General features: G+C 42.4%; 2 protein-coding genes across 3 annotated transcripts; both read right to left on the reverse strand.

Annotated features, from left to right (window-relative positions):
- Nucleotides 1-5538: 5538 nt before the first annotated feature.
- EFNB2 (ephrin B2) lies at nucleotides 5539-52422 on the reverse strand. Its single transcript, XM_068526803.1, has 5 exons — nucleotides 52152-52422; nucleotides 28702-28985; nucleotides 11764-11856; nucleotides 10924-11037; nucleotides 5539-9196 (listed from the first exon to the last, which is right to left on the reverse strand). Exons 1-5 carry the CDS (start codon nucleotides 52271-52273, stop codon nucleotides 8808-8810), a joined length of 1002 nt encoding a protein of 333 aa, XP_068382904.1. The 5' UTR covers nucleotides 52274-52422; the 3' UTR covers nucleotides 5539-8807.
- A 7181-nt stretch (nucleotides 52423-59603) lies between these two features.
- Nucleotides 59604-85640, reverse strand: ARGLU1 (arginine and glutamate rich 1). Of its 2 annotated transcripts, none has more exons than XM_068526714.1 (4): nucleotides 85047-85637; nucleotides 76444-76669; nucleotides 74073-74156; nucleotides 59604-60444 (listed from the first exon to the last, which is right to left on the reverse strand). In XM_068526714.1, the coding sequence occupies exons 1-4, from the start codon at nucleotides 85391-85393 to the stop codon at nucleotides 60280-60282; spliced, it is 822 nt and encodes a 273-aa protein (XP_068382815.1). In that variant the 5' UTR covers nucleotides 85394-85637; the 3' UTR covers nucleotides 59604-60279. The 2 variants fall into 2 exon arrangements, 1 of the variants encoding a protein (XP_068382815.1); XR_011071018.1 differs by having other exon boundaries at nucleotides 60291-60444; nucleotides 74073-74640; nucleotides 85047-85640.
- Between the last annotated feature and the right edge of the window lie 58539 nt (nucleotides 85641-144179).

Raw genomic sequence — 144179 nt, forward strand, 5'->3', positions numbered from 1 at the left:
GGCAGAATCCGTGTGTGTCAATTACAGTGAGATTAACACAGTCATTATTTATATCTAAGGTAGTTAAGGGAGTTGGTAGGCACCCCTTATCTTTTCCTCTCTCCTTTACAAGGAGAGAAGTTAAACGGCAGAGACCCAGGTCTCAGCAGGAAGGGCCCTGTGTCTGCTTGGCTGGAATTCTTCTACAGCACGCAACTTGGAGGTCAGTCTGGCAAACATCCCAGATGCTCAGACTTCATTTTTTTTCCTGCTGTTTTTGAGCTCAGCGCTCACTACTGTTAGCAGACATAAAGCTCGCTGCAATTCTTTCCTCAGACCTAGCTACAAGAAAACTACCAATTATAGCCAAGAAACAGTCTTTCAGATACACATACACATTGTAATGTGGGCTGGAAACCAATTGGAAACGTTTTGACTTGCCCTTTAAGGCCAGAGGCAGGCACTTAAACAAACTCCAAAGATGTTTTGAAGAACCGTTATACTAAATTTAGCATCGGAACCAGCCATTTGGCATATATGTAATGAAAGATTTAAAAGGAAAGAAATGCAAACCACAGTAACAAAGACATAGGTTACTAATGGACAAATACTTTTTAAAAAAGATGGCCCAGGAATAACACATAGAGTGGTTATTATCGTTATTACTTCTCTTCTTTACACATGTTTGAGATGCTTCATTTTTATTCATGAAAGTTTTGAATTGCCGAATGGACCGTGAGGTCCCCAATAGGAGGAATCCTGTCTTTCGTGTAGCCCTCTCCAAGGCTTAGGACGCTGCCTGGCATATATTAAGTGCTAAATAGATGCATGATGGGTAAGGGAACAAATTAAGTGTGTGTGGGTGTTCACCGGACAGAAGATTCTAGACTTGTGTAGGGTCTGCCTGGGTGGGCCTCTTGTTAGTGTCTTGGACCAGTCTGATGAAAAGGCTCTCGCTGAGAATGGCTGAAGCCAGTGGTGCTTCTGCCTTTGTGTCTTAAGTGTTCACTGCGGATGAGCTACAGAGCTAATACTTTTTGATTTCTTGTGTTTTATAAGCTACACTTCAAAATTAGATGCATGTAACTGAGTTTAACCTTAGGAAGTCTCCATGAGTGTCCCAAAGAATCCAAGTTCAGATGATTGGCCTCAGGGGAGGAGCAGCTATGCCGTTTGCCTGGGGGTCATACAAGGAGCCAGAAGTTCCAGACAGGAGTCCCCAGTTCCGTGGGGTGTATGCTTTCTCTCAGGCAAATGACACTTCATCACAAGGATGCAAAGGAATCCAAATACAGTAAATTGCACATGTAAAACAAAGACATTTGGGGTTATGTTTATAGAAACCTCTTACACCTTTCTCAGCATCCTGAGTTAATATGCAGATTTCCCAGGTGATAAAGAACTAAAGGACCAAATAACTTACAGACTCGAGTGAAGGATGTAGCAAGTTGGGAGCTTTTCCTGTAGCGTTGCTGTTTTTCCCACTTGAGAGATCCTGGAGCTAGACATTCATCTCCACTACTTTTTTTGTTTTCCTTTCATGTTGCATTAATGAAACTATTATACAAAAATGATATACCTCAGAGGTATCTTGTGTTTGGCTTAAGGTTTCAGTCGATTTTAAGCAGTTTTCTTTGATGACGTGTATCTCCTCTACTGCTCTTGAACTTTTTAAGATAGAACCACGATGGCTTTAAAAACAAAACACACACAAAAACTCTAATCTCTTTATTAAGCATGAATGGCACTTAGGAAATAATAGTTCCATTATCAACCAAAGGATGTTTTTTAGTCATGCATTTCTTTGCCACAGACTACAGAATCAGAGGTGTAAATAATAAAGGAGGTATAAATAATAAGGATGTGTTCCAGATACCAGTGTGGAAAGAATGACTACTAAACAAATGAATCTCAAGTGCAGGGAAGACAAAGTGAACTTGGGCTCAGTTAACTGGTGGAAGAGAACATTGCCAACAGCTAACACATTGCCTGGCCCCTGGTGGACCCTCGAGAAATGTTTAAATAGAAGCTGGGGGCCTGCTCGCAGTGACCTGACGATGTTTTTAAATAAAGACAAAAGAGTTACAGGCATGCCTCGTTTTACTGAGCTTGGCTTGATTGCCTTTTTTACAAACTGAAGGTTTGGGGCAACCCTGAGTCAAGCAAGTCTATCGGAGCCATTTTTCTAACAGCATTGCTCACTTCACGTCTCTATGTTACATTTTGGTAATTCTTACGATATTTCAAACTTTTTCATTATTGTTATATTTGTTATGGTGATTGTGGTCAGTGATCTCTGATGTTACCATTATAATTGTGTTGGCCTTTTTTTTTAGCAATAAAGCAATTTTTAAATTAAGGTCTATACATTTTTTAAGACATAATGCTATTGCACACTTACTAGACTAAAGTATAGTGTAAATATAACGTTTATATGCACTGGAAAATCAAACAATTCATGTGACTCGCTTTATTGCGGTATTTGCTTTGTTTTGGTTTGGACCCAAACCTGAAATATCTCTGAGGTGTGCCTGTACTTAAAAATTATGGATAAAAGGCTGAAAACACAAGAGCAGGGCTCCCAGTTCAATCAGTATGTGTAGACTGTTAGTTATTGGATCTTTCTGAGCTTTAATGCAAGGAAGGGGTGGAGAACAGCAGAGTTCAGAGTCCGGATGCGGGCTCTTGATGGGGAGGGGTGAACGGTCAAGTGCAGCCCAAAGCGGGGTGGGGTTTGGCTGTGAGCAGTCTTCAGAGCTTTGCCCGTGGGATGCCAGGACAAATAGAAGCTTGCATCGAGATGCTTTTGAACAGCTGAAAAGACTGATGGCTTTGCTTCAATTCCTATAAAAAGTTGAAAGTAACCTTCAGTGTGTTAGAGGCCCACCCTCTCACTTTATAGGTGAGGATCTGGGGCGCAGAACACAAAGCAATTTGCTAAAAGGCCATGGAGACAACAGTAGCAGGAAGAGAGCAGGAAGCCAGGTCTCACTTTCATTCATTGGACACATTTATCAACAATTTATGATTGTCCATAAACCGTGTGGGTATCATTATTTCTCACGCTGTGTACTTATGTCTCTGGAGATTTTTTATGAGGAGGTTGGTTGTTTCTTAAAATATAATTAAGGGGAAGCTGGGACGAAGTGAGAGAGTAGCATTGACATATATACACTACCAAAGCAGCTCGATGCTTTGTGACCACCTAGAGGGGTGGGATAGGGAGGGTGGGAGGGAGGCTCAAGAGGGAGGGGATAGGGGGATATATGTATACATATAGCTGATTCACTTTGCTGTACAGTAGGAACTAACACAACATCGTAGGGCAATTATATTCCAATAAAGATATTAAAAAATATATATATAATTAACTTCATATGAAGAATTGTTTCTAAGAGGTTCCATTAGTCAGCCCATTTACCACAGTATAAAAATCTTGAGATGAATATATCTTCAGCTTTGGGGGCACAGTTTAATCACTAAAAAATTGATTCGTCTCCCTGGTATGCTATACTTTACTACAAAAATACAATATTTTAATATCCCTCCAATCTTTGATAAATCATTCTCTACTTGGAAAAATGAGGGGTAGGAAATACTCTCTTCTATTACAACACAGAAAATTTGCCTTCGAGGACGTCTATGGTGTAAATATCACAAACATAATCCCAAATTCATTGAAAACAAAAACAAAAGAAAATCCAGGTCCTCTGTACTACAGAAGCAATTATGTCTCCTTTTGGGGCACCTGAAGACCTGTTTGCTACCCAACCAAAAAGTGGGGTAATTATCCTTTGCCGCATATACTAGGAAGTCAGTTTTAGTCCTCTGGGTTTTATTTTTTTTCTTCTTTCGCTGATTCTTCTCTGGGTTGGGTCCAGAGACTGACAGCAAGCTGCAGAGTCCTGAGACTGGTATTTTATTGATTTTTTTTCTCATTTCCATTGTGAACCTTTATCACAGTGTTTGAATGGGCAACTGTTTTTACCAAAAAGGAAATGGACAACAGTGAGAGATGTTCCGAAGAGTCACCAGCTGGCCGGTCAACACTTAGCAACGCAGGGCAGGGATGTTCCAACAGCAGGGTCACTTTTCAAACAGAACAAGGAGCAGCTGCTTTTACAACCTCTGCGAGAAGTTCTGTACGTGAGATTCCTTCTCGCTGGTTGAAAAGAATAACACCGGGCACGTTTTATTTTTCTCAGTTGAGGTTGGCTTATTCAGTTTGGAAAGTGTGGTTTCAAAAACAAGGTGGAAAAGATGACACTGTGTATTTGATCACTTAAATCGTTACAGGGGTCTCGTCATTGTTTTCTTTTACTCAGAGTAATCATTTGTGATCCTGGTAGGTGGGGGTCCAGAACCCGGCTTAGTGACGTGGCTGTAAACTATACCCCGAAACTTGGATTTGCAGTGGACGGGCAGTTAGGGGCAGTGAAATAACGTGACGGAGAAAATGAAACTACTATTCAAGCATCACCTGAAACTGCGGGCCTCTGGAGAATTTTGTTTTTGTTTTTTGGAAGGAGAGCATTTATTCAACGAACATTCCTTTAGTACAAGCCTGCTGGGCCAGTGCTGCAGAGATGCAGCCTTTCATGAGAATCTCCTGAGGGGCTTTTGAAACACACAGATTCTTCATTTACTGGGGCTGTGATCTTGGGCAACTCAGTCTGGGCTGGAACAATCTCTGGCTCCTTACTTCAGGGGCCCTTTCTCACCCTCCCAACCTAAAATACTTCACGCCTTAAGGTAAGGATTAACCAGAGTTAATGCAGCTGGAGATCTGAGCACTTCATGGTGACTAGTAGCTGCTTCTGCCTTGACCACAGCTCTGCCCTCAGATCTCAAAGGAAGATGAGGGTGGGTGTCTGATGATCAATCTTAAGACCTCGAAGACCACGAGAGCGGGGAAAACACTCAGGGCACCTGGTCACCATCCCCAGGAAGGCAACAATGGAAAGGGTGGTTAAATTCACCACTGGCCCCTTGCTTGCCTCAATCCAGCATCACAACACACGCTTTCACCCATGTTACACTTTTACAAAGAACGTTTGACTTTTTCCTTCCTCCTGGGATTATTTTGTGAAGAAAAGTAAAGCAGTTGATAGCAAACTGCTTTGCTTGAATGGAAACTAGATCATCTTGGAACTAAGCGTTGGGATAAAAGTCCCTCTTCTTCTCCTGGCTACTTTCACTCAGTGCAGGTCAAAATGCTCAGGATGAAGAGGATTTTATAAAACTTTACGCTAAAATGTGAGTTCAAAAGATTTATGGGGAAACCAGTGGGCTCATGCTGCAACGTTGCAAGATTAACCTTCACGTGTGTGCACGGCCTGATTTGAAAAATGGGCACACACATGCCCGTGGGCAGAAGGGTCTCGATAACTGTAATCACAGAGAAACAGAGAAGGCAAATTAAAATAACAAACAAAAAAGAAAGAAAAAGGAAAAGAAAACAAGAAGGAAAGGAAAATACTTTGAAGGCGCTTTTTCCATAGGAAAAAAGTATTTTATTTTTTTAAGAACAAATTCAGTTTGAAACAGATTTGGAATGTGACTTCACGGATTTCATTTTCGGGGGGGCCAACTGCAATGTGGAACTAAAGCAGATCAAAAACCTATGACAGGCTATCAAAATAAAACAAAGAAAAGAAAAAATATTTATAACTCAAGCATAATACTGTGTTACTTACAAATTGGACAACGAAATTTTAAATAAATATTCATGGTACATAATTACGGCACAAATATGCAGCAATTTGGCAACCTTTTATACCATTTTTTTTTCCTCATTACAGTGCAAAGGGGAATGACACTGCCGTTTAACAAGCTGTAGCTAAATACATTGCAAAATTCAGATTTTATACAAAACATCTTGCTTAGACTTTATAAAAAACCAACATTGCTCTATGTACACAATCTGGGTAAGAAAAGCCATTTCTGTCTTGTTTTCATGTGTATTTTTATTAAAAAGGTGAATAAGGCTACTGTAACACCCCAAATCCATATACAGTAAAATCTGAACCTATTTACAGCATCTTCACTTAAACATTATGGTGCAAATTCCAAAGTCAGATGACTAGGGATGAGAATACAAGGAAGGCATTTACAGTAACTTTCCAAAGCTGAACCAACTTCAAATAAAGGGACAGTTGGTAGATTGTCATATTCTGCACCACACACAAAACAGACGCACAGAACACTGGTCAATTGCTTGCAGGTAACTCTTCAACAATTCATCTGATTTTTCACAGTTTAGCATATACCCAAAATGTAGCCAACCGATGATACACACCTTTGATTTCATTAAAAATCAGGCTATTTCCCATATTTCCCCTTCTTGCCCCTCTCCCCCATCCTAAAGGTAATTTTTGATGGCTTACAAGAAAATCTTGTATGAATGCACGTACAGGAGAGGTTAGGGTGATGGAAAGAATTACATATGTACTGTGGCTGATCACCATGGCAACCTTCCACAGAAATATGATATAGATATATATAATATATATTGTAGATATATATTATACATATATATACACATGTATACCACACACCCACTCACGCATACACACACGCACTTTGGACCAACATCATTTTCAGGTTCAGGAAATAGAGAAGAATTTCTGTGACAACTCATTTTTGCAGGTATTCACTGGAGGTTTGAGAACCTTAAAATGCTGTTGCTACATTTTTCTTTTCTCCCAATTCAGAAAGCAAAGTGTTACCATAGTAACAGGACTATGTTAAAGATGTCTATTTTGCATAGCACATAAAAAGTAGGTTTCCTGTTTACTCACTTCTTTTCCCAGAAGGGAGGGGGAGAGGGGAGGGGGAGAGAGGAAGGAAGGGGGTCAGGCTGAACTTTCAGCTGAAACCCCCTCGATGTGACCCGGTGGATTCTAGCGAACACTTCAGCCCATAGGGCAAGGGAAAACACAGCACAGAAAATAAATGCCGGCACATCTTGTCATTGTTGAAAACGATGCAGTAACACCGATTTCCTGGTATTTGGGGCTTGCATTTCCTAATCTATGGTGACGCAAGATGCCTTCAGAGGACTGGGTTATTTTTGTGTTTGCTCCCATTATTGTTATTTTTGGAGTGATGTTGTTTTTCCCAGAAGTAGCTGTCCAATTTTTTTTTTTTTTTTTTTTAAAAGCACGGAGCATTGGGACCACTTAATCGCCACACATGAATTTACCATCTTCTGGTGTGGATTGTGTGCAATCTTAAAATATATATTAGTAAAAATCTTTCACTTTATATCCCTTGTGTTCTATATACCTATTATAAATACCTCCTACCTTCCTTCTCCCCCTCGACATGATAATTTATTTCGGTCCTCAGGACTCTTAAGAGGTTTGCCATGTGTGCCTCACCTTGATACAGGGCCCCGAGCTGTGGCCTCGCTCAGTACCTACCCCTCGGCCCTCGCGGCCGGGACAGCACCGCCATAAACCAAAGTGTCGTAAGGCGCAATGGGGAGGGGAGCGGCGGGGAAGGGGCGCTGGGGGGACCGGGGAGTCTGACCTACCTTTTATATATGAGAATGCCTTAATAACGTCAATGATGATGGAATTACAGCCTGTGTGACCTTTGGCTTTTAAACTTCTAGGTCAGATTTGGCTCTCTGTTAATCTCCTAAATGCTCTCCCTGTGTTGAATAAAATGTGATAAGTATAGCAGCTGAGTCTGCCTTAAACATCACCCAAAGCAGACCGACGACTTTCCTACAGCTTCACCGCTGTACATCCTATTGCCAGTACCACGACAGTCCTGCCGGTGTCCATCCATCCCTCCAAGCCTGGCCCTCTACCAACAATGCCCCTTTGTTCCACCCAGCATAGAGGGACTATTTCTTTTTCTTTTTTTCCTGTACATTGCTCTTTGATAAGAGTGAATTCCTCCAAATGCACCCTAATCTACTGTGTGTGTCGTTGTGTCTCCTACTTGCCTCTTAAAATCTTAGCAAAACCAAAGTGCTGTGCTATCTAATTGGAGTTTTCCCTCCCAACTCTGTTTCAGGGGTGGCAGCGCTGAACTGCCTTTGCAGACGGACTTTCCCCCGGGCCCTCCCTTCCGTGAACTCCTCATCTTCCCGGGCTGACAGCCTAGTATCTGGCTGGAAGGCTCCTTATTAGCAAACGCAATTTCTATCCTTGTATCGCCCATTCGGCGGTAGCTGTTGCAAACAGATGAAGCAGGAGACGCCAAACGTTAATGTCTCATTAGCGATACGGAGTGTGGCGTGAGAAGAAATCTCATGTGAAGGCCTGCAGAGCCCTGGATGACAGGAGTGTGTGCAACAGTGAGGACTAAAAGCTAGCGCTCTCCGACAGCCTCACGCAGCCAGAGTCTGTGCGACAAGACAAGTCCGGGGTGCAGCTCGGGGTGGGGGGGGGGGGGGGAAGGGCCACGCCCGAGGCAGAGGACGGCCTTTCCAGGCCCAGAGGCCTGGGGCACCTGGGACACCTGCCCGGGATGCTCCCAGCTCTCGCTCCCGCCCACCGACCGCTCTGTCTCCCCTCGGCTCCTGCGGAGGCCCGAACGCCCGTGGTACCCGAAAGAGGAGAGGGGCGGGGCGCGCGCGGTCCCCACGCGCATCTTCTGCGCGAGTCTTCCAGCTGCCGGGGCGCATCCTGCGTCACCGCGGCCGAAACGCTACAGACTAGTCAGCTGTCCGACTCCACAGGGCTCTCCCGAGAAGGAGTGTCCCCTCTCCCCGCTGTGCGTCAGTCCGTCGCAGACACAGGGGGCCTCGGACCCTCCGCGGGCGGCAGCGGGACAGTAAGTTTCCTCCGGGAAAGCGAAGGCACCGCCGAGGCTCAGACCTTGTAGTAAATGTTCGCCGGGCTCTGCGGCGGCATCTCCTGGACTATGTACACGGGGTGCCCGTAGTCCCCGCTGACCTTCTCGTAGTGGGGGCAGAAGACACTGTCCGCAGTCCTCAGCGGGATGATGATGTCGCTGGGCTCCGAGCCGTTGTTGTTGCCGCCGCGCTTGGGCGTGGCCAGCGTGCTGAGCGACAGCGTGGCCGCGTGCTGCGGCGAGTGCTTGCGGTGCCGCCTGCGGTACTTGAGGAGCAGGACCACCAGCGTGATGATGATGACGATGAAGATGATGCATCCCGACGCAATCCCTGCGAATAAGGCCACTTCGGAACCGAGGATGTTGTTCCCAGAATGTCCGGCGCTGTTGCCGTCTGTGCTGGAACCTGCAGCGGGTGGGAGAGAGCAGCCGGAAGAGTCACCGCTCTCCCCAGGGCTGGCCGGCCGCTGGCAGGCCACAGACTTCCCTGGACTGGCAAACCAAGCACCTCGTTTAATAGCTAAATGCAGGGATAAATTTAGGAGGTTGGGAATTCACAGATAGATACACACTACTATCTATAAAAGAGATAACCAACAAGGACCTACCGTAGAGCACTGGGAACTCTACTCAATATTTTGTAATAACTTATAAGGGAAAAGAATCGGAAAAAGAATATATGTGTATATATATAACTGAATATCTAATATATACATACATAACTGAATATATATATATATATATATATATATAACTGAATCACTGTGCCGTACACCTGAAACTAACATGGCATTGTAAATCAGTTATACTTCAATTTTAAAAAATAGCTAAATGCAAACGGCAGAAGCCAGCCATCGGGGAGGTGGGACTCCAGGTGGGACTCTGAAGCTACTCCCAGGCCTCATGGCTTCCCTTCCATACATCATCACGCATCAGCTGCGGGGACAGGCTGTCACAGCCAGCCCCTGATCTTGCCCCACGTCTTAACCCAGGTCAGCCAGCCTGCAGCCACCTCCAGGAGGAAGAAGGCAAGTGGCCGATTCTCCAGGTCAGCACTTGCTGCCCAGGCCACGCTGTTCTCGTGCCCTCTCTGGCTACGGTGGCTTCATGGGAAGCTCCAAACCGCCTGCCTTTAAAGACAGGCCCTGCCGACGGCTGGCTGGAGAGCTTGCAAAGAGGGATGGGGCCTGGGAAAACGTTCAACCCGTAACTCGTTTGTATTATTTGATTTACACTGAAAATATATTTGGAAGGCAGCAGAAACTCTCACACGGAACAGACTGCCAACCCAAATGTTAAGCACTAAAAAACTGCCTGGCATCATTATATTATCCATTTATCAGTTTGTCATAAGAATTTGACACATCTTGTCATTGAAAGTTAGAAATAACAACTTCCCTCCTTGGAGCTTGGAAAGAGATGGAATATCGCTACAGATGCTAAATTCGCACGACTACCAACCAGGCATGCGGATCCCTAATACGGAACTGCTGACGTCTGCTCAGCGACCACCATATAAAAAATTCATTCCCGTGGTAACAAACACATAGCTGTTTGTTCAAAGACTGCTAAAAAAACGAAGTTAAACGGCAGTCAATTTTATCCAGTATTCTAAACTTCTGCCAGGACTCCGTTTAATATTTTATTTTACACTGAAAATGTGAAAAAAAAATTTTGACGAAACCACCTGAAAAATGTGGCATTATGCAATATTTTAAGATGTTACCATCTTAAATGTAGAAGAGGATCCGTCAGGCTCTCTGTGGATTAGATATAACTAGATGAAGCACTGGTACAATTATATATACATTAACACTGGCTTGAAGCTAGGTTTGCAAACAGCACGATAAAGTGTCAGCCGATGAGAACAGCTTTGATCTGAAAGAGCAGTGCTAATAATTGGCACTTACATCTGATGAATTCTACTCTTCTGAATGTAAGACTTTTGTGGGAGTTAATTATTTTATTCTGGTTGAGTAATTGATAACAACTAACCGAGAGCAAAGATTACTGACTGCGGGAACTACAAGTTCATCCTCCTGATGCAGAAGTACTTGGACTCTGTCCTACCCCCTGTGATACGAGCAGTGTGGGACACACACACCTAGACACACATGGGTCACGCTGCTATACCTGGATTTGGTTTGACAAAAGGACTTGTTGTTGAACTTCTTCCATTTATACCAGCTTCAAGTTCTGGCCGTCTTGTTGGATCATTATGCCTGGTTGACCCAGCGGAACTCGCATCTATATGAAAAACAAGCGATTACTTACGGCACAGACATCTGATGGGCTCTAGCTTTAGGAGCTGGATCTATATCTCAAGAGGCACAAATAGAAATGAACATAAGATTCTTTATGCAAAGTACTGTGAGATGCAAGAATATAATTTTCCTTTGAAAACAAAACGGTTTTACTAGTTATTTCAGAGGTTTAGATGGTGAGGCCATCTGTGGAAACTATAGGGATTCTTGCATTTGGCAGGCAGAGCATTGCAGATGACATTTTAATTTAACTGAGTGAGTTGACTGACTACTATCCCAATTTCTAATTAGAAGAATATTTCTTTCTGCACAAGAGGTCATCTCTGTGTGAAAAGGCTCAGTGAACACAAGTCTTCTGTAGTCAAGATGCAGAAATGGGCAAAATGGCAGAAACTTAGTTTGCATTCTGGATATTTTAATGGTGAATCAAAGAGGTGTTTTGCTTTTAAGAAGGAAAAATGTATCTGTGGATACAGACATGGCAATAGACATTGTACCTGGCTGACCTCAACTTTTAGAAGTATCTCCAGTAAAAGAAGTGGGTTGCAACAACTTGAAGAAATCTGTCAGTGGCTCAAGGTGCAGAGAAAAGTTTACTTTGGAAACTAAACTGCAGAGTGAGTGAAGGCGCGTGTGGGCAACGCTGGCGCCATACTAGCTGGGGGCTCAACCAGATCAGTGGCTCCGTGAAGCAGCAGACGGTCTTTACCTTGTCCAACTTTCATGAGGATCTTCATGGCTCTTGTCTGGCACACCCCTCCCTCCTGGTTATCCAGGCCCTCCAAAGACCCATTTGATGTAGCTGATTAAAAATAAAATGGACAAAACAAAAAAATAAAGAAAAAATCAGGAAATCAATAAGCCAAGTTTACATGAACATGAAATGTCTGAAAACAATTTGGAAAATAAGAATTCACTCTTAGTCACAAGTTTTCTGAAAGTATGGGATGCTGAAAGGCAAAACGAAAAAAATAAAGAAATAAAGAAAGATGGATATCGTCCACACTGCCGCACGTATGACCTCTGGTTTCCAATGTACTTAAGTGCCTTCTCCTCCCTTTATAATTAACGGATTTTGTCTGATTCTACAGATAAAAGGGACAGCATCTTCCAAAAACCTGACTATTGTGGAGTCAACCTCCTAAAAGCAGAATAGTAAATACGGTAATTTCAAAACGTGGTAATCATCACACAGCACCTGCTTCCTCTACTATAGATTTCCTGCCTCAAGAACAATTACCTTGATGCTCCCTGTTTGTCAAGCATCCAAGTTCTATAAACACGTAGAGAGGAGACTCCCACGCCCCTTTTCTTTCCTCAGCTTTGCTTGAGCTTAAGAGGTTGTCCTAGAATGCAAGTCTTCAAATTCTGGAGTCTTCCTCCATCATTTTGTACTCGACCCGAAAGAACGGATGTGTTATTACCACCAACATCGACCTTGGTCAAACTCTTCAACCAAGCTCCCTGGTGCAGAAGAACTCTGGATGCACAGAGGGTCTCACAGGTGCCCACTGCTCTATGAGGGGCCTGGGACGGCTCAGGACCTAAGGTGAGGACTTGGCTTAGGTCCACCAGCTTGATGCCCTTTCCACCGCGAGAAGGAGGAGGAGGAAAGACAGAACATTTGACCATTTTCAGTGTCTGTTTTTATCCAACAGCCTATGCCCTACTCTGTTTCAACCCATTGTTCTATCTCTTTAGGACGGTGAGTTCTCTGAAGAGCGCTGTAACTAAAGCTGTAAAAAGACAGGCTGCCAGGTACCTTGCTGAGGGACAGGATTTAAATTACAGGTCAAGTTCCAGAAGAGAAAAGGAGGTGGGGAGTTAGACGTTTTCATACCTCCATAGTTCAAGGGGCAGGGAATGGAAATGTTTCATAAACAATTCTGCCAGGTAAATCCTTCTCTACTTTAATTATCAAAGTTTTGTCAACTAACTCTATACTTTTAAAAGCACTGAAAAAGGGACAGATTTTCTGAAAAATGTACATCCAAAGACATTCTTCTAATGGGCTGTTTCTTTTCCAAATGGTGGGGCAGCAGACAAGTTGGACAGGCATGCATGGAAATATGTATGCTGTGGGTAATTATCTTGGCTGGAAAACAAGGCCAGGATTGACTTGTCTTTGTGTTCTCGAGTTAGCGACTTTTACTTTCTCTGTTTTCCTTAATAATAATCGCTGCCTCTAGTGTGCAAAAATATCTCTTTGCTTATCTGAGTGTTTCCTTAAAGTCCAGCCTCACAATCATATCTCACTCTTCTTCTATTGCTGACACTGAGTTTCTCCTGGGAAACTGGGCAAAAATTGTCATCATAGTTTTTTTTTTTTAGGGTGAAAAGTAGATAGTATCCTCTTGTAGATTGTTAAGAAAATGTTTGGCAGATAAATTAGAACAAATACCTAAAAACTCTGCATGCTTCTGCGACTCTTAAAAAAAAAAATCATCTTTTTTTCCCCCCCATTTTCTCCATCTTCTTTCCCTTTTGTTTCTTCCAGACATGTACCTAAGTTTCAAAGTATCGTTTCCTCCTAAAGGCTTAGAACAGTATAGATATCTACAAGCAGGCACTCTTTCTGGGCAATTTCAGAGCAGTGCTATAATCTTCACTTATTCAGTTTTCTCATCTGATCTTTCTCAAAATGTAGGATATGCTTTTATATAGAAAAAAACAGTGGAAAGCTGATGTCTTTATCTGGCTGACAGTTTCAAAGGTTTAGTTTACTTAATTCAAGTGGCATCTCCAGGTTTTCTAATTCATGTACACATAAATGCACCCCAGTGCAAAGTTCAATGACTAAGTTTTTCTTGCTAAAAGTTTAACACTAAGTTAACAAATGATAAAAATAAGATCTGAAGGGTGGTGCCCAGAAAGAAAAAAGGTGTGTGTGGCGGGGAGGAATATAGATTTACTGAATATTTATTTTAACCTTGAGGTAAAAAGATAAAAGGTTCAGGTCTAAAAGAAAAAAAATAAAGGAATACGAGAAAGGACAGACAAAGCATGGCAGAGAACAGTCCCTGGTAAATATAATTCAGAACTGCATATGCAGAGGCAGAAACTACAGATGACTTCTACTTTGTCAGTCTGGAAGCGCAAGAGGTGCACATAATTTGAGTGACTTTTTCTTTTGATTTTAATTCGTAGGTCAGTGCCTTTTCTGAATACCAATGCCCTCGTGGAGAGCTCCCTTTGGTTTACTCAAAGTGATGTCTGAAGAACCCCCAAATGTAAAGAACTCCAAAAGTATTCAAATTAAACTGCAATCTATAATTTAACATCCACAAACTATACATGGTAGGAAGAAAACTGTGTAGTGTGAGATGAAACTGCTTTGCATCTTTAACAGTGGAAACTTTTTTTATGCCTTGGGGAGGAAAAAAACCCCTCAAGCCCTGGAGGTGCACAGAAGGAAATCTGAAAATGCCGCCTTTGCTGAGTTCTTGGAGGCCGAGGCCACTGCCGGGATGGGGGAGGATGAGGGGTGAAGGGGGAGGGCAGGCCAAGAGGCAGAACTTTGTGAGTGAGGAGGGTTCTTCTGCTACATTCTGGACTCTGCACCTTTCCCCTTTAAGTCAACTTGGAAGTTGCAAAGGCTACTGGAAGATATTGAAAAATTCATTCCTAACATCAAACCAGCATTCCCAATACTCGGCTGTTTAAAAGGGGGCTAAACTTTAAAATTGAGAGGAAATTCCCTGGCGGTCCAGTGGTTAGGACTCGGCGCTCTCACTGCTGGGGCCTGGGGTTCGATCCCTGGTTGGGGAACTAGGATCCCCACAAGCCAAGTGGTGCAGCCCCCCCCCCCAAAAAAATACGGTTAGATGCTCTGCCATGAAAGATTTTTGCCCCAAGTTAGGTATGATGTAATAAGCAGTCAGGGAAAACCCTGGTTTTTGTTTTTGCTTTTTTTAAACATCTTTCTTGGAGTATAATTGCTTTACAATGGTGTGTTAGTTTCTGCTGTATAACAAAGTGAATCAGCTATACATATACATACATCCCCATATCTCCTCCCTCTTGTGTCTCTCTCCCACCCTCCCTATCCCACCCCTCTAGGTGGTCACAAAGCACCGAGCTGATCTCCCTGTGCTATGCGGCTGCTTCCCACTAGCTATCTATTTTACATTTGGTAGTGTATATAAGTCCATGCCACTCTCTCACTTCGTCCCAGCTTCCCCTTCCCCCTCCCTGTGTCCTCAAGTCCATTCTCTACGTCTGCGTCTTTATTCCTGTCCTGCCCCTAGGTTCTTCAGAACCATTTTTTTCTTTTTTTAGATTCCATATGTATGTGCTAGCATACGGTATTTGTTTTTCTCTTTCTGACTTATTTTACCCTGTATGACAGACTCTAGGTCCATCCACCTCACTACAAATAAGTCAATTTCGGAAAACCCTGTTTTAAGATGTGAGCACCAAAGGAAACTTCAGAAGGTCAACTTCATAGCAAGTTCAATTATAAAATAACTCAGAGTAACTTCAACTTACTTTATGTTTGATCTCCTAGTAAAAATTAATGTCTCTTCCCCACGATCTGCTTAACATGGAGAGTAGAGAGCGTGGGCCTAATTCTAGAGCTGCCTCCCCACCTCACCACCTTGAGAAATGGCACAGCTGAAAGCCTTCTGTCCTCACGGCGCCTCTTTACTGGCAGCGAATTCTGCAATAAAGCCTCAAGGTTAATATTCTGATTTCTGCTGCAATAGCCAGTCACCAAGAAGCTTTAAAAGCCTTAGTGGCTGACTTTGAAATACAACAAGAAATTGCTAATGCTTGGGAATAAAATCTACTTCCATTTTGGGAGAGGGTTTTGAAATGATTCTTATCGTTGATTTGAATGTATTGGGAATTTTTAACTTGGAGAAAGTAAAAACAAACGGTTAACCCTCATTCTACTTAGTTTTTCTTTGCATCTCTCTAGCAGCGTCATCTAATGCCACCACAATCACAGTATTACTGTACTAAATGGATGAAACTGCATTTAATCATTTAGAGATAGAAAAAATAACATGGTTATATCTAAGCTTTTAGTGCCCGGCCTTTTTTTTTTCCTTGGCCCAGGGAAAAAATAGGCTTTATAAAATTAAAAATTACTAGAAAAGTATATCTAGTTAGAAAAGAGGTTTAATAAAGATACATGGGCATTTTATAGCCTGCTTTTAAAAGCTTTTGCTTCAGGGATCTAACTGCATGTAGTGAGTGTACTGAAATCACTAGATTGTTCCCCCAGGGCCTGATTTTAAGTGGGTGGAGATCATTGCTCAGCAAAAAGGTACCCTGAGTTCACAATGCCTAAAAGTTCTCTTCACATCCGAAAACTACTCCACCAACATCCGTGCGTTCCCATCTATTTGTACACGAACTTATCCGCAGTGTGCTGGTTATCTGAGTAGAAAAAAGGAGAACCAGTGGGCAAAGCAGACCGAAAGGGCAGGAATATTTCTGGCTGTGTTTTTTAGGCTGTGCCCACGGAGAGGAAGTCCTATCGCATTTTAATGCGTCTTCATTTGGTTGTTACTGCTCTGCACCCCAGGAAGGGTAAGCTGCTGCCCTGGATCTTGGCTGTTTTTATTTCAGTCTATCACTTCAGATGGAGAATTAACTGCTGGATGTGTGCCGAAGTGTGGGCCCCATGCACAAAGAGGTTAGGAATGAGGGCAGCAGAAAAAAATTCTACAGAGTAAATGCATCCCTAGGAAGGAATATTCTTAGGTTATCATGGAAAGAATGAAACATCAAAATATACTATGGAGGACATTTTATACTATTTTATTTATTTATTTGTTTATTTATTTATCTGGCCGTGCGACACGGCATGTGGGATCTTAGTTCCCCGACCAGGGATCAAACCCGCACCCCCTGCGTTGGAAGTGCGGAGTCTTAACCACTGGACCGCCAGGGAAGTCCCTATACTACATGTGGCTTACTGGGATGGGGCCGGGATGGGGTGGGGGGTTGATGGACACTCCAAAGCAAATAGTTTTTATCAACTTCATCAAAGAGGTCCACCAAAGAGACACAGATAATAAGCATACAGGGTCAGGAAAATGAGAGAGTTCAATTTTCTAGTAAGAATGAAAACTTTGTGTTCATATAAACTGCACATGACAAAATCTGCTCTTATTTGATTACGAAACAAAGAGCAGTTTATGAAATCCTCTATCATCTTCTTGGCACTATTCTTGTCCATCATGTCGTCATATGCTGGCCCTGCTAATTCTGATTTCTTAGGGCAGCCTTTCAACACATCAGTCTCCTGAAACTCAACCCAAGAACCAGAAGAACTAGAAGCCTATTACCTGGCAAACTTAGGAAATAAAAGAAGCAAAACCAAGTGGGAAATGTGAAAAGTGAAGCCATGACATTAAAATAAATATGACACATAAACTAGGTTACTGTTTTCTTCTAGCAGGGCTAACAAATTTTTGAGTATCTAAAAACAAAAAATTAACTGAGCTATGTAAGTTGAAAACCAGAAGGCTGATAAAAATATAACTACTTAATGTGAATATACATCTCAGGAAGCTAAGATCTACCCTACTTCACACCCTGACATGAATTCAAATTCAAAATATATGATGCACATTCAAAATATGTACTAAAGAGACAGGAATTCCATTTCTAGAACTCAGTGTAGTTCAATGCCTTGGGTATCACGGTTATCCTTTAAGATACCAACTTAGAAGAAACATTCTAACCATGGAAATGACAACAACCCCTGAATGCCAAAAATAAATGCCCTTTTCTTTGATTAATAAAAACTTCTGAAGCAAAAACATCTGTATAATGTGCCGAAAGGACGATGAAAAAAATCACTTCTTCTAACTTCTTCCTTTTTATATGCTTTTCTCTGTGGATTTATAAGTCAAAGAAATGAGAATATATCACCATGATTTTCCAAGGGCCTCACTATTTTGCTTGGTGTAATATCATAAAAAGTTCAGCAGTATTTCAACACATATGGCATTTTATCCCAGAATGCCTGATCTTAGAGTAAAAGTTTTATAGATTCTTCTTAAAATGGCCTCGATTTGACGAAAGAAAAATACAAAGGAAGTTACAGGACGTGGGTGTTTTTCACCCAAGGAAACAGTGTTCCAGAACAATGGGATGAATCACCTGAACTAAACCCGCATCATTCTGGTTGCGTTTTGAAATCTGAAAGCAGTAAATCAGGCATTAAGAGGTAACAACTAGCTTAGCCCCAGTGACTTCTTTACAGCACAATTAATTAGTTTCTCCACTAGACAGAACGATTTGGAAAAATGAATTCAAAACCAGAGTCACAATTTAGCCCCTCCTCCCATATTAAAATATGCGTAAAGATACCAAGTATCCAGTGTAAATGGATGTTCTTGAATAAAATGGTATAATTTTATTTCCTCAATGTTAAATGTTCACCATGAACAATGATAGGATAGTCTACTGACAGCTTAGAAATGAGAGTTTTGAGAAATGTAACAACCTTGAAACAGTTGTGTAAACTGCTTTTGTTTGTGTATTCACTAAAAGATTGGATGATATTACTTTGCCACTTTCACTCTTTTGGGAAGAGGGAAGATACAAAGATACTACGAAGACCTGAGTCTAAAGGTGCCAATATATGTTAGTATATCTCCTATCTCCCGTGTTATGCGAGACTTGGACATTGAGGGAGGTCAGCCTATGGAGAGAACGGTAATAAACACCATCCCTAGAACATAAGAAATTCCATCACAGCTTACTCATTAAACCTCTTCACTGTTAAGAATTGTATACAAAAATTAAGGTAGTGACAATCACTGAAGATGCTAAGAGCCATAGTCATCTTTGACGAGATAGCCCTGAAAAGCCACTGACTATATACAACCGGAGTGGAAAAGAACAGGCGGTAAATGTGTGTGTGCAAGTGTGTGCACACATAGCAGGGATATGTCAGTGACAGAAATACCTTCCAGGCTCAGTGGGTGCTCTGACACTTCCCTGAGAAAGATCAAACAGGCCTGGTAATAAATCACCTGTCCCCTCTTTTTACAAGAGGCATGCTTAAACACACGAGATCATTTATGAGTGGCTTACTTTCTTTCTCCTCAAAATATTGCTTGCAACACCTTGATGTCTTGATTTTTCATAAATTCTGTTGTGGGAAAACATCCCTTTCTGAGTCTAAAATTTTATTGCTACAAGTTATGATGATTTATGCAGGTAGAATCTCTCATTAGGCAAAAAAAATTTTCAACAAGACTTCATAAAAGAGCTTTACATCTAGCGTGCTTTCAGGGAGTTAATCTTACTGTCACAATGATTCAGAATGAATTGTGAGAATGTGATAGTCAATGGTTAAAGCATAATTTACCTTTATACACGTGAGTCAACCTTAATATGGGCTGAAACCTACTAAGAAAGAAGAATCATGTTTTAAAAATAGGGGGCCAGATGACCACTTCAATATAATGACCAAACTCACATTAAAAAAAGAAAAAAAGAATGATGTCAGAGTTCTAAAGATAAAACATAATTCCCTATTGTCTATATTAGCTTTACTTAAGCATTCTGATTTTTTTAAAAAAATGAGACTTCCTGGTCAAGAGATAGTGATAACATCTAATAAAAACATTCTGAGCCATGAAAAAACATGTGTTTGCATGAATTATTTCTAGCACACAATTTCTAGCCCACTCCCGAGTTTTTGACGGTCTTCATCATTGAAATATCTTTGTGGAGAGATGGAAATGTCTAGAGAGCGAAGGGTCAGAGTGGAAAGTTCACAGGGGGGAGGGCACACATCCCAGAAGCCTCGTGCTCAGTCTGCTGTCACTAATCGCCTGCAATGATATTAACGACCCAGTAATTGGGAGACCGCGGCACTGAAGTGGAAAACCTCCATCTGAGGCAGAGTTCACCTCTGGGTGGTAGGGCTTCACCAGTGACTGAATTAATGTTTGCTGACAGTTTAGAACATAACACTGTAGATGAGAAAATGCACCACTCTGATGGCATAATAGCTTAGATGGACATGATGTTATTTGCTTTGACCATCTAGAGACCAGTGGTAACCCCGGTAAAGTGCCCTGTCTGAATTTGCCCTACACATGAACCTAATTCTGTTCAGGGGACGTGTTCTATGCTCCAAGAAGCCAGAGCAATTTTCCACATGTTTGCTTCAATAAAAGAATACCTTCATCTCCTGGTTTAACATCAGGAACAAGGAAACTGGGTTACTCCACTAATGCAAAAAGCCATTGGCGAAGCAGGACTGTCTTTTAGCAACACACAGCCTAGCTCCTCTGTGAAGTGATCAATTATGCTCCTGACAGAAGTTCTGCCTGCCCATCCATCCATCCATCCATCCATCTACCCATCCATCCATCCATCCATCCATCTGCCCATCCATCCATCTATACATTTATCCACCCATCCACCCATCCATCCATCCATCCATCCATCCATCTGCCCATCCATCCATCTGCCCATCCATCCATCTATACATTTATCCACTCATCCACCCATCCACCCATCCATCCATCTACCCATCCATCCATCTATACATTTATCCACTCATCCACCCATCCACCCACCCACCCATCCATCCATCCATCCATCCATCCATCCATCCATCCATCCATCCATCCATCCATCTGCCCATCCATCCCTCCCTCCCTCCCTCCATCCATCCATCCACACAAACTGTAGCACTTGTACTTGGCTAAGGAAATTTGAAGTTTCTTACTACCTCTTTTGTACATTTGAGAGATTTTTATTATTTTTAATTTTACTATTTAGCCACTTCCCATTGAGGGGCTCAAAGTACATTTGACCCTTGAACAACATGGGGGTTAGGGGCACCAACACCTACCTAGTTGAAAATCCGAGTACAATTTATAGTCAGCCCTCCGTACCCGCAGTTATTCCATATCCACGGATTCATCCAACAGCAGATAGTGCAGTGCTGGAGTATTCACTACTGAAAAGAATCTGTGTGTAAGTGGACCCAAGCAGCTCAAACCTGTGTTGTTCAAGGGTCAGCTGTACTCGATAAAACACAAAGCATAGTCTTATTGAAGAAATGGAATTGATTGATAGTGGCTCTAAAAAGAAAAAAGAAAATTCAGGAGACCTGACAAATTGCTATTACAACCACCGTTAACCAATGGCCCTTTCTCCTTTCCTACTGCTCTGTAGAATTTCTTAGGTCAACTTTGGGGCACATGATTGAAGTTAGTTATACGTTACAACAAAGGACAGGGCCTCTGGCCCAACACGTCTGATACAAACACAGAGTTCTCTGATATCCAGTTCGAGTAGCATCCTTGCATCGCTATGTATGCACTATGTATGTACATATGCTCTCTTTACTGTCACTATGTATGTGACGTGTATGTACTCGTACTCTCTTTACCATACTCTGTAAGTAGTGTGCTTTGGACTAGACTATCTTTCCTCTTGCTTTGCATACATGTATATGCTTGGTGACCCAGGAGGCACTGTCATAAACTAATGACGTTGGTCTAAGGGCCTGACAACCCGGTTTGAGTTTTGCCCCTGACATTTCATGGCTGTGTGAACTGTACTAAACTACTCACACTTTCCAAGTTCTGTTTTCTCACAGTGATAAAAATTCCTCTGTCACCTGTCCCTTGAGACTGTAAAGTGACAGTCTCAAAGAGTGTGTGAGGCCATAACACTTCCCTCTAAGTGATCAAACACCCAGCCTGAGATTTCAGACTGTTAGGAACAAACGTGGGACTCTTAAAAACTATATAAATAAGTTTTCGCCAAGTAATCTTTTCATGTCTGTCTAATGACTCTTGGCTATTTCTTAAAGTACTTTATTTTGCTTTAAATTTTGATTTTCATGATAAATATTTAAAGGCTATTAAGAAAGAAACTCATTCTCATGCTTGTACAAAGAAGTCTCCAGGACTGTTCAGTTATTTACAAGTCTAAGTAAACTTTGAAAAAGCTGTAAATACAGGTGCTAGAGATATTAAGATGTATTTTATGAAACAGTAAAGGCAGTTTTATTCTGAGCAACTCCTAAATAATCCTTTTTTTTCCAAGGAATCGCCTTCATTTCTCATCTGCTCTTATTTTACATAGGAGGTTTTCAGTCTCTCCCCATTGCTTTAAGAACCAGTCATCTTGTCCGTTCATGAGTTATTTTGGGAATAAGGAATAGCGCTCACACGGCAATCTCTGTCTAGCTTTAAATGAGATAAGCTGTCACTACTGCCTAGGTGACGCCGTTGAATATGAACAGAGTCTCAATCTACAACAGCCTAATCCTCCTAAACCCTGACAGATACGGGATAAATATCCCAGTGGCCACGACTCCATCAGACCCGCGAGCCAGAAGCTTCTCAGCACAAGCTCCAATTGAGCAGAAGTTGAGATTTTATTCCTTAAAGTATAAAGAATTTAAGCTGTATTCATATTAAATTGAACAAGGAGCCTTACTGATATACTCTAGGAAAGAGCCTTCAATACAGTCAGAAAAGGATTTTATGTTAAGTTAAAAAATAATAGAAATTCGGGGGACTTCCCTGGTGGTCCAGTGGTTAAGACTCCGTGCTTCCACTGCAGGGGGTGTGGGTTCAGTCCTGGTCAGGGAACTAAAATCCCACAAGCTGCGCGGCACGGCCAAAAAAAAAGAAAAAGAAAAAATGATGCTTCTCATTACCAGACTAGTGAAATGATGTAGTGTCCCAGCTTGTCTCAGTGACAAGGCAACCCTGACATGTACTTTTTTCTCTAAAAGAATATTTATACTACATTGGAATGCTGCTGAAATGATCAATAAAAATAAACCTTTCCTTTGTGTAACAGGGAACAGAGAAAAGGCCCTGGCAAGGTTGGTGAGATGGTAAGTGGGGAAATGATTACATGTGTAGAAGTCTCCTCCCAGTCTGTCTCTTTTGGGTCTTAGGGAGGATCTGCTAACAAGCTTGGGCAATTCCACCAACAAAAAAATCGATAAATGCGTGTTTCTTGGTAAGGAAAGCCCAAGGACAAAAGAACTTTTATAACACTCCAAGAAGACAAAAAAGAGGGAAGATCTTATAATTAAGTTACGCAGCATTACTGAAACTTGGACAATCTCCGGAATTTCATTTTGTGGATGGCATTTCAAATAAGTGACACTTTTTGAGCCCATCTTCCCCGCCCGCCAGCTCTCAGGAGAGCACAGGCTGTCTCACACCAGCCCCCCACCTCACCTCCCCACAAAGAGACCCTCAGTTGTCCTTATTTGGTGCCAGCCGTGGAAGCAAGCACTTTACATACATCACCCCATTTAAATGCACATCATCCCCAGCTGACAGATGAAGAGACTGAGGCAGACTGGGTAAGTTACTTGCTGAAGGGCATTCAAGAACCGAGGTCTGCCTGACTTGGGACTCTCAGCTAACTACCATGTTCATCTGTCGCTCTAAGTGCTGTGTGTGTGTATCCTCCAAACACCCAAGATTCTGATGACCATTCTATTACAAAGCCAACCGTCATAGGTTAAAAATAAAAATGTGTTTAAATGCTTGAATTCACCAATGATATGCAAGGTATCGAACATAAATCCCCACCTCAAAGTCAGATAAGTGACAGGCTGATGTTGTAACATCCTTGAACTTGATGATGTTTAGTGATGGAAATGTAGATTTTGCTACCTTTATCATATAAATAATTCATTAATCAAAGCACATAATCACATTACAGAGGCCACACATATATTCTAAAATAAATCTAGGACTTCCCTGGTGGCTCAGTGGTTAAGAATCCGCCTGCCAATGCAGGGGACACGGGTTCGAGCCCTGGTCCGGGAAGACCCCACATGCCGCGGAGCAACTGAGCCCATGCGCCACAACTACTGAGCCTCTGCTCTAGAGCCCGCGAGCCACAACTACTGAGCCCGCATGCCTAGAGCCCGTGCTCCGCAACAGGAGAAGCCACTGCAATGAGAAGCCCGCGCACCGCAACAAAGAGTAGCCCCCGCTCACCGCAACTAGAGAAAGCCCGCATGCAGCAACGAAGACCCAATGCAGCCAAAAATAAATAAATTAAAAAAAAATAATTAAAAAAATAAAAGATATCTATATGTAAAAGTACATTTGAAACCTCCCGTAACCATTTTGCTAGGGAAAGGGCTTACAGTACATTCAGTATATTTTAGTGCCACTTGCTACACTTACTCGCAGAAATAAGTAAATCAAAAACAGAAAAGAAAAACACAAACAAACAAAAAAAGGAAAACAAACACTCAACAAAAATACAGGAATGGAATCTGCTGTTCTTCTGTTTTGATTCTTTAAGAATAGTGTTTCCTTATATTTGTGTGCAAGCATTTTTGCTCAGAAGTGGAGTTTATGTCTAAAAAACAGCAAAGCTGACTGAGGAGTTTTCTAATTTTATATGCTCTGATAAAATATTTTAGAAAAATTGCTTTGGAGAATGAAACCAGTGAAGGGCCTATGAAATGGTGACTCATTCAAATTCATTCAGTGTTTCTCAAGGAAGACTTTCCCAGGCAAGGAAAGCAAGGAGTGGCTTTTGGAAGGACCACTGTGAACACAGCAGGGTGTAGTTTCAGAGCAACGTTTAATCAAACAATCATTAGAAATGATGACTTTTAGACTATTCCACAAATCCATGTCTTGGCTACAGATTTGAGGTAAAATAATGTAAAAAGCCACACAAAGCTAAATTGGGAGGTGCCTCGGGCAATAAGGTGTTCTTTCTAACAGCTGGGCTGTGCCCATGGTTCACTTAAAAAGTATCCACACAGTGGCATTCATTTTCATCCATCTCTGACTCACATGATTTTGGTAGTGTGATGAAAACCTCTTTGTAGGTATTTTGCAAGGTTTTATGCTGAGGCTGGATGACCAACCCATGGAACCTTCGTACGGGTAGATACTGCGAAGGGCCCCCACACCAAAACTGCTGACTCATTCAGCTCCGGGTTATCACTTCTAAAAACAAACTGGAAACCAAGCACAGAAAGCGTCTACAAGAAAAGTTTTTGACACAATTATGTATGAAGGCGGAGAACACAGTTAGGAATGCTTGCCTTGTATTAACTGGTGTGTTTTTCTAAGACAGAGCTTCCCTTGACAATGGGCCACTTCAGAACAGATAGTTATTTTATAAACTTAAAAAAATGTTTAAAGACATGATCAAAATAACTGTAGGTTATATAAAATGTTTACTTTCTTTTTAAGGCAATGAAGAATCTGAATGTAATGAAAAACAGACCAAATGGTCGTACCATCCCCACCTTTGGATCATTTAATATTAGGAGATTTCATTATGCAAATTAAACCCAAGTCTAATGACTGAAACGGGTCACTTGAAAAAGTCAATTCTCAACATTAAGAAATCCCATATATACCATTTTGCCACATGTCAAAGCAAATAATCATCTAGGAGAAAAACGAATGAGGATGCATGTCATTTGGTCGTGTCATTTCCTAGGGGAATTTAGTGGATACTCGGTAGGTTCAAAAATACACTCCCAATTTAAAATTAATAATGACTTCTAAAACTTAAAAGTGTGATGCCTGTATTTTAAATCTGGTAACACTACAAATCAAATTCACTGTCTTTAAAGAGTTTACAGCAGATCCTGTCCATTCAATTGGAGAAGAGCCACCCTGACAAGAGATCCCATACTGGATGTGTATGTCTAACCATAAAATGGTTTGGAACTAGAGACTTCCATCATTAGCCAGAATAACAACAACAACAACAACAGTAAAAGCAGTTTCTAGAGAAGAAATCAAAATTCAAAGAAATGAAGTGACTTCCTCGTTAAGCTCACACAGCAGGATTAGAACCCAGGTCTCTGGGCTCCTGGAATCAGTTCATCTAGGGAATGACCGAACAACACCAATTCCAATTCAGTCCATTGGCAACTTGGACTGTTCCTCTCTGGGGTTATGAAGCACTGCTCCAAACTATCACCTCTCTTCTTCCCTCCTATGGAAAGAAACCAGGACACAATAACGATGCCGTTCATACTAATACTCTTGGTTATGAAGGTGCTCACTAGCTAGACAGGAAGATTTGGAGTTAAACACGTGTAATATACTTTGTAGCAACTCAAAAATACCAACATTGCTAACTCAAAGTTGAAGTGGTGATTTGCAGTGTCAAGGGCAGTGTTCCATCTTGCCACCTAGTGTAGTACTGTTTTAAGTGGCGTGTCACCCTGTGTGTATGTGTGAGTGATCACTGGCTGTGGAAAGCAGTGACTCTGAAAAATCTCTTAATTGTCTGGGTGCCTTGTGATTCTCGAAGAAGCAATGGAAAGTCAACATTAACTTTTTCAACTCTCTTGAGAATTGTACTTCTCATCCTTCATTTCCTTTCCAGGGAAAGCTGTCCATCCACTGGCTTTGCTGGAGGATGGGTGGGAAATAGGGCCTGCATTTCCCAAAGTATCTGAGGTGTCTTCCTATGTCTGTGACGTGGCGCAAGTCTTTCAACTCTGTGCTCTGAGTCTCCCTGGGCTCCCGGCCACCCTCTGAGCCCTGGGCCCTTCCCCATCCAGCCTGTAACAACCACCCAACCAGCAGCATTCAAACTTGAAACCCTCATCTCTATTTTAAGAACAATTCTTTTATCCCGGGCTACCACGTGCTTTTCCGTGGTAAATCACACCTCCAGGGAAGGTTCTGGAGGTCGGCGTAGCTCAGCTACCTGCTGGTAAACCTGTTACTGAGCCTAACGATGAGTTTTCAAAGAAAGAAAACTGAGATGTGCCGTTATTGTGTGGATTAATATTATAATTATAAATTAAATTGTGCTTCTAAATACAAACCCGTCAGGTGTGGATAATAAGTCGTTATCACGTGCTCACTCCATCAGACACAAAGATGCTGATAAGCCAGGTATTTATTTGCATTTCTTGCATATCATTTCAGACTAAACCCACAATGTTTGCTGAAATCCCACTTGCATTCAGGGGGAACTTAGGGTCCACAAAGCCATCTGCATGAAGTCACAAGCTAAAGGAAGAGGAGGGACCTGGGTCTGGTGGCTTACCTCCCTGAAGAGCCAGTCGGCAGCTAGGGCTGCAGGCACAGTTTTAGAGACGTATTTAACTCTGAGGAACATCTATCTTCAGGCACCCCCTCGTCCTTTTTCCCACCCTATTCAGGGGTCTTAACCTGCTTAATGAATTCAGTAGGGTGGGTTTCAGCTCCCTATAAATGCTATGCTAAAAACATTAGCATCCTGGTAAACAGTCCTACTTACAAAGCCTTTTTTTTTTTTTTTTTAAAGACACTGTTGGACTTCCAAAAGCTTAAGGTTTCCATTTATTTTGCCTAATGACTATTTTATATTTTCAAAGATTTCCCTCTTACTTCATACACTTTACCACCCCATCTGCTTGTCCCATCCCTCAAAAGACTTTTATTTTCATTTTATGATCATTGTGCTTTTAAATCTATAATTCACCACTTTCTCTTTTTGTTACTTATTCTCACTAAGCCACTCTCTGTACATCACGTTGGTTTAAAACTACGTTTTCAGCCTCTGTGGCATTTCAGGTTCACAGCAAAGAACAAGGATTAGATGGCTATGACCATCTTTGTTTTAATTACTAATGAGTGTAATAAAAAATAGAAGATAAGTATATTGTTGAGTATTTAATAAGTAGTCAATGAATTATTGATTTTACACTCTCAAGAGCAGCTAGGAGGTAGAGAAAGCCAGAGTTTCAACCTGATCACCCAGAGATGGGAGAGCACACCCAGTAGACAGCAGCTCAGTACCTCTGATGACCTGGAGCTCATCATGACGAGTGAGTGCAGACTCCCACCAAAGAAACCAAGAAAAACCATTTCATTGCTTGCCTGATGTGAACAGCTATCCTAGTCACCCAGACTGCACTCTGACAGACCCTGGGCCTGGAACAATCCTAACTCTGTGCCAGCTCCTGACCTGCACCTAGTAGGCACGTGTTTCATCGGATTTCACAGCCTCAGGAGTGAACAGTAGCTCATATAGGACCCAAAGGATACACAGTATCTGTCCCTTAAACAATGTGTCAAATTATTGTATAGGTAAATTAGAAAGTAATTCATTGAACAAACCCAAGTTTTTTCTTATTCTTCCAAACTGGTTTTCATGCACCCATGTACTAGTGTGGGTTGTCTGTAACTCCCATTCTTGGAACCTACAAGATCCATGAGGAATGGGTACCATTTTACCATCTTGTTCACTGTTGAACCCCTAGCACTTATGCAGTTTCTGGCACAGAGTAAATACTAAATGAATGAGTGAATGGATGGACGCGTGGATGGATGGATGGATGAATAGATGAATGGATGGATGAAGAGAAAAGTCATTGCACAAGATTCACCTATCAAAATCTCACCAATGGTTCTTAAAAATGGTTTTGTCAGTAGAGATGCTGAATATATTCATATATATCCACTTATTTCAATACTACAAAAACTCTAGGAGGCTTTTTCTCTTTGGGTATTTATGTTAATGAGTAGTACTAGTACAGGGGGTCCCTCATTCAATTAAGGCTTCTTTAAAAAACTTTTCAGCAACTATTCCCACCAACTTATTTGCCACAGTAATAATTTTAAGGAAACAAAATTTGATACAAACCTATTTAGCTTATCCTAATTTCTATAAAATAAATGAATAGAATTATACTTACATATAATGTAATAATCTCTGTTCTTCTGAAATTCTAGACCCCAGAGGTTAGGGCTGAATTCTTGGAACTTGATAGTGAATTTTACATCTTGATCTGGTCTGGCACAGTTGAGGAGAGGGGTATTTTCCTTCTTAATAGTGCATCTGTCTGCTTGGTCTTTATCCACCATATAAACTTTATAATATTCATACTGGCCAACAGTTTTAGAGTCCACTTTGGGGCAAATAATATCCAATTTGTCTCCTATCTGTGGGTACAGTACCAGTCCTTGTCCGGGTAGAAATCTAAAAGCATAAAAAAAAGCGCCATTGAGTTGATAAAAAATTAACAGCATTAATGATAATGACAATATAGCCAGACAACATCAAGAATTCCAAACTACAATTTTATAGAGCCACACTTTTATTGACCAAACATATCTGAGTTCAGATCAGCATGGGATGAGTGTATTTAGGAATTAAGCTTTAAAGAAAAAAAAAAAAGAAAAAGAAAGAAACCACACTCCTGACTTTACCCAGTAGGATCAAGTCAACCTACTGACATTCCTTTACCACCCCCTCGCTTGTAATATTTCAGTGCTCCTTTGTGTAACTTCACAATGACTTTTCCTTGGTGGTGAGTCAGACCTTCCCATCTGTTCGTTATTTTTGAACCACTGGCAGCCTCAGTTTATTGGGCATGCCACAGAAAGACGGCAGCAATTCCAGGAAACAGTGGATGCACTAAGACTTTGTTGTTCTGTTAGTTTCCATTTGCTGTTGATGTTAATTAACAGACAAGTTTCATCAAGAATGTTTCAAATTACTTATCATAATTAGTCAGTCACTGATCAAATAATGGGTTTTTTTATTACCCCGAACAAAAGAAACGTTTTACAAACCCATAAAAGACAACCAGAAATAATTAGTTGGAGTATTGAGTCAGCTGCAAGATGAAAAGTCCCCGACTCGCGAAGACAGCAACTACTGTCCCTGTCCTTGCCCCACAAACTTTTCTTCCCCCCTCGAGATGTATTTGCTCCAATTAATTCTTAGAAGCAAATCTTTTTTTTTTTTAATTAATTAATTAATTTATTTTTGGCTGTGTTGGGTCTTCGTTTCTGTGCGAGGGCTTTCTCTAGTTGTGGCAAGCGGGGGCCACTCTTCATCGTGGTGCGCAGACCTCTCACTATTGTGGCCTCTCTTGTTGCGGAGCACAGGCTCCAGACGCGCAGACTCAGTAGTTGTGGCTCACGGGCCTAGTTGCTCCGCGGCACGTGGGATCTTCCCAGACCAGAGCTCGAACCCGTGTCCCCTGCATTGGCAGGCAGATTCTCAACCACTGCGCCGCCAGGGAAGTCCCGAAGCAAATCTTGAACCCAAACTACTGACACACTATCCCCTTAATGCTTACAGTTCTCAGCCCCCTCCTCCCCCTTCTCTTTTTTCCCAGCCATGCTGCTGAAAGATCTTTCCTAATGGGGAGTTCCTCTGAGAAACTGAAACAAGAGCTTCCTAATGAACATCCTTCTACAAGTGCTAACACTAAAAACACACTTAGAAATCCCATCTTGTTCCTTCCGAAGGAGCCAAGCCTGCAGGCTCATTAAAATATTAAAGCCAGAGAACAAAGCATCACGTCTGAATCCTTCCAATCCAACCTCTTACTGAACCAGGGAAGCCCACCACCCATGACGATGAATGGGTCATAATTCACAGAGAGAGAGAGGAGAGAGAGGGAGAGAGAGAGAGGGAGGGAGGGGGAGAGAGAGAGAGAGAGAGAGAGAGAGAGAGGGAGGGAGGGAGGGAGGGAGAGGGAGGGAGGGAGGGAGGGGGAGAGAGAGAGAGAAGGAGGGAGGGAGGGAGGGAGAGAGAGAGAGAGGGAGGGAGGGATGGAGAGAGAGAGAGAGGGAGGGAGGGATGGAGAGAGAGAGGGAGAGAGAGAGGGAGAGAGGGAGAGGGAGAAAACCAGGATGATGGGCATCGCCAATTTCAAATTGATACTGAGGGAACAGATGATGATGAATGCTAATGAACAGTATTAATTTTTCTGAAAAGTGCATGAGGTTGATTATGAAGCATCATAGAACATAACAGAAATTACACTACAGATTTATACTAAAAACCAATACTCTTTATGGCAGGGAAAAAAAATACATGAACACAGTGGCTTGTCACTCTTCCTTGGGAATGTGTTCTTTTACAATCCCAAAGGGAGGGCGGCCCCCTTTCTTTCTTATTTTTTTTTAAACTGAGCTTGCTAAAGCAAGGATATATGACATTTATTAAAAAAAAAAAAAAAGTTAAAAAAGAAAAGTGAATGAGAATCACCTAACAAAATCTTTCTGTGAAGTAGAACTCAAAATGACTATTTTTTATAACAATGAGAAATTTCAGACAATCATGTGTGCACCCTTACAGAATTCTCTAGAACTGTAAACAAATGTAGATCACCGCTTAGTAAGAGCCTCTCTGTGACCTTCTTGGCCATTTCTGCAGTTTTCTGGGGAGGCGCATGGGAAATTCAACTCCAGAGGACTGAAGGCCTCCAGGGTCTTCTCCCTGCCCCCCGAAGGCCAGTGGTCTCCATCATCTTTGTGGTTGAAGCACAGCTCTGGTTTCTGATGAACAGACTGAAGGACTGAATCTGAATGTCTGAGGCTTTTTGGTCTTTGCCCCACGCCCCCGTGCCCCAGGGATTCTGCTGGGCTTGGGAAGCAGGGGCAAAGTGCCTGGCAGTCGATATAAATTAGATACGGTGCGTGTTACACGGCTCACCGTCCTGACACATCCTTCTCCTCATGTCTTACTCCTCGACCTTCTTAGGAAATCTTCACTGCATCCGAGAACCAGAGGCCAGCTCCTGCCTGGGGTTTCCCACCCCCGTTCCAAACATCTTCTCTCCTAAACCGGCTCCTTTACCAGCCGGCACAGAGCAAGCACCACATGCTGGCTGTCGTGAAAAGTGTTCCTGAATCACAACAGAAGTCTGCAGCCTGGACACCGGTACCTGCCTCTTCTCAGCTCTGATCTCCACACTGAGCGACTTTCACCCTGGACCACCTCCCCCGGGGGCCTACCCAGGCTTCAGACATCAGGATCCTGAGCAGCCAGATGGACCCATCTTCTTGTCCATCCATGCAATTCCTCTAAGAGAATGCATCAGACCTGCCCTCACCCCCAAGCTGTGCATCGTCTTTGCACATCTTAGAATTCTCCCACGTCACACCTACGTCTGAAGCTCAGCTCACCAAGCTCTTTCGTCATTCAAAATGCTCCCAAGATCCTGTCTCCTTCACGAAGATTATTTTTTCCTGCTTAACCAAAGACTCACTGTTGATTTCCTCCCCGCCCACGTGAGAACCTCATGACTCTCTCTTCACTCATGAAATCCAAGTTCTAGTTTTTGCTGGGGCTGATGGGGTCAAGTCAAGAACAGAGGACACATGGGCTGGTTTGGCTACAAGGATCTCTGAACTTCAGTCTGTATTTTCAGAAGGTACTAATCACCCAAAAAGCTTTAAGGGTCAGTGACAGGGGAGCAATGTATGCGGAGGGGTTAACCCGTGGGATGGCTTTTCAAAATAAAAGAGAAAGGGAGGAATCTCAATTTCAATAAGCGCATTTGATACTCATAAAAAGTGAATCCTGATAAAACCCACTATTCCTAATGCTTTGAAAAGCATTAGTTCACTTTTCAGAAGACACTGTGGCAAAAAGTTAGGCAAGGATTTGCTCCTTCACCGTGAAAAATGGTTTCGAGAGAACAAACATATGGACACCAAGGGGGGAAAGCGGGGGCAGTGGGGGGGTGGGATGAATTGGGAGATTGGGGTTGACATATATACACTGATAGCTGTAAAATAGATAACTAAAAAAAAAAAATTTTTTTTTTGCTTCTGTATTTAAATCCATATAAAAGAACCCAATATTTGAGTGCTTTAGAAGTTTACTTTTTAAGCGTATATAGGTATACAGACATACAAGCTGGTTAGCACACCAGTCTCTTTAATTGCTGACATTATGGTTTCTCAGTAGACAAAGGCTGTGGTTGAGCTGAGAGCCCAAATTGTAGGTTTCTTACGTTATCACTAAGTACATCAAGCCCAGAAGTCTCTTTGCTCCCCAGGAGCCTTCACAGTTTTTTTTTTTAATTGAGATATAGTTGATTTACAATACTATATTAGTTTTAGGTGTACAACATAATGATTGAAAAATTTTAAAGTTCTCCATTTAAATAATATTAATAATTATTATTATATATAATAATCATATAACATATACTATAATAAATACTATTAATATTGATTGTTATATAATTAATTATACATATAATTGATTATATTATATATAATACTTATTATAAAATATTGGCTCTATGCCCTGTGCTGTACAATATATCCTTGTAGCTTATTTTATACATAATAGTTTGTACCTCTTAATCCCCTGCCCTGACCTTGCCCCTCCCCCCTCCCTCCCCCCACTGTAACCACTAGTTTGTTCTCTGTATCTGTGAGCCCGTTTCTTTTTTGTTACATTCACGAGTTTGCTTTGTTTTTTAGATTCCACATATAAGTGATCACATACAGCATTTGCCTCTGTCTGACTTATTTCACTAAGCATGATACCCTCCAGGTCTACCAACGTGCTTCACAACATGGGAGCAAACAGAGTAATGTGAGTGCAACAACTAAGGCACCTCCACACCAGATGCTCTGAGTGACAGAAAACTAGGATCTGGATCGTCAGGACTTTACAATCTAGCTTCCTGAGGGCAGGCAGGTCCCACGTGCGGCTGACTCAGTACCGAACGCCCAAGGTCTGACATCTGGTAGATGCTTAAAATATGAAAGAACAATGGCAGCTAAGATACACACAATAAATTTAAGTCAAATTTAGTGCCACGAACTATCGATATTTGCAGATCATAGGCACGGAAGGAATTCTGAAGATAGGATGAGCTCGAGTTGGGATGGGGGTTGCTGAGAGCAGAGCGGAATCACCTCCGGTATGATGGTGCTTCTGGACAGCAAGGAGCACTGCGGATGGAGTTTTGGACCCGTTCTCTCAGGATTTATGAATATTGGCAGTTTTCTGGAATCCCTTCCTAGTTAAAATGCAAAGCAATTCACCACCTCCAGAAGCACTAATAACAGAAGCACTGGTGCTTTCGAGCACTTACTCTTCGCTAAGCACTGATCAAAGCACCTTCCACCACTGTCTTCATTCAGTCCCTGTACATGTTGGCTTGACACGCAAACCAGATGAAGACACGCCAGGCCAAAGGTGAGATACGACAGGAAAAGCCCCTTTGCCTGCACACTTCTCAGCTCTCGCTGCGTCACATTAAAGCATATATCTGGTTTGGGGAAATGCAGCTTTTCCTAAATTGAGCTTTTCATAGACAAGCCATGAAGTTAAGGGAAATTAAGAGAAAGTCCAACCACATGCAGGCATCTGCCCAGGCTTCAGAGATCAGGATACTCAGGCCAGATGGATCCATCTTCTCGTCCATCACAAGGGCGGCCATCTGCTACCCCTGCCATGTCCTGGGAAGCCAAGGACCAAAGGGTGAGGAAGACACTTACCACACATGGAACTTGTGTTTTAAATGTAATATTACAGATGGATCCAGACGATTCATGAGAATTGCAGAATGTACATGGAAAGGAAACGGGGTGAATTTTTTAATAATATCATTTTCGAATGGAAAGCAATGCGTCCTATAGGTTAAAATCCAGCCAGTAACCAAAGAGTTCTATTTCTGAAGCCAGGTCACTTATATTTGGATTTTGTTACCTCAGGATTGCTCAGAGGCTTTAACAAGTCAGACCACATAGCACATCTATGCCCTGAATATTTGGTAATAGTCAATAAGACTTGTCTTATTATTGACTTTGGAAATGTTTTTCTTTTTTTTTTTTTTTTTTTAAAGAATAATTAGGGTGGTGACAACTAGCTAATTTTCAATTACTACACTGACTCTGCCTAGTGAATATGCAATGCAGATTTCTTTTTGTATGAGGAGATAATGTCCATTTTTGTGGCCAAAGACACCTAGAGGAAAATGCCCATGTTTGTAACCCATACCACAGAGGTGAGGTTTTCTGTTAAACCACATCCAAAATAAAAAAAGTGGTCAGAAGTCTTCTTTAATAATATCTGCTGGGTTTTTTTTTTGTTTTTTTAAAAATTTTTATTTATTTATTTTTGGCTGTGTTGGGTCTTCGTTTCTGTGCGAGGGCTTTCTCTAGTTGCGGCGAGCGGGGGCCACTCTTCATCGCGGTGCGCGGGCCTCTCACTATCGCGGCCTCTCTTGTTGCGGAGCACAGGCTCCAGACGCGCAGGCTCAGTAGTTGTGGCTCACGGGCCCAGTTGCTCCGCGGCACGTGGGATCTTCCCAGACCAGGGCTCGAACCCGTGTCCCCTGCATTGGCAGGCAGATTCTCAACCACTGGGCCACCAGGGAAGCCCTATCTGCTGGTTTTTAATTCAAAACAAAAAACCAAGGAGACTCACAGTGCCTCTTGTCTTATACAGGAGAGCGGACACAGGAGGCCAGATCCCTTTCTGGGCCACGTACTCAAAGTCTGAGCAAGTCACCCTGCTGTGCTCCTGGGACGCGGAAGCTGCATCTTCCTCCCCATCAAGAGAGTCTGGGGTCAGGACTGCTTCCTGGGCATTGGTGCTGTGGTTTTGTGTCTCATGTCTCTCACTGGAGGGCTTCCCTGGGATGCCACAGCAGTGGGGTGTGCTGAGCAGAAATAGGCAACTCCTATGGTTTTTCCCAGTGAATCATTCCCAAGTAAGACAATAAGACGTGATGACTCTGAACTAAATCCAGAGACAGTATAACATGGAATAAAATGGAAACTCTGAGTAGGGTTTCCAAAGTTTCCCTGCCCGAAACGAAGTGTTTTTTTTTTTTTTTTTTGGGCCGTACCACGTGGCAGGCAGGATCTTAGTTCCCCGACCAGGGATCGAACCTGCGCCCCCTGCAGTGGAAGCTCAGAGTCCTAACCACTGGACCGCCAGGGAAGTCACTGAAATGAAATGATTTGATATTAGAATCTGTTTTTACCTTCTGATTACCTATCAACCTGAATCCAAGTTTTTAAAAGTTATTCACCAAACTAGATTCTAATACTTCCACAGGGAATCAACCTAATAACACACATTAGACTTTAATCTTTAATAATCTAAATTAGATCTCTAATAATCTCAATTAGACATTTCAACTTTATATTCATCTTTGTAGGAACTTCTAAAATAATACAGCCATATGTGACACAACATTCTTTTTTTAAAATCTATTTTGTTGGAGTTGATTTACCATGTGTTCATTTCTGCTGTACAGCAAAGTGATCCAGTTATACATACATATACATTCTTTTTCAGATTCTTTTCCATTTTGGTTTATCACAGGATATTGACTAGAGTTCCCTGGCGACACAATATTCTTTAATGTTTTAACCCACTCTAAGAACACATGCTTTGTTTCAAAAACTAGCATAATATGCATTTAAAGCCAAAACCTGCCACTTAAAGAGTTCAGGGGTCACGACACACAATTGTCTTTGACTGATCAGAACATCACATGTTTTGATCTCAAGTCTGGACCCTTCTGTCGACCAGCATTGCATCCCCAGGTGTCACAGGGTAAATCAGATGGGGGCAATGGTTGCTTGATTGACTTCTGAACCTGGCCCGATGGAACAGCAAGATCCACGGGAGCCAGGAGCTGAGATGCTTGGGGCCCGCTGGGTAGTGGAGCCACAGCTGCTCTCCCCAACCCCCCATGGATGCCCCATTTTCCTTGCTTCTCTTTTTTCCCCTTCCCGTTCCTGCACCTGCACCTGATCATAACATATGCACACAGTCATTTTGTGCAACGACTTCTTACACTTTTCTTCAAGGTTGCCAAAAATATGTAGGTGAACCAGGAAGAACAGCCAAATCACTATGGTCCCTTGATGCTGAAAGTCTGTGAAAGGAGATTTGAAGTAAGAAGTCCTTGTTCTCCTGAGGGAAATACTACGTGGAGATATATAATTGAAGGATATGCCAAACTACCATATAAACAAGGGCAAATCAATATATTGTAGCCAAATGCAAAAATATCAAACTGGCACAGAACGAAAGAGATCAGAATGAAAGGATGTAGACAGGAATGACCACTTTCTGTGTCCAAACAAATAACTGGGTCACGTAAACCCCCTCCAGACAGACATGGTCACAGTGCTTCTCATTTAAAGAGTGTCAGCTCAGATCCAGAGCCATTTCTGTGCACTGTTGTACACGTACAACTGTAATATCTATTTAAATATCTAGTATTTCTGCGTACTTATGCCAGGTATCATCCGCCTGAGAAACAGGACCATCTTACTCACGTAACAGGACCAGTGCAAATCCTGCCAATGTGCAAATTGGGGGGAAAGAGACCTACAGATGCTGCTCTTCTCCCTCTGGAGCAAACTGCTAAGCAAAAGAAGATTCAATGTCTGAGTGAACAGACTTTACTTTTCCATGGAGAACTGATTTCTCCTTTCGTTTCAAAACTCCATCATTAGAGTACATGATTATTTTAAGTAAATGGCTAAGTTCAGTTGAAAATATACACACATACACAGCAGGTGGTGTGTTGTTCTGCTCATTTTGCTGGCGATACACACACAGATTTGGTCAGACACGGAGCCTTTATCTGCGGCTGCTTTGGGCTACTGGATGGTAGACTTGGGGTAATTTTTAGCTTTCTGTATTTTTTCATAATTTTCTGCAATAAACATCCAATGCTTTTGCGATCAGATTGGAACATTACGTTTCAATGTACAGTTTCAAAGAACAAACCATCGTGTTCTTGAGCAATCTTTCATCACTCTGGTTTAAAACAGAATATTCAAGGCCGGTAGACTTTTTAAACTGTTTTGTGATGTATTTTCTGAGAATGCAACTAAATAAAATTCTTCTTCTCTGAATTGTGGTCTATTTAACAAATCAATTCTTGACTCTACAAAAGCTGTAGTAACACACAACTAGTTTATTCAAATAGATGAAAAATATGGGGTACAGTTTATGCTTTATCATTCAACTGCACAGATCTGGGAGTTGGCTAACATTTCAGGGACCCTGAATCCCAGCTTTAGGAACAAGTTTATTACCCTAGCAGTTGGCACACCCCAAATTATACCAAAGAATAGGTTTATTATCAAGCCAGAGTTCTGTATTAAGTACACTTTGAGTTTACCACACTTTGGAAAACATGCACTTTTCCCAGAAAATGCTTTTAGTTTTAATTAAATGTCAAAGGCTGCGGAGGAAGAGCAGTCAGTTTGTAAATTGGTTCGTCTGAGATTCTGAAGGAGGACAAGCCACTGCTGCTTTGCTGTCACTGAGGCTCATCTTCCCAGTTCCTTCCTGACAAAAGACGCTCGCCGCTAGGAATGAGCCCAAACCCTTGACCCCATAACCTCCCCATGCACTTGGGGCCTTCCAGCTCTATGTGGAGCTAACACAGCATTAACACAGAAGCCCGAGATTCCTTTCAGAAATGCTCTGTACACTTGGGAACATAAATCCCCCAGAAAAAAAAATGACTTACATTCACAAGTATGTGAATCTGATGGCATATTTCATAAACAGGCAGGATACTTGGGCTTGCCTTACTTCTGTTTAATGTTAGATTGCTGCTATGGCTTAATAAGATCAACTCCAAATGCCCCAAACAGAGGAGTTTGTCATAAATGAATAAAACTGGGGCCCAAGAAAGACTCAGGTAATATCGGCCATAAGAAATACTGGGGGAAACAATTTTTCTGTTTTTGTGGATAGCACTTTACTGCCCCCTTTTGCACTTTCATATCAGAACAAGTTTCTGCCCAAACTTATTCTGAAACCAGAGAGATAGTGGGGTGTCGCTATACGGGTGTCAGGCGGATACAGAATTAGGTTACCAGACACCACGCTTGGAGGAACAAGTAATTACCTTAAAACTTCAAGTAAATGCACCACTATCTTCTCAGTGGCTTTAAAGCTCCAAGAAATAAGGTAGTAATTGGAGGCTTTAATTGGCATTTTCTGCTGTATGGGTGCTGGGACGATTGTCTGTTTTCACAGGTGCCCCTTCTTTCACACTTTTCTAAAAACAAATATCATCTGCAACATGAAACTGATGTATTCAAGGAAAAGAAGAGGTGCCTAAAAGCAGGCTCTACAATTTAGACCATTACAGGGTTCCAAATCTGAGAGCTGAGAGTGGGGGGCAGGGTGCATTTCAAACTTCACACCGACAAGCAGCATCTTTTCAAGGCAAGGAAAGATGAGAAGCACTGAAGTTCACAGGTGTTGTGAGCCTCTAGGTCCCTGATCCGGTTTTGCAACTCTGCCCGGGGAGGTGGCCTCTTCATCTGTGCAGACACTTGAAAGAACCGTAAACTGCAGCATGAAGCAGAGTTTTATTTATAAAATTCTGATCTGCAGGGACAGCGCTCAGGGGCCCCATTCTTGGCCCAATGACCTTCACCTGCACTGGGCAGTCTGTGTGCCCTGAGGTGTATCCTTCTATTTCAACTTAATCCATTTCCCTCTGTCATTCTACAATTACCATACAAGTCAAAATAATATCAAATTTCACAGCCTACAATGCTGCACAATGGAATGGAAGCTGACTCCTTGTGATGCTAATCCTGTTTGTTATTTGCGATATAATGCTCAAAACACTGGTGGCTAAAGTAAATTTCATTTTCCAATGCTCAAAGATAAATAAGATGCTCACCGTTTAAATTTTCGTTCAGGAAAATAACACAAGTATGTATTTAATTTTTTTATCCGTACCATAATTTCCACTGTAACAAAACCCTCCAATTCACAGAAGGATCGCCTGTAACGAGCTGACGCTGGAATAGATATCTTCATTGGTAAGTCAGACTTTAAGCATGTGATGGGCAGAGATCATCGTTTTCTTTTCCCAGGTTCACAGAGACTAGTTAATCTCTGGCATGGAATTAAAAACAAAAATCAAGCACCTACCTCAAAACAAAACAAAACAAAAAATCGAGGTCTTTATTTATGAAAGTGATCCAAACATCTCCTCCCTCAAAACTTTGCAAAAAAAAAAAAATCATGCCATGAATGTCATAGCTAGCTGAGGCAAAAGTCGGGGGGGCTGGAAAAGGAGGGCTGGGATGCCGAGATGTGCAGTGGGAAAGTGGCTGGGGAGTGAATCCCGGAGGCCAACCTTTGTCATGCTGGCCTGACCACGCACCCCCATCATCCAAACGGGGATTTCATAACCCTCGGAGGCAAGAGACGGTGCAAGCTTCTTTCCCAAGTGTAATTTGTTTGCGCCTGTACTGTCTTGTTCCAAACCATGCTCTTAGCAAGAGTCTACAAAGGAAGGTGGAACTCTCATTATTCATAGGTGAGGCCCCAGAAAGAAAACTGGCTTTCCTATAGAAAGAGCTGTTTCTCGGCTGCTTTAGACCTAAGTGTGGACACCCCTGTGCTCATCCACCTGAGTGGGAGCCCTGCAGGGAGGAAAAGCATGTGGACATCATACAGAAAGAAACGGACTGGCGTTTTAAGAACCTGAAGAAATGGACTTAAGTTCTTCGCGTGGTATTACAATCGAGCGCTCAGGAACATCTTTTCCATCAACGCTACTCATCCCTTTCATTTCCATCAACACTTTTTTTTTTTAACTTCAAAGAATCTTGCCTATTTAGACAGACCATTCACCCATGTTTTATGGGTGAATGACACCTCTCCTTTTGGTGGGGAAAACAGCCCTGAAAGAAAGTACAAGTACCAAGGGGATGTGATGTCTGCTCTCCAGGTTGGAGTGTGACCCCAGGACTGAGCCTGTCCTGTTCCCCGCTGGACCCCGGGAACCCCACCCCAGTGCCTTGCGTCAAACGGGTGTTTGTGGAATCATAGAAGGAGCGCTTTCATAAGTAAGGTTTAAAAAAGAGACGAGACTCTAGTTCTCTCTTGGTATAAGCAGAGATCCCCCTTGCCAGGCAAGCATAATCTACCAACACAATTTATACGGCTGTGCACTAGCCCTTCACAGCGAGCTACCCGGCCGCCTTCTGGACACTTCCTTCTTCCTGGTTCCAGAGAGGGTCAGGGACGGGTCTTCTGTGGGCGGGTGACAGCAGCCCTTCCCCTGGACCTCTCCTGGCTCTGCCACAGCCCAGAGAGCAGGGGCAGGAGACAGAAGAAAGAAAGCAGCTCCGCAAGTCAGGTCTGCGCTGTGAACGTCAAAAAGGAGGAAAACCCGGACTGGGAGACTGACTCCTACACAGATCGTCCCCAAACTGCATAAAGCAGGAAAAAAGATGTGAATGGTGCGCCACTGTAACTTTGGGGACAATACATTTCCTGCTCAGTCGCCACAAGCAGCCTGGAACGAGCCTGACCAAAAAACAAACACAACGTTAAACACCCTGAGTTATTCAGGCTGCTACTGAACTCAGGGAGGGGAACTGGACCTGAGGAGGTAAGAGGATGCCCGAGGCCCTCAGCTCTGAAAGGAAGGAGGATCTGGTGGTGTGAGACCCCTGAGGGCTGCAGGTGAACAGACCTAAGCCCCGGGGGGATGCAACCAGCGGCTGCTCAGGAGTCAAGAGCACCCCGGGCCCACCTATCCTCCCCGCCCTGCTTCCTGAAACAAACTGCTCCAAACTCGCAGAACATCAAAAGCCAGATGGGCTACACTGAATGAATCCACAGGCAGGGAGCCAGAAGCCCAGTTTGCTGTAGAAATAGGCCTGGACTTGATTTGAGTCTTCTCAGCTCTGACAAGCTGGAAGCTGGCACAGATCCCCAAATCCAAAATAAAATGGCATTTAATTGTGACTGGACTCTAAAAAAGATGTCATACTATCTCCTTAGCTTGACACACGCGTGGCATCGAACCTCATGGAACTCTCCTCCGAAACCTGACCCTGTCTTCTCCCAGCAAAGAAACAATCAGATGTTTCCATTTTTAAAAGGAAAATGTTAAGGGTCAAAGGAATAACATGCAATAAATGCATTAATATGATAGACTTTCATAACTATCTAGTTTCCACCGGGTAGAACCTCGTTATCAAAGATTCAAAGGATCCATTTAGAATCGCATGCCCATCATAGGAAAGATTATAAATCAAGGTGGACAAGGGAAGAATTATACGCAAAACCTTCTTTTAATCCACCTCGTATGTACTGCTTTGAGCAAACACAGGCTTCATTTAATTAAGTGATTTCTAATCACTCCATGCCACAGCATAAGAAAGAGAGCTGGAGAATTACGAGGAAGGATCCCGGAAACAGCATACTCAGGTTCAAATACAGACGGTACCCACTTATTAGCTATATGACTTTGGGCAAGATAATGAACCAGTCTCTGCCTTGGTTTCCCCATTGGGGATCATGAAAGTATCTCCCTCAGATGGTTATTATGAAGGTTTAATGAGTCAGTATTTGTGCAGCAGTTGGAACAGCCACTGGTCCCTAGTATGTGCTCTATACCACCGCTGTTAAATGAAACAAACCGTGTCCACCAGGTAAGGAGGTTTCTTAATAAGAAACAGCATGTGACATTAATGCAGAAAGGCTACACTGGTCATCCCTATGGGTTGCCTTCGTGTATTCATTGAACAACCCAAGCCCTTACTGTACCCTGCACATAAAGGGGATGCAGCCCAGGCCCTCCCCCGTCCACGGTGGAGAAGCTGAATGAATTCAGGGTTACAAATGTTACAACAAAGCATCAGCGTAGGAAGCAGAGGAGAGAGCATCTAATTTGGCAGCTGAAGGGAAATAAAAAGGTGCCTCTTGTAGCAGAGAGGTCTGCAAGAATGAGTGAAGTCTGGCAGCTAAACAAGGTTCCATATAACATCGGGGGCTTGAAAAGGCACAGGTGCCACGGCATAATCTTTACTAGCATTTTATTTATTCTGCATTTGTATGTAGAAGGCAAACTGAACCAGAGACAGGCACACAGTAGATGCTCAATTAACTTTCAACAGCAAGAGGTGACATTTATTGGTTCGTTGTGCTAAGTCCAGAGCTAAGGTCTTTAAAATCCTGACCACAGTTTTATTGCTTTTCTTCAGTCCTGTTAAGATTACTGTCCCCATTTTAGAGACGGGACAAGTGAGAGACACGGAGGATTCTGCTCCCAAAGTTACACAGCTAAAAAAATGACAAACCTGGGAGTAGGCTCATACAGCCAGATTCCAAGGCACGTCCTCTTCACTAAACTAAAATAGCACTGGCCCGGCTCGCTCTGCCTCAATTGAACTGCCTGACCTTTTTCCATTATCAGCACAGACCTTCTGAAAACCAAAAGGTACTGCTAATTCTCATGAGGATAAGGCGGCTGAAATCGCTGGCGTAGCTCTCCCACAGGGTCTATTTGTTCATCTGTGGGAATCTGTCTTTGAGCTCTGCTCAGACGTAGGAAACAATGTAGATGATTACAGAAGTACAGTGTAGATACTCGCCTCCCGTACCTGAAATGTGTTTCTTTGACTTGCTTACTGTGGTTTTTGTTTCGGAGCTCTCCCTGGACCGCTGTCTCTCCTGCCTCAGTTTCCCCTCCCCCGGGAGGAACTCCGTTCCCCACCTTCCTCCGTTCTCACGGCCACACACCACGGCACAGAACGTGTTTCCTGCACCAGGGAGTCCCCCTACTCCCTTAGGATTTAAGCCTCTTGAGGGTAGAGATCGCTCTTCACTGTATTCTCAGAGCTTAGTGTAACAGAGGTCACAGTTCATAAATGCTTGTCCAACAAATCAACGAATTATCTACCGTCAACAATCAACCAAGCAAGAACGGAAGCCGAGAGTAGGGAGGCAAGGGCCACGGATTTCTTCAGGAATCCACAACAGCCTTTAAGAGGATGATGATCTAATCTTGAGTCGTTACCCAAAAAAAGTTGTTACCCAAGAAAATGTGATCCAGGGCAACAGTTCTCAAGGTGTGGTCTCAGAGCAGCATCAGCTGAGAGCCTGTTAGAAATGTGAATTTCAAGTCCCACCCAGACCTCAGGAATCTGGATCTCTTGGGGGCGGGCGGCAAGCCGGTTTTAACAAGTGATTCTGATGCCCTAAAGTTCTAGAGCCGCGGGGCTGGAGGTAGATCTCCAGTAGCAGGTGATTTGTTAATGGGAGCGGCCAGAAACAGACATCTGGGCTGTGTCTGCTCTTCCGAGTAATACTCATTGGATGCCAGTGCTCGCCGGCAGAGACCGACGACATGAAAGCCTTCTGGAGCCTGCCTCTTAGGGATAGGCAGGGTGGTGAAGGGGATTAAGACCTGCATATGAATCATGACCGAGCCATGTACCATGTTCCTCCAATGCCCTCGGTATTTAACTAAAGTGCCGTGGGATTACAGAGAAAAGATTTAAAGAAGTTATGTTTGATCTACACCATAAAGAGAGAGCAGTCATTTCAGGGAAATCGTAAACTTTAAGGACAGTCCCTTCTCATGAAGATCCATTTTCCCATAGACAAAGGGGGATGCAGGGCTTAGGAGAGCCTGTTTTTATCTAAAATGTACCCCAAATATAGTTCTGGTAAGCTAAGTGAAAACTGGCATTTTCTAACTTCTTCTGCAGGTAGGTGCATTCTGAGCGGGACTTGGACGTAACTGGCTCAGCCCCACTCACTCATCAGACAGTTCTCATTCAGGACAAATGTTTCAGACCAGAGTGAGCCACCTTCACAGGGGGAAAAAGCAAGGACCGAGATTCAGAAGCATTTCAGCAGGTGGTGGTGTCACGCTGGACCTTGGGTTCCTCAGCTGGAACACAAGAGGCTGGAGTGAGGCTGGAAGGTGGCATTTCAGACACGGGCTCTGCAGGTCAGAGCTTCTGATGTGCACAGGGGTATGTGGGTAGCACTCCTCACTACTCTGGCGGGATACGGGAGTCATCAGTATGTGAAAAGCACAGAGTAATGCCTCAGAGGCAAGAGAGACGTAACTAGCAAGTACTGGTAGAAGGATCCAAGGACCGTAATTAAAATTGGATGCAACCAAACGTGAATTGAGAAAATGAACTGGATTGTTTAAGAGTTTCATATAGAAAACATGAAGAAAATGAAGTTTTCAAAGCACGGTTCACGCATAGCCTTCTGAATGCTTGCCCACCACTGAGCAGTTAGAACATTTACCTACCCATGCTCTCGAGAATGGAAACAGCAAACTATTGACACTTCACTACTGCCAATTTTTTCTTCATATTTTGTTTGTAGGATTACTAAGAGCAGAAACAACTTGTTTTCCTTCAATGGTGCTTTCTCCTACTATGGTTTTTCATTTGAAACCAGCACGTCTGTGTCCAAAACCACAAAATGCTTTGGACTAGAATTACATATTTGATATCTATACATGAAAAGGGAAATAAAGAGCCTCTGCTGATTCTCTGCAGGAGCCACAGAAACTGGTGCACCTGGCGTTCAGTGTGCATGGAAAACATTTCATAATTTATCGCCTACTCTTTTCACTGGGTCGCTGGATCCAACCATCCTTATCCCTAATGCTCCTGCAATAGGTTCTTGCAGGTAGAACGCAAAGCTACGTGTTGGACGCTGGTTTGTAAACAAGTGGCGGGACTTTCCTATATCATTTCTTTAATCACTTTAACCCTGTTCCTAATAGAAAGCTGGAGGCCAGGGCAATTCAGCCCCTCCTTTTGTCCTTTGCCTACCATAAATATGCACCAGTCTGCATCTGAAAGGCGGAAGGAGGCCGCAAGCTTGCTGGACATTTATCATGCTCTGTTCCCTGCTAACAAGCAAATACTTTGGCTGAATGGACCATTAGCAATCATTGTCAGATGTAGAATGCAAGGTGCTGGGATGTGACCAGCTTGTAAATTAGGGAGTGTCCGTTCTCTTTGATGAATCTGGACAAATGCACTGGATCTTTTGATACGTTTTCTGAATTAAATTAGAAAGGAAGGTAAAGTAGCTGGCACTGGGTAGGGCAGGTCTCTGTGCAATGCTTTAAATGTTTTAAAATGGTGAAAGCGACACAGTAATGACCAGAAAAACAGGCAACAAATGCAATAAATCCATAGCTCCAAACAGTTGAGTCAGCTCTCTGAGAATTAGGAACAAAATCCACGAAATGGGTCTGAAATAGAATATTTAGGATTTAGTGAAGATCTTCAGACATAGAATGTGTTCCTCTAGAAAGTCCCCATGTTGCTGTTCAGAGACGAGCCCTGAATCCCCTCCATCCACGCCAGCAAGACAGACACTTGGGGTGTTTGTAAGCTTTCAGTATTGTCAGCGTCTTAAGAGTTCAGACTTTCCTAAAGAAATGCTGGGACTTTTCTAAGGCCCCAAATAGGGGGCAATAAAGCACAAATCTCCTTTCCGGCTTGACGCAACTGCAATGCCACTCTGCCCGGAACCCAATGACAGCTTCAATGGCTGATTTTGGGTAACGACTAAAATGGAAAGTGTGGATGGCCAAAACAAAAGCCCAGCTTATTTACAAGGTTGTTCAGGACAGAGGGCAATAAGATTCAACAGCCTGGCGAGCTTCTGCTGTTTTTAACTTTCAAGCTGGCAGCACTCACACTTTTATAATCCTATCGTTTACACGAAGGGGGCCTGTCCCATTCAGCTCAACTCACAGGAGTGAAACACCATCTCCATAGGGCCCGTTGGTTTGGGCATATTGGATTACTACCGATTTGAATGAAAACTCAATTCCCCCTGTTATTTGTTTTATTATGTTTTTTTCCAGGGTGGGAGAGACAAAACTCATAGAGGAGAGCTCTCTGGCAGAGGGAGGGGGACAACGTATAACGTTTACCTCGGCTTCTCCGGGGCTGAAAGATGGCTGAAATCAAAAGGTCTGTGTTTTCTTTTCGGATCCCTCTGGGCCTACCTAGCCCCTCTGGGCTCTGTTCCTTCCCAGCAGGTCCCTGCCCGGAGCCCGAAGAGATGAAGGCGAGCACCGCCAACTGCAGCTAATCCTACAGAACGGCCGCCACTGTCAGGCCAGGAGCTAAAAAGGAAAACCTTGCAGGCCTGAACTAACTGCAGTGATCTGAAGTTTTAATCAGCCCCCAATCTCAATCTCTGGAAAAGGCAGTCAATGGAATCTACCTTTGCCATATTATCCGCCACCAATGAGCAAGAACTGAGCATCTTTTCTTCCCGGCTTCAACCATCCCGGGCCACAAGTGGGGCTTTCATACTTTCTAATCCGAGTTTCCAAGTCTGTGTGGCTCACACATAATAGCCAACAGCCTGGAGCAAGGGCCTTCCTTTCTACACCCTTTTCAGAGACATGTCATTGCCCACATCCAGCTAATCTATATGTTGCCATGGCTTCACCCTTTATCTGCCTTTACATCTTATGAACTGCATGGATTTACCACATTATTTTTATCTGAAAGACAGAAAATGGTGGTTTTATTGCCATACAATCAGATTACCGCTGCTAGTTTCTCTATGCCTTTTTACCATACTTCAATCAAAAGGGATCAGTTTCTTTATACTCTGCCCTTGATTTACATTACATCTGTAAAGACCCAGTCTGGGTTGTAATCCCCTTATTAACTATGACCAGGGTTGATTTGCCTAAAAATAAAAGCAAATTGTGTCAGACCCTTTCACTTTGTTTTTGATTCGGAACTACAAAATGGATTACTAAAGAAATCTTCAGAGTTCACACGGCTCGTATAGTACTGAATTTAAAATGAGAATTAAACAAGTCAAACAGGAGAGCCATGTCCACGGTTTACATTTTCCATCATGGGAGAAGGGCTGAATTGCTTATGTCTTTGTATTCTTTGGCTTTAGAGGGACAATGAAGCCACAGGAGTTTTTCCAAGCTGCTCGGAACCCTGTCCCATACCCTACCCTTCCCTCTTTGCTTTTCTTCTACCCTTCTCCCAGCCTCATTCTAATTCCTCCCCTAAAAAAAAAAAAAAAAAAAAAAAAAAAAAACCTGGGGTGGAGGGGAGCTCTTCCCTGAAAGAACTAATTCCCGACTAGAAGCTTCTGGTTCTATGGGTTCTGCATATTTTAACCAAAATATTTTAAACAGTTGAACACTCCTGTTTAAGGCTCTACTCCACCACACAAAGGGCGAGCTCATAAGCAAATCTATGTAGATATATGATAGATGACCTGAAAAACAGGCTCTTTAGGTCAGCAGCCAGCGAAGGCGGAGATTGGGTGGGCCCGAGTACCATTTCAATGATTATTTTCCTTACAAGAGCCCTTCTTTTTGTCTAATTTGCAGTGGGAGAGTTTAAGAATAAAGTTTTCATGAAATGCTCAAGAAATGTCCTTCTTAGATTTTTTTTTTTTTCTTTTCTGACGAGGGTCTCCAGTCTGTATTTCCTTCCCCCGCCACTCCTATTCCTGTGACGCGTCACTGCAGTCATGCTGGGATCTCAAATCATTTCCCATTAGGTGACCTCGCTGGGAACCGTTGCCAGATGGTGGGTGTCACCCTCAACCTCCCTGGCGCTACCTGAAGCATTTCAGTGCAAGGCCAGGTAGCCATGCCCCTCTGCGGGTAATTATCACGCTGACCCACCGACCAAAGGATTCCTCTCTGTAAATTTCCAGATAAGAGGTTTTACCGATAATTATTCTAAACATACCGTTTACTCTCCAGCTGACTCTGTATGGAGAAACCATGCCCATCGGCAGTTCTCAGCTGGTCTGGGGCTTGATAGCTAAGCTACCTGTCTCCCTGCTTCAGCCTGGGAGTCAGGGACACTTCGGAATGCTGGAGTCATTTGCATTTCTTTGCATCCTGGGACAAATGTCAAGAGCTGCGCTTTGTGAAAGATTTAGAAGCAAGTGCTTGACAGAATCATCTTAACCTCCAGCTCCCGTTTCTGAGGCTCGAAGCTGTAATTGCCGAGGTTACAAAGTACAGTCCCTGGACACACGATTCCCAAATAAATTCTGTCCTCGTCTGAAAAGACGGCTCCCAAACATGTTGTGCGACCTCGCGGCAGTCCTGTCTTTGTGCTCTCCCCGCTCAGTCGTCCCGCGGAACAGCGACAGTCCATTACCTACAGTTTATCATCCTGACAAAATGTGAGGAATGTGAATGTGAAAGCACTAACAATTCCACCCCTTGGTGCTTTGGGCTTTTTTTCTCTCTATATTAAAACCGACAAGATTAACCCAAACGCGAACTGGGGAGCACAGTTCAAGGAGCTATTCAATCCGTGCTGAATGTGCATTTGTTTACCTACAAAAATAAGAATTTCAGACACAATGGAAGGCAGGCCGGCTTATATATGGTACTGAATGGACTGTTTAAACAGTACTATCCATTGTAGTTTATTTTATCAATCTCTGACAGGTCCGTATTTATTCAGAGCCTGACTGTGGTGGAGCCCACGTATTATAGGTTATCTGGATATTATCCAGCCATTCTTTTGTATCAAGGCAATCAATACCAGGAATTCACCATTATGTAGGAAAAAATGACCTGGGAAAAGCAAAACTCTTGGTTAACTAGTATATGGTGCCTAGGGAATAGCACCCCTAGACATAAGAAATGAATGCTCTGCTGAAATTTTCAACAAAGTCAGTGTAATTCACTCTAGAATACCATACCAATACTTTTTTAAAAAAGAGCCAACCATTTTATTTTGGCAAAAACATCGTGCTGGAAAAAAATTGTTCTACTGAAATGCTAAGCCAGGCTTTGCTTTTCTCTCCAGAGTTAAAAAAAAACAACAACAGAAAAACAGAAAAAAAACCAGCAAACTACACAACCTGAATGGCTACAACTGACACAACTCTTCCAGAACCTATGGGTGCAGTGATTACCGTTTCAGCACTTGGAACTTCTTCCCACTACTGCAAAAACTCTCGGGAGTGGGAGAGGCAGACAGTGTGATTAAAGTAGTTATGGAGACGGTGAATTTACAAAGGATTTTCTGGACCCTGTATCCAAACAGCTGCTGCTCGCCCCCTCTTTCCACCACCTGCTAAAAAAGCTGACCTCGGAATGAAACAAATCTAATTACTGATGGCTGCTTCATTACAAATGAATTGTTCCACAGTTCCGAGGAACTGATGGGCAACTTCAGTGCCTTTGATTACCTTCCTGCCACATCCCATTTACTGACCGAAACTTTTCCCTGGAAATAAACATGAAACTCCACCAACAAATAGGGCAACTCCTTGGCACCGGGTTTTTTGGGTTTTTTAAAAATTCATTCTCAAACTTAGAAAAGGCTCTGTCATATCATTCCTCCAGGAAGAAATCTTTCTGATCTCTCAAGCTAGCATTCAGCTGCATAACTTTGTTAAGCAGACCTTTTCCAGGGGACAAATTATCCCTTCCTCTAGGCCAGCCATTACGTGCGAATTTTAAAAGAAATTCTACTCTTGAGGGCAGAAGTAATCACGCCAACAGCAACGTCGTCTGTGCGGGGAGGGAGGCTTCTCCAAAAGCAGGCCTCCAGGAGGGTCTAAATCAGTAGCCACAGCTCAGAAAAACAGCCCGACCCTCACAGGAGGCTAGTGAGTAAATATCAGGTACTCCCCTCCCCCAGCGCACGAGGGAAAGAAGACACTGGTGTCGAAACCTTAGGCTGAAATAATGACTGCTCTACCTTTTTTTTTTTTTCTCCAAGTAGGTATTTGTGATCCTACAAACCAGATAACGTCTACTGAGCCGAACGCTTAAGGGATTAATGGGAATTTCTTTAAACAAGATAGAAATGTAAAAATTAAATCCTGTTGGGGGGCGGGGAGGGAAACCCCAAACCAGAAAGCGGCTCCCGAAGACATTCGGCGAGCGAAACCGCCAAGCGGCGCAGAGCAGGAGGCCTGGGGGGCAGAGGCGCGGCCGGCGCGGCGAGCATCGCGCAGGAAAGAGTGACCCCTGGAGGCAGAAAGCGAAGCCGGCGGCTCCCCCGGCTCCCGGCCCGGCTCCCGGCCCGGCTCCCGGCCCGGCTCCCCCAGCTCTCGGGCCGCAGCTCCCAGCCCCGCGCTTTCCCGCACCACCCGGCGCCTCACGCTGCGGTGGTGGAGCAGAGCCGTCACTGCCGCGACTTTCTCAGCAATTACGATGATCTTACACCCAGGGAAAAAAAAGAAGTACATCCAAGATCAGGCTCCAGGGAAGGAGGCTGCATTAAGTAACTTCTACACAGGAGCAGTGTTGGGAAGTGCCAACCAGCATCCTGAAAGAATCTCTGTTTCATCCCATTTACAGCGGTGACGTCTTTCGCCCTTTAATAGGGAATTCTTGCTTAACATGTTGGTGACTTTGAAACTGACCACTCTTAAGAGTGGATATAATTATTTAGCTACGATGTTATCTTTAAATCGATCCCCCATCCCTTTATTTCTAAATCCATGGCCGATTTGCTCAAATTAAGTCATTGATTTTGCTTCTGACAAAGTATGAACAGCCAATGTCTTCATACTTTCCCCAAGTTTCCCAAGGTTAAAATTCCATGATTCTGTAAAATATTTTTGACTAGGATTCGAAATGTATCCCCAGAATGAGGTAATAGGCAACCCTGAATGCACAGATGACTACGAGTCACGGCCATATGTATTTACGGATGGATCGCCTCTTCTAAATTCTAAATGAACTCTGGTTGCTCGGACTGAAAATCTCCGCAAGGCCTGGCTTTCTCCCGGCTGCACTGTTTGATAAAAGCAAGTCGGATCCAAGGATCCCATTCCCGCCCAGGCTCGCCAAGCGCGAAGGCTTCAGGAGCTGCGTCGACTGGGCAGGGCCTTAATTAAGCTTTTGCAGAAAGTGTCCCTAAAAAAATCAAGTTAGCTGTCGGGGCCACAGAATTCGGGGCCATCGGTTCAGAAGCGACGGGAGAGGCCGACCTGCAGAGGGTTCCCCGGGAGCCGCCTAAGGCCCGTCTCCCGGGCGAGGAGGAAAGGGCCCGCCGCCCGAGTTGTCCCGAGCAGGCGAGCTCCCCGCGCACCCCGCGGGCAGGCGGCGCGGCGCCGAGGCGCGCGAGCTCCGGGCGTGCCAGGGAGCACAGGCTCCCTTCTCCGCGGTGCGCTCCACTGCCCCGGCCCGCGCTCCGCCGCTCCTCGGGAGCGCAGCATCGCTGCCTCTCCGGAGCCCGCCAGCCCCTGCGTGCCGCTCAGCCTGTTGGTGGCCCGGCTTCCCGTCCTCTGGAGGAAGTGAGGGTCAGGCCTCGCCATCGGACACCTTCCCGGACGCGACACCCGAGTCAACAGAGGCTTTTTTTTTTTTTTTTTTTAAGCGCCGGGGAGCTCCCAGGGGGAAGGAGGACGAGGAGAGCGCCCCTTAGGGCCGGGGCTCCGGCTGGAAGGCCGAGCGGAGTCTCCACGAAGTAAAATGTGGTGGGGGACCCGGGGGCGCGAGGAATCGAGGGTCCAGAAACAGGCTCCGAGGCTCCGCGGCCCGACCCTTCCTCCCGCCGGGACAGCGCGACGCGGAGGACCCCGGGGCGGCGATCGAGGGGGGTCGTGGACGCGACTTACTTGGAGTTCGAGGAATTCCAATAGATGGGCTCTAAAACTATCGATCTGGAAATCGCAGTTCTGCATAAAACCATCAAAACTCCCCAGCAGTACTTCCACACGGAGTCCCTCCTCACGGCCATGGCCAAGCCGCTCCCAGCTCCGCGCACTCCTGGCGTCGGAGGAACAAGGTGCGGGCCGGGAGCCCCAAGCCTCTGGGCAGACAAGGGAGAGACTGCAGGCAGCTCCGGGGCGCGCCGAGCAGCTCCAGCGGGCGCCGAGGCCGGTGGCGCTCCCCTCGGGGCCCTCAGAGCGCGGGGCGGGAGCGCACGCGAGGGGCGCGGCGGCGCGGCGGGCTCGGGGCTCCGGGGCGCCGCGCCGGACGCAGCTCGGACAGCCGGCTCCCGTGCGGCTCCAGGGTGCCGGGCGCGGGGCGGCAGGGAGGGCGCTCGGCCGGGACACAAAGGCCAAGAGACGGCTCGGCGGAGGCGGCGGGCCGCCTCGCACTATAGATCCAGGGGGGCGGGCAGCGGCCCGAGCGCGCGGGCGCCGCTTCGGCGCGGTTCCATGTCCCGGAGCGCGGAGCGCGGTGCGCGGGCGGCGAGGGGCGTCTCCGGGCGCACAGGAGCCTCCACAGTCCTCGCGGCTCCCAGCCCGCGGAGCAGGCAGGAGGGGCTCGGTGCTCGCCGCGGGCGCCGGATGCGCGCGGGCCTTTGTGTGCGGGGAGGGCGCCGGGACCAGCTCCGTGCGCGTCTCCTCGCCCCAGCCACCGCCGCGGTCCCCGCCGAGGAGAGTCAGCTCAGCCAGCGCGCTGTCAGAGCACTATAAACGCGGGGCCCCGCCCCGCACCGCTCAGCCCATTGGCCCGCCGCTCGGCAGCCGCGAGCCGGTTGGGCAGCCGGCCGGTCCGTCAGCCGCCCCCGCCCGACATTGGGCGCCGCGAGGCGGGGCGCCGGCTGACAGGTGAGCCCCGCCCCCGGCCCCGGGCGGCGGCGCGAGCGGCGCGCGGGGGGGCCCACGAAGGAGACGGGCCTGCGCGTGCACCCGGCGACCCCCGAGCTGGTAGGGGCGGGCGAGTGGGCAACGGGACAGCCCGGGCCACCTGTCCCCGCGCCCAGCACGCGCTCTCATTGCCCGGCCAGTGTCCAAACTTCAGCAGAGGGACAACGTCGAGGGCGAAACTTTCCCTGCGGAGCGGAAGGCAGTGGGCTTCCCGTGGGTCTTCCTCCTTCACTGCAGAGCCCCCTCTGCGTAGACTGGCTCACACCCCGCTTACGCAGCCCTTCGCCGCGCCCACCAGGCCTCTCAGTGATGCGTTTCACGCCTGGTTTCAGTACCGAACGTCGGCTGGGGCCTGACCTAAGTCAGTGGGGCCGGGAGACGCAAAACGACTCCTGGGGACGCGGCGCCGGCGCGGCAGCCGACTCGCGGGGCGCGGCCGCCCGGGTCCCGCTCCCTCCGCGCCTCGCTTCCCGCGAAGGCAGCATCTCTCCCTCGAGTGCGCGGCGGCACACCCGCGCCCGCCGCGGGATCTTCTCCTTAATTAGCCTCCGGGCCGCGCTCATACCTCCCCAGAGTGACCGGGAATTTAGGGGTGACCGTGACGAATAGCGCCGAAACAGAGAGGCGGCAGGAATTCTTCCATTGGATTCCCGGCGAAGCGCCTGCCTAAGAGCCTCTGGGACGAGCGCCACCGCGCCGCCGCTTCCGCGGACCCACAGCGCCCACTAGCGGCCGGCCTGCGCGCTCTGCGGGCGAGAGCACGATTCTCGGGCCACCCGGACCCAGAGCCCGCGCAGCTAACCGTGCAGAGGGTCCGAAGGAGAGTCGGCAGAAATGACCTGACCAACAGCAGGGAGAGCTCGGCACAAATAAGGCACAGTACAAATGTAACAGTTCGCAGTTTGAAAAAAGATACGGTATGCCGTATACCTGCAACATACTTGAAAAAAATTCCTTTCTACGCCAGGGTTTCTTTAATGCTTTAAAAGCAAAGAACCGGCCAGTATTCCTACAAATTCTAGTTTTTGTTTTTAAGGCAAATTATCCACGAAGTTAAATTTAAAAGAGAAAATATATATGGTAAAAACATCTCGTTTAGATACTTATTAGTTTTCCTTTCACTCTTCTTTGTAATACCTTTTGAAGGGCTTTATGGTGAGTTAAGTATTCGTTTTTTGAACATTAAACGTAAGTTAATGTACATTTCAACTGGGAATGATACATACTTGTGAAGACTAGTTTGTTAAGACCGGAAACACCAAGGCACGCGAGGTACTGAATACATTCATATTATTCCAAGTAGATCTGTGAAAGAAGAAAACAACTTTATTTTCTGCAATTTCTAGTTTTAAATGAAAGCCTCCACTTTGAAGAAACATTTTTCTTTAAAGGCTCGAAGACAGTAAACCGATTCGAAGTCATCGTCAGATTCCCAGACGACTGAAAAACCAGGAAGGCGCAGGCGGTATTATTTCACAAAGGCAAAAGAGTCGTTTTCTAATAAGCTTACAACGTTTAAGGGATTCATTTGAAATTTAATATAAAGCTAGTTTACTATACTCTTTTAAAAGAACTAAAACTGAGTGTATCTCAGTAGCTGTTTCACATTTAGCAAACCTATATTGTGAAATTTAAGTTGTGAACTCTTAGCACCTACATCCTCTCTCGCCAAGTAAACTAGAGGAAATAAAGGAAATTTGCATTGTCTGAAAATAACACTGGCTCCCATTTTTAGTAAATCTGATACTCTCAAATCCAAAGCACTTTACCTTGGGAAAAATGTAAATGTACATGTTTAAACTGCTTCCTTTTTTAAAACCAAGTATTTGAACAAAAAATAAAACCCTACACAAAGATTCCTATTGCATAACTTTAGTGTGTAAATATGTATTAACTTACTTTCAGTAAATATAATTAGCTGTAGAAACTATGTGAAAAGTATCAGCAGTAGCAACTCCACTGCTCTTTAGAGAGTAATTTCAGTAATTAAAAGCATCACCTCAAGCCACTTGTATCTATTGTAGGTATATCATGTTGGGAAAAAAAATCAACATCTGCGTGTACAAGACAAAGTTGAAACTTTAAATCCTCAGTCACATCAGTTGAATACCTCTTTGTATTTGGACGTTTTACAATTTTTGGAGAAACGTGGTTATTTTTGAAAATCTGTAATTCTACCATCACATATTTAACCCGACATCAAAAAATGAAATTTATTTAAGCAAAGAAAGCTACTTCAACTGTTTTCAGAGTTGAAGAAGAAATTTCTAAAAGCCTAATTAATAAAAATTGGGGGGATTTCAGAGACATAGCCAAGTATAAAAGTTGATGGATATAAATTTGAATAAATGTAGAATGAAGTGGCAAATACAAAAGTTGGATAGTTCCACTTTTAAAAATAAGAGGGCAATGTATTTTGCCCAAGTAAGTGTGCCTTACTAAATAGTCAGGTTTCTGCCCCTTTTGAATCCATACGCAAGCTTTGGTGTTTAGAACTTATAGTTGTTTCTTACATATTCCTTGTACAGTAATCCACTGATTCTAAGATGTACTTCGAAAGACATCTTTAACTCCTATAAAAATAACAAAAGCCTTATCTAAATGTAACATTACAGAAAAATTATTGTCATTTGATTTATGTATGTTGATTAAATCTTGTCCAAGCCATGAACTTTCTACATAGCTGGAAGACTATTAAATTGCATGCAGTTTACCTCATACAAGTCACTGAAGTTTTTAGAACTCTCCCACAAATGACACTTTGCTCTGTTTATTCCACGGAAAGACCTTTCAAAACAAGAGTAAAATAAAACTCTTTCTTAGATCAACTCCGCCATACATTTGTCCATCTATCTGCTTCTAAAATTCCTATTATTACACACTGTAGCATGTTAGTATCTACTTATTAGTTTGGTAGGAAAAGTATTAGTCATTACACGGGGCTCTTGGTCAAAAGAATCATTTTTCCCTTTGGGAAGTTTCATAACTCATACCTTACAGACCATATCTATTCTTTATGGAATCAAAATAACCATTATTTTCCACTACAGTAATTTAAATCTCTAGCTCAAATTATCATTGCTTTTATAACATTATTAATGCAAAAGCAGCCTATGTGGAAAGAATACAGGTTTGGCTCCAACTAGGTAGGGTACCTGGCTCAAGACCTCATTTCCTTATTTGCAAACCAACAAGCAGAGAGGGCCAGCCATTTCTAGTCACCATTCCAAATTGGCCTAGGTAGTTCGGTGGAGATAAACACGCAGGTAACAGCTAGCTGTGCAGTTTTATCACTCATTAACTTTAGCATTTCTGTGACTCCCACTTTGTGGACTGATACGATATAGACATACTGTATGTTATAATCAAGTTAAATTCTGCTCTTAGCATAGAAGGGGTATTACAGCAGTCATAAGGAGACAACCCATCTCCTATTATGGGTCCATCAAACCATTTTCGCTCCTTTATTCCACCTTATAATAAGCTATTCAACAGAACCAATTGCAATTATATATTCCTTTGTTAATTCATGTTGTCATAAATTTAATTGATGGTGAAAGCCTGGAAAATGAGGAAGGCAACAATCATCATGCAAATGTATACAAAGAACAAGCCCATTTTATTCGAACCCTAATAAACCAGGTTTAGTGATCAACAGTTCTATCAATCTTAGAAGATACTGACACTACTGAACACACACACACCTTTGCCTGAGTGACACTAAAACTACTGAACGTTGATTTTACTCTTTTACTCTGAAACTTACTGGCTTCAGACGTGGAAAGATAAACAAATATGTATAAGAAACAAGACTGTTCCAACATCCTCTGGTCAACCACTGGAGGCTCAAGTACGGAACAATCTTCTTTTAAATGACTTCCCATGAATTTCCATCATAGACACACCAACTGTAATTTCTATTGGGCCCTCTGTATCCCCCCCCTTCCATTGCTTCCTAGCTGCAACCCAGTTACTCTAGTAATTATAGATACACCATATATAATAGATCAGACAATGCCATCTAGTCATCTAAAAACCAATTATGGCAAATCTGCTACAAAACATACAGTGCAGTGTTATTAGCAAATTACTGCACCACTAGCAACTCCCTGACTATGGACAACAGAACGTTAAAAAGACAACAAACCCACCCTCAAAACGTAAGAGTAAACAAGAAACATTACAAATAACAAAGGTGATGGTGAAGAATCAATACCGCCACTAGTGGCAATTCAACAAATGAAAGAGTGGGGCCTCCTGCTTGGGCTTCAACACCCGTCCTAGATTTTTTACCTTCCTTCTGCTAATTAATAACACTCTGGTATTTGAGTGTTTATAAGACTCCTGGATGGACTGGCAAGTCTCAAAAATTAAGATATACTGTTTTCAGAATTTCTTATGGCCAATACAAAACAGATGGATGGTTCTGGAGGTAAAGGAGCAGAAAATTGGGACAACTGATAACAGAAGCTCTGGTTTTATTAACAGCTTTGGAGAAATCTTAGTTAAGAAGGACCCAAATATAAAATGAGGCATTAGAAACAACATATAGAGTTCAATTGGCCAGGATTCTATACTTATTTTACCTCAGAAAATTAAAAAGTACAAACTTCCTTTTGCAATTTTTTTTTTTTGTAAACTATTGTTATTTTGGGGGAAATTCTTGAAGTACTGGTGGCCATACAGAAAAGCTATGGACATGTTACTAGCACAACTCAGAAATTAACTGAGGACACAGAGAGCCTAATTTGCTACATCTTCGTAAGAGAAACTGGAGCAGCAAATCTTTTAACTACAAACCCCTTCCCCTCTTTGCAAGCATTAAAGAGTCCTCACACATAGCTAATTTAAAGGTTTAGTTTATACAATTGATTTAATTCTGCAAACTCCACAATATAAATGGCAATAACTACATATATTAAATACTGTAATAAAAATAAACAGTCATTAGTTAATTCTATAATGCATTAAGAGCAACTTTAAAAAACAAATTGTGAATAAAGGCATACTTAATAAATTAGGGAACATCTGAGCTGCTAATAGTTTGGGAAAGAATTTGAACTTCTATAATATGTATACAAAAGCAGTGGAAACAAAGAAAACAAATGACTACACATCGCCATAGCACAGAAAGGATTGGGTGCGTTTTATTAACCATGACATCCTCTTTCCTGCAGCCTGACACAGGAACAGTTCCATTATCTGATGTGAGTCTCCAACAGCAAGCAGATACTGCAGCCCGTTACTAAGCAACTTACTGTGATTTCACACCATATGTGGCAGGAAGAAATTTTTTAAAAATGAAAAGGCAGGCATAAGCTGATTTCTAATATTTTTAAGTCCAGGTTACTCTCTTAGATACAATGTTTAGAACACTTGTATACCAAAACAACTTTTAAATAAACATTTCCAAAAACTTGCATATACAACTTAGGTACAATGGATCTGCACCAAAAAAAAAAAGATTACATTAAAAAAAAAGTGTAAGAATCATGAAATAATTAAAGCTAACCTAAATTCTTCAGGTAAATAAAGTGAATGTTTTAGAGTAATAGGTATCATGTTTACTAAAAGTCAGTTCTCACTAGAGTTCATGCCTATTTAAAATTCTATCTTTAAAGATATTTAAACCTATTTTATTTATTGTTCCTTACCACAATTAGACTTATGGAAGAACTCAAACTAAAGCAACAGCATTTTTCTTAGCATGCACAAACAAAATAATCTACCATTTAGTCATCTCATGAACTTATGTTTTCACATTTAAAAGACTGATCAAACTGTCTCAAAAATATTGGAAAGTTTCTCTACTTTGATGACATGTACTATGCATCTCAGGTAGCATTTTTATATCCATATCCTTTTCTTGAATAAATGTTTTAATACCAGTTCACTTAAACATATGTAAAGATAAATGAGGCAGATTTTAGTGTATCAAAGTCATCCATAAGATATAACATGCAAAAACAAAACAAAAGCTTGTAAGTTTAAATGTGTTTGTCCCCCCCAAAAACGTGCAGGTACCCTACACTGAAGATGATTTGACTACCTTAGCCTTCTGTAAAAGTACAAAGCTAAGTTCTTTCTGATGGCCCACTTCGAAAATAATCTAAAATACTATAAATTTTTAGAATCATTCTTCTAGTCTTTATTAAGTATAATTTGTGGTAATAATACTTATATCCTAAAACAGAGGCACAGGATTGAGAATTTAAATCTTTTTCTGGGTGCTCAGTCTTTCTTAACGGTAATACTGTTGTCATAATTTGTTGTATCAGCATGAATTAGATATCTGTAAAATAGCCATTAAATATTAATTCTCAAGTATATTTAATGTACATATAAATCCTATGTTAAAAGTGAAAAGAAATATACAGCATAGTCCTAGGATTTCTAGATTGTTGACCATCAAAAAGTTAACCACCCTCTTTTAAGACTTAACAGAACTTTAAAAAAAATTGCTTCAACATATGAATTTAAGACTTTACTTTATTCAGCAAAATCATTTATTTACACAATGGGGAATGCTGGTTTGATTTCGTCAATGAAATAAAAACAAGTTGAACAGAGACAATACTGAACTGTATATATATTTTGTATCAGAGCTGACCAACTGTTTCCTTACCTGTGTCAGGAACATCAAGAGTAACAGTATCACGAGGACACTGGTTAACAATACACCACAAAGGTCCAGTAACACCCTGGGCGCTTCCAATGCAATTACCAACTTTTTCTTTTTTTATAAATATATAAAAAAACAAAAAGTCAGCAAAACCAGCATTATGATGTAGTAAACAGAGTATAACTCTGAAGTCAGTGGGTCAGTAAAAACCTTATCAGACCATCCATAGTTTACAAAGTGATCTGCTCTTCTTCAGATCACTAATACAGAATCCAACAGGTGAAAAAATATCGCTTTTTGGAAGATAACAATGATCTGATAAGGATTTGACTTAATGGACATTAAAGGGAGGGAGGGAAAAAAAAGGAATTGCAGAGCATAGCCCCTATTAGAACAAGCTAACTTTCCAGATTTTCCAAATTAAAAAAACAAAAACAAAACAAACAAAAAAAAAAACCACTTCAACATGAAGCTACCATACAAAGTTTTTCCATTTTTCTTTGTAAAAAGTTCAGAGTTTGCAATTTAATCCTGGGTTTTTAATGAGAAGGACAGTTTTGGCCTGGACTTCCCCTTGCCCAGGATAATTTTTTGTTCTTCTTTTTGTTGACGCTGTCGCTCTTGTTCTAGTTTCATCCTTTCCTCATGAATCTTTCTTTGTTCTTCAACAATTCTCAACTGTTCTTCAGCCTGAAAGGTAAAAGTAAAAAATTAGAATTTCATGTCTTCTATTAGTAATATTCCAGAAACTGGGTGACAAATTCATCAACAGGAGCACACAAAAGTGTATGTTTAAAAAATCTTGCCTAAGATCACACAGAAAGTATCAGGAAAAAATACCTAGGAATTAGAAAAGAACTCCTTATTAATTATTCCAACATTTTCTGATTTTGTTTTTTATGAAAAATATATGAACAAATTGTAGGAAAGCACTTGAACATTGTGAAAATGAAAAGAAGTTTCTACAAATCATGTCGAGCTCAGTATACATTTTTGCCCTATTACCTATTTTTATTTTAGCTACACCCTCGGTGCACCAGATTAACAAACTGTCAATTATGAATCAAGGCATGAATTTTTCAGAGTATGTTATTACCAATTATTATAACTAAATTTATAATTAGAAAGGCATACAAAAATTATAGACAAAAGTCCTCAACGGAGCTACATTATATTGTCAATATACAACCATGAAATAATAAGTTTTTTTCTGGAGAGAAAAATGATACCTTTTTGACCTGGCTAACTATAAAATGCTATCTAATTTCAAATAGATACCAATAAAATTCCTGCAATGCCTCTGACTCCTTCACAACTCCTTCAGTCTCAAGCAACCAACTTCCTTCCTGTGTTCTCTACAGAAGATTTCCCCTCTGTACCAAGAAAATTTAGGTCATTCTCACGAGCTCCGTCCTCATCAAGTTGCTCCTTCTCCCCAAAGATTCCATGTCCACTCCCTTAATTCTCAACCAGCTGTAATTTTACTCCTCTCCCAGGGGACATTAGGAAGTGTGTGGTTGGTTGTCACAACGGGCGGTGTCGTGTGTATAGTGTGCGTGTGTGCGCATGTGTGTGCCATGTGTGCATGTGTGCCGTGTGTGTGCGTGTGCCGTCTGTGTGGTGTGCCTCGTGTGTCGTGTGCGTGAGGGTGCGTGTGGTGTGTGCGTGTCGTGTGTGTGCCGTGTCTCCTGTGTGTGCGTGTGGCCTATGCGTGTGTGCGTATGCTGTCTCGTGTGTGTGCGGCGTGTGTGTGGCGTGTGTGCCTCGTGTGTGTGGCGTGTGCACGTCGTGTGGCATTTGCGCGTCGTTTGTGTCGTGTGTGCATTGTCGTGTGCGTGCGAGTGTGTGCATGTGGCGCATGTGTGTGCTGTGTGTGTCGTGTGTGTGGGTGGTGTTCCTGGCACCCAGTGGGCAGAGAACAGGCCGCCAGACGTCCTACAAGGCACAGGACAGCCCCCCTCCCCGACAACAAAGAATTACCTAACTCCGAAGATGAACAGTGCCAAGGTTTAGGAAACCTGCTCTAACCCTTGACTTTTAAATCTCAGCTATCATCAGAGTTGTCCTTTTCCCCCCCATCTGACCTTGATCTTAAAATACGCACTGCATCCTTCGAATGCCTTATTTCCATTCAAAGTCAAATTTTAAAAATTCATTGCTTCCATCTCCATTATTCTACTGAAATTGTTTTCTAGATGGTCAAAAACTAACAATAAGTTTAGTGGCCTTTCCCTTTACTCATTCTTCTGTTCACTTGAACTTGTCTTTTAAAAATTTTCTCTCCTCCCATAAATGAAACACTAAGGTTCAAAAGGTTAAGGTCCTCCATGGATAGGTTATTCTTTTCAGGAATACTAAAAGTCAATGTGACTGAATTATAGGCTTTACGGCAGAAGATGGAAAAGGTAACAAATTCTGGTATTCAGCTTAATAAAACGTTTCAATTTTATCCTGTAGGTAAAAAAAAACCAACCCAACTTTTAAATACATAAGTCACACCAGAAAGAGGTTTGTTTTACTTTAAGATGGAGGCCGGTGGGGTGGGGAGCAAGTAAGGGGAAGGATAATGATCCTAAAAGGTGGAAGACAGTGGGCCAAATCCACTGTTACCAAGTACGGTCAGAGGTGAGGAAGACCCAAAACTGAAGAAGCGGGAATTAGGTGGGCAGGCAAGATGGGCAAGTGGATTTTCACAAACTTCTGTATCTTTGTATTCTCATAAGGTGGAAACCCAACGGAGAGCTAAAGTACCTCTCCCATACCTTTCTCCTAAGCTACATTTCCAGCTGGCTGATGAACATCCAACTGGGAAACCTCTTCAATACCTTCAAAACTCAACATGTTCAAGATTTAAATTCTTCAAGCCTAATCCTAAAATGAACCAGCCCTTTCTAGCCTCCCTATTGCCACGCATCTAGTATAGCTTATTTCCCCTCCTCCCTCTTCCTTTGACACAACCAAACAGCTCTCAGATTTGTCAATTCTCCCCTTATATCCTCTCTTCCTTTATATTCTCTCCCCTAGAGCTCTGTCCCTTCCCTCTGCCACCGTGCCAGTTCAGGGCCCCAGATCCCCCGCAGACCTAAAATGCTCGTCTCCAGTCTCTGCCCTTCAGTCCACCCTACACAGTGCCGCTGGCTTCACCCTTCCTGGGCACTGTGCTCTCCTGCCCTCAGACTTCCAATGATTTCCACTGTGCACAGACATGGCCTAACTTCCTGGATTAGCGTACTATTTATGACTTCCCATATCCTTTCTCTCTTGCCCCCCCCAGCTCAGCTCACGCCATTCTTTCCTACGACAATCCTACCTGTGTGTCAAAGTCCATTGCAAATCACCATTCTCTTGTTTAGACTTTCACTGATAATTACAAGAGAAATAATCATCTGCTTCTGATCACCATTAGTAAATTCATATGCAAATTTATCCAGTTTTAATAAATCATCCCACATTTGGGCTAAGAGCATGGCACATGCAACTGAATCAAGACATAATAAAGACTCTTAGGGGGCACACTTGTGCTTTGAAAACTCTTTCCAGGATAAACACCCCAGACTCACTTTTCCATAAGGATCTAACTCAGCCCCTAGGAAAGCAGATTAGAAAGAAGCTTGGGGGCTAAAGGGTTTGAACATCACAACCTCAACCCATTTGAGAAATTTATGAAAACTACTTTGGCACTATCCACCCCAAACTACATTTCACAGTACTTTTATATCCAGCAATTTAATTTTCTAGATTTTATACTATAAACATACTTGCATACATGCAAAATTGAACAAGTTTATTCCAACATGGTTTGTAAAAGACTGGAAAAACCCAAATATTCATCAATATGGACTATTAAATACATTATGGTATATAAAAGAAAATACTGTGTAGCTGTTAAATCTTGAATCATGTGATATTACCTAATCAAAAAATTAAACAAGATTTAAAAAGTAACTTCCTTCAGAGACAGAAAATACTATTTCTACTGCACTGAAATTATCTTTAGATTTGAGTGAAGAAAAAGGTTCAGTTTCATTGAAGTCTACAAATACAGGAGACAAAAGCGTGTCTATGTGTGTAGAGGGAGAGCTGTAATCAACCAGGCCTTATAGCTGACAGTGTTATCCCCAGTGCTAAGCATATAGTGCCTATTACAAGTACCTGACAATGGAATGGTTTTTAAAAATGAAATCAAGCAGGTCTTTCCCGTCTTTATGTATAAATATTTGTATTTTGTTCTATTACAGCTTTAAACTAAGCATATTCAATTACACCTTGGCAAAAAAAAAAAGATGATGGATTTTCACTAAACTTATCACGGTAATCATATGTAAGTCAAATCTTTATGCTATACAGTGCTGTTATGTTAATTATATCTCAATAAAACTGCAGAAAATAAGAATAACAAAAAAACACATTTTCAAGTAAAAAGAATGATGCAGATACAAGTGTCTTTACTTTATGTAAAAAAACATGTATCCTAAAATGTGACCTGTAATAAGTTTTTAACAATTCTAATACATCAGGGGAGGACTCCCTATTTGTAAAACTAACACTCATAAGGCTTTTGTAAAACAAAGAAGAATTTTATGACATGCATAGTTAGTCTTTAAGTTTCAATACTTCAATAATCCTGGGAAAATCTTTTTTTTGACCCTTACTATATATATAAAGAGTGGCTCTAATACCAATGACAATAACAATGAAATGATCACAGAGTAACTATATCACAGGGTAATTACGAGATGAAATAAGATAATTATGAGAGAACACACTGTAAAGTGCAATACTTTATAAATGCTGGAAATTACCTTTTAAACCAAACAAAAAATATCTGAGGGCCTAAGTACAGTGACCAGAGAAGGAAAACAATTATTTTAGCTCTAAAGTAAGAAAACTGGGGCTTCCCTGGTGGTGCAGTGGTTAAGAATCCGCCTGCCAATGCAGGGAACACGAGTTTGAGCCCTGGTCCGGGAAGATCCCACATGCCGCGGAGCAACTAAGCCTGTGCGCTACAACTACTGAGCCTGCGCTCTAGAGCCCGTGAGCCACAACTACCGAAGCCCGCGCGCCTAGGGCCCGTGCTCCGCAACAAGAGAAGCCACAGCAATGAGAAGCCCACGCACCGCAACAAAGAGTAGCCCCCGCTCACCGCAACTACAGAAAGCCCGCGCGCAGCAATGAAGACCCAACGCAGCCAAAAATAAATAAATAAATAAATAAAAAATAAAACAAGAAAACTATGTTGAACTGAAAGTGACAAAAACTTTTTCAACTGGAAGTTAATGAATGTCTTGGTAAACTGATAAATCTTGACAATAAAAGTAAATTTTATATATAAAAAAAAAACAGGCTAGTTGAGAAAAACCAAACCCGTCTCTCATTTTAATACAGTGGCTTTCAAGTGATGAAAAACTGTCTTATCCATCTGTAAGTGTGATATGACTCTACACCTTACTTGCTAGGTATTCTTCTAAAGCGTTGCCTCCCACCTCCCTCTGCAGTTAACTGTCTGATAGGCTGCTTTGTTCCTGATGATCCCATCTGCTGGCACATATACACTGTTCCTCTCCCCTCATTTCAAATGTATGCAAAAGAAAGCATTATTCCAAATGGGGGGAGGGTATGCACATTCGTATTCATACAGGTGAACAACACTAAATTCTCCTACAAGGCTAATGTGGTGGACATCAGGGAGGCCAAAGAGAAAGGTAACACACCCACCATACTAGAGCCATTACAGTGGGGCAGTCCTTCCCAGCCACTACACCCAGGACCCTGTTTGGTCTCAAAAAGGCTTTCAACCTTGCACCCCACGCAAAAAGAATGACTGTTGAGATGAAATACACAAGAGCAAAACATACTATTATAGTAGAAGGGTCTACTTAACCCCCTTCCCAGTATCTTTTGTCTCCCCCTCCCACTTTACCTAGAGGTCCTACTGCTTTTTTAAAAATTACTCTTTTCTAAGCATTCTCCTTACACTGTCTATAATTTTAGATCAAGGTCCTTAGCAGCAGTTTCTTCAGCAAATGGTGATGCTGAAATCTACTACTCTATGTGGAATATGTATGAATTTTTACCCCCCAAAAAATCTAAAGATAGAAATATTTATCAGGAGTGACTACTGGGATGATGGGAAAAACTAAAAAATCTTACAATTAGGAATCATGCCCCTACTCGGAAATGTGAATTTCTGCATTTTAACCTCCCAAAACATACCTCAGGTTTCACTCTGCCATTCTGCAATTTTGTTTCTTTAATGCACCCTCCCCTCCATAACAAGTATAATGTATGACTCCTTTTAGATAAACAATGAGTAAAAAAAATATTAAAAAGAAATTTAATGTAATTAGTTTTGACCCTAATACATGATGTTATTCATGTACAAGGTTAAAAAAAGAAAAGAACAAAGAAGGACTGAAAAAAGCAATTCCCTCTTTTCCCCCAGGGGCCATGGCAATTTAGTTATTCTGATAGTTACCTCCTTAGGATATACACTAACTATCATTACAGGATATCATTAGCTACTCATCTAAAGAGAAATCATACCACCACACTCCTTCTAGCCCCCCTTCTTCTCAATTTACTTTAATTCCCCTTTGTTACCTTTATAACAAATGTATTTTTGAAACTTCCAACATTAGATAACATCTCCTGCAATTCCATTTTACTTAAAGTACAAACAATTGCTTCAAGAAGGAACTGACTGATAGTTGAGCTTGGTTTGAAAAGAACATTGGGTACAAAACTCCCTGCCTTCCAGACCTCTGGAGAGAGTGCTCTGTGTTACTGCCAAAAGAGAAATCTGATACCTTCAGGATTTTACCGTTCATGTCCTATAAATTTCACAAAAAAACTGTACTCTTCTAGATGTGGTTCTTTTAATCTTCTGTAGCCTAAATTCTCTGTTCTTTTACTCAGTTCTTTTGTTTATCTTATTCAGTATTCATTCCTTTTTGTGAAAGTTTTCCTTAAATGCCTGGTGATCCTTGGCTCTTAGCACGATTACATCAGGTCTTCCCTGGTCCCACAATAGACTTTTACCTTCCTTCCTTTTTCCTCTTCTCCCTCCCTCTGTACACCCTTATCACTCACCAAGTTCAACTATTCTCTGGTTACTGTTTCTACTCCCACCTAATCAAGTGCCCACCTTTTTCACTGACCTCAGTGGCTTTCTTGTTTCTAGTCTCCATCCTTCACACCACCCCACACAATGTCAATACATTAATGTCCAGAAAGTTTTTAAAAAATTGTTGCCAAGAATACATTAACATCATTAAATCAGCTTTCTACCTTATCAACTGGGAACAAGCCTCTCAATGATTTAAAATCCTTACCTAATTTGCCCACTCTTTCAAATTAAAATATTTAATTGACATTTACATTTGATGCCATACCATATTTTCCTATCTCTTAAAATGTATAAATGTCATTACTAGCCATCCTAAGTACTGTGCTGTTTCAACTTACATAATACACTCACTCTAGCATAAATGCCCCATTCTCTTTCCAACTATGTTAGTTTCCTGTAGCCACTGTAACAAATTACCACAAACTGGATAGCTTAAAACAGCAGAAGTTTATTCTGAAGGCAAGAAGTCCAAAATCAGTATCACTGCAACAAAATCAAGGTGTTGATATTCCAGGGCCACATTCCTTCGGCCAGTACCTTCATATCTCTGTTCTGACTTCATATCACCTTTTCCTATGTTAGTGGAGTCTGAAAGCCTTTCATCATTAGGTCTTCTCTCCCTTTCAGTCCATGTTGGCAGTGTTTCTGCTGATATAACATCCTCAAAAACACTGTAGGTCTCCCATGTATATCACTAGACCACTAGACAACAGGCCACTAGACCTGGTTCTTCCACAGGTCTTTTCTGGATAATCTCATCTAATCCTGGCTTTTACTAAAATGGCTGAGGTAACCTATGAGTCACAGGCATAAACTCTTCAGCATTAGCAAAAGGATGTCCAATCATACCCTTAGCCTTCTTTCCAGAACAAGTTTTTCTAATAGTGAATCTAATTTTAGCATCTTTTGCAATCTAAATAGGCTAAAATTTTCCCCAAACATCAAGTTCTCATTTATTTTACTTCTTGGTTCTTTCCTCAATTACTCTCCTTTTGCATTTTACATAAATACTGAGAAGAAACCAGACTGCACTTTACTCAGAAATATCTTCAGCTATATATGAACTTCATAGCTTAGGTAAGTTCTGCCTTTCACACAACTGTAGGACACAGCTCAGCTGGGTTTTCTTCCACTATATAACAAGGAATTCCTTCCCTCCAGTTTGCATAACATGCTTTCATTTTCCTCCTAACCCTAACCAGAAGTGCCTTTTTAAAAAAGGGATTTCCTTCTTTATTTTTGGCTGTGTTGGGTCTCAGTTGCAGCACATGGGCTCCAGAGTGCGTGGGCTCTGTAGTTGCGGCACACGGGCTCTCTAGTTGCTGCGAGTGGGCTTAGCTGTCCTGCGACATGTCGGATCTTAGTTAGTTACCCAACCAGGGATCAAACTCGCGTCCCCTGTATTGCAAGGTGGATTCTTAACCACTGGACCACCAGGGAAGTCCCCAAAAGTGCCTTTAAAGTCCATATTCCTACTAACAGTCTAGGCATTTTCTATCATGTACCTCAAAATTCTTCCAGCCTCTACCCACTGTCCAATACCAAAAACACGTACACATTTTTAGGTAACAAGTTAGCACAAACTAGGTAGGCTCAAAACAGCACAAGATTATTCTGCGGGCCGGAAGTCCGCAATCAGGATTACTGGACCTAAAGCAAGGTGTCAGCAGGGGTTGTGCTCCCTCTCCAGGATCTAAGGGAGTCTGTTCCTTGCTTCTTCCGACTCCTGGTGGCTAAGAGGATTCCTCGTCTTCTGACCACATCACTCCAGTCTTCAAGGCCAGTACCTTCAAATCTCTCTCTGTTCTGTCTTAGGCTTCTCCTGTGTGTATTTTGTGGTAGAATCTCCTTCCATCTCCCTCTTATAAGGATACATGTAAAGGCACTTAGGGCACAGTAATAATCCAGGATAAACTCCCCACCTCAAGATCCTTAACTTATTCACATCTGTGTAGACTCTTTAACTGTCATATAAGGTAACACACGCAGGTTCTAGGGATCAGAACATGGATATCTTTTTTGGGGGGCAGGAGACATTTTTCTGTCTACTACACAAACATTAAAAAATTCTTTCTTACATCTCCCTAAGAACTCTTTTCAGAGCTATCTCTTAATTGCAAAGTGAGATCTGGTTTACTTGAAACTTAAGTATGTGGAATACATTTCATATATAGTCAACTTGTAAACATGGTACTATCTTTTCATCTCTCAAACTGGTGAGACACCACGTGCTATATAGCACAATGAGCACATTAAATCTCCCTAACTGGCAAGGAAAAAGGGGAAAGTTATTTCAATATTAAAGAGAGGAAATATACTATAGACCCAGAATTTCAGGGGACAGTTTGAGGGGTCGTTTTTCCTACTGACATAACCTCCTAGAACATTTCATTCCATGGCAACACCTACCACCTTCATTTAGTCTGTTTCCCATTCTGAATAAATAAGATTCATATACATTTCAGAGTAGTATCTGGGCTTTTCCCAGACGCATCACTAAAAACTGTGTGAAGAAGAGGACTTTGAAAAATTTTAAGTACTACTTTTAACATTTTAAAGAAAATTAAAATTCTCCGTCGTACTAACAACAGCCTTTCAAATGTTTGATGATAGCTGTGCAATGCCAATACTAACCCAAGAACTAGGAACCAATCTGCCAAAAAGCCAAGTCAAGCCAATCCACATTTGGATTAATTTTTGTTTGATTTTATAAATCAAATACGTATGTTCATTAATATTTTCTTGCCTCCTTATGGACAGATAAAATCAAGTATCTTTTTTTTTTTATAACACTACATCAGTATATTATTTATTTATATATCTTTTTGGGCTGTGTTGGGTCTTTGTTTCTGTGCAAGGGCCCCCCCCAGCTGCGGCAAGCGGGGGTCACTCTTCATCGCTGTGCGCGGGCCTCTCACCATCGTGGCCTCTCCTGTTGCAAAGCACAGGCTCCAGACGCGCAGGCTCAGTAATTGTGGCTCACGGGCCCAGTTGCTCCGCGGCATGTGGGATCTTCCCAGACCAGGGCTCGAACCCGTGTCCCCTGCATTGGCAGGCAGACTCCCAACCACTGCGCCACCAGGGAAGCCCAAAATCAAGTATCTTGATAAACAACTTGGAACTAAAATGAGCAAAAACTACTCTTGGTCTAGACCACTTAACATTTATCATATATGAGAGTCCATATGGCTTAGCTAATCTGTTCCTTATTACAGTCATTACTGGGAGCAATCTTTGAAGTTTTGTCATGAGGGCTTACTTAAAAGTGAGTCTAAGCGTGGCTTAAATTTACTTTCTTTACTAGTTATTCTTACCTGATCATAACGGTGATACACATTACTTGTAAAAAAAAAAAAAAAAAAAAAAAGTAGAAACTGGAGAAAAGTATAAAATTACTTATAGGCTTACCAATTAGAGATAACTATTCTCAGTACTTGGCATATTTTTCCATTAAATGTACAAATATACATTTCAAATTAGGAAAATCATAATGTATATGTTAAGTTTTGTATTTAGCTACTTTCCCTGTATTATCAGATGCTTTTTGACTACAGAAAAATCCACTGTATGTGTTATAATTTATCTAAAAACCTGGGCAATTTTCACTATTCAAATAAGGGGAAAACATTTTTGTGTGTGAATTGATTTGTATTGGATTCAGTTTCCATTAGGTAAGTTCTTAGGAGCAGAATTAAAATTTAAGGTTCCTGGTATATACTGATTTATTGTTATTTTCTAAAATGGTCACATCCATTTAAACTTCCAGGATAGTGCACTATATAAAGGGTCTCTTTATACCATATTCTTGCCAACACTTGGTACTAACAGGGGAAAAAAAAAGTCTTTTCAAATTTGGTACGTAGTATTAGAGAAAAAGGAAAAGAGAGGGGTCATTTCTTTGCTTTCCCATTAAGGTTGGGATTTATTTTCAGGAATTTATGACAGCTACTTTTCATTTTACTTGTGTGAAATTACCTCTTTTACATCTCGAAGGAGTTTTTTTTTTCTTTCCCCCTTTCAGGAAGTTGGTCTCCTTTATTGATTTACAAGAGATCATTGTGTTATTCTTTCATGGTTATAGACAAGAAATCTCCCCCAAGGTATATTCTTTTCCAACCTGTCTAATCTGCTTTCAAAACCTGAACTTCTGACTACACATAAAGTGGGTTTACTACAACTACTACTGCTTATCCCAAGAGATCCCACACATTCTTGCTTTTTTTCTAATTCTACTTCCCTAAAGGTCTCTGCCCTTCTTCATTTCCTCACCCTCTTGTCCTCATCCTAAATTCAATTTCTAACTGTCCATCAAGGTCCAGAGCAAGGGTATCTCCTCCAGGAAGGTTCCCAGGGCAATTATGTCAGTTACCCCATGTAACTCATACCACTTACCAAATAGTTCCATATCATTAGCTGACTTTTCTTGGAGTTGTCCTTGTCTCCACAATTAATACACTAAAGCCTTTAAGAGAACTTAACATCTTGGCTACTTTTATCTCCAAATTGCTTTTTATTCATATGTCTATTATTTTAACAAGACTTTCAATATATTCTATGTAGTATTTCCTAGTGTAAATACTAGGAAACGTGTATAAAGATTAAAGATTAAAGAACTGTGCTCAAAATTGAGAGGAAGGGGAAAGGATCATAAAAATGAGAGAAACTGCAATAGTGTGCCTTGCATGTTTATACAGTAACATTTTCTTGTCTCTTCCTACACAAAGGGTACTCTACTTTCCCTACAACAACATGGCCACCAATAGAACCAAATAAAAATTAATTCTCTCCAACAGGAACAATAATTTTTTATGCTTCCAACGTTACTGAATACAAGAAGCAAATTAGTTATGTCCAGATTTTTACCAATTTTCCTCAAATTCAAGCTTCTTTTTCCCTAAGATACCTTTTCACTGAAGTTTTATTGATAACATGCAGTCAGAGCAGCGTCACCGCACAGTCTAGTAATACGAAGTCAAACTCAAGGGTTCTAGAGCAGTGCTACTCTAAGTATGGCCCATGGACCAACGACAGTGCAAACTGTAACTGATCCACAATAAGATATGCAGAAGCCAAGAATAAGCATTTTAGAAACTTCTATAGCAATCTGACCTCATTTTTCTAATAATTCATCTTAACTGTATTTTGCAAAAGTAGAGGTCTGAGACAAACTGGGATTAAAAGACAAAAACAAAATCTGGGCAACTTTACCACCACTTGAAAAGCACTGCTTTAGAATATGCTTTGCTAATCTTCTATTTTTATGGTTCGTTTGGGTACACAAAGAAGGCTATTAGAGGAACATAAGGAGGCCAAGCTGTCCCTAGGCACTCAGACAGCTACCCCGGGGTCAGAAGGGATCAAGACTTTGGCAGGGTATACCAAGTTTAGAACCTTTGCTCTAGAAGTCACAATCTGGCGTTTCAGGACATCCGCAAACTGAACTCCCTCTATACAGTCTCTTACACCACGTTCTAAGAGGAATTCTATCCCACGTACTGGGTAATTTTGCTTCAATGTTTCTAGCAGCAACTATACTGTTCATCTCTCCTGCAAATATCCATGGCCTAAAAACAAGACTATATCTACCTTTCAAAGCTCAACCTTCAAAACTAAAATTAAGATGCACACTTCCCATCTTACTTTCTCTCGCACTTGCACTGAGATGTTCTCCTTATGTGGAATCACTTAAAAAAAAAAAGCATTATCACATATGGATTAATCAGCATGTACTGATACATCTTATTATGACTTCTCACCCACCTCATGTTCATGGTGCTTCTTCCACCTAAGCAGATTTTAAGGTCTTTTCATTGGTAAAGCACGAGCAGGTCTTCCCCTTTCCTTGGGGCTTTCACAGTAACCAGGACAGTGATACTAAGAATCCCTTGCGTCATGCTCAGTAAGTTGTTTAGGGTATTTCTAGTTTGGCTCTTATCTGGGGCAGATTATCTTTTACAAGATCATACTCTAGAACCAACTGCTGGTGGTTTTAACTTTCACATTCTTATTCACTATAAAACAATTATTTACAGTCCTCCTTCACCAACCCCCCAGTGGGATCCACTGTTAATTACTTAGATCCTCCCAGATCTTTTTCTGTGCCTTTATAAATACAGTCACAGAGTTTGTTTTTTCTGAAGCACTTAACTGGAGCTTACATCTTGCTTTCCTCCCCCAGTCAAGAGTATGACTTAGCAGCAAATGTCTTCCTATGGCTGCATTATTCTCAACACATTTCTAACTAGACAAAACTTGTCTATAACCAAGAGTCCCTCTAGGGTCATGTCTTCATTCCCGGGCAGTAAATACCACTAATCCTCATTCATCCTAAGTAAATTTCCCTCTATCTCTGATTTATATTCTTACTTTGAAGTAGAATTCCTATATGCCATCTTCATAAGGAAAAGAAAATTTTCCCTTATAATGTCTGCCTATCCTTCATTTTTTATTTATATCCATAGTCCTTTAATTCTAGCTTTCTTTCTCATCATACTGAGAATGCTTCAAAATATATTCATACTCTTAACTGGGAAAACCCTACTACACCAAAAATTTTATCTATTTTTAAATTCTATTTTAAATGTTAGTATATGCTACAAACAAACAAATAGAAGTACTAAAGTACAGAATGGGAAAGAAAAATAGAAGTGATATGTATTCATTTTTCTATTTAAAAAATTTACTTCAATATTCTTATACTGACTTTTATTAAAATGTAAAAATTATATCTCCTTTTACACCTGTATCTCATATTATAATTATTTAAGTCTCTGTGTTCCTTGTTAGATTATAAACATGAAATATGAAAAAAAATTATTAATCTGGTATACTTACTATCAAATATATACTCTCTACTTATTCTGTCTAGTAATTGGTAACAAAGCAACTAATGCCAAGTGAAATGCTGCATAGTAGTAGGCTTAATTAAGAACCTTCAAGTTTTTGTTTTTGTTTTTTTAGGTACGGAAGAAATTAGGGATGGGGATAGTACAATTTCCCCTAGGAAACCTGTTTTAAACCACTGTGAATTTTGGAATTTTCTCCAGATTAATCAGAATCTCTGGCTTGCCCCAAACAGATTCCTCTAGAAGATAGTAGCTAAAATCTAGTCAACTATTCCTACTCTTCCCTCAAATCCCTTAAAATAGTCCCGAGAACTCTAAAATATTTTTCATGAATGCTTTATACATACCAGTTTGGCTTGTGCTTCTGCAATTTTTCGGTTATTCTCTTCTAGTATTCGCTCTAGCTCCTCACGTTTTGCACGTTCTTCCTCCTAAAGGGGAGGACATGTTAAGATGTTAGAAAAATAAATTTTTTTTTATTGATGAAATATTTACTAATCTTCCTCTGAACTTTTTTGATCTGACTAAACAGGGTAGCTTTATAGCTACCTTCTGTCTGACAAATGATAAACTGCGCAGCCACTAAAATTTGTTTCTAGTACTAAATTTAAATCATCCCTCCCAGTCCAAACAGCAACCAACTAAACCCTCCCTAATGACAGTTTCCTGGCAATTATTACTAATACTTTAATATCACACAAATCAACAAGGACAACTACAAAACTGGATAGTATTTACCAAATTAAAAAAATAATATATAAAATATAAATAAAGTGAATATTTGTCTCACCAATTATGTATACCTACGTATTCTTTACCTATACTCCTTTAATCAGCATTAAAAGTTGAATATTTACTGTCTTGTCCAGTGTCCTGCAGAGTGTGCTCCTCGGCTGCCATACGCGCCAGCTTCCTCTTTAAAATGATTTGTACTGTTAGCTTGGCAATACCTGCATCAGCAGCTCAACCATTTATAAAGAAACAACATACAAGGAAGGCTGAGCTGAGGAATGCAGATGTTTATGGTAAGAAGGAACAAAAAATGTAATTCATCATTCCTAAGGCAAACAATTAATAAGAAAAATACATTTACTGTTAGTGAAAAATACAAATGGTAATCCATACTTCATGGAACTAAGGGCTTCTTCCATGGGGAGAATGGACTTAACATTCAGATGTTGACAATTTCTAAAGGCAGCTTGTCATCTACAATCTGAACTGAAATTCAGGAATCCAGGGGGTGCATGGTCACGAAATAAAATTCTGTAATTTATTTTTTCTTGGAGAATTTAATGAGATTTTATAATGCAAACTATATGAAGATTGCTTGATGGTTTGGGCAGTGTTCAGATCACAGCATACATATTCAAATGATTTTAATATTTGGAAAGACTGTCAGAGGGTTGTGTCCGTGTAAAAAAAAAAATTGTTAATATGAAACAAAAAGCAAATGAAGAGAAAAAAATCTTCCTATGATTAATAACTCGCTACAAGACAGCACCATTACTCCAAAAGTATCTTCATTATTAAAGGCACTAACAAAAATTTCATATACTCAATGGCACAGAGTTTGTGATATCCACCAAATATAGACATGTATATCTAGTTAAAGACAGCACAAGGGAAAATGCATTTGAAAAGCTAAGCTTACTGGGAAACAAGAGATTTAATAAGATGTCAACTTGTCCACAATAATGCCAAGATTAAAAATGACAATGAGTCACATATTTTGAGTCAAACATTGAACTTCAAGAAAATATAACCACGGGATTTCCTATGGCACACACCAATGGAATTCACAGTCACTATGCAAACTATGTTGAGGGACACTCAGTGCTGTAAAGTAATTTGCCTTGAGCGTTCCAGTGACTTTCAATAAGTTTTAGGATCCTGGAGTAATCAGTGCAAATAAGCCATAAAGCTTCAGTAGCAAATTACTGTCTCACAGAAAGACATTTTCAACTTCTGCTCCAGCTGCTGATAAAACAAATCATGTGTTTAGCTTGACTCCAGACAAGGACAACCTGTTCCTTCATAACTCTCTAGAGAAAAAAAGGAGTTGTTAGTAGATCCTAAAAAAGTGGACGAATAATCTGGACATTTTTCCTAAAAAGATCTTTGAAACACATTAGGAAAATGGAGGGCCTTATGATCAGAACGCTAGAATTAGTCCGTTGTGTTGAGGCAGGATTTGGGGTAGGGGGGTGAGGGATAAAAGAAGGAAAAACAGAAGAGCAAGAAAACCTACTTATCAAAAGCAGGTGCTATCACTCAATGTTAGGCCCTGCTCTTTTTAATCTGAATGAAGGCAAAAAGCCTCTCACAGTCTAGGCAATAAGAGAGATAAACAGAAAAGAAGAACACGTAACCACAGGTGGATTTTTAACCTTTTCCCTTTACCACTCCCTGTCTCCCCCCACCCTCCCAAAAAAAGAATGTAAGTCCTGCAGCCATGGCAAAAGTTTCAAACACTTCTCAAATATGTAAGCCAGCTCCATTAAATCAAAAAGTATCCTTGGATAGTTTTATGAAAATAGCTTTTAAATATCAGTCAGCACATCTGAATAGGCTAAAAAATTAACTTTCGCAGCAATGTTAAGTTTAGATGAGAAAGGAATTGGTCTGCATTCCATCTCTTTCTGAACTGCGCAGGAGGCACACCCGACACTGAAAGTTTTGCCATGGACTGTCTCTACTTTCCAAACGACCGAGCGTTACCTCTCTGGCTTTTTGCGCTGCAAGCTCAGCTTGTCTCTGTCGCTCGAGTTCTTCGAGCAACTGCTTTTCCATGATGCGCTTGGCCTCCTCGACCCTTCGGAGCACTTCTCGCTCAATCTCGTCCTTCCTTTTCTCCAATTCTTCCTCCACCCTTTTTGCCACCAATTCTTCCACTCTTCGTGCTGTTTCTTCCTCGATGAGTTTTTCTTCTATTTCCTGCTGCCGACTAGCAAACAAAGTGGGGAAAGGACTTAGATAATGTAAGAAATAAACCTAAGAATTGAAATAAAACTAGCTGTGAGTCTGTAAAACACTGAATCTGCTTACATATTTCTAAGATTTTACAACTCATTTTCATGTAATATTCAAGGAAATGATAGATACCAAAAGATTAAGTGATACAGAAATTCAAATAAATATAAAATCATGGTTTTTTTCTTTTGTCACTTTCTAAAGTAAATACAAAAAGACTAGTATATACAAAGAGCTTATTAATGCAGTAGTTTTAGGAACTGTAGAGTGAATCTGAAACAGGAAATCTACTTTCATTACCAGCTTCATAAGGAAAGGACAAGCTATTAAATTTATGATTTGCTCATCTGTCAATCCATTCAGTCTAAGGGTTGAGCTACAGAGAAGTCAGGAGAAACTATGATGTAGCAAGCAGTTCAGACCAGCTAAATTCATTCTCCCCTCCCCCACCCCAAGCAAGATCAGAATAAAGACAGACTCAAAGAAATTAAGACTGCTAAAGCAACATACTGAAGTTTTTAGCAAAAATACAGACAAACTTATTCAGGTTCTAAACTTTTACCCTTTACTGCACCTTTTCTTTCGTTAACTGACTTTCAATTCAAAGCTCTTCTAGATATGGGAAAGTGGATGAAATATATTAGTATCACTTCTAAAAAGTTCAATGAAGCATGATATTGTTTAATTATTTTAATCCCATTTAGGTATTATAAATGACCTTATTCACTCAAAATGAAATTCTGTGCTGAAAATATTGACATTTATCAAGGCACTATAGTTGAAACCTTGCACATTTTATACCAATGATCTCCAATATGAGAGCCACTAGCCACATGTGTCTAGTTTGAATTGAAGATTAGTAAGAAGAAAAGATATAAAAGATCTCAAGTATTTTTATTTGATTACATGTTAAAATGACAGTATTTTGAGACAGATTGGGAATATATTAAAATTAATTTCACTAGTTCCTTTTTAATGTGGCTCACACTGTATTTCTCTTGAACGGCATTATTTGAGACAATAATTTGTGCTGGAATGAATGCAGAGACTCTGAAAATATACCTAAATCCTAAGAGGTCAATCTATTAATGCTGCGTATTTCTCACAATCCACAAAATTAAACAAAATCTGTAACCCTTCTATCTTTTGATGACTCATATATATGTATGAGAATCATTCAATTTATCTGTTTAGTAAGGACTTTACAGTTTCTAAGTGACCTTTAAACACCCAATCCACTTCAACTCAACTCTACTTTGGGGGGGGTGATTCAATTCCCACTGAAGTGCTTTCATTCTCAACTCCTGTTATTTATTCACAGTGTTACCATACTGACACCAGTGTATCTAATATTCTTTTTTTAAAAAAATTAATTAATTTATTTTATTTTTTTGGCTGTGTTGGGTCTTCGTTTCTGTGTGAGGGCTTTCTCTAGTTGCGGCGAACGGGGGCCACTCTTCATCGCGGTGCGCGGGCCTCTCACTATTGCAGCCTCTCTTGTTGCAGAGCACAGGCTCCAGACGCGCAGGCTCAGTAGTTGTGGCTCACGGGCCCAGTCGCTCTGCGGCATGTGGGATCTTCCCAGACCAGGGCTCGAACCTGTGTCCCCTGCACTGGCAGGCAGATTCTCAACCACTGCACCACCAGGGAAGTCCCTCTAATATTCTGATTCATATCTGTTTCTGCATTTATAATCTCTACATATTTCTGTCAGGGAGATAGTAACTACTTGAGAAGTCATAATTTCTGTTAGGTTCTAGATATCTGCAATAACCATTCTGAAGACTCTGTTGCTTGTTTCTTAAATATCTCCTCCCCAACACTAAATTATTGGTGATTTTCACTGGGGGAAAAAAACCCCACAAAAGCCTAACATGTACTCTCTATCTATACTCCTTTTCCTTTTTTAACTTTGAATAAAATATAGTATTAGGGTAGTTTCAATAAGCCTTTACCTATAGCAGCTTAGTAAAAGAGAAGAGATATCCACCCCAACACTAGAAATGAATGGCCAGGAATACCTAAAAGAAATCAGGCAGCGATTTCAATGGAAATTAAACTACATTCCAAATACAAAAATATTGTTTCTCTACTTCATCCAAAGAGAAAGACAGAAATACGAAATGAAACAAGCAAGCTAACAACTGCTGAACCTGGATGACAGCTGTATGAGGATTAATACCCTATTTTGCTGAATTGGAAAGCTTTCATGACACGAAGTTTCAGAAGCGTACACACACCCCCCCACGCTTTCTTCTGTTAGTTGGTTCTTATAAAATTAGTAAATGTAGCAATGTCTACAAAGAAACCTCATTTTAAAATTTCAAAAATGGTACAACTCTTAAAGCAGAACACTGTAAACCAAGTTCCAGTTAAAACTTTCCACACGAAGTAAAAGATGAGGGAAAAGAATGGGATAAGGCTTTGGGTTAGTGTATCAGTAGAAAAGCTGCCTAATTAACTCAGGAATTTGGCAAAGGTGGAAGAGACTTGATACATGCTCAGGGTTTCTGTCAGGCAAACAGTCCCTAAAGGACAGCAATATGGCACAACGGCCAGTGGGACCACACCTCCACAGATCTGGTCAGCAAGGAGAAAACGAGCTCGCATCAATCCGGTTTCTTACTTACAGCAGAAGCCAGGTCAGCATGCTGTCAGCTCCCTGTGTCTCTGCTCCCACTGGCGGACACCAAACCAGAGAGGCCGCGTGACAGGCCGCACAGGGTGACAAGCAGTGCAGGCAACAGGTGGCTGCTGCTAAGGGTCCGTTCTAAGTACGGCTCAGCAGTTCTCCAGCCTAAAGGGGAGGGCAAGCGGGAACTCCCAAGCCCAGCTGAAGCCCAGAGGGTGAGAAGTGGCCTTGCGGAGTTTCTTACAAGGCTGCTCGTCCCCCTCTGTTCCTGAGGGAACCACGGGGCACCCCCAGGACTGTCATTAAGCCTTGCTGCTGCGCCCTACACAAGGAGACAGGCAAGGCCAGGGCACCAGAGCAGAGCTGTTCCCCTACAAGCACGATCAAGGATGTAATTTTTGTTGTCGCTGTTATTTTTGGTAAGGTTAAAACTGCTACTTCAGCACTCAGAAAAAAATTTAAATCAATTTTTAGATCCAGTGCTGAAAAAGTTAAGAGCCGGATATTGCTTTAATCCCCTTCCCCCCACACACCAGGATCCAGAAAACCAAGGGCACACGAACAACAGAATTAAGTACTTGAGAGATATGACAAGTCTTTATTGAACAACCTACTATGCACTAGATGCTGTGCTAGAAACCTGAACCCCGCTAATACCTACTAATAGAGCCTATACTTCTGTGACTCTGTTCTACAGCTAAATATAAGTATTAACATACATGATAAGTAAAACTTCTCCGCCTGTTTCAGCAATCTCTGTATCCCTGTGTCTTTCTTCTTTTGTCTGTCTTTTCCCACAAAAGCACAAACATATAATGTATAGAAATGAATGAAACTTAGTACAACATAGCTTTCCTCTACCAGTTAGCCGAAGGAGGGTGGGAGGGGTAGGTGGCTCTTAAAATTAAAAAAAGTTCATTCTTATTGATGACAAACTTATTATCATAATCAATGATAAGGCAGCTACTGGGCTAACTTTCTTAAGAGGCCCTGAAACTTTCTCAGAAAAGAAAAAAAAAACCAACAACCCATTTTTGCCACTAGTATCTTAGGAGAGATCCGTCATCTAAAATGACTGCCTAGCCATTCCTTAAAACTGCTGTCATAGGAGTTGTCACTCTCTTGATATTCTTCTCTCTCTCTAATCTTTTCCTCAGGCTCCTCTGCTGAATCCATCCCCTTGCTGAGAATCTGTGAGGGCTTCCCTGATGGTGCAGCGGTTGGGAGTCCGCCTGCCAACGCAGGGGACACGGGTTTCAGCCCTGGTCCGGGAAGATCCCACATGCTGCGGAGCAACTCAGCCCGTGCGCCACAACTACTGAGCCCACGTGCCACAACTACTGAAGCCCGCGTGCCTGGAGCCCGTGCTCTGCAACGGGAGAGGCCACCGCAATGAGAAGCCTGCGTGCCACAAGGAAGAGTGGCCCCTGCTCGCTGCAACTAGAGAAAGCCCACGTGCAGCAGCGAAGACCCAACACAACCAAAAACAAAACAAACAATCTCTGACACTGATGAAAGGGTTGAATGAAAATCTTGAAGTTTTTCAATAGATAAGAGTAGGTCCTCATTTTCTCCATGCTCTCAGAACGCTAATCACAATCAACTTTAAAATGGCAACTATTAAACAGCAAGGGCCCATCGTTAAATGCGAGTGTGACTTTGCACAGAGCATCGGTTAATATTATTTTTAAGTCTTTGAAATGTACAAACTCAACCCTAGGAGTGTCCTTCTAGGAACTGCTTCATAATATTAGCAAACAGTATTTACTCAGTACCGAACAGACACCAACTACTCTGCCAAAAGCTTGACACTCCACGGCATCATGTGCATCTCTGATGGCTCCTGAGGCTAAACAGGTGACTGAGGGGTGGCCCTCAACCTAGGCAACTCCAAAGATAACGATCTTAAGCATGCTACTACCCTGCACTGTTTCTCCACGACAAACGTTAAAGGCAAAAGGTATGCACAAAAATTTAGCTACCAAAATAATTACCTAAAAAATTGATAAAATTCTTACCAACATCAGCTTGATCTTATGCCCTAATGTTTTGTCTCAAAGCCCTAACCTCCCTGAGGTACGTAGTTCCAATATAATGAATTTGCTCTCACAATGAGCATTCTTCTAAGAATCACTCACATAGATCCCAGTTCACTTTAGACACTCTGATTTAGAAGGCTCTCGATCTGCCATGCAGCTGAACACCAAGTATATGCGAACCTAGATACCACAGGCTACAGTAAGTTACTATGCCATTAATATTATCCTGATGTGCTGCAAGTCATTTTCAGCCACTCATTTTTTCCAACAGTTATTACAACAGGCATAAAGAGTCTCAAAATAATACATATGAAAAATGGTAAGGGTGCCGAGGAGGAAAGAGAGCGCAACACTGAATGACTGGGACATAAGGAGGAGAAGGAAATCTTTTAAACTGAATTTTCAACCACAGGAATGAACTTTTCAAAAGTGAGGAAAAAAAATTTTTTTTAATTTTAAGGTCTGCCTTTTATTGCATCAAGATTTTAACTTGTAAGATCACTTCTTAAAATCACCAGGTTCAATCTGCCTACATGTAAAAAAATTAAACAACATTATTTACTGAGTCTCATTACATACATGCCAAGTATCACCTAAGTACTTTTAATCTTCACAATAAGCAAAACAGGTATCTCCATTTTACAGATAAGAAATCAAGCTCACAGGTAGGTAGTTTATTCAAGGCCTCAGACTTGTAGATGGCAAAACAATCTGGTTTCCAACCTTGAGGAGACTTTCTAATCGGTTAAGCCCAAGAGATTTTAACTTTGCTGTCTCTCTCCATCTCACACTGGACCTCTAGAAGGTACACTTGACAGTGCGTGTTCCTGTGGTACCTTCTCTGCTCTCTGCTCCACCACGCGCTTGTCTCCCTCTGTCCAGCTGTACATCCAGACATTCCCTAAGGTTCCTTCAGTCCCATGAACCAACTGCTCTTCTCCCTCCACTCTGCCTGGGCCATTCTATCTACTCTCAAGGTTTCCCCCAGGCTTCAGTCCCCCGTATCAACCTTGGATGAACTCACTATATCCAAAATCTAGTGCCTACACTGGAAGTGCCAAGTCCAGGTTTCTGACATTTTAACAAGTGTTTGCCCGACAGCAGTTACTTAAACATTTGGTGGCTGAGATGCAATAGCCACAATATAAACACGAGAGCCAAAACAATGCTTTATTTCCCTTACGTTTCACATCCAATTTTATTTGCCCTAAATGCTTCTTAAATCTGCCCCTCTTTTCCATTCCAACAACTGCTCCCTCACTACTCCTATGTGGACTTACTGTAACTTTCAATCTTACACAGCAGTACATGCTCCGTTTAAAAACAAAACTACAATCCCACGCCATTTGCCTGCTTAAAACCCTTCTGGTTTCTATGATGAAATCCAAGCTCCTTAGTACGGCAAGACCCTTCCCATGATTCCCAGCCTCTACCTACCTCTCCAGCCACTCCATGACTTGAATACTTACAGAAATTCATGTTCCAGTCAATATTCACCTCTTTACTCCACCTAAGACCATACTGCACCCCTCCCTTTATTCTGGCAGGGGTGGAGGGGGCTCCCTCCCTTGGTCCACATGTATCCTCCTATGCTTAGCCTGACAGAATCCTATTTTTACCTGCCACTCACTCCTGAGGAGCACTAAGGTGTTTACCCATCCAGGATGCTTCCTTTTTACAGTCACATCACTATCACTGAATTTACCACACTGTATTATTATCTACCTACCTGTCTTCAAGCTAGATCGAGACCTTGGTGGGGTCAATCATCTTCAGATTAACAGCCCCTAGCATAGTGTCTGGCACTTATTAAAATGCTCCATAAGTATCAGTTGAATGAACTAACCAACAGGATTTGTAAATAGACAACTACTTCTGCCCATTCCCATGACTGCAAAACCTAGATCTTTCAATCGTCTCCTCTGCATTATTAGGCATTAGACAGTACTAAGTAGTGCCTACTGCACAACACGCAGGAATTCAGTGTACAGGTGGCTGCTGGCTCTGCCCCCTCCTCCCTTCATAAATGCTAACGGCAGTGTGCTTCCTCTATCAACTTGGGACAATATAACTGCTCTATTTTCTCATTTCATCCCTGGATTTCTTCTCTGCTATTCGTGTGTAGCTTGCTAAATGCTTCTATCTATTCCTTGCATACCAAGTTTCCTTTCACTCTTCCCAAGTTTCAGCTCTCTAATGAATGGCAAATCATTACTCTTTGGAGGTATCCTTTGTTTTCACATGCAAATACTATCTCAGAATTATCTTAAGTAATTTTCTAAAATGTTCATCTGTTGACAGTTATTTGAGAGCTACATCTTCAGTTAAGGATCTTATTCCAGACCAAAAAAACTGGATTCTATATAATCAAGGTTTCTTGTGACACAATTATTCGTACTCGGTGTTCATACTTCCCACCGACAGTTCTAAGTAAAGGAAAAATTCAAGCGTTGTGCATGTTTTAAAGAAACGCAGTGAAAGAGCTCTCCAGGTACTGTTTCCTCCAGTAATAGTAAGTTTTCCAGTCCCCTACCTCTTTATGATTTCCTTTCAGAAACAAGCTTTGCTGGAACATAACACAAACTACACTGCAGAAAGACTGAAAACACCTACACAGTTCAGTACTCATACATCTGTCTCAGGAAAATTCTACATTCGGTAACTCTCTTGCCTTATGAGCACTTTCTAAACATGCACTGAAGAACTGAGGAACATGGCTGGTTCAACAGGGAGAGTTCGCAAATCTCTCTACCTTTCAACGTGGCTTTGGGAAAGAATACCCAGCCCATCAGAGTACCAGGGTCTTGAACCAAAACAGAACTCTACACTTTAAAACCAAAATTTCATTCGTTTGGAATCATTTGCACCTACTCTTAGACCAAAAGGTACTTGAGAGGTGACTCTTCTGCACGTGATCAATGCAAAAGTAAAAGCGAATATTCTATCTTCTGAACAGCACGTATACTCCACAAAGGGAAACGAGTTACAGTCTTGCACCGAAGTGTGCTACGGAGACCTACAAACCATAACTAATAAAGAATGAAAAGACGGAGTAGGCTTCGATTGGCTACACAGGTGAACTCAAGCGTCAAGATTCATTTACCTCACTGCACACTTAAGCTGCTCGCATTCTGTTTTTACACCTCAGAAAACAAAACGAGCAGGCCCGAGACAGGAAGAGCGACCGCGACGTCTCTAACAGCAGGAGTGCACTAAAGTAAAAGGACTTGTTTTGGGTGCGTGTACATGTCAACCACCTGAAGCGGTTCACCTCCGAGAATCCCTGTCCCGCGTTTAGGGTGCAAGGCGAGAACGCTCTTCGGCAGGGGGCCCGCCAACGTCCTCCGTCCCCATCCCGGGGCCAGCTTGCTCCTCACCCTCCAACCCCACACGGAACTCCACCCCCTACTTCCGGGACGCTCCTCCTCCTCTCGCGCCAAAATGCTTGCTCTGCTCCAAGCCCTTCCAGCTCCATCCCCACTACTGCCCTTGCCAGCCAACTCGTGGGTCTGTCCTGCCCCAGGCTTCCCTTACGCCAGGGGTGCAGCCGCTCGGGGCCGCTCCCTGCGACCCCGCTCACCTCCTTCACTCCGCCCGGGCCCAATCAGCTCCCCTCTCCCCGCCACCCCGCACCCGCCGCCGCCTCCCCGGCTCCCGGCCCCCCCGCCGCGGGCGCTCACATTTTTCGCTGCCGCTCGAACTCTGCTTTCTTCTCCTCCTCCTCTCGCTTCTGCTTCTCGTCCAGGCTGCTGCGCTTGCTCACCGTGCGCCCGAAGATGTCGATGCGGTCGGGCGGGGACGAGGCGCGCTCCCGGTCCCGCTCGCGCCGGGAAACGGCCGTGTTTGTGGAGCGCGAGCGGGACCGCGACTCCCGCCGCCGGTTCCGTTTACTTTCCCGGGACTTGGAGCGCTTTCGCACGCGCTCCTTGTCCCGAGACCGCGACCGGGACCGGCTCCGCTTCTTGTTGTGTTTGCTGCTCTTGGTGTGTTTGGAGCGGGACGAGCTCCGGCTCCGAGACCGGCCCATCCTTCCGGGCGACGCTGGGACTAACCGCTGGCTTCGGGCCCCGCACGTGCCCGGCTGTCCTCGCCTCCGCTTCCGGAAGCGGGCTGGCAATCTTGTCGAGGCCGGGGGAAGGAGAGCTATCAGCGAGCTGACTTTCTGCCTCCCCCTGAGGCCGACGGCCGCCACGAAGGCCGCCTCCAACGACAAGGCCGCAACGCCAGGAATTGCTAAGATGGCAGCCGCGGCTGCACCGGCCGCCCCTCCCACAAGGCCCCGCGCGCAACGCGCCGTCACGCGAGCCCCGCCCCCTGACGCTTCGTGCGGAAGGCGTGACGAGCGCTTCCGAGCGCGCTCGGCTCTTTCCGCCAGCCTCGAGCCGGCGTGCCGCGCGGGCGCGGGAGGCCTTCGCCTCAGCTCTAGAGCACTTTTTGCTTTCTGGTAAGATGCTGACACCGTAAGCATGTACTTGTCCCGTTTTGGTGCGAATGAAATCGTGCCTCGGTACCGACTTCCTGACTGCATTGTGTCCTAGGAACTGGTTTTGTCAGGCAGGCCAAAATGGTGTCAGAGAGACCCTGGGCAGATCACTTGCCTCTCTGAGCTGAGCTCCCTCATTTGCGCAGTGGAGACACCAGACACCACGCTTTATGACGTGATTGTGAAGCTCACAGGGTACAAAGGAGACTGAGATACATGGAAGCCAGTGCTTATGTAGGGCTTCAACGGCCGAGTGCGAAAACTCATGCCTCCGTTTTAAACCTGAGTTCAGTAAAAGGCTTAAAACTCAAAGGAGAGAAGCAGAGGGAAAACTAGCAATTTTCCTTTTGAAAAAGCAATAACCTGTTAAAAATAAAAATATTTTATCTGCAACAGCATCAAAAACTATAAAATAATTGGGAGTAAAGTTTAACGAGTTACAAGATCCTGATGATGAAATCCCTTGCCCTTTGTTGAAAGGCAGAAACAAGTCCAGAAAAAATGAAAAACCTGCCATATCTGTGGATGAGAAATCAGTACCAAAAATATGCCAATTCTTACCAAGGCAAATTTGAAAATTAGCACAATTCCCATCAGAATGCCAGATTCTCCTGAGGATGAGTGAGAACTGACTAATTTTAAATTTTGAAGGGAAGATCACATGGTTGTGAATGATGAAGAAAACCTTGAAGGGAGCTCCTTGGCGGTCCAGTGGTTAGGACTCCACACTTTCACTGTGGAGTCCTAAAAAAAAAAGACCTTGAAAAAGAAGAGTGATAAGCGTTTGTCCTATAAAAAATAAAACTAAACACCAAGATATTAGCACAGAAATAGGAAAAACCATCACTGGACTAACAGGACAAATCTATTCTTTTTCTTCAGATAAATTCAAGTAAAATAATGTTTTGGGTTTTTTTTTTAGAAAGAAGGTTGTTCTTTTCCACTTTATTTTTATTATTATTATTTTTTAAGTAATTATTTATTTTTGGCTGTGTTGGGTCTTCGTTTCTGGGCGAGGGCTCTCTCTAGTTGTGGCGAGCGCGGGCCACTCTTCATCGCGGTGCGCGGGCCTCTCACCGTCGCGGCCTCTCTTGCTGCGGAGCACAGGCTCCAGACGCGCAGGCTCAGCAGTTGTGGCTCACGGGCCCAGTTGCTCCGCGGCATGTGGGGTCTTCCCAGACCAGGGCTCGAACCCGTGTCCCCTGCATTGGCAGGCAGACTCTCAACCACTGCACCACCAGCGAAGCCCAAAATAATGTTTAATAATGTAGAATGTACAGAATTACCTCATTTTACTGGAAATATTTCTGTCAATCTATTACGTGTACACATGTATATATACATACGTACACACATCTGTAATGAGGACCATCTAATGTTAAAGCTAGTTGTTTCTGACTAGTTGGTATATTGGTTTCCTAGAGCACCACAAACTGATGGCATAAAACAACAGAAACTTATTCTTTTGCAGCTCTGAGGTCCAGCAGTCCAAAATCAAGATGCGGCAAGGCTGGTTCTTTTGGAGGCTCTGAGGGAGGATCTGTTCCATGCCCCTGTCATACCTTCTGGTGGTTGCCGGTAAGCCTTGGCTTTCCTTCACGTTCTGTGCCTTCCAATCTCAGCCTCTGTCTTCACATGGTATTCACTGTGCATCTGTCCTCTTCTTGTATAGATACTAATTCTTTAGTTAGGACCCACCCTAATCCTGTATGATCTCATCTTAATTACATCTGCAAAGACCCGATTTCCAAATAAGGTTACATGTCCAGGTGGACATGAATTTTGGAGGGATACTATTCAAGCTACTACAGCTGGATTTTTTTTTAGATTTCTTATTATTCTGCATGTCACGAATTCTCTAGTATAAGCACATAATATTTTACAAAAAGAATAAAGGGATGTGTCTTTTTAAAAGTACGGAAATGTGAGAAAGTCTACAATCTAATATATGGTAAGGGTGATGCTTTAATTTAGTGGGAAAAGAATGGTTTATTAATAAGTGCTGCTGGCATAATTAAAATAAGGACATTAAAAATAAAATACAGTTAATTTAGATTTTTGCATCATAACAGGAAGCAAATTAATTTAAGATGGATTGAAGTCTAAATGTATGCAAAAGCATAAAATGTCATGTATTTGATAATTATGTAAGTCATAAAAATAAGTGACTGTGAAACAGTGGTTCTACCATCTAGATATTTGTTTTAAATACAAAATCCTGTGTCCTTTTCCAAGAGATTCTCATAGAGTGCTTGGGCCCCAGAATCTCCATTTTTAGTGGGCACCCCACATGATTCTCTTACAGGCACTCCATCAACGACAGTTTGAGAAACAGTGGTGTAAATGAATAGGTTAATATATATGTGTACATAAATAAAAGACGAAACTTTGGGAGAAAATGTTTGCAATATTTAGCAAGCAGGGCATTAATATCTCTAGTATAGAAAGAGTTTCTAATAATCAATAAGAGAAAGACAATTCAGTAGAAAAATAAGCAAAGGATATAAACAAGCAATATACAGAACAAATACAGCTGATACAAAAAAAAAACACTGGTAAAAGAATCTAAATCTCTCTAATTACTAGAGAAATGCAAATTTAAATTTAATAACAAGTGTGTGTGTTTTCTTGTAAGACTGACAATTATTTAAACAATTACTAATAAAGTGTTAAGATGAAGGGGAGAGGAGTTAAGACAAACACCCGTATATACTGTCAGTAATAGTTTATTACAACCTTTTTAGAGTGTAATTTGGCCATGTCTACCTGCATTTTAACTTTTATATCCCATGACCCAGCAATCTTACTTCCCAGAATTTGTCCCACGGCTGTAACAGCACAATCTATGTGATATAACAGTGTACAAGAATATTCATTGTGTATTGTTTGGATGGCAGGCAATTGAAAACAATCTAAATGTTAAAGGACAAAAAGTTTGTGATGCATCCACAAATGTAACACAATACAGATCCATATGGACTGATTAGCAAATATGCCCTTAGTATAATTATGGCCATTACGTGAGAAAAGAAAGTTGTAGAAGAGTGTGCAGGTTGCAATCTCGTTTTTGTTTCTAAAAGCGTATTTGTGTGTTTATATTTATCTCTGAACAATAGCTACGTATTACACAGAAGGGTCTAGAATTGAAGGAGTAAGCTGGGGAATTTAGTATGAAGTTGCTCGCAAAGCAAGTAATCTGTTTTATTCAGATTGTATGTATATTGGGGTTGGTTTTAAGATAATTATGGAACTTTTAAAGGAGGATGGCATTTATCCCACTCAAGCCATATATTTTTGCTGCCCCCGGGGGGAAAAAAAATCCTGGAAAAAAAAGTGCATCAAAGCCACTCAAATTACTGGGGATTATTTCTGAAGATGCACTGAAACAATGAGGGGCACACACACTTCACTTCTCCACTTCATAATTATAAAAGTCTCGGCATTGCACACTGCCTGAACTTACCAGTAGAGAAACAAAGGTCAGCATCACATCAGACTTCTCACTAGAAACCATGCAAGGTAGAAGACAGTGGGGTGAAATATTCAGAGTTTTGAAAGAAAAAAATACACTGACCTAGAATTTTGTACCCAGCACAATTATCCTTTGAAAGTAAAGGAGAAATACAGACTTCCTCAGATAAAGAAAAACTGAGAAAATTTGTCATCAGTAGACCTGCCTTGCAAGAAATAGTTTTAAAAGTTCTTCAGAGAGAAGGAAAAGGATAAGGGTCAGAAGCTCAAATCTATGTAAAGAAAGGAAGAGTCAGAGGAGAAATAAGTGAAGAGTCTTATTTTTTCTTTTTTTTTTTTGACATGGACCATTTTTAAAGTCTCTATTGAATTTGTTACAACATTGCTTCTATTTTCTGTTTTGGTTTTTTGACTGCAAGCCATGTGGAATCTTAGCTCCCCAACCAGATATCGAACCTGCGCCCCTTGCATTGGAAGGTGCAGTCTTAACCACTGGACCACCAGGGAAGTCCCTAAGTGAAGAGTCTTAGATTGTTCTGGAAGCCCTTACTGTTGACAGTGCTGACTGTTACCCGAACCCTATGCTCCTGGAAACAGTGAAGGTTAAGAGATCTCCCACACTTTGTGTTCAGAGAAAAGGCTCATCGTTCCCCACCCCTGCCCTAGCCCCGTATGACTAGATGAGACTCACAGGAGCCCCTTGATTACTTATGAAAAGGCCAGACACAGTCCCTCTAAATTCCCATTCTTTACCTCTGAAATGAGCTGAACTATTATGTCCCCACTGATCAATGGGAACAAAATGTGTGTTAGTCAAACTTTGGTTAAACGTCCATCCTGCCCCAGGGGCCTGAACTTTGCCCATCCTCTGCCTGAGCCCCCAGACAGCCCCTGCTGAGAACAGGCTGGCCTCTGAGTGGAACATTCTCTGATCTCCTATCTGATCATGCCCCCCTTTCCCCCAACTCCCCCCACACCTGGGTCCTCCTAGCCTTGTTTACTCCTTTTATAAAAGAAACCCCCTTTTTGCCAAAGTTTGGAGATGCTTGCAGATCTTATGGTTTCCATCACCCCCTCTCCCCCCTCTCTCTCTCCCCCTTGCAATCATCCCTTTGAACAAAACCCCCCCTTCCTAAGTCAGGATTTGTTTCTCATTTACTGAGGTCTTTCCTCTTGCTGGGTTGGTTGGCATTTGTTGTGACGTATTTCGAAACGGCTACTTCCTTCACCCCAGCCAAACAAGGGGCTTTTTCTCCCATCTTCACCATGAGAACCTGGTGGGAGTGCCAGAGGTAAAATGCATGAAAATATGGGGGTCCTTGCTTAGACTGTTAGCCCAACATCAGCTTCCGGCACCTTGCTGCAGGTACCATGGGTGTGTCCCTACATGCTTCTGGCCGCAGAGGCTTCTGCCGTGTGGTCCTGTGTTCTCTGTCCTCACCTGTCTCTCCAGTTTTCAGGGTGGTGGTTTATCCTGGGACCTCAGTTCTCTCATGGAGCTAAGAAAAGTCATTGACTTTCAGTTTGTGCAGCTCTTTTCTCGTTCTGAGAGATGGAGACATGACTTCCAAGCTTTTTGTTATGTTTTTACACTTAAATAATTGTTTTCATTTCCATAAGAATTACACACCAGTAACCCATGAATTCACCCATTTCAGATAACACAACCTTAAAAAATGTGGGTGAGCTGTGTCCCATCTCTGGATTTCTTTTCCCCATGTAGTGTGAGCAATCTTTTCTTAAATTAAAAAAAAAAAGTTGACATATTCCAAAGAGTCCCAGAAGTTAAGTGTTTCACTACCAGCCTATTGCTAGTTAGCCAATTTTTTTTGAATGGGAGATTCTGAGAATGGCCTACACTCCTCCCTTCTTTCATTTTAGTCCACAGTTATTAAGTTAAATGTAAACTCAGCTGTTTTATTTAAGTGCCTTTGTGGGGTTTATGGGCGGGGGGATTAGCATTTATTGGCAAATTATCATGCCCCAAGGACTGTGCTAAGTGCTCCTCAAGCTTTAATGTGCCTCAGAAGCAGCTCGAGCTCCAGCTTAAATGCAAATTCTGGCTCAGTTTGTCCAGGGTGGGGCCTGAGTGTCAGCATTTCTCACAGGGTGATGCCCAGGTCGCTGGTCTATGACCACACTTGCCTCAGTTAATCCCCGCTCACGGATAAGTGCTCTGAGACTGGAGAGGTGAAAGGGCTTTTGCACAGCTTCACAGCTAGTCAGTATTTAAATCCAGGTTCTTGGCTTCAAACGAAGTGGCAAAGGGATCCCTGCAGTTAAGTATCCCGTCCTACCCACAATCACAGCCCTTTATTTAGATCTCTGTTTCGGACACTGTTGTTAGTTGAACTGTGTCCCCCCAAAACATATATTCAAGTCCTAACCCTGACCCCTGTACCGAGGAGTGTGACCTTATTTGGAAAGAGGGTCTTTACAGATATAATCTGGTTAAGATGGGATCAAACTGGAGTAGGGGCCCTCAATTCAGTATGACGGGTGTCCTTATAAGAAGAGGAGGGTGACAGACACAGAGAGGACAAGGCCTTGTGAAGACCGAGGCAGAGATGCAGCCAGAAGCCAAGGCACCCCGAGGACTGGTAGCCAGCACTGGAAGCTGGAAAAGGTGTTACCCATCAGGGTTCTTGGCCTCCTTAATCGGTGGAAATTGATCAGAGGCCAGACAATAAACTTAGGCAAGGCTTTATTGGGGCCCTTGCTGCGCAGGAGGGAGAGAGAATAAGTAACAGATTCCCTTGCTGCTTCGCTCCACTATTAGCTGATTCCTTATATGGGGTGAGGGCAGGGGTGTGTCCAGGGGTCAGGCCGGAGGGGTGGCTTAGGTGATTTGCCCACCCCTTTGGTGGTGGTGTGTGCAGGGGGCATGCGCAGTACCCTGCTTTTGTTCCCAACCTCCTTCCCTGCTTTTGCTCTGGGCTCTTCAGAAGTGGCAGATGGGCTTTTTGGTCTCTTTTTGTATCTTTTTGTGCAGAATTTGCCCCAACTGTGCATGCACACAGTTATTTTTAGGCCCTTATAGTTTCTTTGTATTTTGTAGCTCCAGGAGACGTTTGTCCAGATGCAAGCATTGCAGCAAAGGGTGCCAGGTCCCAAGTCCCAGCCTGTCTCAAAGGCAGGGAAGGATTCTCCCCTAGAGGCTTCAGAGAGGATGTGGCTATGCCAACCCCTTGACTTAGGACTTCTAACCTCCAAAACTGAAACAAAACAATTTTGTTGTTTTAAGCCGCCAATTTTGAGGTAATCTGTTTACAGCAGCCATAGGAAACTAAGAAAGGCATAGAAGCACTTGATACAATACTTTGGTTTTCCAGGTCTCTGAATGTGTCTAACTGCCAGGCTGGCTTGTCATTAGGCACACACTTCATACCAACACAAGCTCGCAACCCCCTTTTTTTACTTGGCTTAAGAAAATTAGAAAAAAATTATAATGTTTACATTATGAAAGTAAATCAGCCATATTGTACTTTAGAGCAGAGAAGCCTCCGGTTTGCTTTGTTTTCAAATAGTTTTAAAATAAAGCTCTATTTTTCAACAACAACAAAAAATTTCTCCACAGGAAAAAAAAATCCTGTATACATGTGATTAATTGCCTAGATATTTGCTTGGGGACTGTACTGCTAAGCAAGTGTTTATCATCTGAAAAATCTCATGACATTTAAAAATGAAAAACCTCTTGGTATTGCCTTATATTTGTTCCTCAAAAAAATAAAAAAAAATCTGTGTTGCAGAAAGTTAAAATTCAGAACCAAGTTTTATTTCTTTTCTCTTCTCAAATCAAGTACAGTCTTTTGGCTTTAGTTGGCCTCAGATAAAGATAAAATAGACTGGGAATGAATTTTTCCTCTTGGCTCCCCTTTTAAAAGTCCTTAGTAGTAGGGAAAAAATAGTGTTCATTTTCATGCTGCTGTAACAAACCACCCCAAAACTTAGTGGCATAAAACAACCGTTTTGTTGTGCGCAGAGATTCTGTGGGTCAGGAATTCAGGCACTGTACAGTGGGAATGGCTTGTCTCTGCTCCACGATGTCTGGAAGCAGCTAGGAAGACTCAATGGCAGAAAGCAGAAGGGGAACTATGACTCAATGGCCAGGGGACCATTGTCTGGAACCTCGGCTGTATCATCTACACGTGGCCTGGGCTTCCTGACAACATGGCGGCCTCGTGGCAGCTCAGTGCTCCAAATGTGAGTGACCCAAGAAAACAAGTGAGACAGAAACTACCCAGCCTTTTCTCACGTGCCTCCAGAAGCTGTGTCACTCACTTCTGCTACATTCTATTAGTTACCAGTGAGTCACTAAGGTTGGCCCAGATTTTAGGGGAGGAGACAGACCCCAGCACTTCCTGAGGGTTCACAGAATGTGCAGGCAGTTTTAAAAATCATCACAGTATCCTTTACGAACAAATGTTTCTGAGAACAGGTAATGAAAATGGTGCTGCATTCTAGGTGTAAGATACTCTTGAGTTTCTGTTTGATTTTGAGTAAGATGTTGCATCTCTTTAGTCCTCACTTTCCTCAACTGCAAGATGAAGGGCTGTACTAGGTGAGTCCCCAGCTCCTTTGCAGAGCTGTGGTCTTACGGTTCTTCCTGTAATTGTACCAATTGAAGTGTTAGAGGTTCTAGTTTGAATTTTACAGCTGATGTTTATCTGTCACATTATTTTATGCTGGATTTCCACTTTTAGAATATTTTTAAAAAGTCTTTCACTTACACGATCTGTTTTCTTTGCTTTTTGTATAGAGTCTTTATATTTAATGTACATATTCTTGTTTTATTGGCTACTTTTATAAATATAATATTACACTTACTTTTACTCTTTACTTTTTTAGATGGCAGTGATGGTATTAGATCCTTCCCCTGGCCTCTTTTTCTTCTATAACCTGATTTTAATCAGTAATAATATATTTCTCAGTATTTACATTTTTAAAAATTTTTACACAATTTTTAAAGGTTACTTTCCATTTACAGTCATTACTAACTATTGGTTATATTCCCCATGTTGTACAGTACATCCTTGAGCCTATCTTATACCCAGTAGTTTGTACCTCCCCAGCCCAGTATTTTTATTTGCGCAGGGTAATCTGCCCACACTTCCCTTACTTGGTGTGTCAGCTTTAAATCACATCCTCCCACTATGACAATGGGCAGATGGACCCTATCTGCCATTTTCTCCCACTGCCCCCATTTGTTACTTGTGTCATCTCTGCATCATCAGCATAGGTGGCCTTTACACTCTTCTCCTTCCCATTCGTCACCACAGCACCTTTAGTCCTTCTGTGGTGGTTTTGCTTGACTGAAGTTCACCCCCTGGGACTTCCTCAAGAGCGTCTCTCGGGAGTTGTGGCCCCTGAGTTTGTGCGACTTCAAAACTCTCTGTCACCTTTGTGTTCAACGGACAGTTTGGTTGGTTATAAAATCCTTGGGTCACGGGGTTGTTGCTGTTTGTTTCTAATCTTAGAGTTATTATTCCACTGTCTTCTGGGGTTGACTGTTGCTGGGAGGGAATCAGAAGCCAGGCTGATCTTTTTGCCTACCTGCCCAAAGGAGTCTTTCTTTGTCTTTAAGGTCCAATAACCTTACTAGAATATGCATCTGCATTGACGATACTGATCAGTTTCTCAGACATAGTGTGTGCTTTTCTCACTTAGAATCATGTCTTCTTTTATGTCAGGAAAGTTTGTTTATAATTATGTATTTAAATATATGTTCTATCCCATTGCTAATAATATTATTATTGTCATTGTACGTGGGAGATTTTAACCATGCATACCTTGTTTGCCTTTGCAGTCTCTGGTAGCTTTTGTCTTCCCTCTAATCCTTTTAAATTTTTAATTTCCTTTGTTCGTTTTTCTCATTTCTGTCTTCTACTTCCCTCACTATGTTTCAACAGTATCTCTTATCCCTTGTTTGCCTTCCAATTTATTTTCTTTATCTGATTTTTTTCTTTTATTTTTGTCTCATCTTGCTATTTCTAACTTGCGTCCTTGTGTTTCTCTTGTGGTGTCTTTCTTCATAGAGGCTTTTTCCTTATTAGATTTCTTTTTTGTTTGTTTGTTTAAGAATGAGAATATTTCCTAGTTACTGATATCAAATAATCTCTGATATATTGTAAGTGAAAAAAAAAACAGAGCTGTATCACTAATCGTATAAAAAGGGGGAAAGAAAGAACTATAAATGTGTTTGTATGTGCATAAAATATGCTCAGATAGAATATCCAGGAAATGGTGACATTACTGGCCTTCCTGTTTGGGAAATACTAGTAAAAGGGAGATTGTTTTCATTGTATGCCTTTTGTAACTTTTGAATTTCGAACCATATAAAAGTATTATCACTTCAAATGAAAACAACTTGATGTGAAAAACTTAGGTCAGCTGGAAATACATATGTGCTCAACTACTCGTGATAAATTTTTAAAATAAGGATAAAAACTAACGTTAGCAAGAGGTCCCTTGCTTTATCGGACATTAAAATGCTCCATAGATTTCTAGAATTAAGTGCGTTTAGGCCAAGGTTAGTGAGACAGATGAATGGAAGAACCATCCTTGGCCCAAACAAAGTTCGACCCCCAAACTGGGTCTGGATTCTATTTCCTCTTGTTCCTGCCTTTATCCCCCTCACCTGCATGGTTAATTTTTTCTTTCTCCTGGGTTACTTCATCAGTGTGCAAAACATGCTGAATTAGCTTCCATTAAAAAAAAGTGAGTCCCTGATTGTACACCCTTCTCCAAGCAGCCTCCAAACATCTATTTCTGTTTCTACGCTTCGCCCTTATTCTTTTTGCCCCGAACTCTCTTCAGCTGGGAGCTCTACTCCTCCACTGCAGCAGCTCTTGTCTGTGTTGCCAATGACCTTGAGCTCACCCAGCCCAGCCGTCATTTGCAGTCTTGACTTTGGTCACCCCTCAGCAGCCTGAGGGAGCAGATCCTGTCATCCTTCTTAAAACCCTGTCCTGGCTCCATCTCAGCGCACCACGTGCTCTCCTCCCTCACTGGTCATTCCTCTGCATTCTTCTCTTCCCCTGGGCCCTCTGATTATCTGCCCTCACGCTCTCTCCCCAGAAGATCCCGCAGGCCCTGCACACCACCTGGATACTAATGACTCTCCCAAACTTGTATTTCCAGCCTGAACTTTCCCCCTGAGGTCCAGACTTATATATCCAGCCACCCACTTAATATCACCACTTTGATAGGTCATAAGAATTTGAACCTGAACATGTTCAAAATAAAACTCTCGATGTTCCTTATGGAAATTTCTGCATCTCCAGTTTTTCCCGTCTCAGTTGTTCAGGCCATCCCCAAATTCCTTCCTTTCCTTTATGTCCAGTAAATCACCAAGTCCTGTGAGCCCTAACTTAGTGTCATAGCTTGAATCTGATCCCTTCTCGCCGTCTTGGTACCTCCCACCCTAGTCTCTCTTGGATGACTCCAGGTGCTTCTTACCTGGACTCCTAGTCCCATTACCGGCTCACTTGGTCAGTTTTCCACACAGCTACAAAGGCGCTCATTTAAGTGATGTAAATCAGACCACACTCCCTAAGTAAAGAATCTTCATCCATGGCCTGCAAAGAGCCCCGTCTAAATCTCTGAACTTCTGCTCATTTATTTTGGTCCAGCTGCTTTGGCCTTTTTGCTCTTCCCCCGCAAACAGTAAATCTGTTCCTGCCCCGGGGTCTTTGCACTTGCTGTTTCTCTACCCTCAAACTTTCACAGGTTTACTTCCTTACTACACTTGGGGCTCCTTTGTGGTATTCGTGTTCCTTTTGCTTCTTTCAGGTGTTGGCTCATTTATCAAGTCCTTCCAGACGCCTCCTCTGATCGCTTTTGCTACAGTAGCTCTCCTGTCCTCCTTCTTTCCATGCTGTCACTCTGCTGCTCTGCTTTGTGCTGTTTGTGCTGATCACAGTTTGGTCACTGTCTGTGCCTACTACTTCAACAGAAGCTGCAAAAGGTAGGGACCATGTCCCTCTCATTCAGTGCTGTGTTCTTTGTGCCTAAAACAGTTCCCAGAACATAGTATTTGCTCAGTCAAGGTTGGTTGAATGAATAAATGAATGAATGAATAAAAATTCAGAAACAAACCCATGTTTATTTACAATTTTATTATATTATATAATGAAGGTGGTATTATGTAACAGTGGATAAATAATTGATATTTATTTATTGGTATTGGGATAATTAGCTAACTAACCATTTGGGAAAAAATAAATTTCATGTCCTACCTGTTTGCATATAAATAAATCAATAAGTAAAATGTGAATTAAAGTTTTAAATTTAATGTTTTTATGTTTTGTGCACCTTGGCACACATTTTCTTTTTTTACTTATATTTTAAATGTTTTAAAGGTAAAAAAATGAAACTATACTAGTGCTTTAAGGATTTATATTTTCTTACATGTATATTTCAGGTGATTGTTTAAACATGACCCTGAGAAAAAGTGGTAAGAGAAAATATTACTAAATTTTAATAAGTAAGAACTTAAAGGTTCATGATAAAAAGTTTTAGAAACAATGTTTAAAATTAAATGACCTGGTAAAAAAGATTTCAACACATGTTGTAAAGACCAAGTAGCCTTAATATATAAAGAGAGCTTAAAAGTCAATAAGAAAAGTGAATATCCCAGTAAGCAAAGACAAAGGGCATGAACAGATACTTCACTAAAGAATTAAAGACAAGTATTAACATTTTCACTAATAATTAAAGACTCGTACATTTAAACAATATGATTCTATTTTCCTCTTATCATATAATGAAGATTTTTTTAAACGCTAAAGTCAATTTTTGTATTGGTAGGGAGAAATGAATTCCTACACACTACAAGTTTAAAATAGTGCAACTTTTCTGGATAGTAACTGGCACTACTAAAGCTTTATTACAAATGCAAACCAATCAAACTCAAATTTATACTTCTTAGAATTGTTGTTTGTAATAGTGAAAAAATTGGAATATAGCATAAATATCCAAAAAGAAGGAGGTTATAAGATTATGATATATATATCCATACAAAGGAATAGAATGAAATCACTATGAATACTGATGTAGTTGTATAGTAGTCATATGGAAATATCTAATGTATAGTAAAAAAATATGTCAGTTGAAAAGTAGTATGGCTTAATTTTTGTTAATTGTTAATAAGTGTGTGTGTTTGTTTACATGTTTTTTATGTGAGATCATAACTTAAAAAATAAACTTGTTACTTGTTACAATAAAAAATGGTATTATCAATAGGAAAAATAGGAATTACTAAACAGTAATTTACAATTTTTAAATTAAAAAAGTGAAATGTAAACAGGACACTTAAAAGATAAACAAAAATATGAAAATTTACCACAAGTGCCCAAGACATAAAAAAATGAATGAATAAAAATTCAGAAAAAATATCAGTTGGTAATTGGTACATTTGCTTTATTTTTTATCTATGCAAGTAATACATAAATATGCTCTTGTTGAAGATATTCAAATAATATGGATAAAACAGTCTCCCTTAGTATTCTCTTTCCCAGAGATAACATCTAATATTTATTGCATATACCTCTAGATTTTTTCCTATACTTATCAAATACATTATTTTGTTTACTTTTTAAAATGACTCAACCATATGTCTTAGAGTTTTTGCCTTTCAGTATATAGAGATTTAACACTTTTTTTAAATGCTGCATAATATTCCAGAGTACATGTACAGGATTGTTATTGAGCTATGTTCCTTTAATAATTGTATTTATTTACCCAACAAAAATGTATGTGCCTGCACTGCCCTAGATCCTGTAGACAAAGCAATGACAAGAAGGACAAAGCGCATCTGAAGGTAGAGGAAAACCTGAGGCCATCCAGAAATTTAAGTCTATGAGTCTCTTATTTGTTTGAATGAGTATGGGCTCCAGCTCATTTTTAAATAACTGAGTTTTCTTTCCATTGCTTAAGTTTGTTTCATAAAAGTTGCTTCCACCCAATAGTGACAGGATTGAAATGCAAAGTCATGCATGCTTAGAGTCAATTTATATATGTGGGGAAAGTCATTATTATTTTTGCCTAAACAGGCTGTATGTAATGCTGGGCACTCCCACCGCCAAGAGTCTGAGATCATTTTATTTTAAACGTGGGGTTCCTTGGTTGGTCTCCGAAGGTAAAAACTTATTCTCCGAATAAGTTTTTATCATTACTATTAACCAGACCCCTTTCTCACTTCCACAATTAGAACTTATTATAGGGACTTTCCTTTAAACGCAGAATGAACACATGTAATTAACAATCTCCATACCCTTCCCAAACCCCAACAGAATGGTAGAAAAATCATCTTAATACAAAGGTATAAGCAATAAACACACACACAAATAACAGAAGAGACAATGTCAGATGAGTGGTGAATTCAGAGCCCTATTACAAGTTGGAACGTGGAAGCCGCTAGCTGTGTTTGGAGAGGGACAGAATCTGGAATCTTTCTAAACGATTCGAGAAGGGGTTATCAAGAAGTAAGCCAATGGAAGTGCCAAGTGTGGTGGCAGACAGGGGACAGCCTGGGTTGAAAACGTCTGATAAAGAATACTCACATCTGCCCCCAGGAGACTGGCGCCCAGATACTTACAGGAGGCAAAGCCAGTGGGGTGGAGGGGTGGGAGGGCGAAACATGAAAGGTGGAGACAGATTTTGTAAGACAGAAATATGAATAAGTTGCGTTACACCAAATGTAATTTTCTCTGTAATACAACTTTTTTGGATCAAGGAATTAGGTGTTTACTCTTACTTGCTGCATGCGAGGTATGTTGGGTGTATTGTATGTGTGTTGTGTGTGTGTATTGTGTGTGTGTATGGTGTGTTTTGTATTCTGTAGTGTGTGTATATTGTGTGGTGTGTGTTTCTATTGTGTGTGTTCTGTATATGGTGTGTGTTGTGTATGTTGTATGAGTGTGTGTGGGGTGTGTGTGTGAGTGTATTGTGTATATTGTGTGTGTGTTGTGTGCGTGTATGGCCTCTAAACCCTGCCCCCCTTATCTCTCATAGCTCTTCTGCAAGGTCATTCTTTTCATTTTAGTCAGTCTTCTAGTTTTTCCTAAATGCAATATCCACGATTTCAATTTCTTAATATGTATCTTGATTGAAATATATTTTTCATTCTTTCTTCCTGTTACTTAAGTCAGGCTCAAGCCTGCCCTTCCCATGACATCCTCCTTGACCATATCCTTCCTTGTCTTCTGCAGCTTTAGCCTGTACTGCTCTGGCAGTTAGCATATGTTGCCTCAGATTGTTATTTAGGTAAGTGTATTTTCTGTCCAACTTGAACTTGTGTCCTACTTTTTTTTTTTTTAAAGAATCAATTTTATTTATTTATTTATTTTTGTCTGCGTTGGGTCTTGGTTGCAGGGCGCGGGCTTCTCATTGCAGTGGCTTCTCTTGTTGTGGAGCACGGGTTCTAGAGCGCAGGCTCAGTAGTTGTGGCTCGCAGGCTCTAGAGTGCAGGCTCAGTAGTTGTGGCACACGGGCTCTAGAGCGCAGGCTCAGTAGTTGTGGCGCACGGGCTCTAGAGTGCAGGCTCAGTAGTTGTGGCGCGCGGGCTTAGTTGCTCCACGGCATGTGGGATCTTCCCCAACCAGGGATCGAACCCGTGTCCCTTGCATTGGCAGGAGGATTCTTAACCACTGTGCCACCAGGGAAGCCCTGTGTTCTACTTCTTAACTTTTGTTTTATTTTACTTATTTCAGCATAAGTAGGTGAGCCATATTTATTTTACCTGACTTTACAACAACTTGGTTATAGAAAAGGGTTGGAGGCAGTTACCTCTTTTTTAGGAGGCAGGTGCTGACCCCCAAATCATAGGTATTACAGTTTTACATTCGTCCTCTTATGGTCTCATAGTTTACATATTTATGTACTGATAATAAGATTTAACTTTGGGGAGTTCATATGCTTTTTTAGCAGAGAAGTCGTCAACAGATCAGATTTTTTTTCTTTAGCAGTTTTATTTTGAAATAATTTTAGATTTACATAAGAGCTGCACACGGTACCTAGAGTATCTTTTTCTGTTTAGATACGTACATTAATATATTTTTAAACTAAGATGGAAACTATATATTATTTTGCAACCTTTCGTCATGTCTAAAATATATGTGGGTATCATTTGTGTCAATAAAATGCACACCTATATAATTATTCTGAATGGCTGTGAAGAAATTACACATGTACCATGGTTTATTTAACAAATCCTTCGTTTAGGCTGTTTAGGCATTTATGCTATTTGTAAGTTTTTACTGTTTCAAAAATGTAGTAAAGCTAATTGTAGTGAAATACTTATATTTTTTCGCCAGTTTCTTTCCTTGGTGTAGATTTCAAGAAGTGAAGTGACTGAGTCGAAGGGGTGTGTTTTTAAAGATGTGTGATGCACTTGCCAGGTGGCCCTGTGAGGGGTTTGCCTTCCCATCAGTGGCACTTGAAAGCGTTCATTTCACTGCCTGTTAACCACATCAGAGACTATCTTTGTCATGTTTTCAAACTGGGTGATGAGAATGTGGTCTGTTTTTCCTTCTCCATTGATTTGCATTTTTGATTAGTAGTGAGGGTGAATACTTTTTAACGTTCAATAAATTAATATCAGATGTTAAGTAAGTGAAATTCATGAGCCTTGATGAATGACAGGATGTTGAGTGGGGAAAGCCTTCAGGGGTTTGGGGAGCTGGGCTCTGGGGGTTGGGATCTCGAGGAACAATGATAGAAAAATGCATGAGCAGTCTTTGGGAGATGTTGGAAGTGAAGGCCCTCCTTTGGGCCAGAGTGAGTCTGAGATGCTTGGAGGACACATGAATGGAGATTTTCAGTGGATAGTTTAATACACAGGAGGTTGGGACTCAGGGGTGAGGTTGGGACTCAGGGCTGGAGTTAGGATGTAAGAATCATGAGGAGGCAGGTGTTAGCAAAGATCATAGCTTTGGAGGAGACCATCCAGGGGAGCTGTAGACTGGAGGGGGCACACAGGGCTGGGGAGATGAACAACGAGAGTGGAAGAAGATGACAAGGCAGGGAGTCACTGAGCCTGTGAAACCTTCAAATCTCAAACATCAGGAGTAAACAAGGCTCAACAGTGAGCCCTAGAGTGTAAATGACACTTCCATTGGCTTCTTGTTTGACTTACTCCATTAATTTTAACTGATGTAGATCGATTTCAGTGGCAAAAAAAAAAAACAACGCTCATTGCTTTACAACTTTACTAAATCGTAAATATTAACTTCTTTCACTCTTTTTGAATCCGAAAAGTAAGAAGAAAAATCAGGACTTATTTTCTTTTTTGCCATAGACGCTCACTGACCTTCACAAAGCCCCTCATGAGAATCCTCCCCTCTGCCCACGTTCGAACAGATGCCCCCTTTCCACTTTAGGTGAACTACTATTTATCTTTTCCAAACCTTACTTTTCCAGAGCAGTTCTCAGTGTCTTGAGATCCCAGTCGAAGTTGCTTTGAGGGAATGAGTGCGCACGCTGACCTTGTGCCTTGAACCTAGGCTGACACTTGCAGTAAGAGGCATCCAACACCTTTCATGCAAAGTGTCAGACTCCTACCCCATTCCCCTCTTCCTTCTGAGCATCTACTTCGTTCTTTGTGTGCTCAGCTCCCGCCCCTCTGGCTCCACCTCCTGTTTCTATCCCCATCCCGGGCATCATTACTGCGTGAACCTCAGCAGGGCTCTGCATTTACTGTTTGACTCTCTCTGCTCCTCAGAGCTCCAGCCACCTTCCCTGTCCATCCGTCTGCAGCTCTGAGGCCCACCTTTGACTTAGCCCATCTGGCAGTTCTCCTGATGAGTCTCTGGCCTCCCAGAGGCCGTTTAGACACATAATCCCTAAGGATGCTCTCTCATGGGGTGATCGTGGGGCCTCTTCACCAACCCCCTCTAGCAACTTACAAACTAGTGGACAGTTTGCAGTGGGTTCATTCATTCAGTCATCATATGTACCACCTCACTTTCTTCAAGCTCACTTGCTCTGGCATCTTCTCCGACAATTTTCGCACCACATGAGAACTCCACTTCTTTGACCTTCCCGCTCCCATATCACTCCATTTTCAGTTCCTTCTTCCCTTGCTAACATGCTCAATTCGCTTATCCTTTTGCCTCTATTGTAATTTATGACAAACTTCTGACTCTGATTACAGCCACCCTCAACCCTGGTTAACCCATGGACCCAACTCTCCAGCTCTTCTGGACCTTCACCTACCAGGAGTTACAAGTTACCTGGGAAAATTACATATCACGTGGAAGGGGTTCAATGAAAATTCATGACCACAAGCCCCACAGCTTGAGCCGTCAGCACTCCCTCGTGGTTCCGCCACATTCTCCAAAATGTTTCCTACTTTTCAACTCTTCTTGAAGTTCTTACACCCCCTCCTCTTTGCTTCCCTCTCTCTTAGCCTCCAACCTTGACTTCCAAGCTACCGGATGGATGGGAAATCCCTCATCTTCCCTTCACCAAAGCTACACGCCTATCTGTCCCTGCATCCTGTTACAAGAGGGAGACACGGCTGCTGTTTTTCAAAGGCAAGCTCTTTCCTTTACGATCTGCACCATCCTTCTGCAGTTACTCTGTCTCTCTGCTTTGCATCATCTGTTTCTCCTGTGTTACTGGCTCATTCCCATAGGCACTCAAACTAGCTATTTTGTTGCCCATCTTTAAAAGGACTGTTTATGGACCTGTTATGCTCTTCTAGTTGCAACACCATTTCTCTGTGGTTTCCTAGCAAAACTTTTTGAAAAAAAAAGTTGTCTATATGTATTGTTGCTTTCTCAGTTGCTATTTACTTTTCACTTTTAAAACTTTTTTTTTTTAATTGAAGTATGGTTGATTTACAGTGTTATGTTAGTTTCTGATGTACAGCAAAGTGATTCAGTTATACATATATATTCTTTTTCATATTTTTTCATTATAGGTTATTACAAGATATTGAATATAGTTCCCTGTGCTATACAATAGGACCTTGTTGTTTATCTATTTTATATATAGTATTGATAGTTTGTATCTACTTTTCACTTTTTAAAATGTAAGCTATATTGTGAAATATATCCTGCATTCAAGAGTATGTAAAACAAACGTTTGTTTATATGTACATTTATATATTTTATCTGTATAAATATAAGATATATTTAGAAATCTGTGTCTAGCACCTCAGCAGTCCCCTGTGTGATGTTTCTAAGCCACATTCCCTTACCTATCCCACAGGACAGTGGTCATACCCTTCACAACCTTAGCATTATCAGACTTCTTAATTTTTCCAGCTGTTGAATATGAAATGCTGGTTCACTGTGGTTGTAATTTGCATTTACCATATTTCTAATAAGGTTAATCACCTTTTTAAATGTTTATTGACCATTTGACTTTCCTTTTTGGTAAAATTCCTGTTTACATCTTTTTGTCTGTCTTTTCTTATTGAGTAATGGGAGTTTTTTCTTTATAGCCTATGGTACTGATGGTATTATATGTATTGTAAATACCTGCAGCCACTTTATGTCTTGTATTTTTACCTTCCTTGTGGCATCTTTTGATGCACAAATGTCTTTAATTTTAATATAACCAAATTTACCAATCATGTCTTGTATGATAGGTCTTTGTTACCTGTTTTAAAAATATCTTTGCTTACCTCGAGGTCATAAACGTCTTCCGTATTTCCCTTAATGTTTCAAAATTTTGCATTTCACATCTAAGCTTTAATTTAATTAATTAATTTATTTATTTATTTATTTATTTTTGGCTGCATTGGGTCTTCGTTGCTGCGTGCAGGCTTTCTCTAGTTGTGGCGACGGGGGCTACTCTTCATTGCAGTGCGAGGGCTTCTCATTGAAGTGGCTTCTCTTGTGGAGCATGGGCTCTAGGTGTGCGGGCTCGGTAGTTGCAGCACGGGGCCCTAGAGCACACAGGCTTCAGTAGTTGCGGCGCATGGGCTCAGTAGTTGTGGCTCGCGGGCTCTAGAGCACAGGCTCAGTAGTTGTGGCGCATGGGCTTAGTTGCTCCACGGCATGTGGGATCTTCCCAGACCAGGGCTCGAACCCATGTCCCCTGCATTGGCAGGCGGATTCTTAACCACTGCGCCACCAGGGAAGTCCTAAGCTTTAATTTATTACTCAAATGCAAATGAGACAAATGCTCCAGTTAAAATACAAAGATTAAAATTTTAGAAGTCCAATTACATGCTTAAATTGTCAAAGTCTAAAATTAATCAATAACTTTATCCTACACCTGGAAAATATAGGGACTTAGAAGATTCATTCTCTAACCTCTTTTTCCAACTATCTGTCATCACTAGTGTTGTCTTACGTTGCCAGTTTTCCTATTCACTTATTTATTACCACTTTGCTCTTCATTTCTTCTTTATCTCAGATGTTTCATCTGAATCACTTTCTTTTGCCTTTAGGCTTTCTTGTCATGAGGGACTGCCAGTGGCAAATTCTCAGTCTTTGAAAATGCTTTTACTTTGCCCCTGTTCTTAAAAGATAGTTTCACTGGATTGCGATTTTAGGTTGATGGCTCTTCTTTGACAGTATCATTCTTTTGTCTTCTGGTCTCCATTGTTGCTGTTGAGAAATCACCTGTAAGTCTAATTGCCACTCCATTAAGGTTGATCTGTCTTTATTTTTCTGGTTTTTCTCCCTCTTTTGAAATCTGTTTTTCTTTGGTCATTGGTGTTCTTCAGTTTTTCTATAGTGTGACCAGGTCTGGATTTCTTTTTTTTTTTATCGTGGTTGGTATTTACTGCATACTGGAACATATGCACTGATGTCTTTGTGGAAAGTTCTCAGTAAATCCATCTCCAAACATTGCTTGTTCTTCACTCTTTCTCTCTCGATTCCTTATAAAACTCTAATGCATCATATATTAATCTTCTCAGTGTCCGTCCCATTTCTCTTTACTTCCCGTTCATGTTTTACAAGAAATGAAAGATGCATCGGCATTAACTGAGCAAAGTTGGGAAGGTGCAAGAGTATTTCAGAAGGAAGGGCGTGGGGTTGCTTGAGGAAAGCTGAGAGAAGGCTGGTGTGGCTGAAGCTCACAGAGTGAGGGGAGAGGAGTGGGATGCAGCTGGGGACATGAGAAGGAGCAGCTTGTTCAGGGTCTTCAGCTAAAAAGCAGTGGGAACCATTGTGGGGAGACAGTGATGGTGACAGGGTCAGATTTGTGTATTGGAAAACTCACTCAGCCTTTGGGACAGAGAATGGATTGAATGAGGGCCAGAGAAGATGTCAGGAGTAAATTAAGAGGCTACTCCAGTGTCCAGGCGAGACATGTTAGCTTGTCCTAAGGTGGCAGTTGTTGAGTTGAAGAGAAAGGAGGAGAATGAGAGATACTTAGGAGATGCAAACCAAGAGAATTTTGTGTTTTGGAAGTTCTGGCGAGTACAACAAGAATGGAACAGACATAAAGGACACACTGTGGTATGGAAAGAATACAGTAAGTCGTGATTTCAGACTGTATACCTAGGGAATCTCAAGTCATCAACTAAAAACGACTTGAATTAGTACAGTTACTTAGTAACCGTGAATTTCCTCATCCTATTTACTTTCTCACTCTCAAGGTGACGGCCTCACCCCTTCTCCTCTCTCCTCAAACCTCCAGCACCTTTTCTGTCCTCTTCAGTCTCCTGTCCTCCTCACTTTCCTTCATGACCATGGTTTCTAGTTCAGGGAAAACTAAAAGCAATCAGAAGAGAACTTCCAGAGGCTCCCATCACCATCCCTTCTCTCCCGTTCATATGAATATATGCCCTTATAGTCTAGCTTTTCCCCTGTTCCCAGAGGTGAATTACCCCCAAGGCCACACCCTCCACTTGTGCTCCGGCTGCCCCTCCCTTGATTCCCTCCAACCTCACCTTTGTCTTGGCATCCTCATGTTTTCTGCTCTATTCGATTATCCCTATCAGCATAGAACAGGACATAATTTTTTCCATTAAAAAAAGACCCCCTTGAGGGCTTCCCTGGTGGTGCAGTGGTTGAGAATCTGCCTGCTAATGCAGGGGACACGGGTTCGAGCCGTGGTCTGGGAAGATCCCACATGCCGTGGAGCAACTAGGCCCGTGAGCCACAACTACTGAGCCTGCGCGTCTGGAGCCTGTGCTCCGCAACAAGAGAGGCCGCGATAGTGAAGAGGCCCGCGCACCACGATGAAGAGTGGCCCCGCTCGCCGCAACTAGGGAAAGCCCTCGCACAGAAACAAAGACCCAACACATTCAAAAATAAATAAATAAATAAAAAAAAAAGACCCCCTTGACCCTGTGTACCTGTCCAGCTATGACTCCATTTCTCTGCTCCCATTTGCAGTAGTGCTTCTCGGAAGAGTTGTCTACACCCACTGTCTGCAATTCCTCCCTTCCCGTTCTCTTTCTTGAATACACTCAGTAAGTCCGTGCTCCTACCTCACCACCCAACCTGCTTTGATTAAGGTCATGAGTGATATTCTTGTTTCTAAACCCACATGGACTGTGGCCCCTGACCTAGCGACACAGGGGCATTAATGGCCTCAAGGTAGGACAGACTGTGTGTATCTCCACCCACTGAGCCTCCTTGTGGGCTCATCTCCAGGGGAGCGACATTCTTGCTTAGCTTTTCCTCCTGCTCTGTCCTGTTTCCTTTACTAACCCTAACCCTTCTGCCAAGGTTACTGTCTAAATAAACTTCTTGAACAGATATCCTTTCTCAGGCTCAGCTCCTAGCAACCCAACATAAGACAGTTCCTCTGTGCCTCGTCACTGGATGTTCAAAGGAAAACTGTCACGTCTGTGTCAAATATGAGACTTTCCCTACTGTCATAATTAACCTTTGTCAAGATGCCAGTCTGTCGTGTGTCTGATATTTTCGGAGCTAGTTAAGAGGTTCTGCTTAGGTCCTTCTGTCTCCCTGACCTAGTTTCACTCAGATGAGAATAGCTTGCTATGAAAATTGAAACTAGCCTCTAGCACAGTGGCCAAAAATTAACACAGATCTGGCATATGGAAGGTATTCACTACACACCTGTGAAGGAAGGAATAACTTAAGTTAGCCCTCTGATGGACTTAGTCCCTTTGTCTCGTATTGTTGTTGCTCTAGTCAGTATCTTCTGCCCTCTGACATCTGGAACGTTGAGTAGATGCTGACTTCTGCTTCCATAGAAGCAGGACATACACTAAAAAGACAAAGCTTCTCTTCTTCTAAACGACAAGCTCCTTGAGAATGCACAAAGGGTCTAGCACAGATGTCTTCACAAAACAGTCTCTTAGCAAATGACACTTCAGAATGTCCAAGAACCTGTGGTTAGAAGAAATCTTAATGGACATTTATTGCAGCCACTTCCTGTTCTCATCTTTCCATCATGTGGTGAGGTAGCATAGGCATGGATCCAATGCAAACATGCAGTAAGCTTTGTTAAGCCCATTTTCTGGCAGCCTAGTTGATCTCTGGATGGCTCTGATTGGTAAAAATCACTTCTTTTCTATTCATGTATTGTTGTGCCTTCTCATTCCCATTCACTGGTCTAAATTCTACCGATTAGGGCAATATTAAACATCTAACTCCTCTTTCACAGGTTGCCCATTCAGATATTTGGAAGTAATTATCCTATTTCCTCTGAGTTTCTTTGACACATATCTTTCTGTCCTTATCAAAATCCAACCCATTTAACATGCTCTGATTCCCATCTCCTCTGTCTTCTCAGGGGTTTCTGTTCCCTCTCTCTGCTCCATTGTCAATCTCTCCCTGCCTAATGCTTCCTTCCTGTTAGAACTATACATAATCTGGGATAGTGTTTCCCAGCTCTGGCAGACTCGACATCCCCCCCCCTTTTTTTTTTTTTTGTTGAGGATTTTTTCATCTATATTCATCAGTGATATTGGTCTGTAATTTTCTTTTTTTGTAGTGTCTTTGTCTGGTTTTGGTATCAGGGTGATGGTGGCCTCATAGAATGAGTTTGGGAGTGTTCCTTCCTCTGCAATTTTTTGGAAGAGTTTGAGAAGGATAGGTGTTAGCTCTTCTCTAAATGTTTGATAGAATTCACCTGTGAAGCCATCTGGTCCTGGACTTTTGTTTGTTGGAAGATTTTTAATCACAGTTTCAATTTCATTACTTGTGATTGGTCTGTTCATATTTTCTGTTTCTTCCTGGTTCAGTCTTGGAAGGTTATACCTTTCTAAAAATTTGTCCATTTCTTCCAGGTTGTCCATTTTATTGGCATAAAGTTGCTTGTAGTAGTCTCTTAGGATGCTTTGTATTTCTGCAGTGTCTGTTGTAACTTCTCCTTTTTCATTTCTGATTTTATTGATTTGAGTCCTCTCCCTCTTTTTCTTGATGAGTCTGGCTAATGGCTTATCAATTTTGTTTATCTTCTCAAAGAACCAACTTTTAGTTTTATTGATCTTTGCTATTGTTTACTTTGTTTCTATTTCATTTATTTCTGCTCTGATCTTTATGATTTCTTTCCTTCTGCTAACTTTGGGTTTTGTTTGTTCTTCTTTCTCTAGTTTCTTTAGGTGTAAGGTTAGATTGTTTACTTGAGATTTTTCTTCTTTCTTTAGGTAGGCTTGTATAGCTATAAACTTCCCTCTTAGAACTGCTTTCGCTGCATCCCATAGGTTTTGGGTCGTCGTGTTTTCATTGTCATTTGTCTCTAGGTATTTTTTTATTTCCTCTTTGATTTCTTCAGTGATCTCTTGGTTATTTAGTAACGTATTGTTTAGCCTCCACGTGTTTGTCTTTTTTACGTTTTTTTCCCTGTAATTCATTTCTAATCTCATAGCGTTGTGGTCAGAAAAGATGCTTGATATGATTTCAATTTTCTTAAATTTACTGAGGCTTGATTTGTGACCCAAGATGTGATCTATCCTGGAGAATGTTCTGTACGCACTTGAGAAGAACGTGTAATCTGCTGTTTTTGGATGGAATGTCCTATATATATCAATTAAATCTATCTGGTCTATTGTGTCATTTAAAGCTTCTGTTTCCTTATTTATTTTCATTTTGGATGATCTGTCCATTGGTGTAAGTGAGGTGTTAAAGTCCCCCACTATGATTGTGTTACTGTCAATTTCCTCTTTTATAGCTGTTAGCAGTTGCCTTATGTATTGAGGTGCTCCTATGTTGGGTGCATATATATTTATAATTGTTATATCTTCTTCTTGGATTGATCCCTTGATCATTATGTAGTGTCCTTCCTTGTCTCTTGTAACATTCTTTATTTTAAAGTCTATTTTATCTGATATGAGTGTAGCTACTCCAGCTTTCTTTTGATTTCCATTTGCATGGAATATCTTTTTCCATCCCCTCACTTTCAGTCTGTATGTGTCCCTAGGTCTAAAGTGGGTCTCTTGTAGACAGCATATATATGGGTCTTGTTTTTGTATCCATTCAGCCAGTCTATGTCTTTTGGTTGGGGCATTTAATCCATTCACGTTTAAGGTAATTATCGATATGTATGTTCCTATGACCATTTTCTTAATTGTTTTGGATTTGTTTTTGTAGGTCCTTTACTTCTCTTGTGTTTCCCACTTAGAGAAGTTCCTTTAGCATTTGTTGTAGAGCTGGTTTGGTGGTGCTGAATTCTCTTAGCTTTTGCTTGTCTGTAAAGCTTTTGATTTCTCCATCAAATCTAAATGAGATCCTTGCCGGGTAGAGTAATCTTGGTTGTAGGTTCTTCCCTTTCATCACTTTAAGTATATCATGCCACTCCCTTCTGGCTTGCAGAGTTTCTGCTGAGAAATCAGTTGTTAACCTTATGGGAGTTCCCTTGTATGTTATTTGTCGTTTTTCCCTTGCTGCTTTCAATAATTTTTCTTTGTCTTTAATTTTTGCCACTTTGATTACTATGTGTCTCGGCGTGTTTCTCCTTGGGTTTATCCTGTATGGGACTCTCTGCGCTTCCTGGACTTGGGTGGCTATTTCCTTTCCCATGTTAGGGAAGTTTTCGACTATAATCTCTTCAAATATTTTCTCTGGTCCTTTCTCTCTCTCTTCACCTTCTGGGACCCCTATAATGCGAATGTTGTTGCGTTTAATGTTGTCCCAGAGGTCTCTTAAGCTGTCTTCATTTCTTTTCATTCTTTTTTCTTTAGTCTGTTCCGCAGCAGTGAATTCCACCATTCTGTCTTCCAGGTCACTTATCCGTTCTTCTGCCTCAGTTATTCTGCTATTGATTGCTTCTAGTGTAGTTTTCATTTCAGTTATTGTATTGTTCATCTCTGTTTGTTTGTTCTTTAATTCTTCTAGGTCTTTGTTGAACATTTCTTGCATCTTCTCGATCTTTGCATCCATTCTTTTTCCGAGGTCCTGGATCATCTTCACTATCATTATTCTGAATTCTTTTTCTGGAAGGTTGCCTATCTCCACTTCATTTAGTTGTTTTTCTGGGGTTTTTTCTTTTTCCTTCATCTGGTACATAGCCCTCTGCCTTTTCATCTTGTCTATCTTTCTGTAACTGTGGTTTTTGGTCCACAGGCTGCAGGATTGTAGTTTTTCTTGCTTCTGCTGTCTGCCCTCTGGTGGTTGAGGCTATCTAAGAGGCTTGATGGGAGGCTCTGGTGGTGGGTAGAGCTCGACATCCCCCCTTTTTATAGCAAATATTTTGCAGTCCTCTCTTTCCTTTCTACAATGGAATTCATTGACAATACAACTTACACCTAGTAAGGTCTTAATAAGATGTGTTAGCCATAAAAAAATAGAGAAATAAAAGGAATGCAATTATAATAGGGACATTTATTTTTATATGTAAATACTTGGGCTGTGTGGTAGGTAGGTTCTTAAGTGGCTTCCAGTTAAATTATCCCTTTGTTTCATCCCTTCCCCTTGAGTATGGGGTGGACCAAGTGATTTGCTTCTAATGAATGGAATACAGCAAAATGATGGGATGCTACTTCCAAGATTACACTGTAAAAACTTCGACTTTCATCCTCTCTCTCTCTCTGGTTTCTGCTTACTCTAATGAAGCAAGCAGCCATATAGAGAGGACCGTGTTGAAACAAACTATGTACTACAACCTCTGGCCCATTGCCAGTGAGGACCTGAGGTCCTCAGTCCAAAAGCCTGCGTGGAACTGAATCCTGCAACAACGACGTGAGTGAGCTTAGAAGTGGATCCATCCCCAGCTGAGCCTTCATATGAGGCTGCAGCCCCAGTAGATATCTTGATTGCAGCCTTATCAGAGACCCTGAGCCAGAGGAACTGGCTGAGCTGCTGTACCTGTATTCCTGACCCAGAGAAATGTGAAATAATAAGTGTTGTTCTAAGCCACTAAATTTCAGGGTAATGAGTTACTCAGCAGTAGAAACTAACGCTCCATGATGAAGTGGTCAGATGCTTGCTTCTGTTTCTAGGGAATCATCTGGATTTAAGGGAAGTAAGATCAGAAGTTGTTCTGGACAGAAAGTTCAGGAATGGGAAAGAGCAGAAATGTGAGTGGACACCGATTAAAACCAATGTTAGGTTACAAACTAGTTTTAGGAAAACCAGAATGACTCCAATGTTGACAAAAATCATCCCTTTTATAGCCAAGTGATCATCATACCATATATTCTAAGTTTAAAAACTTAATGAACAATGAGATCCTTGATGTTTTACTTGCCTGGACAAGCACAGTGGTTTGTTTATAGAACCTAAACATTTTCCTGGACAAATGCTAAAATCTTTTTAAAATGCACATTATCAATACTTTGAAATAATTTTTTTCCCCTTAAATATGTGCTAACCTTTGACTATAGCTGCATTTTTTCCTTCTCTGCTGGGAATCAGTATGTCCTGTCTTCCCTATTTGATTGTATGAGGCCCCTTCTTCCCTGATGACCATGGGGAAAACCTTGGAGGGGCTTCATAGTCTAGTCTTTTTCTCACAAGGGTATAAAATAAGAGGATGAGGGAAATATCCTAAATTGAACTGGGAAAGTTGATAACATGTCAAGACAAGCTACAGACTCAGACTGTTAAAGTGAAAAAATGAGGAAGTATGGTAATCTTATAAATGAGCTCAGCTTTATTTGCTATTTGTAAGTGTTGGGACAAAATAATTTTCTTTGTTGCGATATGGGTCAGGGTGGTGATAGTGTTATAGAAAACAAATCTCTTTGCAACCCATGTTGCTGTAGAGCATATAGTCAGGCATAATTTTGGTTGAGATACGTGGAAATTATGCAGGATTCAGAGCTATCTTCTTTTTGCAAACTACCCTGTGCAAGGCAGGATATCTGACATCCCTTGCTCTTGCCTAGTAAATGCCAGTAGTTCCCTTTAATAATTGTGACAATCAGAAATACTCCCACAAATTTTTAAAACTCCCTTCTGAGTGGTGGCACCCCCATTGAAAAATCACTGCTCTATTATTTCTTTAAAACTCATCATCAGGTCCTGTCAGTGCAACTGTCAAAACAAACCCTGCCATTCGTAGTGCGATTAGTCCTTGAGCAAGGCTCCACCCGCAGCTCGGGAAGGGAGCATAAGACAGCTAAAGTCAATCAGTGCGTTCTATTCATCAGATGCCAATCATTGGTTTAGGGTACGTGACCCAGTCAGAGCTGATGACACAGAATGGAGCTTTTGCTTAGTATCTGGGGAAAGAGACTGTGGTCTTCCCAGCCAACTTGAATGACAGAGGTTGTAGGGTGTGGAGCTGCTGTAGTCACTTTGCATCTTGTAGAGCTATAGTAGACATCAACCCAGTGGAATGCATCATTGGTGCTGGGTTCCCTACAGGTGATTCTTTTCAGGCTGTAAGTACTGCTAGATTTGAGGGGAAGGAAACTGTATTCCTACTTTATGGGTTAAGGGGTACATAACAGCATGGCCAAAGAGGAACTTATTCGTGTAATCTGTGATCCTCGTACTTCCATAGAATATTTTCATTGCACTGCCTCGATCCCTGAACCAGTTATGTTGTTTTCAAGGCTACAACCTGTGCCCTTAGGGGAGGGAAGAGAAAGGAGGGTCAACACACAGGTGCACAAAAAGAGTTTCCCAGTACCAATTATTTTGTTTATTGTCTGTTTCCCCCACTAGAATGTAATCTTCATAAGGGCAAGAATTTTCACCTGTTTCGTTCAACGCTGCATCCCCAGTGCCTCGGGCAGAGCTGCTGAGAGAAGCAGAAAAGGTTGGTTTCCTGGTTTTCTATATTTGCTGCCTAAACAGTATTCATTGATATCCACTCCCTTTCTGTTTTTTAACTTTTTATTATGGAAAAATTTTAAATATATGCAAAATAGAGAATACATAGATGCATCTCCTCGTACCCATTACCCAGCTTCACCATTGTCACGGCCAATTCAGTTTCATGTACACCTGTCTCCCAGTTCATCACCAGCATCACCAATGAAGGTTTTAACAGCAGTGCTCCTCCAGCAAGCCGAGGACTGTCAGGGCCTCACCCACCTCCAGGGATGGGGCTTTGTTTCCAGCTGGCAGGTAGATGATCCAGTGCTACAATTCCGTTTTAGAGTTTATTTCCTTGGATTACTCCTGGCACCAACTCTCTGAGGTTAGGTTCTCTGGGAAACAGACATGGAGATGAAGATCTGTGTGAAACAAGTTTCCTCAGGAGTGACCGTGGTGTCTTTGCCTAGAGAGGAATAACAGAAGTAACCCTGAGCAGCAGAAGTTGAACTGTTGCTGTGGCTGTAACAGGGCCTCCGGCGGTCCCACTGGAGCCTGAGCTGGGACGGCCTTTTAGAGCTGTCCTACCACGAGGGAGCTCCAGGCCGCTATCTCCTTCCTCCATGGACCAGTCACTGGATGCCATAAACCTGGGCAGGGCGGCTCCCTTCACTGGGGCCAATTCCCAGAGAGGGGCTCAGAAGAGGACCCAGAGCCACCAACACTCCCAGCAGCTGCGGGACGAAGCGGGGGACCTGGCACTGCTGTAGCCACCACTGTCCCCTTTTAAACACCTGTTGACCCGTTCAGCCCTTATTAAGCATTGCTTCTCCCCAGGCTCCACTCAGGCTTTTTCTTCTTTGACTTACATTTCTTTGGGGGAAGGGGAGATGCATGACATCTAGCGCCCTGGCTTAAGCTAGCCCCGTGCCTGGGTACCCAGGGTTCCCTGTCCCCTGGTTTGTACTTCTGTTTGCACCTGGCCCCTCTGGACTGCCCACTTTTTGCATTGCCTGATTCTCCCCTGACTCGGCCTTAAGTGCCTCCCTGCCCTGCACGCTGTGGAACCAGGCTCTGCCTCCCAGCATGGATGTCTCAGCCCACCTGGGAGTGGACATGGGGTACATTACATGCATGTTTCCTGTCTCAGTTTCCAATTTGGCTCCATCCTTCCATCCCCCAAATCACAATCCCATCACCCACACTGCTGCTGGGGGACAGTTCCTCAAATACACATTTTGATTCATGCAGGAATAGTTACTGAACGCTTGCAATGTCCTGCCTACATTATATTCTGGGCCTGCCATGGCTGAGTGGTGCAAATAAAGTTTCTGCTCTCGTGGAGCTTACATTTCAGCGGGGAGATACAGGCAATTACGGTACAGAAATGAATAAAGGAATGAGCGAACCGATAAGTCAATATGAGATAGTGGTAAATGCAATGCCAAGAATTAGAATAATGTGATAGAATCATGGCAGAGCTAGCAAAGGTCTCCCATTGTCTTATGGGTACGATTCAGATTCTTACTTGGCACAAAAGACTCCGTGGAGACAAGTTCTGGCCCCCCCCTCAGTGAGGGCTGACTGGGGGCGGTGGCGGGGAGGACGGTCTTCCTGCCCTTGGACTTGGTTGTTTGGGGTCGGCTTTTCCTGCAGGGCCAGGCCGGCTGCCTAGGTTCCTCCTTCCCCGTCTCCTCTGCCTTCCCTTATCCCCCTGGGACCCCCTGTGCTGGAACAATGTCCCTTGTGAGCCACAGTGACAAAAGCCCAGCTGGCCTCAGCAGGTTTGTTCATATCAGTGACTGAACCCAGACAATTAACCATCCCTTTCAACAGCAGCTTCTGCCGTGATTTTGGGGAAACGCTGACTAGGACATGACCTTTGGGAAGAGAGATTTTTGTGTTCGTTTGTTTGAAACCACAGGTGCAGGGCTCGTTCCTATTGAACCCGTTGCTGGGGCTGATTTGCAGCCCTACACTTAGCCTTGTCCCCTCCCAGCCCGGCACCCCGTCCCCAATTCCACCTCACTGAGGCTATGGAAGGAACCTGTGCTAAGGAGGAAAACTAAACGCCACCAGAACGAAACCAAGCATGTTCTCGGCGGGTTCCACGTCGTGGCTGATAATTGCTCGAAAACCCCTGTTCTCATCAGGAGCCTGTGACCGCATTTCCCTGCGCCCCTCGCTGGTCAGCACGGATGAAAGTGGGAAGAGAGATTTCCCCCTCGGCTCAGAAACGGAAGCCCCTGGCAACCTTGCTTTTCTGACTTATGGGGGCAGCTGATCATTAACCCAAAGACACGGATTACCGATTCCCTAAGTGCCCCTGATATCCAGCCGGGGCTCCTGCCCCTCCTGGCGCCGCCTCTTCTCCCCTTGGCTTGGGCACGGCTTCCGTCACCTGCTGCTCGCCTCCCTCCTTCGCAGACCTGTTCACTGTCTTCCCTTCGGCTCCCCCTAGCGGCAAGCACAGTAAATCACCCGTGCTGGTAGCCGAGCCCTGGCTACAACAGCCCCTGCTCCAAGGCAGACTGAAAAGATGCTGAAACGAGAGAAAGACAAACATTTACCACTCAGAGGAGGTCCAACTTTTATTTGAACCACACAGACAGTCCCGTCGGAAATCGTGAGATATATGTTCTTTATTGTTTGATTACACGCAAAAAAATAACACGAAAAATTACAGCTATATAAATCAGACTTTGTAACTTATACAGTGGAGCCTCTTAGGTGTTTTTCTGTTATTATACATAACAACACAAGTGATGAAAAATAAAAACATTTTTATCTGAACGTTTATATCTGAATTGCAATGTGAATGAACTTGGTTCTGTAAGACTGATATTGATCACACTGACTGCCCTTTTGAGTGCAATCAAGTAGTTTACTGAAAGAGAACTGTTAACACTAGGGTTATGTCTGTATTTCTGAGGCTGACAATAGTCTTAAGAAGTGGGGTGAGCCGTATGGTATGAAGAAGGCTAGGAAGACCCTTCTGTGGCTAAAAGTTTTTCCTTGTGTCACGAGGTCTGAAATGATACATTTACCTTGAGCTAAAGTCAAATGCTCCTATCAATAGGCAGATGTCATTAGAATCAATGAATTATCAGCTCTTTTTCCTTTCCATTGCTAAATCTCTAAAAGCCTAACTCTGAGCCACTGGGAAGAGGTGGGGAAAGGGTTCTGTAAGGAGCTGGGTCTATTTTCATGCCTCAGGGAAACTAAAGAACAGAATGAGAAGTGGGGACAGAGGCTGGGGGAGCCTCCTAGGAGGTGGAAAGAGGGGGTGAATAGGAGCTCATAGCTTTCCCTCCAGCTGTCCTCGGGCACCACTTTTAAAAGTTTCTATTTCATGAGTCTCTCTGAAAATTTCTCTCTCCAAAATGTCAGCAGTCCAAGTCTTTCAGGAAAGACGTTTATTCTTTAATTTACCTAAGTGTTAACGCACTAAATCCTCCCAACAGCGTTACGAGGTAGGCACTGTTATAATATTCACTGCACAGATAAACGGAGGCTCAGAGAGGTTAAGTGACTTGCCTAGAGTAAGCAAGGGGACAGATTCCGGCCTGGCAGGCACCTTAGCACACGTTCTGGAGCTGCCCTTCCAGCTGGAGGAGCGCACGGCTGGGCTTCAGAAGCGTGAGCCGATCAGATCCTTGCAGTGGGTCGACCATGACCTTTTAGGGCCCGTTGATTGATTATCAGTCAATCCTAAAAGGATAGTCTTTCACTGAAGCTTGATTTAGCACACAGAATTCTACCTTATCCTTCAGGATTCTAAGCAGATGAGTTAGGTGGAATCTGGGTGGCCTCAATTTTTTTGAGTTTGCATGATAGAGATGAGAATACTCTTTACCCCCCAATGGACACCAATTTTATCAATTACTATTTGTAGAACAAAGACAAGATTTCTTTAAGAAAGCTTTTTCTTGGTGGTTTAAGTGTTTAAAAATGACCAATCTAAAAACTTCACAGCAGTAGGAGCTGGAGGACTCACGCTCTGTGACCTTGACCGTGCTTGTCACTGCACAGCGTATTGTTCTGGGGGGACCAAAGAAAGATGGAGGAAAAAACCCACTCCACGACCGAAACCCACACTCACTTTGTACATGCAGACAATCCATTGAATTAAAAGAGCAGTTAAAGAGAGACCAAACTCACTCTTGTAGCGGCTTTTTTTTTTTTTCCAACTGCGATTTTATCTAGCATGTTAGCATAAACCTGTGTGGTTAGAACTGTTACCAAGGGAAGGAGATCTAATTCCAGATCAGCCAGTGAAAGCTGGGTAGTTTTAACCACCAACATCTGCAAAAGCTAAATAAGACCCTTGACGCCTCCGCTGTGCAGTGTTTTCTACTGTATTTCTGGAAATGTGCTCAATTGTCACATAGTAAAAAATAAATATTGGGCCAGTTCCCGGGGATGGTGGTGCTCTTAAAAAAGTGATTCCAATTCCTATGTCCTTTGAAAACAACTTAAGTAAACACATGAAATAAGATTCTCTTCCTTTCACCTCTGATTACTGGTCCATCTAAAATTCCGTCCATTTGGAATGGATGAGAAGATGGATGATGCCCTTAGAAAGATATATGTCTAGACAAGGGGGCAGATCAGTTTTATACTTTCACACAGAAAAAAACTTTTCTGCTCAGAGAGCCAGATGGTAAACAGAATTGCTCTACTTCATTCTGGAAGCAGTTCATGAAAGACAGTGCACTGGATACACTGACAGAGATGAATGCTTTGGAAAGGACTCCCACCAAAACCAGAGACTTGATTTGCAATTGACGGGGGGGGGGGGGTTGTCTGTTTCCTAAGCGACTGATCTTCAAGAATGGCTTTAAGAAAGGTTTGAAATTAAAATTAAATCTGAAATCATGAGATAAGTAACATCTTCCTGACTACTTACACATTTGGGCACATGATTAATTTCTGGTCATTTGGCAGGACTGTTGTAACAAATCACAATCTGAAATAAACTTCTTATATTCAATTTGTATGCTAAAATGTATTTGCTTGGCATCCAAGGATTAGATTTTTGCCAGAGTTTTATAAAAGGGAATAAGGATTTGTGTTGCAAAGAGAAAATTAAGGGGGCTGGTATATCATCCTTCTGAACAATCCAGAATACTATTGTGGTTAAAAATTAACCAGTGTAGGATTAGCACTTTAGTATTTTAGTATTATGTGTTCACATACAGAGGTTCACGTATATAGCATTTCTCTTTCCAAAAGTAATTAGGGGATTCCATTAAAACCAGTTATTTGTGAACACTTTGTGATATAAAAGAGGTCCCTGTGCTGAACCCCACACTGGGAGATGGTAGATCAGTGGTTCCTTCCAGGATATGTTATGTTTGATTATACTTGTATTCCATAATATTTTACCCTTTTCATTTTGTGCTCATAGTTGCAGTGGTTTATGAAGTAACAGTCTCTAGATTTCATTCCAAATGGAAAATTGGCATGAAAACTCTCAATCCAATTATTTCTGTACACATTTTGAAACAAATCGTTTTGGCCCTTTTGAAAATTTTACAGGAGGTGATAAAAATAGGAAGTTTCAGGTTTCAGATGTTTTATTGCATTCTTATAGCATAATAACAGCTTCATTAAAAAGAGTTTCACAATACAATGTGAACTTTGTGAGATGTCTAGAACACATTTGCTGGCCTTCTTTAGAAAGCTTTGTGTGCAAGAAAGTTGGTCTATATTACATGTTATATTTCATTTTATTTTGCTAAGGTTTTGTGAGATATTAAATTACTTGGCCCAAATGCATGATTGTAAAGATTAAAGAGCCTGGAAGGTGGTACTGCTCTCGGGGTTGAGGGCTCAGGACACTTCCCAGCTAAGATCACACATGAGCTGAGACAGGGGGCTCAGTTTCAGGACTTACTGAAATCTCGTGAACTGAGGGTACTTCAGTGTATGGGATGAGCTGGAGGTGGCGGACATGGGGGAGCTCTTCCCCAGAGCCCTGGAATGTCAGAGCTTCTGCTCAGTCATTGTGGGAGAACATGATGGGGAAAGCAAAGATGCCCTCTCTCCTCTGATGTTGGGAATTGATTGTTTCATGGGCTGAACACATTTTGGAGAGCGGAAAGGATCCTTAAAAGTCATCTAATGCAGATGTGCTTTTGCTACTCCATTCTCCTCTCCAGAACCCTGCTTCCAAACAATGCTCAGATTTCTCCAGCGATGGGAAATTGAGTCTCCAAAGGCAGCGCCTTCCGTCTGTGAACAACCCCAGGGTTACAGAGTTCTTCCTGCTATCGAACTGAAATCTGTCTTCCTGTAATTTCCACCCATTGTTCCTAGTTATATGCCTCAGACCTGAAAAGAAACAGGCCTATTTTCCATTCTATGACAGCAATCAGCTCTCAGAGGGAGGCAGTGGGTAGAGTGAGAAGGATTTGTGGGCAGACAGGGTCCTATTCTCTCTGACCCTCGGTCTCCTCTTCTGTGAAATGCTGATTATAAAACCTGACTTACAGGGTGGTTGTGAATATTCGAGGAAACGTGTATAAGACATACAGAGGCGACTCAGTAACGGATTATCATTATTATTACTATCGAAGGTGCCTAGTAATCTCCTCTAGAGTTTCTTTTTCTTTAGGCTAATTAGCCTCTATGTTTCATCAGTTTTTCATATTTTGAGGTTTGGGACCTCTCCATCTTGCCAGTCGTTCTCGTCTTGCCCAGCGCATTTCCGTCCTTTCTTATGCATGGCGGTTGCCAGAGAGCCGAGCTGGAGCATTTCCTGGGAGCCACGCCACTGGCCCCTGAAACTGCATTGGCGTCCACAGAGGGTGCTCTATTCTAGTCCTTCCCTTCAGAGACCAAACGTCCAGGAAATTCCTGTTGAGGAAATGAGAGGCATTTCATGGAATAAGAAAAAGAAAGACTTGTGAGACTCAAGTTCACACTCTCTAATATTATTCTGTTAAATTACAACGTGCTCCTTACCTGTTGGTCCTTGTGCCAGACACCTGCGTATTTCTCCTCTTGCTTACTCTTCACATCAGCCCGGGCATGTTGACACTGTCTCTTATTTTCCTACTGAGAGATAGTCTGGAGAATTTAAGTAAGGGCAGCATTCCAGACTTGAACTTAGGTCCTCTTACTTGGAACCAGGGCCCTTCTCCAAGTCCGTCCGGTGGGATGAACATTCCAGATCTCTTTTCATCCTGCCATCCTAGTATTTCCACCTCCTCCTTGCTGCCTCCCACCCTGCTCCTCTGACTTAGTGGGAAGGGAAAGTGGCAGTGGTGGCAGTGAAGGCTTTGATGCCACCTCCGCTCCATACAGGGCCCAGTAGAACCGGGAGGTTTGAGGGACACTATCATTGAGTGAGGTGATATCAGTCTCTTGAAAATTAAGGAGGCAAAGATCATGTTAGTGAATTCTGAGGCCATTCTGATGATTGAACCCAATAAATCAGCACAAAAAACAGTAGGGTAGGCATGGTTTCCAGGCAGTGGGAACTCAATGCCCTGGGCGCTCTGGACACTCATCTGCATAAACCTTCTACGGAGAACGGAAGACTCCCAGAGGGAAGCAGAAGGCTCCTCCCCGCTGTGTCCACCACCAGCTTGCCCTTCCCACCGAGGGACAAACGGGGAGACGTATACTTGCAGACCACGTTCAGTCAGAGCGGACAGTTATCCCAGGCGCCGAGCCCAAGTCTGCTTCCAGATCACCAGACCCACAGAGAGCCTAGAACCCTCCCTCCCCAGCCCTGCCCCAAACTTCTGCTTTGCATCCGTCTCACTGTTCACTCCTGATTCTCTTGACTATTTCCTCAATACAGCATGTAGCTCCCTAATCCCAAAAGGGTACTTAATAAGACAGCCAATTACCATTCCTTGGTTAAGAGTACCATAATTATAATATCTATGGGCCCTTTTAACATTGCTCTAAATGGGCATTTTCAAATCATTTGAGAAATATTAAAATTTAAAAATGCAATAGAACCTTGGTCTAGGGGTAAATGTTTAATAATATATAAAAAGCAAGTGGTTAGAAAGGAAAGAAATGTGCCTGTAGCCAATGTTCTCTATAAAACAGAAACTCTAAAGCAATAAGTCCTAAACATCAGCCTAGAAAGGCCAGGATGGAGGTTGTCCAGCTCATAATAACATTCCTCTTCTTTTCATGTTGTTTCTTTTCCAGCTCATAGGAAAACAAATATAATAATATATTTTGCCTATAGGTGCCAAGACTTGTTCACTTTCAGACACTTTTCTTTATTGTGTTTGGGAACAAAAGCCCAGCTATAGCACGAGGAAGAGAGTGTTGGGTGGAGATAGAAGAGGAGAAAAGAATAGGGTGTAGGAATGCTACCCTACAGGAACTTAAAGCATTTGGTAGTTTCAGAAACTACTAGAAGACTTGTCCTTTGCTTGAATATGTCCCGCTATTTCAGTCATACAGCTCTATTCTGGGAAAGCCCTTGTGTCAGTCAGTGGTCCTGCCAGGAGATGGCTGGCATCTCAAGTTAGGGTGATTCAGGAAGGGTTGACTAAAGGAACCATTTACAAAGGTGTGGGTGGGTTGTTTGGGAGTGCTGATAAAACAGATGTGTCACCACCCCTGGACCCAGAGGGACAAGGGGAGGGGTAGTTATGGGGACCTGGGAGAATCATGAAGAGAGAATAGCCTTTGGAGGATGGAGGGACACAGCCAGCTCCAGGGGACCCCATGGGGAGGGAGCTGGAGGGATAAAGATCTTAACTTTCTTCCCAGTCTCCCTCTGGACTCCTCACTGGCCAAGCCAAACTGGAATTCAGAGGCCACTGTACACCAAACAGGTCAGAGAGCAGAGAGCCCGGTGAGCCGGGAGGGGGAGGAGGTTTGGAAGCGCAAGTGGGCGGTATCTGGACATCGCTGAGCGCCCGGCATAAGGTGAAGGCAGGTGTGTTGTGCCGGGTGGATCACTGTTCTGCTGAGTAATGTCAATTGTAGGCTTTACCAAGACTGTGTTGTTGCAGAATCATATATAATGTTCTTCCTCCCTCTTGAACCATGATTTAAAGCACTCTATATCTGAAAATCCTTGCTTGTTCTTAGAGGGTGTGTGTGTGTGTGTGTGTGTGTGTGTGTGTGTGAGAGAGAGAGAGAGAGAGAGAGAGAGAGACACACACACAGAGAGAGAGAGAGAGAGTTCTTCCCTAAGCGCTTAGGTGGTACGTTGGAAAACTGGACCCTGGTGTGAGGGACCAGCAGGCCTGGTGTTTTCTCCCCTTGTGTGGCATGGAAACCATGGAACTGGGCTCAGCACAGTTTCTGGAATTGGGCTGGCGGGTTCCCACACATGGTGTTATTTAAAACTGAATCAGGCAGACTTTGGGTATTGCTCTGTGAATTATTGTCATTGTTTGGTACAGGCCTTCTGAGTTAGACACTAGCGGGTGGGCCACGGGGTCCACTCCGGGGGAAATAGCTGTGGCTGCTCTCACTGAGGAGAGCCTGGGACTGGGAGAGCGAAACCTCTCTGGGACTCGGAGGTTTGGAGCCACCAAAATTTCCACTGATGGAGGTAGAAGTGACTGCCCTCAGCTGGGCACCCCGAGCTGGGCAGGAGTGCTGAGGTCCGGTGGGGCCTGCACGTCTGAGTGCCCAGTTCCAGGAGTGACTGTGACACATGGTTCCGTCTCTCTGCTGACCGTGAACCTTCTGTACATTCTTGTTAAAGGTCACCATTGCTGTCATCTGTGCTGGGGAGATTAGGAGGGCAGAAGTCCTTCTACAAGAAGGTGTGGGGTAACACAGGGCACTTGTCTTTGGGAGATGCTGTATCCTGAAGAGCGGAGACAACGGCATGGATGCAAGATCAGGATGAAGGCCCCGGGGGCTTTGCCGTAACTACTCGGGTCTTAAGAAGAAGCGTGATCCCATTTCACAGTCACAACCTAGTGAAGCCAACAAATATGTAAAACAGACCTCAGCAAAGGCAGCTGCTTCTCCTTCAGCCTTGAGGACCTGTCGCCCCTACATGCTCTGCATAATAGAACTCTTCGCAGGTGGGTAACTCAGCTCAGCAAAGAAAATACATTAGTAGACAAACTTTCTTTTTACTGGGTGGTAGTAGGATGTGCCAGGCTAGCGTTCTCCACGCCTAGAAATCTGGGAAGACGTATGGGACTGGGTGTCAGTATGGCGTGGAAACATAGACTTGGAGCCATAGGGTGTCATTGATGGTGTGAACTGGGCCCATTGCCTGGGAGAGCATTGGCTTTGTGGTCTGGCCATAGCGGGGACCAGGCCCACCCTTAAAAGCGACCGTCAAGCTTGGTGGCCTTGCACAAGGTATTTCCCCTCTCTCTCTCGTTTCTTCATCCGAAAACAGACAGAGCAATAGTGGCCACCTTATAAAGTGGTCATCAGGATGAAATGAGTTGCTATGTGTCAGGTACTTAGAAAAGTGTCTGGAACTTACTAAGTATTTGATTCATTTGCCCATTCACTCATTCATCATTCGAGAAATATTTATTGAGTTATGTGCCAGGAACTGTTTTAGGCTATGGATAACCCAGGTGAAAATATTTGCCTGCATGGAGCTTATTATTAGGGGCATGAAGCCATAAAGATCTTTACAGTTTCATCCTTTTCTTCACATCACATACTCCTCATATGTTGAAAAGATGTGCAGGTTACGGGCTTATAGGCCTCACTAGCCTTGCTGATGTTAGGCATTTCTGATTCCTCACTGAGGCTGAAGAAAGAAATGCGTTCCTATTGAAATGGTTCATTCTTTCTGAATTGCTAATACTTCCTTGCGGATTTATGGGTTCAATACTGCTGACCCGGGGATGGGAAATTTAAGTCAATGGCTGACCTATTTAGCCACCGTACTGGATAGAAAAGCCCAGCTTAGGACAGAATTGAGTTTTGGGAGTCAAGCCTGAGGAACTTCTCACTTCTGAACTTTGCAGTAGGAAGGGGTGAAAGTTGAGAGTTGGTTCAAACGTGGAAGTTTTCTGGAGGTTTAAAAACATTTCTATTTGTGGTAGGGAGGGACCGCCAATTCCCAATTCAATTAAAACCCACCGAGAAGCTCCCCACAGGTCCATACCACATGGCTGCGATTCACGCCAACGTTGGCTCTTTGGGATGGCGTCCTGGGTTAAATGTTTACAAATACTACACTTTGTTTAGGGCTGGATCTCAGAGTTCAGCTCTCATACTCGTTCGTTGTATTAACTGATTCCAGGAAGAGAAACTGGGAAAAAGACTTGCAAAAGCACAGAAAGGAAACCAAACAACATTTTCTCATCTTTTAATCATGGAACTTGGCATGGAAGAACCTCAGCCTTTTCATGATTATTATACAATTTTATTCGTTCATTTATTCAGCAAACGCTGTTTGAGCATCTAGTTGGGGTCAGCTTTTGCTCCTCATGCTGAAGATGACACGGTGAGCAAACCAGCAACGGCAGGACCAAGGAGCCCTGCCCTGGCCCTCTGGGAGCTTAGCATTTAGTGAGAGAAACAAATGCTAAGGGAACCGATTGTAATGATGAACATCAAAGTAACAACTGGGGTGTTTCTAAGAAGAGATACTGGTTCCTTTATATGAGGAATCTAAAAAGAAATGATACAAAGCAGAAACAGACTCACAGACTTAGAGAACAAACTTATGGTTGGGGGTGTGGGGGAAGGGGTAGTTAGGGCGTCTGGGATCGACACGTACACACTGCTGTATTTAAGATGGATAACCAACAAGGACCTACTGTACAGCACAGGGAACTCTGCTCAGTATTCTGTAACAACCTACCTAAATGGGAAAATGTATAACTGAATCACTGTGCTGTACACCTGAAACTATCACAACACTGTTAATCAATTATACTCCAAAATGAAATGAAAAGTTAAAATTAGTTAACACAGGTAAAAAAAAAAAAAACCTAAAAAAAAAAGAATGAATAATAGGAGAATTTGCTTCATCAGCGAAGTCAGGGTGAGCTTTCTTGAGGGGGGATAATTCGAGCTAAGCTCTGAAGGGAGAGTGAAAGCTTAACTGCAGGAAGAGGGAGTGACGAGAAGCAGAGGACTGCAAGAGAGGGAGCCATGTGTGCCAACATCAGGTGGCGCATACAGCAACACAGAGAGACAGAGACGGGGTGGGAGGGGTGAGGCTGGAGGGCAGGGATGCCAGACCCCGCCGTGCTTTGACTTTGATCATCATCCTGACCGAAAGCCGCAGGAATATTTTCAAGGGTGGTGTGAGAAGTGCCGTTAGGTTTATTGGGGGAGGGGCACCACTTGCGCAGGGTTGGACAGGCAGGCCTCTGCACTGCAGTGAGCTCTGTTACTTACATAAGAGGGGGCAAGCAGGGTGGGGCAGGAAGAGCTGCAGACCACGACGGAGCTGTGACAGTCGTCAGATGACCCAGTGGGGAGCTGTCTGCTCTGGCTGCTGTTGGAATGACATAGACGGGGTGGCTTAAACAGCAGAAATTTATTTCTCACGGCCCTGGAGGCTAGAGGTCCGAGATCAGAGTGCAGACAAGGTTTGGTTCTGGTGCCATCCCTCTTCCTCTTTATGTCCCACAATGCCTTTCCCTGGTGCAAGCGTGCAGAAAGGGAGAGGGACAGGGAAAGGCTTTATAAGGGCACTAATCCCACTGTGGAGGCCCCACCCTCATGATCTCCTCAGAACCTGATCACCTCCCAATGGCCTCACCTCCAAATACCACCACATTGTGGTGGGAGCAGGGGCTAGGGCTTCAACATATGAATTTTTATGTGTTGGTGGGGACACAGACATTCAGTCCATAACACCCGCTAGGTGCCAGGAGCTGTGCTCCTGCTGTGAAAACGGGTGAATAAAATTGGCGTGGTTCCTGTTTTCGTGGCGTTTACAAACTCGCGGTAAGAAAGCAGTGAAAACATATTAACACATATGGAACCCTGGAGCAAAGATTTCTCACTAGTGGGGCCTGGTATCCCTATGGGGGGCTTGCCCGCTGTCTGGGGGCTACTGCAGGAGTGGGGCCACGGTCGAAGCAGCAGTGGGTCCTGCAGGTCTGCAGGCTGCTGTCCACACTCCCCACGGTCCACCCGGGAAGTCTTTCCTGGAGGAGCACTGAGCTGCATGCCACCAGGCCACCCAGGAGAAAGGGGCGCCTCTGGGGTCATCTGAACAGAGCCCTTCATGGGATGGCAAAAACTGCGTTGCTAAAACATCCCAAAGTGGGCCTCTGGAGCATGGGAAATGACCTTTCTCATCGAGAAGACACAGCACACCCAAACCTTTCTCTCAAAGATCTGCTTGATTATAATCTGATACAACAGACGATTTCAGGAATAGACACAATGTATTAATCTGAGTAATAGATGTCACATTGGGATTGATATTTGCCAAACTTAGCATGATAATAATTGAAAGTTTTTTACTTATTTAGATTTCATAGTTTAGTTGTTTTTCAATAAATGAAATCATTTGTGTATATATATATATATATATATATATATATTTTAAATGTATTTATTTATTTTTGGCTGTGTTGGGTCTTCGTTTCTGTGCAAGGGCTTTCTCTAGTTGCGGCGAGCGGGGGCCACTCTTCATCGCGGTGCGCGGGCCTCTCACTATCGCGGCCTCTCTTGTTGCAGAGCGCAGGCTCCAGACGCGTAGGCTCAGTAGTTGTGGCTCACGGGCCCAGTTGCTCCGCGGCATATGGGATCTTCCGAGACCAGGGCTCGAACCCGTGTCCCCTGCATTGGCAGGCAGATTCTCAACCACTGTGCCACCAGGGAAGCCCCCACTTGTATATTTTTAATCATAGTAGAGAGAAATAAGACTTAAAATGTTGTCGGTAGAGAACAGTGAGAAATGATGCTTGTCGCAACTTCCCTTTACCGTAAGATCTAATAAAACAATTTATGGAGAATAGACTTATTAATAAAACAATAAAATACAAATTATACATTTCCTACTGTGGTGCTTAAAGTAGATGACCTAGATTATTCCCTAAGATAAAGCCCGCATGCATAAAACAGACCACATTGTAGGTATTTCAAAATCATTGGTAAATAATATTTTCAGAAGGTGATTTGAAAATTAATGCAAAATTTAGAGTACTTATCTTGCACTTTTCTGGGCTATGAATAGTTGATGTTTAAAACACATACTAAGAGATATTGATAATCTACCATATTATTCTAAAGCAAATAACACAGATTGAAATTTTCTAATTGATTGCCTGACTGATGAAATAAAGGCTACAAAAATGAGTCACTAAGATGGCTATAAAACCAAGCTACTCTCCAGTGCAGGATCCTTCCCTGAGCTCCAAATTAGAGAGCTCTGCCCATTTCTAGGAAACGCTGTCCAATGCAAAATGTTTGAAGCCTCTCCTGGTTTCCCCTGTTTGACCTCCCAGGACCTCCTTGCCCATCACTCACCTTTGGCTCCTGTGACCCCCAGATAACACTCACTTGGGGCAGGCGATAGGCAGGCAGCCTCTGTTGTCTGGCCCCCCGCTCCCATAACAGCTTGGGTTCTACCGCCTTGCTCCCCAGTTAGCAGAAACAAATGGTTTTTCAGGGTCTGCGGCTCTTTCCTTTCCTTGCAAAGACTGACCACACTAATGTCTCCATTTCCCTCTTCTACTTTCTGCTTGGGAATTCTTGCATCCCTCACATTTCTGCCACGTTGCCAGTGGTTCCGTGCAGTTTCCCTTGAACCCCTGGATTGGGTCGGTCACACCCGCTCCAGACCGCCCACTGAACCCTGTGCTCACTTCCCTCCTGAAATTCCGGCACATCTGCTGCCTCTTCCTGGGAGCAGGGAGAGACACCTCTCTGTTGCTACTCTGGGCCCTTGTTTTCTGGCACTGGGTCTAGTGATTCCTTGATTCTCAGTGAATGTGTGTTAAACCAACTGAACCAAGCCGAGTGTTGCCCTCTGTCTCCCCATTCCCGTGGCATTTGTCCTGTTGTTGACTTTGGCCACTGCCTTTGGACTAGCCCTGGATGAGTCACTTACAACTCTCTCTAAGTTGAAGATTACAGTATCTGGTTTGTGAATCTCACAGGATTTGTAAGTACCAAATGAGGAGCCCAGAAAGTACAGCTGAATTATGTCCCTTTGGATAGAGACACTGGCTCGAGTCAAGTGTGAGTTCTCTCTGCTTTTCTGGACCCTGTAATTTGACAGCTGGCCTTTGGTTGCTCAGCCCTGGTCATGCCCAGACCTGCCATTACTCTGATCCATCAAGACCGGTTCCTGGGAAAGTCTTAGTTCCCATTGATGTACAAAGGGAGGAAAAGGATGAGGAAGAGATGTTGTGTGAAATCCAGGCTGGGGATCCTCATCCCATGGCGAGTTCTAAGACCCACCCAGGGAAGAGGACGGCAAAGGACACGAGCAGAGTGTACTACAGAAGAAAGCGGGAGGTGGTGGTGGCTAGGGACAGGACCAGCTCCACGGAGCCCTGCAGGCGCTCTGCTTTCCTTGGGCTCTCTCATTTCATCCTCTCGCTGCCCTATGAGGTAGGGACTATATTTTTTTCTCATCAGAAGAGGAAACAGAGGCTCAACTCAGAAATTGAAAACTTCCCCCAAAGTCCCACACTAAAGAAATGTCAGAGCCAGGAGGATTTGATTCCAGCGGTCTGTACTCACATCCACCGAATGCTCTTGCCTCATCTGCTGGTTTAGGAACAGCTGGGGCTGCAATGCAGTAAGTGCAGAATGAGCAGGGAGGTGTGCTTCGGAGCTGGTGACTTCTGGCAGGAAAGATGGTGGTTCACCTTCTCATTCATTCATTTTTCAGTTATGAGAGCCAGTACGGTGTCAAGGCTGTGATGCACTGGATTGTGTTCTCCCAAAATTCATTGTTGAAATCTTAACTCCTAATACGTCAGAGTGTGATCTTATACCTTTACAGAGGTAGTCAGGGTAAAATGAGGTCATTAGAGCAGGCTCTAATCCAAGATGACTGGTGTCCTTACTAAAAGGGGAAATCTGGACCCAAAGACATGCTCAGCAGGAAGACAACGTGAAGAGATGGGGAAAAGATGGCCCTCAGAAGGAACCGACTCTGCTGGCATCTTCATTTCAGACTTCTGGCCTCCAGAACTGTGAGACAGTAAATCTCTGTTGCATAAGCCACCCAGTGTGTTAGGGCAGCCACGGGAAACGAATATAGTGGTTAAAAGCATGAATTCCAGAATCAGAATGGCTGGCCACAAATTGCCTAGCTTCGGCATTCACTAGCTTTGTCTCTGTGAGCAAGTTTTCCACCTTCTCTAGGCATCAGTTTTCTCCTCTGTAAGATGAGGCTGGACGTGCCTCGTAAACTTCTTAGAAAGATTAAAAAGTGTTGACGCCGGCATTGCACGTGTGTAGATAGTGCTGGACGCCGGGCAGAACTCTCTCCTACGGGTTGTCTGCAGTGTGTGTCACAGGCTGCACACTCCCTCCCCCCGCCCCCCGCCCCACAGGACCACACGTCACGGTGGGAAGTACTCCTGAAGGCATGGCGGGGCTTCTGCTCGTCGTGGTGATGCCCCGGTACAACGGGGCGCTATTGATTTCTCCCCTCTCGCGCAAGTGGGGAGCATGGCAGGCTGTCCCTTAGGGGACTGTGTCCTAGTTCCTAGTGGACCCCACTCAAGCTGGAAGGGAAGGAAGGGGAGGACAGAGTAAACCTTTTACTGAGAAGTTTCCAGGTGTATTAGTTTCCTAGGGCTGCCTTAACAAACTAACAGAAACTGGGTGACTTAAAATAACAGAAATGTATTCTCTCCTAGTTCTGGAGGCTAGAAGTCTGAAATCAAGGCGGCAGCAGGGCAGTGTTCCCTCTGGAGGCTCCAGGGGACAATCGTGCCTTGCTTCCTCCAGCTTCTGGTGGTCCCCAGGCATTCCTTGGCTGCATCACTCCAATCTCTGCCCCCGTCTTCCCTTGGGCTTCTCCTCCGCGTCCGTGACTTCTCATCTTCTGCCTCTAGGTGAACACTTGTCATTGGATTTAAGGCCTGCCCAGGTAAAAAAGGGTCATCTCATCTCAAGATTTTTAACTTAATTACATCTGTAAAGACCGCTTTTTCAAATAAGGTCACACTCACGGGTTCTGGGGGTCAGAAGTGAACGTAGCTTTTTGGGAGGGCACCATTCAAGCAAGGACAGCAAGTATTTTACACAAAGTACCTAGTGTAGTCTTTACAGCAGCGTTACAATATGTTCACTTCGTGGATAAGGGTGCTTAGAAAAAGAGGTTGGCTGCCTTACCCCAGAGAGTGGCAGTGTGGGGATTCAAATATTGGTATTTATGACCTGCCGGCTCATGTCCTGCCCTCTCCCCACGCTCTGAGTTAGGCAAACTGTTTCAGACCTAGAAAGTATCATCTTGCTTTAGGCCACGGGTACCCCGACACAAGGGTCACATATGAGAACGAAGAAAAGGACGCGGTTCATGCTTCTTTCATAAGGTACCAGCTGCACAAGAAATACAATCTTCCTTGAAACTGACAGCTTTATGTTCTTGCTTTATGTTTGTATTCACAATGAGGACATTCACTTCTAATATTTAACTTACAGCTGGTAGGAAATATCTTTGAACTATTCTCAAGGTTTGTGCCAAATATTTTAAGATTCAAAGGCAGGCAAAAAAACTTGTTTTCCTCAGCAGATTTTTCCCTTTTGCGTTACTGCCGGGTTTATGCACGCTTGCCTCAGAACAATGATATCTGAACAAAACTGAGTTTTCTGTTTTTTACTGGAAGCTCTCATTTCTCATCATCCATATTTAAGAAAAACAAAACCAATGTATACAGTCTTCAGTTTAATTCCTCTGAGTTTTCATCTCATGTACTGATATGTTTTAACCAGGATGCCAAATTCCACTCTTCTTGCCTTGCCTGGGTAATTCTGAGGGAAAAAAAAAAACCCTAAAAATGAAGAACAAAAAACAAACGAAAACACTAGATTTTCAGTCAGGAGATTGAAATGCACCTCTTCCATTCATTAGCTCTGTGACTGGGATGGAGAAGTCCAACTCTGTCTCTGTTTTCTCATCCGTAAAGTGAAGTCTATAATATTGATCTCCTGAGAGTGAAATAAGTGACCCCATTGGGAGCGTCCTGGGTGTTGCTGGGTGTAGCACATACTTAATCCATGTGTGCTTCCTCTCTCCCGTTCGTCCTTCTTTTCTTCATCTGGTTAGAGTTTTCTTCTGTTCCGTCTCTTTACTGAGTTTTCCACTGTTGGCAAAGACGCTTTCTCCCAAGCTGTTTTGAATTCTAGAACAAACCTTGTTATTTGTTCTTGGTTTCTGTATTTTTTAGAAAGTCAGCCTTCTTCTTCCTTTTTTTTTGGCTTTCTGCCTTCTAAATTTCTGTCCTGGCATCTTCATAGCTTTACTAACTCCAAAATGTGTTTCTGGGATAAAGTTTATGTGTAAACAGCAGGCAGTTGAAATCACTGAGTCTCTGTTTCACTGGAGGAGGGGGAGGGGCAGAGGAGGGTGAACTTTTTAGTCTCTTTTCAAATGTTTGAGTCAAACATTTCTCTGTCTGGTTTCAAATGCTCTTACAAATTATATGAGCGTGGGATTGGCCCAATTTTACCCTTTTGGAGAGTGCTTCACTGACCTTTATCCCACTCTGGATGGGAACAGCTGGGGAAGCAAAGCCGGTCCACGGCCACTGGAGCCGGGAAAGGGTGAGCATTAAACTCTGGCCCTTTTGCAAGGCGAGGTGATTCCGGATTTGAATTACCTGGAGGTAGGGAAGCCTGTCCATCCTTACAGATTCTCTATAAATTCTCTCCTTAAACTAAGCCAGACACTCAGTCAGCTGTACGTTTGCACCAGAGTTGCTCTGGATGTCGTATTCATTTCCTAGGGCTGCTGTAACAAATTGCCACAAACTGGATGGCTTCAAACAGCAGGAATGCATTATCTCACAGTTCTGGAGGTGAGCCGTCAGAATCAGAGTGTCACAGAGCCACGTCCGGGCTTCTGATGGTGAAGCATTCCGGGTGTTCCTCAGCCGGCAGCTGCGTCGCTCCATCTCTGCCTCTGTCCTCGCGCGTGGCCCCCTCTCTGTGTCTCTCCTCACGTGGTGTTGTCCCCTCTGTGTTGGTCTCTGTGTCGCCTCTTAAGAGGACAACAGTCATATTGGATTAACAGCCTGTCCTATGCCAGCAGGACCTCATCTTAACTTCCACCTGAATTATATCTGCAAAGACCCTATTTCCGAATCAGGTCACATTCATAGGTACGGGGGCTTGAACCTCAACATATCTTTTTGGGGGACTCAATTCACCCCACAGCAGGCAAATGTGGAGTTGAGTTGACTGGCCCAGAGAGTAAGCAGCACAGAAGGCCACAGGCCTGGCCAGTCCGTGAGAAGAAGAGAGACCTAGATTTGAGGACCGCGCCTGCTGTTCCAGCAGTGTGCTTTGGCCCTCACGTTCCCCATCTGAAAGAGGGAATGCTGGGGTCTCGCCCACACGGATAAGATATTTGTGGAGTGGGTCAAATCATGTTGCTTTGTGTCGTAGTCAAGTCTTCATAATTAGGCCACCTTTGTCATGCCATCTTTGATTTTATGCCTCTATTTATGATGCAAGCACCTAGGGCTACTTGCCTTTCCCCACATACACCATGTGACTGCTTCTCCACCCTGGGCTATTGCAGTTTCTTGGCACCAAGCTTTCCACCCCCATGTTTTCTGTCCTCCCCGTCATACGTGCCCCAGCCTGAAGGAAGGGCTTCCTTGGCACCAGTTCCACAGTGGACCTAAAATACGCGTGTTTTACAACGAGCCTGGTATCACAGCCCACACCTGTTTCCCCTGTAGGGCTGTCAGATACTTGGAGGAGGGAGTGGTGTCCTATTTTTTTCCATCTCCCTGTAGTTGCTTTAAAAAGACCTGCTAGATTAATATCTGATCAAACAAAATCGTGTGTGTATAAATACATCGCAAGGGGCAAAACAGAAGACAAAATGATGACGATGATTACTAGACAGTATCATTTGCAGGTGTGCTGAAAAGACCACCTGATGAAAATGATCTGTTACCCGAAATTCTGCTATGGGTGCACCTCTTAACAACCTTCTGGAGACTTAACCTTTTACATGGTTGTCCACACAAGTCCTGGGAAAGACAGCATTTTATTATTCATTGTCTCCTGGGGAGAGCAGTCCTCTGGGAGAAGGGGGTAAGGGAAGTCAAGTTTGCAAGAAGGAATAAATCAGAAAGTATCCCAAATAAAGCGGGTCTCAGGGCCCCTTCGTGGTGCTGTGATGTGCTGGCGTCCACGCTGACTGGGAGCACCTCCCTTGTCTGGACCCATGTGTGTGCTCGGTCATGACACTGGGACACTGGGACACATCCCACGAAGAGGAAAGGGCTGAACGCCATTCTCTTCTCCAGCCCCTTCTTGGGAATCCCCACAGGGCCGCCTTGTTACTATAACAACTTTGGTCCTGATGGTGTTATTGCCAATCAAGGGCTTTCATGGATGCTGAACACGTAGTGTCCAGTCAAAGCTCAGCTGGGAAGAACTTGCGGGGCTGGAACAGCCCAGCCTGGTCTCTGCATCCACTTTCCTCCAGCCTCCCACACTGGCCTTCATCTTGGGGAGGCTGCACCAGGCGGGTCAGAAACAAAACCCGAGAGCAGGGTTTCTTTCACCCCAGGCAGGATGAGAGAACTTTGTCTTCTCCCCTTGGCATAATGCAAGGCTTTATGTTGACTTACTGATTGGAGCCCAGGAAAGAGTCCACCTTTACATATAAATAAAATCTACTCCCATGAATTCCGGGTGGCCTAAGGATAGTAGGATGGCCATCTTCCATTCTTCTCTTTCTTAATCTTGATATTTTATTTCCCATATCTGCTTACTGAACAGCAAACCAAACTCCCCATGCTGTCCAGTTTTCTCTCCCTTTCTGCCTTCACCAGCTTCCCCAATAAAACATTTGTTATCATATGTGTAGCTCATCTAGGTTGTGTGAAAATTAGAGCTGTGGATGAAAGCATTTGGAGTCATTTTCTTTTTCAATTGTTGCATGCTTTTTTTTCTAGCTGAAAATATTCTATTTCTTCAAAAAATATGTGCCAACTAAAAGTGAATATACTCTCTGATTCTAATGCTTTGCTTACTCAGAAATTACCAGTATAAACATGCTATTGCTATTGTAGGCATAAAAATTTTCCCCTTTCTTTTTGATTTCTTTAACACATGGTGCATGGCCTTTGCTATATTACAGCAGAGTTAATTAAGTTTTAGGCTACAAGCCTGCTTTTTAGGTGTTACGAAAATCTTTTTTTCTTTTTTCTTTTTGCTTGTGTTGTAGTTGTTGTTTAGGCCTCCATAGCAATTTAAACTGCATTAAAAACAACCACCAAATTTAATATCCCCATCAATAATATCCAGATTTTAAAATTCCATTTTGCTTTAAATCAAAAGCTGTATGTGAATTTTATGTTTTCTGTAGTGTCTTAATCTCTCTCTGACATGATTATTGTGTCTAACAAGGCAAAAGAAAAATAAATCTGACACTGGGGATAATAAGACAACCAAGTTAATTGCTCCACTGAGAGTATGGCAAGAGATTACAAATGCAGTGAACTGTGAGGGTTGCTGGCAACAGTGTAGGGATGGTGGGCCATGTCTCTTCAACCTGTTCTCCTGCTGCGTTATATGATGTTGCTTTGGAACCAGGATCATGTGTAATTCTTGCTTCTCTCTCTGCCCTCTCCCTCCACCAACTCGCATGCTGTTGCAGATACTGTATATTTTCTCGGCACCTGCTTTGCCTTCCTGTGTGACCCAGCCAGGAAAAGGAAAGCCCTTGTCTCCTTAACCCTCCTGTTGTAAGGGTTCCCCGTGTTCTCTAAGTCCTGCCAAGCAGCTGTCCTTCCATGAACACTGGAGGTGGATATGCCTGGGAGGTTAGGTCCCTGGATACCACGTGGGCCATGATTATCCTGGATTATCTGGGGTGATCCAGTCTCACCACGTGAGTCCTTAAAATCAGAGAGACTTTCCTGACGGGGTTAGAAAGAAGAGACAGAAGAAGGAGGAGGAGAGATTTGATACACGAGAGGAACTTGATCCTCCATCGCTGACTTTGGAGACAGAGGAAGAGGCCATAGCAAGGAAATGCAGGCAGCTTCTAGAAGCTGGAAGAAGCAAGAGAACAGATTCCGCTCCATCTGCCAGCAAGGAACCTGGCCCTGCTGACACCTTGATTTTAACCCAGTGAGACTCATGTCGAACTTCTGATCTCCAGGATATAAGATAACACACTGGGGTGTTTAGGCCACTGCGCGTGTGGTAATTTGTCAGGGTGCTGATAGAAACCTAGTGCATCTGAGCTGCAGCTCAAGCATTCGGCGTTTGGAGCCACTGGTGCTGGGTGTCCCACTGTGGTGGTGGAGGGTATATGTTGGGACCATTTGTGGTGGATGGGGCTGTTCTGCTAGACAGGCTGCATAATTTGTGGGCTCAGTGCAAAATAGAAATGTCAGCCCTTGTTAAAAATGTCCGAAAATGGCGTTGTTTAGTGTATTAAAATATAAAACTTTTTTCATCATCTCTTCCAACTTATTGTGACTTTTTAATTTGCTATTTAATATCCTTCTAAGTAAAGATTAAATGTTAAATCATTAACATGAACTTTATCATTATCTTAGTATTGCACAATGCCAGTTTCAAATGTAACTTAAGAGCATTAATGTATATGCAGAATCACCGAAATTACACAGTTTGTGTTTCATGGCTTGTACATGCACGCGTATTTTGTTCTTTCCATAACAGTGGAAACTCTCAGAATGTGACCTTATGAGAAACAGGTCATTAGGTTAGATCCCAATCCAATATGACTGGTGTCCTTATAAAAAGGGAAATTTGGACCCAGAGACTACATGCACAGAGAAAGAATGCCATGTGAAGATGAAGGCAGAGATTGGGGTGATGCCTCTACAAGTCAAGGATTGGGAAGAAACTGCGAGAAGCTAAGAGAGAGGCATGGACCAGATTCTCCCTCACAGCCTTCAGAAGGAACCCACTCCACCAACACCTTGATTTCGAGCTTCTAGCCTCCAGAGCTGTGAGACAAGACATTTCTGTTGTTTAAATCACCTAGTTTATGGTACCTTGTTATGGCAGCCCTAGGCAACTAAGACACACTTGATACTCTGTTATGTTTGGGAAATGGACTGTAGCCAAAGTTGGAGGGGCGTTCAGATGCCCACTGCTTAAAGGTACCATATATCTACGTAGGACGAGATAGATGCTAAATAAATATCCTGAGTTGTGAATGAATTAATGAATGTGGCTGAAAGTCTTGGAACTTTTAGGAGGAATAGCTGTGACAATGATGCAATAAGCAAAGCAGTCATTTTAATACTTTGTAAGCAAGCTGGCTAAAAATATTTGCAATAAACATTTCAAATGAATAGTTCATAGTTTTGTAATATGAGAAATAAGGCAAATCAATAAGAAAAGACATCGAGCCTAATGTGTAAATAACAGAAGGCATGAACAACTTTTAAAAGTGGAAATATAAAAACTAATAAGCATGAAGATGTTCAGCTACATAGATATAAAAAAAATTAAAATTTTACCAGTTATACACTTAGAGTTTTATTTCTTGGCCATTTATTCAACTAAGTGCAGATTTCTGCTGCCAAATTTTGTTCATCTCATTTAACTAAGAAGATTCTATACTTTATATTTATGTTTTTATCCAATAATATATTTTTCCATGAACAATTTTAACTATCAACAGTTTAACTTTTTGTTGACTTTTTCTACTAATAATTTTCATTATGAATTGGATGATAGAAAATTTTGTTTACTTCTTCAAAAATTATCTTTAAATCATAAAAAAGAAGTGAATTCCCTGGCGGTGCAGTGGTTAGGACTCCACACTTTCACTGCTAAGGGCCTGGGTTTGATCCCTGGTCGAGGGACTAAGATCCCATAAACCACATGGTGCAGCCAAAAAAAATAAATAAAAAAGCCAGAAGAAAGAACGAAAAGCAACTTGTAGTCACACCATGAAGATCACCCCATTGATATTTAAAGAATCTAATACATGCACTTAGTTAGAAAGTTCAAATAATACAGAAAGATGTAAATTAAAAGTCCGGTTCTCACTTTTTCACCCTCCTCTGTTCATCTCTTCAGAGATGACCACTTTAAGCTTCTTCCATATCATGCAAAAATGTTTTAACAAAAATTATATGGATTTTTAGTCCACTCCTGGACTGTTGTGTCTACAACATCCCAGGGTTGTGCAAATTTCCATCTTCCTTCCAACAGCGACCTCTGCCTTGGAAGGATCCGCTAACCAGCAATATCTAGGAAGTACATCTCCCTGGCTGGGCTAAGATGAGGCTGGTCTTTAGGTCAGTGGGAAGACCTGTGTGGCTCATGAAGCCTTGGCTTTTCCGCACTGAGTCCCCCAGAGCAGGATAGAGATGGATAATGTGGTGGATCCCAGAATGCCAAAAGACATGGAAGCCTTTTTTACTTTCTACATTTTTGTTTCTGCAGTTTCCACTCCTAATTTTGCTTCTTTTGTGTTTTTTTTCTCATTAAATTTACCAGAGAGTAAAAAAAACCCCAAATTATATGTATTTTAACTTGAGTTTTTAGAAAACTTTGAACAATTGTGTGAACAGAATGACAATGAAAAATGGAGAGACACATGTAGATGAGAGAAATGTACACACAGAGACTGGATACTCCCTAGATAGAACTTTATAATGTTTTACAATAGAGTCTAAGTGTTTTCACATTCGAACTGGCAGGGCTGTGTATTCTCCCTCACAACTGTGAAATACCACATTTTATCAAACCTCAGAAGTCATTCAGATTTTTAAATGTGGGGGGGAAATACCCTTAAAATCCAAAATCCTTTGACCTTGAAGTTATGCGTCTAGGATGATATCCTAGGGAAATATTTAGAAGTGCAGATGGAGACTTATGAATAGTGATATTTATGGCAGTATTAATATAAGTAAGAAATGACCCAAGCATCCACTTTGGATAATTAACGTAAGGTATATCCATACTAGGAAATACCATGTAACCATTAAAAAGTTTGTGAAGAGTGTTTAACGACCCACCTAATGATATGATTTTTAAGCAAAACAAAAGTAGGATATAAAATTGTATATAAAGAACGACCTCAAGCATGTAGGAAACATAGACAAATAAGATTAGAATAAATTATGCCCGTACGCGAAGGCTGGTTATTTCTGAGGAATGGGATGATATATTTTCCAATTTTTCTACTGTACAAAATGGATTAATATTCAGTATCAGCATTTAATTAAAACTGATACATAACCTTAATAAGACTGCTATCACAACATTTCTCTGCAAAACCAAATAGACCACCAATAATCACCTTGAAAGATGTCCGAAGATCAGGGCTGAAGAGGCTCCTCAGAAACTTGTCGCCAATGTTCGGCTGGGCTTGAAGGGGTCAACAGAGCTGCCGAGAATAAAGCAGTAAAAAGACACCATAAAAATTCAGGTCAGATGCTAATATATCAAACTGTTTTTCTGAGCTATCGAATCTTTAATTCAAATTTTAAGCAGTAATAAAAATGGGCCTGAATTGTCTACATCACCCACATTGCTTCAGAATTCAATCACTATCAGTGGTCCCTAGGGACAAAGAATGAAATAAAAAAGCACATTTCCTGGAGTTTGAAGAGATTCAACAGACACAAGAGAACATCACTTACTTGTGTATGCAGAGACTGTGAACAAGCAGGAGATTAGGGAGATCAAAAGATTCAGACTTTGATGAGGAAGAAAGCTTTCTGTTTAGCCAGGGGTAAAAAGCTATACCCAGTAAGATGACTTTTAAAGAGGGTTTTACAAGTGTAGAGCAAACCCAAATCACAAGTTTAGCGCCAATATAGAAACGATCTCAGCATCATAAACAAAGCCCCCCTCCCCCTCTTACACTTTTTATGTAAATAAATGACAGAAAGTCACCACGTTGAGTTTTTCTTCATTTTCCTCGGTGAAGGTAAATGAACCCTAAGCCATTGTGGTTTCCTTACAGTCAACGCATTTCCTCAAATGAGCAGAAAGGGAGAAGGAAAAGCCGAGGAGCTGAAGAAATTCTACCAGTCTTGTTTTTCTTATTTAAGTTCTGATTTCTGGGAAAGCTGTGTGTTTATGTTAAAGTCTATTTTCAGAAATGGACCCGTTCGTAAATGGGCTGCTTGTGCTGCAGAATGATATATAGGACTCTCCCAGGTGCGAGGAGGAGCTGACCCAGGGTTTGAGAAGAAGGAAGTTAATTTAACAAACAAAACAAAGGCAGAGTTTTCTTATTTTGAAAGAGTAGATTCACGTTTTTCAGTTTTTTTTTTTTTTTTTTTACTTACTCAAAGGCTAAATAGTAACTTAATTGTGTAAGAAGAGTTACGATACACTACTATTTTAAAATTCTCTTTATTAAACCGGTTTGGGCTAAATTCACTTGGTTTTGAAAAAAAAAAAAAACTAAATTCATGGGCATGTTCATGACTGGAGGAGTTTGGGATCGTAACCGTGAGAGTGACACTCGAATTACCGGAGCCCTTATGCGTCTGGGTGTTCCTGTGATGGATGAAAGAGCAGTATGATTTATCTGTGGTTAGAGGGCTCCCCAGCTATAGTCAGGTTGAGAATATTTACTTCTGTATGGGTCATAGCAACAACAAAACACCGTTTTACTATTATTATTTTATTATTATTTAATAACAGCCATTCTACAGCATGCCAGCTGCTTGTACACACTTTTTAATTCTTATACCATCCCTGCAGGGTTGTTATTATCAGCCCCATTTTTAAGTAGGAAAACTGAGGCCCAGCAAGCTTAAATAACTTGCCCCAAATCACCTGGACAGAAAGTGAAAAGGTCAGGATTCAGATCTTGGGCCACAGGACTCCATGAAATGCCCACTAAGCTGGCTTGAAGGGCTCAAACTAAAGGGTTGAGGAAGGGTAACGTCTTCACAGTTGCTTCAGAAAGTAAGATTTGGTGCTTCAAAAACTGAGGGGGGACCCGTTCTAAAAGGTTGCATTCAGCTTGACCAGACTCAGCAGGAGCAGCACGTGGGGCAGCCTTAGGCAGGGACGGGGTGCGTGGAGAATCGGGAAGCGTGTGCTCTGACAACACCGCCCACTTACTGGGGGGCCACCGTCCCGTCCCATTCTGACGACTGAGGCGAGAACGACAAGGACGTCCCACATTCCCGACAAGGCAGGCGACAGATTGATGACTTGAAGCCTCCATGGTTCTCTCCGATTTTCCTTCTCCTTCTCCCTCTGCCCGGATGTCTAAACCATCATGTGTATTGCCGCTTACTGCTGATTCTTTCTTGAATACTTTTTCCCATTCTCTTACCACCCAAGCTCAGGCCTTCATCACCTCATTCCTCATCACTCTAATAGCTCCTAACTGATTTTTTCTTTTTGACTCTTTTCCATCCACGCTGGGCCCCAACCCATAACATCATCTAATGAATTTTCCTGGAACACTTTGATCACGTAACCACTCTGACCTCAAAACATTAGTAACTCCTCTGGCCCGTTGGACAAAACAAAACTTTTTTTTAGCCTTGCATCCAGGGTGGTGTTGACCCTTGCTTTTAGCTTACTTGTCGTGGTTCTGGACAAACTATTTGCTGGAAAAGCCTTGACATGTTTGCCTCTGAATTTTTGTTTCTACTCTTTCACGCGGCAAAAAAAAAAAATCTTTTTTCCTCTCTGTCATGCCAATCAGACCAAATTTGCAAAGCCAAACTAATTTTATTTTCATCACCGAGCTGCCTCTTAAGGCTTGAGTGCTTAAGTCACTCAGCTTGAAAGACATCTCCACTTGGTCACCCGCCACACCGGAGGCCAGAGGTCATCTTGTGTCAGTATCAGCAGGAACCAAAGACAGGGCTTGGGGACAACACCGTGTGAAGAAAGTACTGGAGAAATGGTGAGAAAGAACAGGGGGAACTCTGCTCAGTACTCTGTAACAACCTAATTGGGAAAAGAATTTGAAAAAGAATAGATACATGTATATGCATAACTGAATCACTTTCTTGTACACCTGAAACTAACACAACACTGTTAATCAACTATACTCCATACAAAATAAAAAGTTAAAAAAGCAAAACAAAACAAAAAAAAGAAAGAAAGAAAGAAGGAAAGAACACGGGGCAGTTCTGTGCACGGAATGTGAGGATGGAATTTTGTGAGGTTGTGAGAAGGGTGGGAATGAGAAGAACTGGGAATGGGTTTGAGGTCGGGATGAAGGTAGCCGTAGGGAGGCGGTGGGAGCTTATGACGTCAGTCACAACCATTGTTTTCATGACTTGTCGTGGGTAACACTGAGGCCGTCGTTACCTGGTCCCCACAGCAGCTGTCCGGGTTGGGGAGTATCCAAGTCTTTGAGGCTGTGGTGTGACGTTCCCAAGGGAAGGATTCTTCTCAATCTAGAGCCCAAAATTCCTTTAAAAACTGGAGGCTTCAAGCAGGAAACACGCTACCCTTCTCGCAATTGTACGATAACCATTTCTACTTTGGTCGCCGTTGCACCCACTTGGGGGGGACCCGACTGCTTTGGTCCAGGCCACCTTTCACAAACCTCTCAGTGGAGACTTTGATCAAATGCCACACAGTTCGACCTTATCATTAGCAGCATTTTACAACATAAACGTATCCCATGCTGTGTGTTGGTCACAGTCTGTCTCTAGGATTACAAGTCCTGGAGTCTTGGTTTATAAGTTTGAACTTTCAGGACCACATATAATATCAAGGATAAAGCGTTGTGACTAAACAATATATTGGAAGAAATTCGTGGTAATGGCATTTGGCTAGAGTTGAAAGCTTAGCTTTTAATGTTCCTGAAGATCTGAAAGAACCTCGGTTTTTGTTTTCTCCCAAGGTCCTTCTCAGTTAACTGCATAATATCCAATTATGCATCTTAGAAGAATTTAGGGTTGAGAAAACCCAGCTACTATTGGAATCTTTGATTCTACCAAATATTCATTCCCCAAACCAGAGCTTATACAACTAAACTCTCCCCTCTGGGATTGAGTTGATTGTCATAACTTTTGAGCTTGACTTGCAAAGCCACAGACTCATTAAAGTAAAATGCTACAGCTTAAGATGTTTTAAAAGTGTAGTGTTGTGGCCGATTTTGTTCATATTTGATCAGGAAAGAAAAAAAAATCCCACAAATCATTTTTTTTCCTGATGTCTTAAATGAACTGCGGTTTTCCTATGTATTTTTTAAGATTGTAGAATTTTAAGCACATCATTTTTATAGGCGTGGGAATCACAAGTCACTAAAATATTTTGATAGATAGATAGAAAAAACCCCTGCAGTTATCATTTACTGCAAGTAGCTGGGGGGTGAGGGGGTACCAGGAGGGTTTGTTTATTCTGATCTTTCTTTGTGGTGAGGGGAGTGGCAGGCTACCCTCCCAGCCATGTCTCCTAAGCAGATTTGCTGTGGCTACAGATATTGTGCTCATATAAAAAGGTGTAAGTTATTTGTCTAGTTTTGCAGAGATGCTAGGCTGTAGGAGTTTATAAATACAGTTTCCCCTAATTTGATAAAGACATCATATAGATAGCACTTTCCCTAGGTCAAAAGCCAGAATTTGGTTCATTTTCCTCTTTTTGGAAGAATTACATTCTCCATTTAAAATGCGAGTCATAAGTTAAGGGTTTGTTATAGGTTGGATCAGGCACTCAGAGACCTGAATTTGAATCCTCCGTATCAGCGTTTCTCAACCTCAGCA

Source organism: Eschrichtius robustus, chromosome 18, assembly GCF_028021215.1.
Source record: "Eschrichtius robustus isolate mEscRob2 chromosome 18, mEscRob2.pri, whole genome shotgun sequence".
Lineage (NCBI taxonomy): Eukaryota > Metazoa > Chordata > Mammalia > Artiodactyla > Eschrichtiidae > Eschrichtius > Eschrichtius robustus.

What these genes read in the sequence shown, in the direction of transcription:
- EFNB2 (XM_068526803.1), bottom strand. Translation starts at nt 52,273, where the DNA reads ATGGCCGTGAGGAGGGACTCCGTGTGGAAGTACTGCTGGGGAGTTTTG. An exon ending in TGGAATTCCTCGAACTCCAA is followed by an intron (nt 28,986 to 52,151) that starts GTAAGTCGCGTC and finishes TTATGCTTTTAG; the next exon opens with ATTTCTACCCGGACAAGGAC. An exon ending in CAGAGATTATTACATTATAT is followed by an intron (nt 11,857 to 28,701) that starts GTAAGTATAATT and finishes ATTTTTAATCAG; the next exon opens with CTACATCAAATGGGTCTTTG.
- ARGLU1 (XM_068526714.1), bottom strand. Translation starts at nt 85,393, where the DNA reads ATGGGCCGGTCTCGGAGCCGGAGCTCGTCCCGCTCCAAACACACCAAG. An exon ending in TTCGAGCGGCAGCGAAAAAT is followed by an intron (nt 76,670 to 85,046) that starts GTGAGCGCCCGC and finishes TTTGTTTGCTAG; the next exon opens with TCGGCAGCAGGAAATAGAAG. An exon ending in CAGCGCAAAAAGCCAGAGAG is followed by an intron (nt 74,157 to 76,443) that starts GTAACGCTCGGT and finishes CCTCCCCTTTAG; the next exon opens with GAGGAAGAACGTGCAAAACG.